This window comes from Protopterus annectens, chromosome 6.part0, assembly GCF_019279795.1.
Source record: "Protopterus annectens isolate FY-2018-M chromosome 6.part0, PAN1.0, whole genome shotgun sequence".
Lineage (NCBI taxonomy): Eukaryota > Metazoa > Chordata > Ceratodontiformes > Protopteridae > Protopterus > Protopterus annectens.
Genome location: NC_056737.1, coordinates 1,376,798,172 through 1,376,942,350, shown reverse-complemented (window position 1 = coordinate 1,376,942,350; position 144,179 = coordinate 1,376,798,172).

Sequence of the window (144,179 nt, the reverse complement as noted above, 5' to 3'; positions counted from 1 at the left end):
TAGAATTAAACAAAATTCCATAAGATTTTCATTAAATACAGTTGTAATTAATATAATACCTAAAGGAGGAGACATAATACTACCTATTTTAGTAAATGTTACTCTGGTTATGAGTTTTATATGTTTATAACAGTTAAATGGTAACTTTAAAAGGAATTTCTTTAAACATTAATGGACTGAATAACCATGTAAAAGGGCAAGTTTAATGAGATATATTAATCTACATAGAGCCAATTTAATATTCCTTCAAGAAACACATCTCCTAAAAAAAGATATAGATAAATTAGCCACTAATAAATATACAGTCTTGGCTAGCTCAGAACACACACAGAAAAAAAGAGGAGTGGCTATCTTATGGAACAAAAATATGCCTATACCTAAAACTATTAAGTCTTATAAAGATGATAAAGGAATGTTCTGTATGGTTACAATACAGATTAATGGGAAAATATATACATTAATTAATGTATACTGGATACCAGGAATTGGCACTAATACAGTGAAACACCATCTCAATAAGATTATATCATTCTCTATAGGAGATATTATTTTAGCAGGAGATTTTAACTGTATTCTGCATGAGAAAGACACTACTACTATAGGAAAAAGGAAAATCACATCTAATGCAAAACATTTAAAAGATTTCATTAACTTATATCATTTGAATGATATTAATAATCAGGCAGATTCTAAATCATTACCATACACTTTTTTTTCTAATAGACATAAAACTTATTCAAGAATAGATAGAGTCTATATTTCTAACCAACTGGTAACAGACTTAATTAATTCTAAGACCATTTCATGTCCTATATCAGATCATAATTCAATTGTCTTTGAATTTATGGTAAATAGTATGTATAATGTTCAGATTAAAAGAATACCAGCATACTTAACTCAACTAAAGGATTATAAAGATTATATACTTACAGAGGTGCAACATTTCTTACACTTAAACACTACACCTGACGTCTCCATTATTTACATTTGGGATGCTCTAAAATCATATTTATATGGGCAAAGTATCAGATGGTATAATAATAAAAGGAAATCTTGGGACAAAGAATTAATAGACATTCAAAACAAGTTAGACTCATATAAACATAATAATAAAGAAAATATTATGGACAAAAAAGTCATTGAGGAAATAAATAAATTAAATGAGAAATACAAAGAAATTTTAAGTCACAAAGTCAAAATAACATTAGAGAAATATAAATTTTTGTCTTACTCAATAAGTCCCAAATATTTACATAAACTTAAAAATAAAACAAAAAGGCTGAATAAACAAAATCACATCAAAGAAATTTTCTCTCCAAGGAAAAAGAAGAACGTTTCTAGTTTACCAGAAATATTAGATGAATTTAGAAATCACTTTCATAACATTAACCATAATAATATTAATATGGATTCTAAAGACAAAATAAAGAACTTTATAGTTACAACAACAATAAACAACAGACTAAATTAATAGATAAAAATATTTCATATACAGAGGTTATCACACAAATAAATAAACTTAAATCAAACAAAGCACCAGGTAATGATGATATTATTCCAGAGATTTATAAAATTCTTCCTAAGAGTACTTACTCATTAATACATAAGGTTTTCATTTCAGCTCAAAATGAGTTATCAACTCCCCCATCCTGGCAATACACATTTATTTCACCAATTTTGAAACCCAATAAAGACCCAACCAGATGCATTTCATATAGACCTATTTCATTACTTAATGTTGACTATAAAATGTTCATGAATATATTTGCTGACAGATTAAAGACAATTATTCCAGGTATAATAGATATAGATCAGACAGGCTTTATTATAAATAGAAATACTTTTGATAATATAAGGAGAACCTTAACGCTAATTGATTATGCAAACAGAAAAAAGAAAGACTTGACACTTATTAGTCTTGATATAGGTTCAGCATTTGACTCAGTAAGTTGGGACTATTTGTTTATTTTATTGAAATGTACAAATTTCTCTGATGCATTTGTGAATTTAATTGAACATTTATATAAAGGAGCATTGGCTTACATTAAAATAGGAACATATGTCTCACAAAAAATACCCATATTAAAAGGTACAAAACAAGGGTGTCCACTTTCACCATTATTATTTACTTTAATAATGGAGCCTTGGGCTAATTTGATTAGAAACAGCAATGATATAGAAGGATTTGATATAGATGAAAATACAATATCTAAAATCCAACTTTTTGCAGATGATGTTCTAATTACATCAACAGGAACAAATTCTTCTATGCGCTCATTATTTGACAAGATGACAGATTTCAAGAATATTTTTGGTTTGGTATTTAATGAAGAAAAAACTAAAATATTACCAATATATACACGGAATAATGTTCTCAATAATGATTTTCTCAAATATATACCCAATTCAGGTCAAATAACTTACTTAGGCATAATATTAACTAAAGATATAAAATCCATTATACATAATAATTATAGTAATTGTCTTCATAATATACAAAATCTTTTCAATAGCTGGAACAATATGTTTTTTACCATGGAAGAAAGACTCACAATTATTAAAATGATAATATTCCCCAAGATATTATACATAATACAATCAATAATACTCACACCTACAAAAACAATTATTAAGAAATTGAATTCCCAAATGTTAAATTTCTTATGGGCACCTAATAGACCTAGGATTGCATTAAAAAAGCATACTAATAGTTGGTCTCAAGGGGGCATATCATTTCCAGACTTTAATTTATATGCTTTCTCTTCTATTATAAAAGTTATAACATTGCTTATAGATCAGTTATATGTTGCAAAATGGAAGGAATATTGGGAACTAATTAGCATGCACTTCACGAAAATATCATTAGTACATAAAAATACTATTGTAAATAATCCCATGTTATGGTTACTAAAAGAGTTTTGTACCTCATCTATTACACCAAAATATATAGCTAGTTACCCATTAAATATTATTATTAGATATCGTAATTTTATATTTATGCATCCTAAGTATAAGGAATGGAATTTTATCTTATTTCCTATAATGTATACACAAGGTATTCTTTTATCATCCACCCCTGAAAGAATTCTTCTAGTTACAGAGAATGATTTAAAGTATTGGTATCAGTTGCTGTCTGACAATAAAGCAAAAAATTTTGACTTCTTAAAGCAAGAATTTGATTTGAGAGAAACATGTTGGTTAGAGATTCAGACTTTTAGACAACATCTTATTAATAAACTTGATTTAATGTCTTTAACAGTTAAAGAATCTGTCCCAATTCTGATTGATTACTTGATATTAAATTTACAACATAGGGTTTCTGATAAAGGTAAGCTCTCACACATATATAAAATTATTAGAGATGAAACACATTACAGTTCAGATACTTACTGGAATTATTTCATTTCCATTAATGGTGAATCACCAAAACAACAAGATAAACAATATATACTGGAATCTGCTTATAAAACTACTTCTTCTATTAATTGGAGACTTTTTACCTGGAAATTTTTACATAGATCTTTCTATACACCCTTAATGATGAATAAAATAAACAATAAAGACAACATATGTAAGAGATGTAATGTAGAAATAAATGCCGATTGGGCTCATATGTTTTATGACTGTATAAAATTGAAGGAATATTGGATGTTAATCAATGATTTTTTGCAGGCTCTTTTCACAGATAATTTTACAGTCTCTAAATCACTTATATTATTTAACACCCCTGTTCCTAAATCTGTTAAAAAAGTTAACCTTCCCTTATTATGGTCTATTCTAGCAGTGGCTAGAAAAATAATAACCAGAAATTGGATTTCAGATGCTCCTCCTTCATTTAATGAATTTAAAAATGTTATGATTGAAGTATGTCATATGGAACTAATGACAATAAAGTCAAGAACCATTAGGAAAACATCTTACTATAATATATGGGATACTTTACAAAATTTGTTAAAACAGTCTTAGTTTCATTAGTAAGATGTTACAGTTTAATTAATTGATTTGATTTGCAGTGGATGTCTTTGTAAATACTTTGGTTGTTTTATCAAATGTTACAATTGTTTATATATTAATTGCTTGTATAAGATTGTTATAATATTTATTTTGTATGTTAAAAATAATAAACTTGTTTAAAAAAAAGAAAAGGTAATAAAAACATGTAGCAATATTTATATAGAAACATTCATAAGCAGAAGAAGTCAAAAGGTAATAATAACATGTAGTGTAGTTTACATTAAAAAAAATTAAATTTTGCCAGATAAGGTTAAGCCAGCTAGTGATACAGGTTAAAAAAAATCACTTGACATGCTGGCAAAGACCACATCTGATTTTTTTTTTTTTTTTTTTTTTTTTTTGTGGTCTGCATATGCATAAAGTTGCTGATCAAGGAAAGGAGTAGACCTCTGAATCTTGGATATAGATTGCTTTAAGAAGCAACCCAAGCTCCTAGTAAGCAGGCAGCATAGCAAACCAGAAAGTGGGCTCAAGAGCACAGGCACATTTGTATACTACTAATAGTCCACTGTTTCAGTCATTCTTCAAATTTCTTTCTCTAACAGTGGGAAGAAAGTTGCTTTGTCAATATGAGGCTTGTTGCACATTATACAACAAAGACTTCCAAAGCAAAGGCCTCTGTAGTTCAGGATCATTGCAACTGTAGGGTTTGATACTTTGCTGAGGGGCCCCGTGTGGCCTACTATCCTCAGAGGAAGTTGATCAGCAGCAATTTACTAGATAGTTGAAGAGATATGAGTATCTTTTGGCTCTGATTGGTTATCCTGAAAATTTAAAATATGCATCTGTCTCTAATTTTATGATGCAATTCATTCCCTGTATGGAACTGTTCTAACTAGTTAAAAACGAAACCTGAAATATGCTTGTATACTAACTGAGGGAGAGATAATGGACAGGCCAGAAATGCTGGCTAACAGGTGATTCAACATGTTGAGACCAAGTCCATTTTAAGCACATACTCCAGCCAGTGCTCGTTAGGAAAATAACTAAAAGTGGGGATCTTCTACATAGAACTGTCTTCCTACAACCTCACATTACGCCAGCCTGATTGTAAGACCTAGAAAATTATACCATGAATACAGACATTCTTGTAATGCAGGTACTCTATCTGTACAACTCATGAGCAAGTGTGAGCAAAAAAGGAAAACATTTGTTGCAGGAGGCAAGTCCCCCTGTACCTCTATGTTGCTCTTACCACACCACAAGCTTTATTATTCTCACAGAAGGTTATTGCATCTCTGAGAAAGAGTGCCCACCGATGATCAGCGTTAACTCCTGTCTTGATCTTTTCTCACTATGCACTTTCCTTTGACAATCAGATGCCACTCACACTCTCTAAAAAGAAACAAAGAAAAATCAGGCTAAAGAGATTCAGCAAGTGAAAGAAAGCAGCAAAGCAGAGTTCTAAGGGGTGGTGTTTCCTTGTTTGATCAAGATAATTATGTAATAAAAAGAACACAATTATGTATTGATTACAATAACAAAAAACAGTAACCAAGAAAACTACAAACTATATACAAAAATGATAGCATTATATTGGCCATTGGACAGTGCTTTGATGGTTTTCTATGTACACCATGTCATGCAACCTTCCTATTAATTTTTTTATATAATAGTATAAAGTGTCATAGTTCCTTAGGTTATATAAAAACATAGTGGTTTCATTATTCACCTTTTTTATCTTTGCATCATACATCCCACCAAACTAATCTTCATTATTTCCAGAACAAACGAATTAATGATACAAATCTGTTACATTATTTGCAAGAATATTATATTTGTTTTGCCTTATAATCTACATTTAATATGTTCAAATCAAGCTCCTAAATAACACAGCAGGGCATATAAGCATTTCATACAAAAAATAACCTCTCTCCAAATAAGTAATGCTGACATAGCATACTACCATCATAATCAGTGACAGAGGGATCCAAAGTCCATATCCAGGCAATAACACTTTATTATTCTTGTATCCCAGCAATAACACTCATTATTTTTATCCAGCACTAAACAATCAATCTTTAGTAGTAAGTCAACAAGTGCTGCTGCCACAAATGCTTCCACATTTAAAAACATAACCAATAAAAGGATCAAACAAAACACACTAATCTGAGAGCCAAAAACAATAACTCCCTAAAACCACATGCAACCATATGCCATGAAAAAGAAGAAAAAATAAACCCTGCAAACTACCGCAGATGCTGAGTGTATTAAATACACCATCCCAAACTATTACTCCCCAAACCACAGCATCACACAGTGTGGGATTCCAAAAGATCTTGTAGCACATTAATCTAATCTCTGCTGTAATTAAAGAGGTTAAACTATTACTCCCCAAACCACAACATCACACAGTGTGGGATTCCAAAATATCTTGTGGCACACTAGTCTAAGCTCTGTTGTAATTAAAGAGGTTAAGCTATTACTCCCCAAACCACAACATCACACAGTGTGGAATTCCAAAAGATCTTGTGGCACACTAGTCTAACCTCTGCTGTAATTAAAGAAGAACAGTGGGTTCAGGGCTGAACCCTGATGCATATCCATTCTCATTGAGAACCCCTTTGTTAGTCCAAATACTGTTCTATCTTGTGTCATTGGGTCCTTATACATAGCCTGCACTAATTCTATCAGTGTTTCCAGGACTTCAAACATTCTCAGGACTGCCCAAATCAGCTTTCTTAAGACCTTGTCATATACTTTCTCCAAGTCTAGTAATACCCAGTTGGACTCTTTCCTTAGTTCTATCTTCTTCTCCTACCATCTCACTGCAAATATGGGGTTGGTTGTGCTACCTCCTGTTCATTTCCCTTCTTACTCTGTACTATTCCACATATTTGTTTATCAGTCACCTTCTCCAGTACTTTCATGCAGTGTAACAGGAGTTTGATATCTCTGTACTGCCCACAGTTGTGAATGTCCCCTTTGTTCTTGCATACTGGCACTAGAATACTAAATATCTTGTCATTTGGAACATGCCTTTTGATCCGTAATGCTATGAGTACTCTCTGGAACCATTTCACAACTGACTTAAAAAGTGTATGACAGAAGTAGTTATACACTATCAGTGGAGGAAAGGTTGTCACATAAAGACATCACTAATACCCAGCAGATTGTAAAAAACACACAATACCACACTGCATCCAACACAGACAGTACAGACCAGACACATAAACCTACATATGCTAAGGCTCATAAATTCAATTTACTGAAACATCAAAGGCCTCCCAGGTGAAAGCGTAGCTGCAAGTAATCTCAGTAACTTTGAAAACACTCAACTCTGGTGGCATGTATCATGAAGCATGTACCTATAACTCACAGTGTCTCAACTTGTAAGCCTGTAGGGCAAAACTCCTCACAACCAAACATCCTAGTCATAGGAGATGCTACTGTGAGACACACTGATTAACTAGTCACCAGGATGAGCAAAGAGAAGGACATGACCATCTGCCAATCGGGATACTGGATTTGACACATAACACATAAAAATCAAGTCCGTGCACCCCAAGTGCATATATGACTCAGTCATAGTACATGTGACAGTAAATGCCCTTAGATGTACCTCCTTGCAAAATATGAAGAGTCACAATGGAGCTCTCAGAATATGTTTCTGACACAGGGATGAACTTAGCCCTCAGCAGGATTTTCTCTTCACCTAGAATGATGTTACAATGTTGTTGTGTCTTTCGGCTTTTCCCGGTTAGGGGTCGCCACAGCGGAACTCCGGTCCGCTAATGATTGGTAGTTGATTTTTACGTGCCGAGTTACCAGCTCTGACGCACAAGAATGATGTTACAACATGGACAAAAATTATTGACTTTATCAATTGACTTAGCTTCTTTTAAATTAATTCTGCTTTCAGTTATTTCTTAAGTTTACAAACGTCTGAGGTTTACCAAAACAAACCCCTGGCCTTATACCCTCACCCAGCCTCAGTTACTCAAAATAAGTCTTACCTCTCTCACTGCCTCACAATTCTACCTAAATGTAAATGTCCTGTGAAGGAATTACCCTGGGCCATATCACATATGAGACTATAAACAACTAGATGAATTAACTGGATGTCTGATTTATCTAGCACTCCCCTGATATCTTAAAATCCTCAGAGATTTGTTCAACATCTGATTATCCCTCCACCCAGCTCATAGAAACCAATTTCAAAGTCTTCAGAATTGCAATAAAGGCTGAACAAATGTCTTAAAGTGTAACAAACAACCTGTAAAAAAACAAACAAAAACATGCAAAGCTTTTTCCATGCTTGTAATTGATTTATTAAACAAATAAATAAATAACAACAGTTAACTATCGTTAGTGTGAACGACAATCTGCCAGCATGTATGCTGCCGAGAATCAGATTGCCGTTCATAAAATGTGAACTGTACAGGATAGTCGAACACACCTATGTGAATGCAGTAGTGCAGTCACATAAGCGTATTCGACTAACTGCATGGAGATTGTTGTACAGTGGGGATTGGAATTTCATCCAAATCCCCACTGTGGTTCATTCTCGGAGTTGGAATATATTTTTAGCAGGGAGTGTGGGGGGAGCAGCCCCCCATGGGGGTGCAGGGGGGCTTGCCACCCAAGCAAAAATGTGATATTTCATATAGGAGTTTGATGTACATCAGCTCCTATACAGATATCACAAGATATTTTTTGATGACAATGTCAACCCAAATGTGTCGATCATTTTGGTTGACATTGTGAAGCCATTGGAATTCCAGGTTTGGTGGTTTCTTTCGATAGTGCGAACAGAATGTGTTTTGCCTTTCGCACTAACGATAGTAAACCAATAACAACACACAGAAACGAACTAAAAATACTTTCATTCCTAATCAGCAGAACTTCATCAGACTTATGACTTCAGTACTTGTAAATGATTTTAAACACATTTTAAATCTCACATAATAAGACTTAGGGGTTGGCATAATGTTTAAGGTGTTTCTCACATTGCCACAAGGTACATGGTTTGATTGTCGGCTTTGAAAGAAAAATTGTCTAAGCTTAAAATGGCCCTGCCAAGGCAGCTAGCTTAATACTCACCAATGTACTTATTAAAGTACTACATGATATAAATTAAGAAACATCTAAAAGCAATACCATGAAACAAATAAAAGATAAAGCACTGGGACAAAAAAGCATCACTTATAATAAGCATGGTGCTAAGCAACTCGTTTTTTAAACAGTATGGCCTTAACTTTGCATTTACAATTCAATGCATCGGTTAATTCAGTTTTTATTAAGCCATCTAAAAAGAACCTGCCAGAAGTACTCTGTCAATAGCATTCTCAATATCTCTACCTTTTGGCCTTATATTCACTTTTTCTAATACATAAAATACATTTTTAATTGTAGTATGACTTGGTATACCAGCATAAAGTGTTTTTTTATTTCTTTTAAACTGCATGTTATGCTTATAAATCCTATTGTCATTTTTGCCATAATTCTCTCTATATAATGAGCACAGCAAGATGAGCATAAACTATAAAAAGTTAAACTAAGAGTAAAATGATTGTGTCAACTAAATGTTCTATTCAAAGTAGGACTGTTGATGCTATTACTAATGAAACTGCACTATGAGAAGAAATTACCTGCATTAAGGTCCAGATTTTTTTATCTGAAACACTAGTATAGGGTATCTCATCATCATACAATGTATAATCCAACAAGCATTTTAAATTGCAGTTCCATTCACTGAAAAATAAGGGAGAATCCCCCCTGTATGTTCAACGAAATGCTTCGTGATCAGTTAGAATACACAAATTATAAAGTACAATTAATTTAAATGCAATGGAATCAACCCTATAAGTAAGGATAATAGCAATATGTCTGTAAAAATGTTATTACAACTGCCCTTCTTTTAAATTGGGGGAAATAACATTTCTCTTTGACTGTTCACTTCTCTAATTAAGTCCTTTGTGAGACCACTCAGACCAGCAGGGTATGGCTCCTATCATTCTCCTTAAACTGTAGGTTTTCCTTACAAGGTTCTCTTTATTAGTTGCAAGCCTAGACATTGTAATGGCTTGTCCTTTTAACAGCATTATGTTTTACAAAAGCAAACTATGTACTAGTATAGTGAAATATTGTTACCAGCTGTTTCTTTTCTGAATATGCATGCATTAGGCCTTTTATTGTCACTATTCATTTTTAAACACCTTTATTATCAGTTGTGGCATAGGCAAATTTACATTTATACAAAAGTAATCAAACTTTTATTCTCAATATTCTTAAGCAGAATGTCCAGATTTTTGGCGCATATTTTAGTCTGTTCCTCATAAAATTTTGCATTTCTGGCAAATCGTTGAAGACTGAAATCAGAAAATAATGACAGACTTTTGAATTTCAGACTTCATACCATTCAGAAATGTCTGTTATTCTATCAACTCTCTATGTTTGTAAGAACAATATTTAAAAACTGCCCCTATTTTGGGCCTTTGTCCTCCCATTAGTTATGTCTCTGTCCTGATCTCTTGCTCTAAGAAGTTAAGAATGACAGTTGTGGATGGATGTCAATTTCAAAAAAGCTTTATCTTGATTTAAATAATAAATCTACAAGTCCTATTTTGTCACCCTCCAAATAAAATATAAATGAAAAATATATTGGTCCATATACAATAAAGCATATACTAAGTGTATACCACATGTATTCAAGAATATTGTTATCACATTTTTTTGAGCATTCTAGTCACTCCTTCTCTTCCTTCTTGCCTACACCTACTGGCGTTCCTCAGAGGTCCATCCTTGGACCCATGCTTTTCGACATCTTTATAAATAACCTTCACACCTTCATCCCTGACACCACAGTCATCCAATATGCTGATGACTCTACCTTGGTCTGCTCTGCCCCAAACTTTCCTGAACTACTGACCAAAACCCAATTAGCCTTTACCACTACAGAGAACTGGATGCATCAAAACCACCTTTCTCTCAACTCCAATAAATCCAAAATACTAACTGTTCTCCCCTCCAAGGTTTCCTCATTGGACAAAAACACTTTCAATGTCCTAAGCCAAACTAACACTGCCGTTGAAGTGGTCCCCTCTGCAAAACTCCTTGGCATTACCATAGATGAACACCTCAAATTTGATCTTCACATACAACAAAACATAAAGAAAACCCACCAAATGCTAGGTATGCTATGCTATATAGGAACAATCACTTTCTTTCCGTCTCCACTAGGCATACCCTGGCAACCACCTACTCCCCACCTTCCCTTCTATATGGAGCCCCTCTTCTAACCAATTTGTCTGTTACCAACACCTCGAAGCTTGCTATAATACGATCTCTAAATTTGCCACCAAATCCAAAACATCAACTCACAACTGCCTCAGCCTTCACTCTCTGAACTGGTTAGAACTCCCTAACCACCTAGACTGTCTACAACTAACCACTGCTCACAAACTAATATTCTCCCCTGATAAATGCCCAGCCTTAAAGGACATCCTTCCTCCATACATCCCTAACAGATCACTGAGATCTGAACACCAAAACCGAATCTCCATTCTTAAACCCAAACGACCCGCTGGCCAGCTTTTACTCATCTTTTCTCTAGGTAAAAAATGGAACTCTCTGCCTCCTTCACTTAGGATTATACCCAACACTGAATCCTTCAAAACTCAATGTTTAAAAATGGAACTCTCTGCCTCCTTCACTTAGGACTATACCCAACACTGAATCCTTCAAAACTCAACTTTTAAAAATGGAACTCTCTGCCTCCTTCACTTAGGACGATACCCAACACTGAATCCTTCAAAACTCAATGTTTAAAAATGGAACTCTCTGCCTCCTTCACTTAGGACTATACCCAACACTGAATCCTTCAAAACTCAATGTTTAAAAAGGGAACTCTCTGCCTCCTTCACTTAGGACTATACCCAACACTGAATCCTTCAAAACTCAACGTTTAAAAATGGAACTCTCTGCCTCCGTCACTAAGGACTATACCCAACACTGAATCCTTCAAAACTCAACTTTTAAAAATGGAACTCTCTGACTCCTTCACTTAGGACTATACCCAACACTGAATCCTTCAAAACTCAACTTTTAAAAATGGAACTCTCTGCCTCCTTCACTTAGGACTATACCCAACACTGAATCCTTCAAAACTCAACTTTTAAAAATGGAACTCTCTGCCTCCTTCATTTAGGACTATACCCAACACTGAATCCTTCAAAACACAACGTTTAAAAATGGAACTCTCTGCCTCCTTCACTTAGGACTGTACCCAACACTGAATCCTTCAAAACTCAACTTTTAAAAATGGAACTCTCTGCCTCCTTCACTTAGGACTATACCCAACACTGAATCCTTCAAAACTCTTCTTCACCTATCTTCCAAATGGAAATGCTCCTGCTTTCACCCCACTTAAATTCTAGGGACTCCCCACTAAGCTCTCCTTACCCCCACTCCACTATACTCTCATAAAAGATCCAGAACTAGCTGACTTTAATTGACTCCAAGCATGTAAATATTGTTTCATCAAAAAAAAAACAAAAAAAAAAAAAAAACACTCTGTCGTCAAGTTGTTAAACTGTCTCATAATGTATATATATATATATATTTATTTATTTATTTATTTATTTAACATTTGTTGACTGGGAATGTCCGACTAGGTTCCACAGAGCCTGTTTTCAGCGGAGGCCCGGGGAGAAATGCTCCAGATGCATGTCTTTGGAATGCGGGAGGAAACCGGAGTACCCGGAGGAAACCCACGCGAACACAGGGAGAACATGCAAACTCCACACAGAAGGCACCCCAGCCGAGAATTGAACCGGAGAACCTCTTGCTGTGAGGCGACAATGTTAACCACTGCACCACTGTGCCGCCCAATATTACACTCTGCAACTCTCAAACGTATGAACCCTACTCTTGTATTTCACTTTGCAACCAATACTGTATGGTATTTCACTTTGCAACCTTTATTTGCATTTTGTATTATACAGTTCACGGAGCTTTTCTCCCCGGGCCTCCACTGAAAATGGGCACTTCTTGGCCCAGTGGACTTCCCCGGTAATCAAACTGAAAATAAATAAATAAATAAATAAAGATTACACTAAGTGTACATGTAATCTACACATTGTGGTAACCTGCCAATATTTAAAATTGCAAGATATCAATAAGAGAACTAAAATTAGGAGGAAGAAGGTGTGAGTTATGTCTGTGTTGTCTGTTCACTCAGATCAGTATACACTCAGTGTAAGCGTTATTGAATCCCGGGGATTAACTTTTCCGGGCATGTAGTGTCAGGTGAATGGTGCTTCTTCAAAACAGTTACTAGTTATTCAGTGTGCCCCTTTCAGAAATTCTCAAGTCTTTATTGCATGTTATTTTTATAAAGTCTATTCAGACGGACAAATACTTCTGTCTGTTCATTTTGACATGATGTTTGTGATTATGCAGCTCTTTTATACCTTCTTATTCTGCCACTTTGGTTTCACTGTTATTCTGTCAGCACTAAGTTTAAACATGGTTTAATTATTTGGCTAATCTTAATGGATGCTCTGACCTGTACATATGAAAGATGTGCACTTTTTTTCTGACAGCTCAAGAAATAGTATAATACTGACACAGTCATAACTTTTATAGAATGTTTAGTAGATTTACTTGCATTCTAGATGAGCAGTTCAAGATCAAATCTAAACAATAATTCACACTTGTGCATGCATTTTTTTCACTCCCTATATTATGTGCATAATATGTGACTTTTTAGTTAATCTTCAGATATAGAATATGGAATAAAGAAGCACATCCTAATTATCTGGAACATCATAATAAGTATGGCAGCTGTGAGGACATGTTTAGTCTAGCTGCAGTTCCAAACTGTGTGTTGCATTTTACGGACAAGAGATGTGTAACAGCAATTTACTGTTAATACTCATATTACACAGTACTTAACTATTAGCTGATATACTGTCACTTTTTAGTGGGGAATATATTTTACATTTCCAAGCATTATACATAAAATGTGTAATGTATATTATGCAGCAATACAGATCAACCCACATCAAATGTAGATTTCATTTAATTTTCCAGAATACAGAAATATGACAGTTAGGTAGAGTATCATAATACAGATGCAGTTATGAAGAAATACTTGGGGCCAGATTCTGAAAGAATTGTTGTCACTGTAGTCTGCTCTGATTTCGAAAGACTTGCTCAGGATTGCTACTTGGGTCAAATTCCAAAAGACCTGCTCTTGCCCTGCTCTGTAAGTGGTCACTAAAACCGACAGCAAGGCTTTTGGAACTGGGCCCATGCCCTAGTTGTAGTTCTGCATTTTGTGTAAAATGTTTCAAAGTGAAGAACTGCGGAATAGTAGTGTATAATATTGACTGTAAACTTGTGAACCCATATACTAAGGAATTCAGTATAATATGGTACAAAATATGAATGGGACTCCCATTCTGGAATGATTGGCTCCCTTGTACTTCCATGTTTTAAACAACCATTTATCTGTACTGGTGAAATGCTTGTTCAAATGTGTATGAAAACACTGGAAGAGAAACGAAACACTATGCAATTAACTCAGGCCTTGAGTTTTGAGATAAAAGGTAATGACAACTCTATTAGTACTGGCATAAGTAGTTACCATAATTGCTTTCTGTTTGGCCAAAGTGCAATATATTATACAAAAAGCAGTAAACAGGAGTGTCTCAGCACTGAAGTGTACAGATCATTATTAAGTCACTGGCTGTTCTACTGCCATTTGGTCGGCTAAGTCTTTTGTCTTCTAAATCTGACTCCCCATCAGTTCTGCAATTTCAGTAGCAAGGAGAGCCAATATGTGGTGCCAAAAGATGTTGTTTAAGTGTTGTTGTGTTATTGTGCATCTCACAAGTGACGCAGGTATACAATTAAACAACACTGAAATGTACTGGAAGGGCCTGTGCTTCGTGTGGATATTTCCTTGTTGTTCTGCAGTACAGTTACCCCCACAGAACTGCACTGCCTGTCTATTTGTCAGATGTTTTACTAATCTTCAAAACCAACATGAAAGTGAGACACTTTTTACTGAAATTAATATTTTCCCAAGTGAAGCACACTGAGATTTTTAAATACAGAACTCACTTTTCCAAAAGTGGATTGTGAAATGTTCATGAAGTATGGTTCTACAGCTCAAATATTTTGTCTAGTTTCATACATATTGCATACTATACATTCAAATGACTTCAATTTTTTGTGCAAGTCATCACAGGTTATTACTGATCCATTTGTGTCTGCATATGATTGTTTTCTTTCTACACTTAAGCATGTGTTTTGTGTTTGTGGTTATCATGTGGTATAGAAGTGACTTAAGGAAATATTCTTGTATTAAGCACGTTGTTCCTTCTTTACTTCATGTGACTACAGTCATACGCTATATTGTTTCTGTACTAGTTGTGGGTTAGCTTGGTATTGCACTTTTGTTTCGCAAGTCACTAGATTATGCTTCTATAGTTTCCATCTGATTCACAGAATGTGTAAGTCTGATGATGATAAGAACAGATTTATTCAAAGTATGGGAATACAAAAACGGTATAGGCATAACAGAAAATTTCAAGAACTTAACAATTTGAAAATGTCTAAGAACTGATTAATTAATAAATTTTAATATTTTTATAGTCGGGTATATTTAACACAATTGTATGTTTAGTAAAACACTCTACTTTCATGAGCTAATTTAAATAAAATAATAATAATAATAATACATTTCTTACTAAAATAATCTGCAGTACAGAACTGATCTGTATTTACAGTAGTCTCCCTCTCTCTCTCTGACTCAGTAAACACACACACACACATATATATATATATATATATATATATATATATATATATATATATATATGGATATATCTATATATTTTTTTCTCTGTGTAGATAAAAATGACCTATGGTGACCTATAAGGAAATGCAATATCTACATGAAAACAAATAAATTATAACTATTGTAGCATTCTTTAATAACATCTCACAAACCACTTTAAAAAACACTGTTCTGCATTTAAAAATTTCACTGCACTTCATTCTGGCAAATACTGATTTCAGTCACAACTGTACAGCATGTTACTCTCATCCGACACAATGTAACACCAGAAACTTGTAAATAATAAACCGGCTCAGCTCCCCAGACACTGCAAACTTTAATAGACCAAAAGAGTGAAAAAACATATAATAATTCTATACATATGAACAGATAACTTAGCGCTTTCACCCACATACATAGTCAGGCATCATCAGAGTAAAGGAGCCCTTCATCTTTGTTGCATTTAAAGCTATTAGTTACAGACACAACCCTCTAGGCAACCAACCCCAACCAAAAAGCAATTTATAAATTAGTCACAGTAAAACATCACTCCTATGCTTGTTGGAAAGCACAGTTACTTGTAACTAGAAAAAATATTGTTCAACTTAAAACACAAACATTTAAAAAAATCTATATATAAACATGTTTGTATAAAAGTAGTAAATAAAAAATAATAAATGAAAAATAATAATATAATGCTTAACGTTCTTCAAACAAATGTAGATCTGTACTTTAAAATGCTAGAGACTGAGATGTGATCATTAATGCCTGGAGGTCTAGATGCATCCAGCCTCAACTGCCAGATGCACTCCCTCATCTCAAGTAAAACTTTTAAATCACCTCCTTTGTCATTAAATGGAATTCTGTCTATTACAAAAAACAGAAATCTCTTAAAATTAGGGCAACTCAGACTATGCATATACAAGGCATTGTTAGTTCTTTTGTTCCTGATGTCTCTTAGGTGTTCCAGGATTCTGAGTCTTAACTTTCTTGTTGTTTTCCCAACATAGAAAGTAGAACAGCTCAAACAAGTAGCAATGTACACTACCATCTTAGTATTACAGTTCCAGAATCTATGACACCTAATAGTTTTATAGAAGCCTTGAACCGCTACATAAGGGCCATTATTAATAAACTTACATATACTACAAACTCCGTATTTACTCATTTTGGAGCTCTTATATGTCTCAATATTAGGTTCAGCTTCCATCAATTCTTTAAGATTCCTACCCCTACTATATGGAAAAGTTGGGGTGTTACCTATAATACTTATAGTATCACTGTCAAAAGAACTTTGCCAAGTGTCCTTAATAATTCTAATAATTTGTCCTGCCTGCCCATTATATGGCAAAATCATAGCCCGTTTTTTGTGTTGTGCATGGGACTCTGAAGCCAACTCATTCCCCTCCTGGAATTCCTTCATTAAACCCCCATGCAAAATAGGTTTAAAGGATGTAATTCTCTTAGTTTCTATTTCTTTTCTAAGTCTGGACAAAATTTCTTGTGGATGACCCCTTTCTGTAAACATAGCAGTCAAGATGGTCAACTCAATGTTTAGCCGTTCATCCTCACTAATCAGCCTGGATAATCTAACCATTTGGCCTTTGACCAAGTTCTTCTTGATATAGTGGGGATGACAACTCTGAAAATGCAAGAAACTATTAGAATAAGTTTTCTTGCAATATATACTCGAATTTAGGCTAACATCATGCATGTTTTTGTATAACAATATATCCAAATAATTGCAGGTTTCCCCATGTATAGTGTAGGTGAATTTTAAGAATGGGATAGTGTTGTTGAGAAAATCAACAAATGTATGGATCTCATCCCTACTCCCCGTCCAAAAAATTAGTATATCATCAAGGTAACGCAGGTAAAGCATTACCTGTTTCATATACTCAGTAGGGAACACCTTCTCCATCTCCCATTCCGCCAGTACCAAGTTGGCATAGATTGGTGCACACCTAGCACCCATGGCAACTCATACCACTTGTCTAAATAGTTCACCTTCAAATCCAACAAAATTGTTTGACAAAACCATTTCCATAAGATCTACTATCACACTACGTTTGACAGTATGAAAACCACTATATTTGTCCAAACTCCTACTAAACATTTCCAGACTTTGTATCTGAGGAATGATCGAAAAAAGATTTATAACATCAATTGTCACCATCAAAAATGGTTCAAAGGTTTGTTGTCTTATAACCTCCAAGCAGTGCCACGAATCCCTCAGGATATGTGGCAAACTTTTAACAATACCTTTACAATGAAAATCTACGTAGGAGGCCATTGCTTCTGTTTTGGAGCGTTTTGCTGACACAATTGAGCGAAAGGGTGGGTCATTCTGATTTTTGTGAATTTTTGGAATTCCAAAAATGGAGGGGGTCACTGGGAATTCAACAATCAAATAATGGTATTCATTAACATCAATGATCCCCTCCATTAACCACTCGTAAAGACGCCAGTCAATTTTAGTGTATGCCATACACATTTCATTCCTAGATACTCTGGCATATGTGTTTGTGTCACTCAGAAGACTGTACATCTTGTCCAAGTAGTCAATGTTAGGCATGATCACCACCCCCTCTCCTTTGTCAGGTTTCATGACCCTATACAAATTAGTGGTAGTTAGTTCTTGAAGACAAAACCTCTCCCCAGGTGTTAGGTTATCCAATTCCCTCCTTGGTCCCCTTAACATTCTTCTAAGTTGTGCCTCACACAACTTCTTGAAGATATGTATACATGGGTGTGCAGGAGGTATAAAGGTACTCGACCTCTTTAGTCCAATCACATTGTCAATGGTTGGACTAGGTTTTTTGTAAAAAAATACTTCCAAGTTTAACTGTCTAGTACACATCTTGAAGTTAACCAGTACTTTGGCTGTTTCATTTCTAAAGGAAGGGACAAATGTAAACCCCTTCTTGAATAGAGACAAATAGTTATCCGTTAACTCTAAGTTAGAGAAGTTGTAAACGCTAACATTGTCAACTTTAACCAAATTACAAGAATGTGTCACAATAGTTTGTTGAGTTAAATCAAGTAAGTCACTCCCAAATATCTGCGTGGCATTCTTTCCCTCAAGCTCAGTGTTTGTTACACTATCTAAAGTATTGTTTAACAAATGCGAACAATTCACTGGTGAAATTTCTGAAACAGATTCTAAGACAGAGGAAAAATATTGTTGCCTTTGATTGTCACAAAAAAAGTTACAAAAATTGTCACTAAAATTGTCACAAAAAATACCATGATGTAGTGGCTGTAACCCAGCCTCATTGTGTAATTTAATGTCACTGTTGAAGGTGGTCAGTTGTTCATCCGAGACCACCTCCTCTTGTTGTTGTATTGCCTCTGCCCTCTGCCCCTCCCCTGTTGCTGACTGCACTCTCAAATGCGTTCTGAGCGCCTTATGGGGTAGGGATCCAAAAAAACTTTGTTGTCATGGTATATTTCAGTCTCAGTCAGTGATCTGTCCTCAAACTGATCAACAATTTGCCCACCGACATTGTACATATCCTGTCGGGAATTACCCGCTGTGTTGACATTAGTCAAAAAACTAGAGCTACCATTTACACGTTTAAATTCCTTAAAATGTGTGTATACCTGATTAGTAGCATAGTCACTAGGGTCACCTTTAGATGCCCGACAACGCGTTCCGCCGACACGGAATCCGACGGGACGAAAACACCGACAACGCAGATGACCGACAAGGTGAGAACCCGACGGACTCGGTAAGTGTGCGATCGAGTGAGGGATTTAGTGTTAGGGAGCGGACAGGTAAGTGTGCGATAGTGAGGGACTGTGGGTTTAGGGGTGGGTTAAGTGAGTTAGGGTTAGGGTGCAGGTAGGGTGAGTGTGCGGTAGTGTCGGATCTTGGGGTTACGGGTGGGTAAGTGAGTTAGGGTTAGGGTGCAGGTAGGGTAAGTGTGCGGTAGTGTCGGATCTTGGGGTTACGGGTGGGTAAGTGAATTAGGGTTAGGGTGCAGGTAGAGTAAGTGTGCGGTAGTGTCAGATCTTGGGGTTACGGGTGGGTAAGTGAGTTAGGGTTAGGGTGCAGGTAGGGTAAGTGTGCGGTAGTGTCGGACCTTAGGGTTAGGGTTTGGGTTAGGGATAGTGCATATGTTATGTAGTGTACTGTGTTGTTTACCTGTAGTGTGTTGCTGTAATGGTTTTCGGTGTTTTGCGTTGTCGGCGTTTTTTGTTGTCGGTCTTTTGGTGTCAGTTATTAGTGTGTCGGCGAAACGCGATTTCGAGGATATAAAGGTGATCCAGTCACTAGTATCCCTTTTGAGTTTGACCATTTTAGTCTCAAGACCTTTTTTCACAAACTGGTGTTACATTGTGTCGGCTGGTAGTTTACTGTTCTTCCAACCGGCTTCTTTGATCCTGTTACCTTTGGTGGAAGACAGTTATGGTGCAGCTCATGCTGCAGTATGTTGAACTGACTAACCAACTAGTTCATTTATTTAAGGAGAAAAGCATGGTGGTCAACGTTCCGAATAATATTCAAACGGAGGAACCATTGTTGACTGAATCGCAGGTACAGCTGTTTACTCTTCACACACCCCCTTCTACTAGCAGTGGTGAAGCGGCGGTTAACACTTCAGTGAATTTGGTGAATAACAGGGGGTTGACAATTAACAACCAAGTCACCAGAACAAACTGGTGTTCACCTAAAAACTTTGATGCACTTCTTAGGGCTCCAGCTATGGACTGGAAGCCAGAAGCCAGACAGCAACCGGAACTGGGTACTTTAAAGGTACAATTAGGTCAATTCGAAAATAAACTAAGAAAGCTGAAAGCCCTACAAATGGATAACGTGTTTCTGGAGAAATCCCTTGAGCTCAAACAAGTTCCGAAGGGGCTCAGGTTATTTAAACTGCCGATGGGTTTTGAAGTAGGTACGGATGGTTTCAAGGAACTTCTGGCCTTCTATGACCGGACAGGTATGGAATTGATGAAAATTATTATTCGGAATAACATTAATAGACTAGAGACTTTAAAGGAGGAGCTTGGTTTACTTAACACTAACATAACGAAAGATTTGCTTTTTGAGTTTAACAAAAACAAATATGACAAGATTATTTATGAAACAGAAAAGTTTGTATAAAAAGGTCTTGAGACTAAAATGGTTAAACTCAAAAGGGATACTAGTGACTATGCTACTAATCAGGTATACCTCTTGCTGTGAGGCAACAACGCTACCGCTGCACCACCACGACATATATAAATTAATAATTATACTTAATGATATATCATTGTGGTACTCTTGCTTATTTAGTTTCATCTATCTTTTCCTTTCCTAAGTAATAAATTACAAGAAGCTTTTTTGGCTAACTCATCTCAACCTTGTATTAAAAAGAAGGAAGCAGGCATAACTGAGAACTGCGAAAATATATATTTTTTAATATATTTTTGACTTATCTTTTTTTACCCTTTTCCTGGTGACCATCTGGCCTGCTTTTATCCAAGCATTTCTTTCTCTGTTAGACTGTACTGTTTACTTTGCACACCTGGAAAGCAATTATGGGGTAGGCATGCTATGGGTGTTACAAGGGTGGTCCTCTGTGGGTAATGTAATCCCCAAGAAGCCCTGCTATCTCTCCTTTAAAGTGTTTTGTCATGGTTTTGTGTCTTATCTGTTACACAACCATTTGTGTTGTACAATGTGCTGATCTACATCACTGGGATACTGACAAATTGCTAGTTGTTTAAAAAAAAACATCCTTGTAAAATTTGATTTCCCTGCACTGATGACAATGAAGTTTGGCATGTACAATTTGCCAAAATAAATAACGGTACACTTTTTTAAAGTGCATTGTGGCATTTAAGTCACCAGATGCCAGAATGGAGTAGTAGAGTCTGATAAAACACTTTAAGCAAACACCTGTATACAGTCCTGAGTCCCCTCCAGGGATCATAAAAGAAAGCACACACCTCACACCTACATCACCGTCTCTTTCTCTCTCTTTTCCCAAAACAAGAAAGCAGGCAAACCATTGTAATTCCTTTTTCTGTCTGTCTTGCCAGTTATTCCAGCACCCAAGCTTCTATATTGTAATATTAATTGCTGCCTAAGTGTGTTAATAGCAGAAAAATATGTTTAATACTCAAAAAGGAATGTCCTAATACATTAGAAATTACCTAAGGAATAGTTACCAGTAAGGTTGTTAGTTGCCTGTGCATCAAATCTTTTTATCGTGCATGAGAAAATTAATGCAGGCCACCCAAACCACAGATCCCTCCCCCCTCACAGATTTCAAAATACAACACACTGCCACCATCTTGCAATGTCTTTTACTCAACAAAAATAATACATCAGTGAATAATATCAAAAAACAGGAACATACACCTCCAATTTGAATATATTACCACATCTGCAGAAAATAATAAAAATAAATAAAACAAAATAGAACTCAGGGCTGTGACACAAAGTAAATATGCATTACAGTAACAAAAGAACTAAAATCTCAAATTTAAGTAAATTACCTGATTAGAAAAAGTAAAATGCATCCAGAAATGTTAGGGGAAAAAAGAACACCTCCTGATGAAAGTGAAAACATAGGAAGCATAAATCCAATTAAAAAAGGAAATACAAATAGGTTCATAGGTTCATACTAGGCTATCTGCCCTAGGGCATTTATAAGCCTAGCCAGAGTGTGCTTGGCTTTCCCCACCCATTTTAAATGAATTTTGCTATGCCCTTTTTCGAGGTTAGTATACTGTGCCTCTGTCTAACAGTGACATGGAAGTGATACCCGGGGTAAACCTACGATCTCCCATCCACTCATCAAGATTCCTCTTGAAGAGAGTCAATGAGGGACTCTGCCTAACCTGGACTGGGATTTTATTCCAGAGTGAAGGGAGCCTCTGGGTTATGAATCTGTCCCTCCAGCATGTCCTATTTATTTCAGTGCTGAGGTTCAAGTCTCTTGAGCATGTAGCTCAATGGGATTTGGATTTTCTGAGGTGCAGCATGTCCATTAATTCCGGGTTGGACATGGCTTTATACGTCAGGCACAGATCGCCTCTGAACAGGCGGTATGCCACTGAGTAGAGCTGGAGTTTCTTTAACCGGGCAGCATATGGCACCTGTTTGAGCCCTTTGATCCTCTTGGTGAGGTACTTTTGGGGTCTTTCCAGTTGCTGCAGGTGTCTGGTAAGGTACATCCCAAAAGGGACATTGTACTCAATTATGGGCCTGATGAGGGATGAGTAAAGAGGCACGATGACCTCCCCTGATCTAGATGTGAATCCCTTCATGATTAGATGGGCTATATAAAATGTTTTTCTAACCACTTTGGCCACGTGGTTTTCAAATGAGAGATTGCTATCAACTTGGGTCCCCAGGTCCCTAATTACTTCTTCCGTACTTAATGGATTACCACCTATGTGGTAATTTGTGAGCACTTTGTTTTTGCCAAAGGGGATGAGTATACACTTTTTGGTGTTTAGCTTGAGGCCATGGCTCTGGCACCAGTTGTCTGTTTCTATGAGACCCTTTTGTAGGATGCTTGTGTCGGCTGGAGAGTCGATTATGGCGCCTAGTTTGCAGTCATCTGCGAACTTGGTCAACCACAGTCCTTCCGTGTTGGCCTGTACCTCCGAGAAATATATATTGAACAAGAGAGGTCCCAGGACTGAGCCTTGTGGGATGCCACTTGTAACTGGTTTGGAGTCTGACATGGCTCCAGCAATTCTAACCATGTGGGTTCTGTCCTTGAGCCAGTTTGCAACCCATCTAGTGACATAGGGGTTTATATTTAAGCTGGTGAGCTTATCTATAATGCCTGAGTGGGGTATTGTATCGAAGGCTTTTGTGAGGTCCAGGTAGGCTGTGTGGACCACCTTCTCCTCGTCAATGGCCTTGGTGACTGTTTCAAAGAAATCGACCAGGTTTAAGAGGCAGGATCTGCCCTTAACAAAGCCGAACTGGGTAGGATCCAGTGTCTGTAGGTCCCCAATATCTTTATTTATGAGGTCCATGATGATCCTTAACATAGCTTTGCAGACCAAGCTAGTCAGGCTTATGGGGTGATAGTTTCCAGGATCCGTTGAGGCACCACCTTTGTGGAGAGGGACCACTGTTGCTCTACGCCACTCTTTGGGTACATATCCTGTAGTAAGGCTGAGACTGAAGAGTAGTTTTATGTTTGGGTTTAGCTCTTCTTGGAGTTCATGTAGGACGCAGCCCAGGACACCGTCTGGTCCCATTGATGCTGTGTTTTTTGCTTTGGAGAGGGCGGCTCTTACCTGAGCATCTGAGATGTCAGGGTGGCAGCACTCTGCTGGGATAGATATTTGCCCTTTTGGTGGGGAGGGGGGGAGAAGTTTGCGCTGAACCTGTCAGCTAGGATGTTGGCAATGTCTGTGGGTTAGGTGTATTTTTTGTCATTTTGGACTAATTCTGAGCATATCTGGGAATTCCCACCCAGGTTCCTAACATAACTAAAGAAAGCCTTGTGATTATCCTTAGTGTCCTGTGCAATTTTTCTCTCAAAGCTGGCCTTAGACGATTTTATGAGTGCCCGTAGTTTTTTGCTAATACTGATCAGAGATGCCTTCCCTTTTTGGGATTTTGCTCTATCATGTAGTAGCTTCCTCCTTCTATTGTATAGTTTGTTTATGGCTGGGGTCCACCAGACAGGACGCCGGCCTTTGGAGGATTGGGTCTTGGTTTTATTTGGGATTGCATGATCCATGCATTCCTGAAGGTGTTCATAGAATGCATTTATAAAGGATTCTGCGGTCTGGGCCATATTTTCCACAGGCCCGGGGGCTTTGAAGGATTCCACCTCGGTTTTGAGGAGTGTGAAATTTGCTTTAGAGAAGTTTTTCACTGTGGTTTTCTGGGCAGGCGGTGGGGTCGGGATGTGAATATCCAGTGAGATTAGTTTAAGGTCTGATCTTACCATTGAGGGATACACTTCTGGTCTGGAACATAGAGCCCCCATGTTGGTGATGATCAGGTCCAGTATGTTTTCCCCTCTTGTGGGAGTGGTAACAAGTTGTTCCATAGCATTTGAGTTTATAAATTTTAGGAACCTTTGGGCTAGGGTGTTGGAGCTAGAGTAATGCTCCCAGTCTAAGTTGGGTAGTTGAAGTCGCCCAATATAATGGTGTTTGGAGAGACCTTCATATTTTCCAGTGTTCTCAGGAAGGCCGAGTGGGGTTCCTGGGTTTGGGAGGGTGGTCTGTAGCAGGCTATAAACTGGAAGGCAGTTTTACCCACTGTTAGTTGCACATCAATAGTCTCTGATGCTTCGTGCTGTGCCACCAACCTGGAGGTGTGGGCATCTTTGACAAATATTGGTACTCCTCCTCCTTTTGTGATACGGTCCAAGTTTTGGGGCCGAAAAGCATGGTATGAGGTATAACCTGGTAGTGCTGGGGTGCTCTCGGGAGCCTTGAACCAGGTTTCTGTTACTGCACAGATATCGATGTTCTCCATGCTAAGGAGAGTTTCGAGTGTGTGCATCTTGAGGTTTAGACTTCTGGCGTTGAGTAGCATTACTCTTAGTTTCTTATCCCTTGTGATACCTATGGAGGTGGGTTTGTCTTTTGAGCCTTGCCTAAAAAGGCACTATGGGGGTGGCAAGAGCCTTTGCCAATATCCAAAAGCCCAGGGATGACAGGTGCAAGCCGTCCCTAGCGAAGCATCGTGGCTTGTCAAGCATGTCATCCCAGGCTGACAGGCATTGGATCCCCTTTGAATGACACCAATACTTAAGCCAATTGCTGAAATTGATCATCTTGTCTTCATATTGTGGCATCATTCTTGGTGAGGGTAAGATGCTACTCAAGGTCAGGGTCATACCGGCCTGGGCTACATGCTCAGAGAGCTCCTCTATGTCTCTTTTCATGTAGTCCAGGGAGGTACGTCTCAGGTCATTCACACCAGCATGGACAATGAGTCATATTTGTACTTGCCTTGGAGTGACCTGAGTGCTTGTGTTATGTGGCGGATCCTAGCGCTCGACAGGCAGCTCACTGTGGCCTTCTCCTTGTTCAGCCTGGTGAGCGGGACGTCAGTGTGCCTGACGATAGAGTCACCTTTTACAAGTGTATCAGGTGTGTTGTTTAGCCTTAAGGGCTGTGACTGTTCGGCACACTGGCTTTGTGAGCTATGTGTTGCACGTGTTTTGTTTTGGGTTAGCAGTTGCTTGGGTGTCTGCTTTGGAGGTCTCTGCTGCTTAGGCAAATTTTTATTTAGAGCCTCCGAGTATGTTTTTGTGTGTTTATGTGTTTGGTTTGCTGTCGTGGTAGGTCTATGTGAGACTGGAATTGTAGTGAGTGTGGTTTCCATCTCCTCCTGACTGGTTAAGCCAGTACTGAGTTGAGAGAGCTTAGCCTCCAGTTTGGCTATATGGTTGCATCTCTCACATGTGTTGGAATTTGTTGGGGGGAGGAGGAGAGGATTGTCTGTATACATGAGGCAGTTGTAACATTGCCTCAAGATTCCCAGATTCACCAGCTGGACCGGAGAGGAGATTGACAACTGACCTTTGGACATGCTAGAATAGTATTGGGAATTCCTTTATAATTGAAAAAAAGGGCCAATGGGGAACAAGGTACTCAAGGGGAGTTTGTGAGGGTGTAGTGCTTTTAATTTTTTAGTGCTGACTTATATAATTGCTTTAGTGAGCAAGTGTCAGGCTTTAGAGTAGGAATAGGGTGTTTATTATGAGAACTAGATCAGTTCTAAGGGAAAAAGTGAAGAGCAGACTTTGTGGAGCTGAGAATGGTTTAAACCCAATTAAGCGGAGCTGCCCGATGCTGCGCTATGTGCAAAATCGTGCAAAGCCGCACCAAAGCGGGTTTTATACAGGGGGACTTGAAAGAGCTAGAAATTGGCCCAAAACAGCCAATAGACTACCAGATTCTTGTGCTGGGAACACTCCTCCAGGGATAGATAGGCTGCTCTAAGCTCCCCACTGCCACTGGTGAACAAAGAAGCCTCCCTTTATCCAAGAAAGGAAATGGGCAACACAGGAACTTTCCAAAAGTCCAGAATACAGCAAAGCCTGTATTTGGACTACTCTAGGTCAGAAAAGACGGGAAATAAGGATAATTTTTTTGGTTTTTTTTTTCTTTTTTTGCAACAAACAGCAGGAAAATGCAATAAATATGTAACACAGGCTAGCGCACTTGAGTGCGTAGCCTCAACAGGTAAATGCAACAAACAAGACAAACTTTAAAAGTGCAGGTGGAAAAACAATTTTAAACAGTTTAAAACAGTTCAAGAAGCAGAAATACTTGCAGTTTAGCTAGATCGGACAGTCGCCCAGGTAGTAGCAGGAAAGAAAAACACTTTTATCAGGTTAGCAGTCACTCTTTTAGCCTCTCTGCTGCTAGCACCACTCTGCAGGACCACGAGGAGCTTGGCTGAGTAGTAACAAGCGCAAAAACCGCGCCAAAGCGGGTTTTATACAGGGGGACTTGAAAGAGCTAGAAACTGGCCCAAAACGGCCAATAGACTACCAGATTCTTGTGCTGGGAACACTCCTCCAGGGATAGATAGGCTGCTCTAAGCAAATGTTTAAGCATAGTCAGGAAGTAAATAACATGATAGAGACCAAATGTCCCCATAGCAACAGAAAGTCAGGCATTCTCATCTAGGAGTAAAACCACAAACACAAGTGCAGTAGAAAGCTTCTTCCAGGCATTGTTTAAGCTAAGAGGTAACTCTGAAGACAAAGTATACAAAAATTAAAGCACTGCATAAATGCAAATGCATACTAATATAGAAATAAATAAAACACACACATCCAAATTACCATAGAAACCCAATTAAATAAGGGCAGCAAGCATGCCATCAGGTAAACTAACTAAATGATAGTGGGAGTATTACTGCTTACACAAGTTTTTCATTTCTTAGGTACTGCCCCCAAAATGCTTACTCTTGTGAATATTTCTGAGACTGCAACAAGCGCACTATCAGCTAAACCATTTTAAGATAAAATGATGAGAGGAAGTTTTGCTGCTAACATATATGTGCCTTTCATTTCTTAAGAGTTAGGGTAGCCATCCTTTCATATACCCAAATTGGGGCATTTTTTTTCTAGAAACATGAGAATTTGCAGTACAAAATGTAGCTCTAGCTATTGCAAAGGACAGAACTTCAACTATTAAAGAAAAATTTAGGATTTTTTTGTCTTAAAACAACAGTATATTTGCCATTTGTTTAGTTTTTTATTTATTTGTTTTTTTTTTTTTTGGTAGGATACCACTGCCCAAATAGGGACTGTCCTGTGCAAAGAGGAACCCTATTGTAGGTGTTTGTGAAGCACTGTACTACTGATAATGATCTCTCCTTTCTGAGCTTGTTCACCTGCCAGTACTTAGTACAGGTGTTGTATAACACTGGTACTGATCTAAAAATAGACCATCATGCAGCACACAACAGGTTGACAAAGGTATCTCTTAAATGTCTGTCCTGAAAATTTCATACCAAAATTCCACACAGCTAACATGTCATAACCCTGTATGGCAATGAACTAATTATGCATGACAGTTTATATTAAAATATACTACAAAACATGTAATTATCATACATAAACCTAAATGTAAAAAATAAACGCAAATGCACATTCTAAAAGTGTAATAAGGCATTTGGGAGTGTACTTTGTAGAGATATTACTGCACAACCAGATACTCTAAGGCACAACACCCCTGGTTATGTGGTTTTATTATGTATGTGTGCATGAATGAAAAATCGTGCTGTGATATAATTTATATAGATTTAACTTCAGTGTTTGACAGGGTCATACATAAAACACTGATCAATAAATTAGTACAACTAGGTATCGATGTACTCTTGATAAGATGGATAGCTGCATGGCTTACAAATAGGACAAGGCAAGTATCATACAGAAACTGGACAGGTGAAATACTTGGTTACAGTTCAGGTGTCCCACAGGGCTCTGTCATAGGCCCTTACTTGTTTAGATTGTATCTTTCAGACCTAACTTTTTCATCTGAGGTGTTTTACACTCTATACGCAGACGACCTGAAATTGGGTAAACCGATTGCAAGCGTTACAGATAAGGCATGTCTGCAAAATAACTTGACTAAATTGAGCATTTGGGCAGAGGATAATAATATACTGTTAAATACATCAAAAACCAAGCATATGAGAGTCGGGAGACATAAACTGAAAGGTGAATATTTAATGCAGCATACAGTGATTGAAACTGTAGACTCGCTTAAAGACCTGGGTATATAGGTAGATTCAGCTATGAGTTTTTCTAATCATATCATCCAATTGGTTAATAATAGTTCTTGAACTATAGGTTGTATAAAAAGATTTGTAAAGTCTAGGAAATTAAAAATAATGAAGTCATTGTTTGCTAGTTACATTAGACCCAAACGTGAGTATGGAATAAGAATATGGAAGCCCTATAAGAAGACAAGCATGAGTAAACTGGAAAGAGTACAGCGGAAATATACCAAGGACATCCATGGATGTGAAAATCTAAGTTATTATGAAAGACTAAAATATCTGAACTTGTACAGTGTCTCTTACAGATATCTAAGAGGAGATCTTATTCAGGTATATAGGGCATTTAGGGACAACTACCTCTGGGAATGTTTGGGGTTATCAAAAAGTACTAGAGAATCATCATATAACCTATGTAGAAGATTCTATAGGAATGAGAAGTGTACTAATTGGTTCTCTGACAGAGTAGCTGATGCATGGAACAGACTATCAAATTACATTAAAGCAAATACTAGTTTAGATATTTGTAAGAACAGCCTGTACACTTATTATGGGAACAAGTGTTTTGGTATATTGGCAAGCTAGAAGGGCATTTATGCCCATGCTTGAAATATTTGTATGTATGTATGTGCATATCTGTGATATGCACACCCCCTCATGACTTACTACATACTTAATTTTATAACAAATGAAACATAATAAGGCAGTATATGCCAGAGCTGTTATTATGTCTTATACTGAATTAAATCCAGAAGATGTACTGCATTCTGAGGCTGAATAAATTAGATAGATACAATTTAAGGTATAGAGTCCATGGTGTCATATAGAGCAACATCGAAGAGAAGATGGTGGAGATGACACTGGCATACTACATGTTCTGGAAAACCAAATGGTTTGCTTGAAAACAAAGAAAAGATGACCAGCATGACTGCAACATCAGGCATCCTCCCTTGCAAATAAGTAAGTAGATGGCTTCCTGCTACACATCTACCACAATTTGACCTTTTTTTTCAGAAATTGCTGTGGAGATAGATGCATAAAGTCAGTGCCAGCATATAATGTAATATCACACACTGACTACATAAGGGTACCTAACACCTAAAGCTGCCAGTAAATGGATGGCTTCCTCCTTCACATCTACCACAGTTTGGCCTTTTTTTTTCAGTAGTTGCTGTGAACAGAGATGTATACAGTCAATCCCAGCATATAACGTGATGTCACACACTGACTACATAAGGGTACCTAACACCTGAAGCTGACAGCTGCCAGAGCATTGCCACTCTCACAGTTTGGATCTCAACCTTAATGAATGGCTGAACTGTTTTCTCACGTGCCTAAAAAAAATCATCCACATGTCCATGAAGTTGTCATATAATGAACATAATCTCATACTGGCACTGTATATATAACAATAAGTATCCTTTTCTGTGCATTTAAAGTGTTTTTGAGTGTATCTGCTTTATTTTCTGAACAAATAAACTACATATATATATATATATATATATATATATATATATATATATATATATATATATATATATATATATATATACTTGTTTCCCACCTTTCTACGCTAGTATAGTCCAGTTTTCAGATTAGTGCTGAATTCAGGGCTGTGTTGCAAATCTCTGTGTTTGCCCATACCTTACTTGGATAGAAGGAATTTTCTCTGTTCACCTATGAGAGAGGAGAGCTTTGAGCAGCCTATCTGTCCCTGGAGGAGTGCTTTCAGCCCAGAAATTAGTAGTTTATTGGCCATTTTGGGCTAATTTCTGTCTCTTTCATTTCCCTGCTATAAATACCATATTTGCCCGGTTTTGCATGCCGGGCAGCGCTGGTTAGCTAGGGTTAAACTATTCCCGGCTCCACAAAGTCTCCTCTTCAATTTTTCCCTTGGAACTAGACAAACTTTCAACTTAAGCACTCAAGCTATTCATTTCTCAGCCCGGCACTTGCTCAAAACTTATAGCAAGCACTTATAAACCCTAGCACTAGAACCTCCTGTACTGTACAGAAGGACAAGGCTCTCTATTCGACCTTACCAGCCATCCAGTAAAACAGTTCACTGTTCCTATCCAGGCATGTCCAAAGGGCAGTTTCAGGTGTACCCTCCAGTCCAAATGGTGAATCTGGGCATTTTGAGGCAATGTTACAACTGCCTCATGTACACAGACAAACCCCCTCCTCCTACCACCAAACACTAATACATGTGAGAGATGCAATTATACAGCCAAACTGGAGGCTAAGCTCTCTCAACCCAAGACTGGATCAGACAGGCAAGAGGAGAAGGGAAATACTTGAATCACACCACCAGTCTCACATAGACCCGTTAAACCAGCACCAGCAAAAAACACACATAAATACATGAAAACATACTCGGAGGCTCTAAATCAAAATCTGCAAAACCAACAGAGACCTCCAAAGCAAACATCCCAGCAACCTCCACCCCCCAACACAAACCATGAAACACATACTTCATGAAACCAGTGTACCATGCAATCACAGCCCTTAAGGCAAAATAACATACCCAAAATATTAGTAATAGGTGACTCTATAATCAGGCACACTGATGTCCCATTCACTAGGCTGAATAAGGAGAAGGCTACTGTTAGCTGCCTGTCAGGTGCCAGGATCCGCCACATAACACAAGCACTCAGGTCACTCCAGAGCAAGTACAAATATGACTCTGTCATTGTCCATGTTGGTGTGAATAACCTGAGTCGTACCTCCGTGGACTACATGAAAAGAGACATGGAAGAGCTCTCTGATCACGTAGCTCAGGCCGGTATGACCCTGACCCTGAGTAGCATCCTGCCCTCACCAAGAATGATACCACGGTATAAAGAAAAAATTCTCAATTTCAACAATTGGCTAAGTTTCTGGTGTCATTCAAAAGGGATCCAGTGTCTGTCAGCCTGGGATGACATGCTCGACAAGCCACGCTGCTTCGCTAGAGACGGCTTGCACCTGTCACCCTTAGGCTTTCGAATACTGACCAAGGCTCTTGCCACCCCATAGTGCCCTTTTAGACAAGGCTCAAAAGACAAACCCACCACTGTAAATAGCACAAGTAACAAAAAACTGAGAGTAATGCTACTCAATGCCAGAAGTCTAAACCTCAAAATGCACGCACTCGAGACACTCCTCAGTATGGAGAAAATTGATATATGTGCAGTAACAGACACCTGGTTTAAGGCTCCAGAGAGCACCCCAGCACTTCCAGGCTACAAATCATACCATACATTTCAGCCACAGAACCCAAACCAAAATACAAAAAGGCGGGGGGCGTATCCATATTCATCAAGGATACCCAAACCTCCAGGTTAGTGGCACAGCACGATGCTTCAGAGATCATCCACGTGCAGCTAACAATGGGAAAAACTGCAATTCAAATTGTAGGTTGCCACAGATCACCCACCATGTCCCAGGACTCCCCATTCCACGTTTCTGGAAACACTGGGAAACATAAAGGTCCTACCAAACACCATAATATTGGGTGATTTCAATCACCCAAACATTAACTGGGAGAACTACTCAAGTACTAACTCCCTTGCCCAACATTTCCTAGAATTTATAAACTCAAATGCCCTGGTTCAACTGGTCAATACTCCCACCAGAGGTAACAACATATTGGACCTGGTCATCACCAACATGGGCAACTGGTGTTCCACACCAGAGGTCAACCCTTCGCTGGTTAGATTTGACCATAAACAAATCACTTTGGATATCTACATTCTGCCCCCACCCCTGGACAAGAAAACCACAGTGAAAAAGTTTTCAAAAGCAAACTTCACATTACTTAAGACCGAGGTGGAAAATTTCAAAGCTCCCCATGCTGAAGGATAACGCTGTCTAAGCTGCAAAATCCATTACTAATGCATTCTACGGGCACCTACAAGAATGCATGGATCGTGCCATCCCAAGCAAAACCAAGACTCACTCCTCCAAGAAAAGGAAACCAGTCTGGTGGACTCCTGCCACAAACAAGTTATACAATAGAAGGAGGAAACTAGTACAGAAAAGAGTAAAATCCCAAGAAGGGAAGACATCCCTGATCAGTATCAGCAAGAAATTACGATCCCTCATAAAATCATCCAAGGCGAGCTTTGAAAGAAAAATTGCCAAGTACTCCAAAGATAACTACAAGGCATTCTTTAGCTATGTCAAGAATCTAAGTGGCAATGCTCAGATCTGCTCGGCGTTAGTACAGAATGGCACAAAATACACTGAACCGACCAATATCACCAACATCCTGGCAGACAGGTTCAGTGCAAACTTTACCCTCCTCTCACCCCCAAAAGGGCCCATAACCATACCAGAAGAATGTAGAGTCCCTGAAATCACAGACACTCAGGTTAAAACAGCCCTCTCCAAAGCCAAAAACACAGCATCAATGGGACCAGATGGTGTCCCAGGCTATGTCCTACATGAGCTCAAAGATGAACTAACACCTCAACTAAACACACTGTTCAAACTCAGCCTCTCCACAGGTTACATGCCCATAGAGTGGCACACAGCAACGGTTATTCTGCTCCACAAAGGTGGAGCTACAACAGACCCTGGAAACTATTGCCCTATAAGCCTGACTAGCTTGGTCTGCAAGGCTATGGAGCGCATCATCATGGAACTCATTAGCAGAGACATTGGGGACCTCCAAACACTGGACCCTACCCAGTTCGGCTTTAAGGGCAGATCATGCCTCCTAAACCTGGTGGACTTCTTTGCGGCAGTTATCAAGGCTATAGATGAGGGAAAGGTGGTACATACAGCCTACCTGGACCTCACTAAGGCCTTTGACACCATTCCCCATTCTGGTATTATAGACAAGCTCACTAGCCTGAACATAAACCCCTACATCACAAGATGGATTGCCAGTAGCTCACGGACAGAACCCACATGGTGAAAGTTGCGGGAGCTAGGTCCAACTCTAAAGTGGTTACAAGTGGCGTTCCCCAGGGCTCAGTCCTAGGACCCCTCCTGTTCGGCATATACTTCTCAGAGTTACAGGCAAGCACAGGAGGACTATGGCTGACCAAGTTCGCAGATGACTGCAAACTAGAGGTTATAATTGACTCTCCAGCTGACACAGACATCCTCCAAAAGGGTCTCATTGAGATGGATACCTGGTGTCAAAATCATGGCTTCAAGCTAAATGCCAAGAAGTGCATAGTCATCCCCTTATAGGTGGTAGTCCCTGAAATACGGAAGACATAATAAGGGATCTGGGGACCCAAGTAGATAGTAATCTCACCTTTGATAATCACATTGCCAAAGTGGTTAGAAAATCCTTCTACGTGGCCCACCTAATCACAAAAGGGTTCGCATCCAGATCAAAAGAGGTCATTGTGCCCCACTACTCATCAGACCCATCATAGAGTACAACGCCCCATTTGGGATGTATCTTACAAGACACCTACAACAGCTGGAAAGACCACAGAAGTACCTCACCAAGAGGATCACTGGCCTCAAACAAATGCCCTATGCAGCTCGACTGAAGAAACTCCAGCTGTACTCGGTTGCATACCACCTACTCAGAGGTGATCTCTGCCTGACATACAAGGCTATGTCCAAACCAGAATTGATTGACATGCTCCACCTAAAGAAAACCTTATCCCCTCGAGCCACATGCTCTAGGGATCTAAACCTCACCACAACAATAAATAGGACATGCTGGAGGGATAGATTCCTGTCCCAGAGACTTCCCATGCTTTGGAACAAGATCCCAATCTACCTTAGGCAGAGCTCCTTGCTAACACTGTTCAAAAGAAACCTTGATGAGTGGATGGGAAACAGAAAGTTTACCCCAGGGATCACTTCAGTGGCTCTGCTGGACAGAGGCACAGGGAACTAATCTAAGGGGGCGGCCAAAGCCAACACATTCTGGCTAGGCTTATAAATGCCTTCGGACAGATAGCCTAGTACCTACCTATGAACTATGAACTATTACCTTGTAGAGGAGACCAAATAAAGCATTACCATAAGTGCTAGCAATTAGACCCAGCCACCCTATGTAGCAGAGGTGAAATACCTGACCTACCTCACCACCAGCAGGATGTAGGAGTTCCTTACATAGAGTTCGGTTGGAGGGTCCCATGCACTGCTTCAGTTTTAAACAGAGCTGCTTCACAGAGAATCAAGGATAACAGTAAACAAACATAGCCATTTCTGGCAACTAATTTAAAGCAATTTCCAGGTAGATAGTGCTTTCCTCTCATTACTCCACTATTCCATGACTATATTATTTGTTTTATCATATTGATCATTATTAGTAAATTCACATTTTCTGGACAGAGACTTCAGCATTACACAGTACACATTTTCTTTTATTTGGTACTGACAGTGTTGTATATTTCATACATTTTCTTCCTTGGCTAATAATAAAATTTTGATTTATCTCACAGTGTGTGTGTGTGTGTGTGTGTGTGTGTGTGTGTGTGTGTGTGTGTGTGTGTGTGTGTGTGTGTGTGTGTGTGTGTGTGTGTGTGTGCGCGTTCTCAAGCCATACATAAAGCAGTGCTTTTAATCTGTCATCTCCATAAATATTAGGGGCTACAGCATCATAATATAATTTAGGCAACCGTGGGTAAATCCAGCATTACCCACACCCAGAAGTAGGTTATTGCTATTATACAATGACATTATTTAAGAAAAAAAATAATTACATTTCTTAAATAATGGCATTGTATAATGCCTCCTTGCTGCCCTTCCGCAGCTGTCTGGTATTCCGTGGAAGTTCTGATGTACTGCGCATGCCTACGCAGTACATCAGAGCTGTGGGCAAAAGCAACAGAGAAAGCAAGATCTCCATTGCTTTTTACTGTTTTGCTATGTTAAATGGGTTTAACATAGCGAGACAGCTTTAAAAAAAGCAACAGAGAATCTCCGTTGCTTATTTTAAAGCTGTCTCACTATATTAAACCCATTTAACATAGCGAGACAGTTTTGAAAAAAGCAACGGAGAAAGCAAGATCTCCGTTGCTTTTTACAAACTGTTTCGCTATGTTAAATGGGTTTAACATAGCGAGACAGCTTTAAAATAAGCAACAGAGATCTCTGTTGCTTATTTTAAAGCTGTCTCGCTATGTTAAACCCATTTAACATAATGAGACAGGTTTAAAAAAAAAAAGCAACGGAGAAAACAAGATCTCCGTTGCTTTTTACACACTGTGTCGCTATGTTAAAGGAGTTTAACATAGTGAGACAGCTTTAAAAAAAGCAACTGAGATCTCAGTTGCTTTTTTTAAACCTGTGTCGCTATGTTAAACTCCTTTAACATAGCGAGACAGTGTTTTAAAAAAGACTTATACTAATGGAAAAAGTCCGGGTGACCGGACCTTTTTCCAATAGTATAAGTCAATTTACAACGTGCACGCTGGCCAATCAGTGTGCACGTTTTGGAATATTAAAGGGGAGGTCATGGTATAATAGGTGTTTTTTGGGGGGGGTTTAAAGTGTTAACATAATAGAGTAAGCACAGGTATAGCTAGGGTGGGGCAAAAGGGGTAGCTGCCCTCGGGTGCAAGTTGTTAGGGAATGAGATTGCTAGATGTCAATGGAGCAGTACTACACATGCCATGGGGGAGCTGAGAGGATCAAGAGATCAGGGGACTATATAACATAGCTACAGCTCTGGGAGTGACTAAGTTGTGCTGTGAACTGACAGTATGTTAACTTTAAATTCTAACTTGTAGTTTTCTTCTGTAGCTTGTTTTCTTTCTACAACAGGAAAAATGTACCTACAACCATTTAATATAACAAAAGTAGGTTTATACATTTTAAAAATACTTATCTTTAATGAATGAGGTTAATTTATCACATATTTTAATTTTTCATGTATAGGGATTTAGAAAAATGTCAATTCATTGCACCTTTGTTGTTCAAGATAGACAAACAAGTGTCCACACATAAGCAGTATATACAGAAATGCTGGATTTGTGCATGCAGTGTGGTGCCCCATTAACCAGCAATGCTTTTTTAACCATGGAATAAAAACACACTCATCAGAAGAGGCTGAAACAAAAGATCTGAAGTAGTTACTTCATTTGATCTGCAACCTGTGGGTAGTCGGATCCGACCTCGGATCCGAACCGGCAGCTTTCCAAGCTCCAAGATCCGAGCTCCTAGCTCCTCCCCCTACCCATAATCCCTTGCTACCAACCACATTACCTCAGATAGTTTTTTGCCGTGGCTAAAGACAGTTGCTTCAAAGTGAAGAACTCCTGGCCTGGTGAGATTGTTCTTTTTTATAGGCTTTTTCTTGTAAAATTGTGTGTGTGTGTGTTTAAAAAGAAACCCTTTAAAACCCTAAACTAACTAATCTTTCCTTATCTCTACCCCTCCCCCCCCTAGTGTTTGGGTGTGTGTGTGAGAGATTTTTATGGCTGAAGCTAAGGCCATATTTTCAAAATGTACTGAGTGTGGCCACAAGCTGTCCCCAGCTGATGGCCACACTCAGTGCGTTTTGTGCCTGGGGGCAGCTCATCTGTCGGAGGTCTGCCAGATATGTGTGGCCTTCAACCCTCAGGCACTCAGGGACAGGAAGAACAAGCTGATCCTGGCGGGAAAACTCCCCCAGGAATCGGCTTCTTCTTCCTCTCCCAGCCGGGTTCAAGCTACTCCTGTAGCTTCGGCGCCGGCTACTCCCTTAGCTGTACCCGGGACTCAACCTCCCTTATCAGGTACCAGCTCGGTGGAGTCTAGTGCTTCTTCCCACAGGGAGAAGAAGAAGCACAAAGATAGAGAGGGTCACAGTTCTAAAAGGCGGGCCGAGTCTCATCCCTCGGCTCCGCCTGAAAAAATTCTGAAGTCCCCAGTGAGGGTCTCCGGATCCTCATCCTGTCGGCTCCGTTCACCTTCCTTTTCTCCGGAGCCGGAGGATGAGGATAGGTCTCCCTCGAGGTCTTCGAGGTGGCCCTCCCGGCCTGCCTCGACTGCCTCTTCGCGGTCTACAAGAAGCATCTCCGAAGCAGACATGGATCGGATGATGCGAAGATTTTTACAGACCCAGATGCAGATGGGGATGCTCTTGCCTCCCCCCCTTTGGGAGGGAGTGCAGCCCCCATTTTTGCCACGATCACTCCTTCTCCGACCCGTTTTCGGGTCTCGGAGTTATCGGATCCAGGCCCTTTCGGATCCGGGGATACGTCGACGCCGATAGCGATTGTGTCTTCGACGCCGACTATTCCTTCGAGCTTGTTGGATCCGAGCTCTCGGGGGTGAGGGTTGAGCATCGGATCCGAGGGGGTGGTTGTGTCTTCGGCGCCGATTGGGTCGGAGCACACCACTACCTTGGGTCCGATTGCTTCGGCTCCGACCCCGATCCTATCCTCGGAGCTGAGGAGGTTACTTTCTCAGGCTGGAGACAGTGAATCTCCCTCGGCTTTTGAGGTAGTGGAGAGGGCACTGTCGAGGTCATCCAGGTCCCCGACCGGGCCTTCGGATCCACCCGTACCCCCACTGTATCAGGGTCTGCCTTCGATCATCCGTCCATCTGGACAGCCTGCCCAAAGCCTCCAGTTGGTTCCTATGGAGGAACACCACCCCGTGGACAAGCCCTCTTCGGACAGTCCCACCGACGAGGCGCCTCGGAAGCATAAGTGCAAAAGGAGGCACCTGGACTCCCCCGAGTCCATTACCATGGATATGGATTTGGATGATACGGAGGGCTCCCCAAGGTCACCCCCTGAAGATGTCTCCTTCGGAGACATCATGGAAATGTTGCGTATAAGAGGGGGGTGGTCTGCCCAAAAGCCCTCCCTGGACGAGTCCGTTTTTCTGGAGGCCTTTGAGGCAGGCCCATCTACCTCCTGGGTGTTCCCCCCAGCCAACCCCTTGGTGGATTTAATTACCACCAGGGCTTGGAAGGAGACCGACACCATGGAGCCTACCCCTAGATGCCCAGACAAGGTCCTCAGCCCTCCTTCTGATAGACCTTCTTGGTCCATTGATGCTATGTTGGTGGCGGCGGCCACTAAGAAAGAACTTGCCCAAGAAAGTTCTTCGGTCCATCCGCCGGACAAGGAGTCCCGGGCATTGGACCGAAAGAACTTGCCCAAGAAAGTTCTTCGGTCCATCCGCCGGACAAGGAGTCCCGGGCATTGGACCGTATTGGGAAGCGGATGTTTGCTTCAGTGACCTTTGCCATAAGGTCGCTGAACTACATGGCACACACCATTAGGCTACAGTGTGACTTAATTAAGGAATAGGCTGCAGCCCCTCCGGAGTCCATGTCGGTCCCAGAGAAAAAGGTTTTTGAGACTCGAATGGCCAATCTAAAGTCCATATCAAATACATCTATGCGGCTCCTTTCCCATGCCACGGAAGGAGCCGCTAGAGCTAGCGGAGCTGGAGTGGTCTTGCGACGTCACTCCTGGCTTCGGCTTTGCGATTTCACGGATCCCTTTAAGGCGTCCTTCACGAACGCCCCTTATGACGGTTCGGCCTTATTTGGCTCAACAGTTCGCGACACGCTAGTCCAAAGCGAAAAGGATGGGAAGACGCTGTCGGCCGTCGTAGTCCGCTTCTCTAGTCCCCAAAGATCCTTCTCCAGGAATCAGAGGGGGCAAAAGAAGCTGTGGTTCTGTAAATCTCAGCAATCCCGTCTTGCTGTGGACAACTCATCCTCTAGAGGCAGAGGAGGACAAGGTGGACGCCGGCCCAGAGGCAGAGGGGGACCGCGTAACTTCGGGTCGAGAGAACCTTTCTCGGACAGACCCGCGCAACAGCCCTGAGGGCTTGCCTGACTGTCCCTCTCTGGAGGCAGTCGGGGGGCGATTATCGGAGCACCTGTCAAACTGGGAGTCCATTACAAAAGATCGATGGGTGCTCCGGATTATATCCAGAGGTTACACTATACCGTTCACACCCCCCCCAAACCCAAAAGTCTCCCCGATGTTCCACCCCATCAGAGGGAGTCCGCAGCTCTAGAAATTTCAGAGTTGCTAAGAAAAAGAGCCATCCAGCCCGTCCCCCCAGATCAGTCCAGATTGGGTTATTACTCCAGGTTCTTCTTGGTGCCAAAGAAAACAGGGGACCTCAGACCCATCCTAGACCTCTCGTCTCTGAACCTGTTCATACCCAAGGAAAAGTTCCGGATGGTCACCCTCCAATCTATTCTCCCCCTTCTGCGGGAGAATGACTGGATGTGCTCGTTAGACCTCAGAGATGCGTACTACCATATACTAATGGACAGACGATCCAGGAGGTTCCTCCGCTTCCGGCTAGGAGCCAGTCATTATCAGTTCAGGGTTCTTCCATTTGGCCTAACCTCAGCCCCCAGAGTGTTTACCAAAGTCATGGCAATGGTTGCAGCCCACCTGAGACTCCAGGGCATTCAGGTGTTCCCTTACCTAGACGACTGGCTCCTCACCGCCCCCAACAGGCATCTACTGGTTGTGGCGAGAGATTATGCCCTCTCTCTGGCCCGTTCTTTGGGCATTTCAGTGAATCTAAAGAAATCCTGCCTGTGCCCCACTCAAGCCCTAGATTTCATAGGGGCCAGGCTGGATATTCGGATCTCAAAAGTGTTTCTTACACCTGTCAGGCTGAACAGTTTGTCTCTCCAAATCTCAGACATTCTTCGGAGCCCCGCTCCTCCAGCAGAGTTAGTCCTGAGGGCGCTAGGGTCTATGTCAGCAGCGATCGGCCTTTCTCTTCATGCCCGTCTGCGAATGAGAGTGTTACAGTAGACTCTCCAGGTCCAATGTTCACTATCGGTCCATCCCTTAGACATGCCGATTCCCCTGAGCAGGGCATGCAGACACTCCCTTCTTTGGTGGTTACAGGCTCAGGAACTCAAACAAGGGAGACCCTTTGTGATCCCCCCAGTCAAAGCCACGTTGACCACGGACGCTTCTTGCCTTGGGTGGGGCGGGCATTATGCAGGCAATTCTGTCCAAGGCACGTGGACCCCTCTAGAGACTGCTTTGCATATCAACGTACTGGAGATGAGGGCAGTGCTTTTGGCATTGCAAGCTCTTCATCACCTTCTTCCTCTGGGGACTATTGCAATCCAGACGGACAACATGTCCGTTGTCTGGTATATAAACAAACAGGGAGGGACCAGATCTTACCCCCTGTGTCGAGAAGCCATGAGAGTGTGGGAATGGGTGATTTCCACCAACCGCTTTCTGATAGCAATGCACATTCCGGGATGGTCCAACATATTAGCGGACAAGTTAAGTCGTATATTCCTCAACCCTTACGAGTGGTCTCTGAATCCTTCTGTCGCGAAGCAGATTTTCCTCAAGTGGGGTCAACCTCGCTGCAACCTTTTCGCTTCTCCCCTAAACACAAAATGCAGCGACTACTTCGCGATACTTCCCCCCAGAGGGGAATCCCCCAGGGACGCTCTGGTTCATGCTTGGCCGCCCGGTCTCCTTTATGCGTATCCTCCTCTTCCTCTGATGATGAAATTCATCCAGAAAGCCTGTCGGTTGGGGAGCAGAGTAATTCTCATAGCCTCATTCTGGCCTCGACAAATCTGGTTCCCCTTTCTGCAGTCTCACAGTGTGGCTCCCCCATGGATTCTGGACCCCAGACCAGACCTAATCTCGCATCCGACGAGATGCCACACTCTGAACCTGGTCAATCTCTGGCTTACGGCTTGGTTGATCCAGTTCCATTAATGGCTAGGACTCCCGGTATCTCATCCCCTGTTAAGGCTATTCTGGTGGCAGCTCATAAACCATCCACCAGAAAGCTCTACAACAGTAAATGGAAACGCTTTTCCATCTGGGCAAAGGAGAAGGAATTTAATCCCTTTACGGTTCCTATTCCCACTATCCTGGACTTCCTGTCCCTTCTTTTTAGGCAAGGAGCTAGTGCGCCCACCGTTAAGGTCCAGCTAGAAGCCATCTCTCATTATCACGTGGGGATGGCGGAGCTTCCTTGGCGTCAGCAAAAATATGCAAGACCTTCTTAAAAGGCGTGTTTCTTTTAAAGCCCCCTGTTAAGCCAGCAGTTCCTCCATGGGATCTTACCTTAATCTTACAGGCATTAACAAGACCTCCTTTCGAGCCGGCGGCTTCAGTGCCTCTGAAATTCTTATCTTGGAAAATGGCCTTTTTGGTCGCTATTACTTCAGCCAAATGAGTCTCAGAATTACAAGCTCTGTGCATTAAGCATCCTTACCTTATTTTTCACAAGGATAGAGTGGCCCTCAGGACTAATCCTTCCTTTCTGCCTAAGGTAGCCACAGACTCTAACATTAATCAGTCTATTAATCTTCCTGTTTTCTTCCCGAATTTCCAAAACAAGGGTGAATACACATTGCACAAATTGGATGTACACAGACAACTAAGTTTTTACTTGCATAGGACTAAAGATTTTCGCAAGTCAGACCAGTTGTTTGTTTCTTATGCTAAGTCAGCCATAGGCAAACCAATTTCTAAGGTGACAGTGGCAAATTGGATCTCTCAGTGTATTAGACAGGGATACACTTCATCTGGGAAGCCAGCTCCGGTTGGTGTGCGTGCGCATTCTACTAGGTCTGTGGCTACTTCGACGGCTCTTTGGTCTAGAGTTCCGGTAGACGATATTTGTTCAGCAGCTACCTGGTCCTCTTCCCACACATTCATTTCTCATTACAAACTGGACATGATTTCCAGAAGTAGGGCTTCCTTTGGCTCCACGGTGCTTCGGAATATCCTTCCGTAGGGACCACCCAGGGTCTTAGGTAAGCTGGGGACTCTGTCCCACAGGTTGCAGATCAAATGAAGTAACTACTTCAGATAAAGAAGTTATGTACTCACCATAACGTTCCATCTGAGTAGATACTTCATTTGTCTGCAACCGACCCCCCCCTGCCATCCCCCGAACCTCGGTAAGGTATTATTACTTTGGAGATTGTTTCTCCGTCTTTAGCCTATAGGGCAAAATAACCGATCTGAGGTAATGTGGTTGGTAGCAAGGGATTATGGGTAGGGGGAGGAGCTAGGAGCTCGGATCTTGGAGCTTGGAAAGCTGCCGGTTTGGATCCGAGGTCGGATCTGACTACCCACAGGTTGCAGACAAATGAAGTATCTACTCAGATGGAACGTTATGGTGAGTACATAACTTCTTTTACATTCTTCACAAAATTGTAACTAAAAGCCAACTGATGGAATTTCATTTTTCTGTAACAACTCAGGATTCTAGTCTCTAACACACAACAAAAAATGAACAATTGGGTAAAAATTGTATAATTAGACTTATGTGTAATTATTCATCTGAACTTTCATTTCTTTTATTGATATTTAGAGCTAAGTCTATAGTCGTCTTACATTCTGATTCTGTTCTATCTTACAGATTTCTTACTATTCCCTGAAATACATTACAACTGAGATTATAATATTGTCATGGGATAATTAAATTAGAAGTATCTAAAAAACAGGCCAGTAATCTAAAAGAACTTTTGACTCATACCAAAACCTGTTTCAAGTGACTATTTGTGAAGCCAAAAAAGATCTTGTACTTTGGCTGAAACACTGTATTTTTACTTCAGTGGTATTTAATAAGGCTTATCAAATAGCGTAAAAAAGGTTGTTTGTCAAGGAACAAATGTCTGTGCTTCACTCCCATGTAATTTTTCCCATACCATATAAAGCAATGCAAATAAAATTGCCTTTTTAATTTGGAAAGGTGACACGAAAACTTTGTGGTTAAAAACAGAACTTTGCACTATCTGGGAGAAATTATTGTACAGGTTACTTGGGCAACTATCAGTCTGGATTCTTTGTGTAAATAACTTGTGCTGGGATATCTACATACAGCATACCGAAACACTATGCTTTGCTTATTTTAGCATAAAAATCAGTTAATGATGTCCCTTAATTTATTTGTAACACAAACTCCCATTGAAGATATTTAAAAAAAATCTGATTTGGACAGACTTCAAGGTGCCCTTGTTAAAGCAGACAGCATTCTGTTTATTTTGGATGTGAATCAAAGTGCAGGGATTTATGTCACAGGCTTCCTCTCTGGGAGTATGCAGGCATTAATTTAGATGCAACAGTGAAAGGATGAGTTCACACAAAGAGCAAAGCAACCTTTTAAACTCTAACTAGGCTGGGCTGAGCAATGAAATTTGTTTTACCTTAATTTCAGTACTACTTGTACCTCTGCATTGTAAGGACTAGGTACACTATACTGCATCCAGTCACCAATGAGACAACCACTACAGAATATCTGAGTGTGCAGTATGTAAGTAAATACAGCAGTCTGTAAAAGTATTGTTAATCCATGATTTTCTTTTGACATATCCAGTTAGACATGATGGCTCATTCATTTTAAAAGACAGGAAGAAAATAGTTATATTTTCCATCTAAATGTCAATGCAATGACTGCTGTCTAGATGTTCTTAGTAACATTACTTTTCCAGATTACATCAAATGGATGATTTGGAAATCACTATCCTACAAACTATTTCTCACGCTATGACATATCTCCCGAATAGCATTATTTTCCAGATTCCATTCTTTCATTTTATGCTTTGTACTACCAATAGGGAATTCAAAGTTTTGCTGTCTATATACCAAGCTTTCTCAAATCAAACTAAATTACAAAAAAGCTCCTTGACTGTATATATGCCACTGTATAGAAATGTTCTGTCATTCGTGGATTATGTGTTGTCATATAAAGACATGGAGCTCTGATTGTACATATGCCTCTGTACAGAATTTTTTTTGTCATTTGTCTGTTGTGTTATGGAGCTTTTTTCCCCGGGCCTCCACTGTAAATGGGCCTTGTTCCAGTCGGACTTTCCCAGTAAACAAATGTAAAATAAAAAATAAAATAAAAATGTAATTTAACTTTAGTGTAAGGTTCCAGAATGCTATTGGTCATTTCTACTTTGGTGCTGTGTTTCTGCAGTTCCACACCATAACCAATTTTAAGGGCCTATGAATCCTGCAGCCAGTGGGGAACCCCTGACAAAATAAATAAGTTCATAAATTGTGTACTGGCATTTAGACTATATGGCCATCTAATAACAGAGACTCTAACATATAAGGTTAAAGCACATTTTCCCCATGCCAAGAATGCAGTTTCCTCTTAAAAGCTTCCAATTTGTTACCTTCTCTGATTTTAAGTGGTAATTTTTCCATAGTACCACAATTTTTAAGTTAAGTAAGAGTGACATAATTTTGTCCTCATAGTATCCAAATCAAATTTCAAAGTCTGATGTCTTCGTGTCATTTCTATATGTTACTTTTTTGTCATATAATGAATGCTAGTATAGCATTACTGCTAACAACAGACTCATAGGTTCATAGATAAGTTCTAGAATATGTGCTCTTGTGGGTCATTTTAGGCCTAGCCAGTTTTCCTTTTGGTGAATGAATTAACCTATTCCATTTGGTGTTAGATTAGCCTTACTGATCCCATGGTCAATAATTATATATTATCCCTGCTGAGAATAAATGTAATCATACCAGAGATAATATGAGAGGACCCGTGCATGGGATAAAGAATTTAGGAGCTGCCTCTCTATACTAGAAGTACAGAAGGTAGTTCTGAGGTAAATTTTCTCTTTCCCTTCCACAGATCCAAGTTATGCTTGAATATGGACAGGGATGAGCTTTTTTTTTTTTTTATGGATGGGGAGTCTGTTCCAGATGTGTAATAAAATACGTAGTGAGACAAAAGAATTTCAAGGATTACTACCACTGTAATTCTTTCAAATTCAAATGTATACCTGGCTTCAGGGAGAATAAACTCAATTTTAGAATGCACTGTTCAAAATCAATCATATGACGACAAGATCATCTGACCAGTAGGCATTCATGAATTTAATTCTTTTGTAAATAACCTATCTGTATTACTGTTACTGTAAATTATATGACTCAGTCCATTATTCTCAGGACACCTGAATTTCTTAATCCATCTGCCTTACAATTCTATTATTTCTACTAGGTTTGTTCTAACTGTACTAATCAAACTTGTAACTCCAAAAGCCAACAGTGGTCTTACTCTTAAATGTTTAGCAGATATGTATACCAGTCTTATTTCTCTGGTTAAATGTAAAAACAAACCTCTGAAACTGACAAAGGAACCAAATGCAAAAAACCCGTGGTGGTGGTGCTGCGGTAGTATTGTCACCTCACAGTAAGAAGCTGTCCGGTTCGATTCTCAGCTAGAGCGTCTTCTGGATGGTGACATGCGTGAATGGGCGTACCTTCATTGAAGGTTGTGCATCAGGGCTGGTAACTCGGCACATAAAAATCAACTACCAATCATTAGCGGACCAGAGTTTCCGCTGTGGCGACCCCTAACCAGGAAAAGCCGAAAGACACAACAACAACAACAGTAAGATACAAAACAAAATGAAGTACAATGGTTCCACACGGCAGACTAATTCACACATTAAATACTTTATTCCAATAATGGGGTAAGCAATTTCACGGATATCATCTGCTTCATCAGACCAAACTGAGAGGTATCATTGAGGTACATCCTTTTAAGCATTCAAATGAACCAATCAAAATGACAGATGAATAGAATTGACCTCTGTAGTGCTGAACGTCTGTGAAGAGCTTACTTTAAATATACAAATACTAAATAGCTAAAATCATGTATAAGATATTAAAAACATGCAACTAATATACATGTTTAAAAAAAATTATAAATACTAAAAAACTCTTAATAAATATAGCAAAATATAAAAACTCATGCAAAAATATAAACAAGTGTATTGGTAAATATTGCAACTGATAAAACTTGATTATTAATGGAAATTGCAATTAATGACAAATGTAAAATAAACATAACCATAAATATTAACGTTTCAATGTTTAAGAGCCCTGGCTTTAAGAAAAGGTTTCAGTGAAACTTTATTGTTCAGGCCAGGGGGTCTATCAGCTTGAAACCGTATAATCCATTTTTGCTCACTGGATTCAGTTTTGTTACCCAGGTCACCTCCTCTCATGGTACAATGCATAATCTCTAGCACTAAAAACGTAAATCTGTGTCTAGCTCCTTCTTTAAGCACATGCATTGCTAGAGCACTGGTTTCTTTGGCATTCCTGATATCCCTAAGGTATTTGAGTATCCTGTCTTTGAATGCTCTATTAGTTTTACCTACGTAGAATGAAAAACATACAGTGCAATAACAAAAATATACTACATTTTTAGTTTGACAATCTGCATAAAAAGCACTTTCTATCTTAAATCCTAATAGTGGATGTACAAATTGCCCACCTATATGTATATGCGTGCATGCCGTACATCTTCTACAGATGCACATCCCAATCCTTTCAGATAAAGTATGAGGCTGGGAATAGTGAGACTTGTAGCAGAGCTGATTCTTGAGTGAGCTGTTGTTCCTAAATGCAAATTTAGGTTGGTGGCTTATAACTCCTTCCAATTCATGTATAGTAGAGAGAATATCCCAATTGTTCCTAATGATACTCCACACTATGTGGATGTCACTAGCATAGGTCAAGGGCATCCTCACCTTATCATCAGTATTGTACCTTTGAGTACTACTCAAACTAGTGGTACCAACTGTATCAAAGACTTCATTACTAGAAGAAACAGTAGAAAAATAATTTCTGCATCTCCCTTGTCTTTCATGCCAGGCCTCAGCAATTTGAGAATCAATGACATTACAATTGTAGCCTCTCTCCATAAATTCCTGCTTAGGAGTCTCTAGGACACCAATCAACTTAATATCATCACTGTATAATCGCATAATACGAAAAATCTGCCCTCTGAGTGCATTCAGCTTGGTATGTTTTGGATGCATGCTACTGTGGTATAACACATTGTTCTTCCTTACACTCTTCCTGTACATGGCAGTAGACACAGTTCGGACATCATCTTTAGTCATCTTGATATCTAAAAATTCTATCTCAACAGCCAAATATTTATACATAAATCTTAAAAAAAATTTAACTGATTCAAATAATGAAAATAACTCATTCAACTGTTGCCCTGTGCCCTGCCATAACAAAAAATATCGTCCACAAATCGCTTATACCATTTAATGGAGGTACAATAATAAGCATTATTGGAAAGCACATACTTGATCTCCCAATTAACCAAAGATAGGTTGGCGTAGCTGTTGGCACATGCTGTGCCCATAGCCACATCAACCTTCTGTATGTAGTAATCATTGCAAAAAATGAACGCATGGTGTTCAAGAATAATCTCAAGCAATGTACATATGAGATTCATCTTATCATTAGCAATGTTGTTCCTACAAAGTAGTTCCCTAACATTCTCTATACCCCAATAATTGGGGATGACAGTAAAAAGAGACTCTATATCTAGAGTCACAAACAGACAGGGACCCAAAATAACTTCCATATAATTATTTAACTCACTGAGAAAACTCTTAGCATCTTTCAACACAGTGTGACAATCATTCAAAACAACATGCAGGTTATTTTCTACAAATATTGAAAGAGGGTCAGTGACCCAGCCCTTACTCGAAACAATCGGTCGCATTGGGGGAGTTAAAAGATTCTTGTGTACTTTGGGAAGACCATACACTATAAGAACAACAGGATACTCAACCTTGAAATACTCAAATAACTGTTCAGAAATCATACCGGTTATAAGTAAATCAAATATTAAAAACTGTACTTTTTCGATAACACCTTTCAGCACCTGTGCGGATATAATGGCATATGTACCAGCTTCACTCAAATGATTCAGCATACATTCCAAATACTTGTCTTTATCTATGACAACAATACCGCCCCCTTTGTCTGCTGGTCGTATCTCAATGCTGCTTATTTGTTTAAGTTCAAGTAAGGCTTGTATTTCTGCAGCTGACATATGGGTAAAACTATTAGTATGTTTATCTGCAAATTTCTCCCTCAATTGCTTGTCACATATGTCAATAAACAAATCAGTTGTGGGGTTGCTGGGTGGTATATATGTACTTGTTTTTTTGAAAACACAATCATTACAATTTGAATTACTAAACATAGTTTTAAGAGTAAGAGTTCAACCAAATAGACATAGATCTTTGAGTACTTCTGTTAAGTCTACTTTCTGAGCCGGAATGAATGTCAAGCCTCTTTATTTCTCTGGTTACTATGTTTTCTGTATCTAAATACAACTTTTAGTCATTTATCTGTAAGTAATTGGAAAAAAATTAAGAAATCCAGTGTCAGTCCATTGACAGACATTATAAAGACAGAGATGTGGTATAATACCTTTTGTATGACCAACATAGGTTCTGCAATTGCTTGAGTTTTAGGGCTAGCATGAATCCTTCATCAGGAGTTATTAAGTTACTGATGTTAAATACGTACTTAAATATCCACCTGTGTCTAGAAAAGGAAGTATATAATTTCTTTCTTAGTGGTTAAAAAAAGACACTTGAAAACTGCCAGTGTGCAGCTGAGATGCTTGGTACAGCTCATTGTTTATCTGCTTGTAACTGATGCCCTGCCAGCTCTGTCTGTTGTGTATGAGCTATCTTGACTGGATGAGCTGTTCTAGGAGTCTGTTTCATTTCCACTTTTTATAGTTCTTTATTTCTGTTTATAAGTATACATACAACTATACCTTTAGTTTTCCTGATACTCATGATACAGAGGCATCTGTGCCTTCTCCAGTAGTTTACCACCATTGCATGTAATTTTCTTCTGGGAGATCCACCTTTACAAAAAAAAAATATATATATATATATATCCCGCAAGATAATGGTCATCATCAGAAGCTCCTGTCACACTTCATGAAAGTACTAGAGAGGATGACTGATAAATAAATATACAGGAGGAGTAGAAAGTGAAATGTAGTAGAGCAGTTCAGACTCAGACCATGATAAAATACAACTGACTTGATGTTTAAAGACTCTGGTGATGAGTAAAGAGTCTAATTGGGCACTACTAGTCTTAGAAAAAAAATATGACAAAGTCCCAAGAAAGATGATCTGAGCAATTCTGTAATGGTTCAAAGTCACAGAGACATTGGTAGAATTAGAGCAGACTATGTACAGGTAACCAAATAAAAATATGCAAACCATGTTCAGACTCCAAGAATGAGTCTTGGTAGGAGTGGTTGGGCATCACAGCTCATCTCTGAATCCACTGCTGTTTATAATGGTGTTGGACCACATCAGCAAGCAGGCTGAAGGGGATGGATCAACAAAGCTGCTATCTGCAGATGAAGCATTTGTTTAACTTCACTCCTTAAGCACATATTTCAGTGTCATTAAAAGAAATACCATCAATGTCAATTACATCTTCAAAACCTGTACATTTGTATTTGCACAGCTTTCATCCTACCCTAAGAAACCCTCTGAATGTCTTGTGCAGGCAGCAACTCTTACACTGTTCTTGGCAATAATAATAAAGACATCTTCTGAATCTGCTAGATAGAGTGAGAAAGCCATCTCTTGAAAATCTCCTATCTTGCCTATTATAGGTATAAATTATCCCGCAGATTTAATAAACTCTGTGCAAGCTGAGCACAAAGCATACGGACTTTACACATTTAAAAACCAAAAGTGGATGCGCTGCGAAACCAGCAAACCACTCGTAAATGAACAAAGTTCACAAAGCAGTAAAATCCAAGAATTGTACTTTAATTTAAGCTCCAAAATACAGGCTTTTCATCAGTATAAGCTGCTAACTTCTTCAGAAATGGAAACAGCATCATGTGATTAAAACTGCATTAAGTACTCTGTTAAAAATATTGCGTGTTCATTATAATCTATGAGAAAACATCTTGAATGGAAAACTCCGCCAAAATAACATTTCCTTTTAAAAAGGCTACTACTGACATTAGTAGAAAGTCATAATCACCCTATATTATAACATTAAAACCTCACTATGTACAAATTCAAAAAGTAATCTACAAAACATTTCCACATAAACTTACGAGGCAAAGGAATAAAAAGTGAAGCCGCTTAGGCTGAAAAACTACCTATCGGTCTAAGACCAAGATAGTACCGGACACAAAATATGTCACTTGATTCTGTCCTGTTTAAATACTGGACTACCTGAAATATCTCCAAATGAGTCTCATAAAACCCGTAAAAATATATAAAATGTTAAAATTATTAAATAAACTGTTAAATGTGTAATACAGCATAACCATCTAATCTTGAACAAAATTAAACAAACTCAACATATAATGAGTGTTGTTGACGAAGATATATAACAAATATGATGCCTGTCATTACCATGGCATCAATGGTATGTCATCCTTATCATGCCTATTAAATCTTAAGAGGTTGAATAGATAAGTCTCATCAGGATTCATCCTCAATTTCGATAGGGCTGGCTAGTCTATTATGGTTTTAGATGGCTTATTTAATTGATTATTGTTCTTTATTACAATAGGTCACTAATTTAACAAGCCTTAAACTTGTGCAATTCATAAAATTTTATTATAATATGATGTGTTTTGGACAACGCAGGGTTTATTTGTTATATATCTTCGTCAAAAACACTCATATGTTGAGTTTGTTTAATTTTGTTCAACATTAGATGGTTATGCCGTATTACACATTTAACAGTTTATTTAATTATTTTAACATTTTATATATTTTTACGGGTTTTATGAGACTCATTTGGAGATATTTCAGGTAGTCCAGTATTTAAACAGGACAGAATCAAGTGACATATTTTGTGTCTGGTACTATCTTGGTCTTGACCGATAGGTAGTTTGTCAGCCTAAGTGGCTTCACTTTTCATTCCTTTGCCTTGTAAGTTTATGTGGAAATGTTTTGTGGATTACTTTTTGAATTTGTACATAGTGAGGTTTTAATGTTATAATATAGGATGATTATGAGTTTTTACTAATGTTAGTAGTAGTCTTTTTAAAAGGAAATGTTATTTTTGCGGAGTTTTCCATTCAAGATGATTACTCGTAAATTATAATGATTACGCAATATTTTTAACAGAGTACTTAATGCAGTTTTAATCGCATGATGCTGTTTCCATTTCTGAAGGAGTTAGTAGCTTATACTGATGAAAAGCCTGTATTTTGGAGCTTAAATTAAAGTACAATTCTTGGATTTTACTGCTTTGTGAACTTCGTTCATTTACGAGTGGTTTGCTGGTTTCGGAGCGCATCCACTTTTGGTTTTTGGTTTCATTTGTATTTCATTTCATCTGGTTTGTCAATACTTTACGCATTTGCAAGATAAGCAACAATGCTAACTGCGTATGCATGCTGCCCATCACATTTAGAGGAATAGAAGCTCAGGTTCATGGTTAGCAAAAGTGTTGCCAGCCAGGAAAGCATGTTAAGAAACATGAATACCTGCAGATATGCAGACATGTTTACCTGCGGGCAAACTAGTTCTGTGTGATTGCATTGACAGACGCAGTGATTACCAAAGCTTAATATAAGGCAAATAATAAAGTTATAATATATTATAAGAATGTTTAGTCAGTGCAGAGTACTGTGCAAACATATTTTAGGCATACTGACAAATGTTTTGGTCTGATCAGCAAGGGTACATAGACTGAATTATATATAATTATTCTGGGGAAGTGTGTGCATTGAAAGGGACACACAGATGAATTGCAGGAATGAAGACAGGGAAGATGACAAGAGAAACATGGTAATGTACACCAGATAAATGCATGTTAATGTACATACACTACAAAGAAGACACTGGTAGCATGTACAGTAATCACATATCCACATAATTCAGTCTGTACTGCTCTTTACACCTCCTGTGTGGGTATAGTCATATTAACACACATTTATTGTATATTATGTGACTGTCACACAAGGTAACATATCAATGGAGAAGAGTTTTTGTGTGATATAAGCATCCTGACATGATCACTGGAGAGGACATTTATCAAGGATGATATCTACAATAGGGAGTAAGTGCATATTGGGAACGTGCAAAATGCTTTGCTAGACTATGAATGTAATGTCAGCATAAGTCTCAACCAAGTAGGACACATAAATAAACCAGAAAACAGCTGCAAATTGCTGGAGAAACTTAACTCAGGAACCGGCAATAGCGTAAAAAACAAGTTTAATTTCCGCTTTCGTCACATGGTGCTATTGCCGGTTCCTGAGTTAAGTTTCTCCAGCAATTTGCAGCCGTTTTCTGGTTTACTTGTTTTATATTGGGTGTTCGTTGGAAGTTTTTGTCAAGTAGGACACATAGCAACAGACACATGGACAACAGTAGACAGAAGCATGCACAGTCATGGACAATATCAGAATAATACCACCAGTAATCCCATGTCTTCAACATAACATATGTGATTGTGAGTAATCATAGATTGTTCTGCAAGAACACACTTGTACAACTATTATGATTTGTCAGCAATCTATAAGGGGAATCAAGCACACCTTTCTCAAAAATTAACATATTTCAAAGTGTTAAGAGGGACACTGTTATACCTGTAGTTTAAATTTCAAGAAGTCCTGGCTAGTTGACAGGTTTGCATGGTATATATAAGCCACAATCCACATCTGCACAAATGTAACATATGGCATCAATGTTGTCAATCAGCTATGTATTTGCTGTGTGTATCACAGGAACATGTGTCACACATGCATCTTGTATAACACCTTGCAGGGAGTTCTGCACTGTCACCTCCTAATGAATATGCATCAAAAACAATACATAGGTAGGGCCAATAAGATGTGTGGGAGCTCATTGTAGCAACAGTGATACACAAAAGTAAATCATCCCTGGAATATGTGTTGGGAGGTACATGCAAAAGGGTGCACTGTATTCAATTACTGGTGAGATGAGAGCTGAGAACCATGGGACTATAATGCCCTTTGATGTGGATGTCCTACACATACTCAGGAGTTGTGTTACATACAAGGGAGTAGTCACCACTGTGGGCACATGCTGGTGGATGCTCTGCATGCCATCTACCGGAGTACACAGGTCACATGTCACTTGGTCTGCTCATAGGGGTGTGCTGTCTGTATTGTAATTATCTTGTGTATCTGCTTTCATAAAGGAACTAATCCCCCCCAAGATTTTTGTTCATCTACTGTCTCTCCATGGTCCTGCAAACAATTTGCAGTCCTCCACAAGGCTAGTAAGACAAAGGATGTGTAAGTCAGTCTTGACTTCTGAAACTTAAAGAACATGAAAGGGCCTACTATAGAATCCTGAATTATGGATCTGGTCACTGGTCCCTAAATAGAGGTGACTTCACACAATTTGACATTATCTGTAATGTATGTGATCCATTTGTCTTCTCACTTGGTGATGTAGGTGTGCATGCCCACTTGAGACAGTTTCTCTGTAATACCGGAGTATGTATTTGTATCAAATGTCTTGACCAAGTCACATTTGCATTATGCCTGTCCTTGGTGACCTTCTTGAAGACATCAAACCAATGTAACAGGCAGGACATAGCCTTAACAAATCAAACGTGGGTTTGGTACACAGTCAGGAGATTACATGTGTTTTTTTGATAATGTCCATGATGACTCGTTGGTCTACCTCATGGGTGAGAAGAGTCAGAAATGTAGGTATCTAACTCCATGCACCAGGTGATGGTACCCCCCCCCCCGGTCATACTGATGGCTGTTGTTGTACACTCTTTTATGAGAATACAGACTGTCTGGAGACTGTGTTGTGTTAGGGATCCAACTGTGTCTAGCAGCTCAGGTTTTAAGTCATGCTGTAGGCAACTTGTGATGCTGTCAGGGCCCATTTATTGTGTTATTAGACATAGAGAGTGCACAAATGAGCTGCCCTCCTGAGAAGAAAAAAATGAGTACTTTGGCTGATGGCCAGTGGCAACAGGGTGGCTAAGTGTGAAACAAGCTGTCAGCTAGCAGATTTTCTATTTTCTCTGGTTGAGTATGGCTGGTGGCATCCACAAACAGCTCTGTGCTTAGTTGTGTATTCCCCTTAAGATTTTATATTTATTGAAATAAATGATATGTGAAAACACTTACAAATACAACCTTGGTCATGCATCACATTCCACACACTGGTACTGTTCACACAGTCATACAACTGTACCAATGTCATGTAATTGCATCAATTGCACAACATATGCCACTATGTGTTTCATAGGAAAGCTGTGTTTGAGCGACTTGATGCCATATAAGGACACATTGCAAATCATTTGTTTGTGGCTCATGCAGAATGTTTCCTGACACAAATGCTAACAGTCACAATGGAGCTGTTGACCACCTCAGTAATCTTTATGAATAGCAACACAGCTGCACATACAATGAATTCCACAGGGTTGCAACTGAATCAAAACATGTGATATTTTTTGTCTATATTACAACATGTGGATGAAACAAATTCTTATGTGCCCATGTAATCAGTATGAATTTATATTGTCTGTCACAGAGCATTGAATGATGGTAGATAGACACATGCACATCTGTGACATACTGCTAGTGTCACTGTAATGGTGGAATGGGAACTGTGTACAATGCTGATCTGTTCCACTACAACAACACATGTCATAATAAGCCATACAAGTGTATCATACCATATCAGCAGCTCTCAGAAGGCATATTACTACAGCTTTTATAGAAGGGGCATGTAATGAAATGGCAACAGCAGCCATCAACACATTGGCTAACATCACAGACTGTAATATCCTCCTGTAGCCATAGTGTACATCCACACCTCAACATAGCACATGTCAGTGACAGCAACATTGACATGTAAAATGTTCATAAGATCACATGACATTATTAAGCTAACAGCCAACATTACATAAGGTGCTAGCCATTTTTATACCATTTAAAGCAAACTCAATATATCTAAATGATGCAACATATTAAGACTGTTGTGCATATCTTTGTATTTTTTGGATTACATTACATACTGTTACTGACCATATAGGACATGTGCACCTCACTATGACAGAATAAGTAATCACACATGCATTGGTCTGGAGATGGCTTGCAGAGGCTCATGGAACAACTCCGCTTCATGATGTGCATGCATATTTACATGAGAACATCCTCCACTCCTCTGTAGGAAGGATGTCATGTGGTGAGCAGAAAAAAAAAGGATGGTGGCTGCATGGGGCTACGTTAAAGGTTCGCTTAAGTGGTAGTGACATGAGCGATTCCAAAGATCATACAATGACCATAATGTATCACCAAACACACACACACACAGCAGTAGACTGGTTCTGATTTGAACATTACACCTCTGCAGGTATAGAAAATGAATGCCATGCAATATAACACTAGCACCACCAAATATGTCTGACTTTAACACTGTCATGTCACACTTTATGGAGTATGATAGCATCATTGCATGCTGAGAAGAACATGTTGGGTGGAATGTCTTACAAAGATGTGGAGTCACATCTTTGTGCAAAATTGTCTCAAAAGTAATATTTGGATATATACACACTCAAGTTGCCTGCTGTCAGATTAGAACCTATATATATATATATATATATATATATATATATATATATATATATATATATATATATATATATATATATATATATATATATATATATATATAGAGGCAATGTAGCTTGATAACACAGTACTTAATGTTACTGTCACAGCACAAGTTTGTCTTGAATACTATCAGAGTACATGTTATACAGGATGACATCGTCAGTGTATGTTACAAGAAGATGTTCAGAAACGTGTATGACATAGCTGTGCACTCACACGTCATTCTAAAATTGACATCATACTAATTGTTGAATGCACACACAAACTAGTTGACCACGGTGAGAGTAGAACTCCTACCTATTTAGACAGCACGGTAATTAATGCATGTGCCACATCACAAGTTTAGCTTTTATAGTCTCAGACAAAACTTTATAGCTGATGAAATCAGCAGTGTCTGGTGAGAAGAAGATGGAAGTAGTCATGTCTCATATGCTGGTCTAAAATGTCTCTGCAATATCAACCACGTGAGAAGAAACACACACACCAGTTGACTGCAGTGCGAGTGCAACCCCTACTTAACTATTTACAGAGCACAGTACATAACGCAAGTGCCACATCACAAGTCTGACTTTTACAATCTCAGACAACACCTTATAGCTGATGACATCAGCAGTGTCTGGTGAGAAGATGATGGAAGCAGGAGTGCCTCACATGATAATCTAAAATGATCTCTGGAATGTCAACTTAGTGAGCACAAACATACACACAAGTTGACCTCAGTAAGAATAGAACCCATACCCAACTCTCTACAGAGCACAGTACTTAACACAATCACCAAAGCACAAGTATGACTTTTACAGTGCTGTTGGACCATTTATAGTGGATGACATCCTCACTCAATGTTTGAGAAAAGATGTTGGGAGGCCTGTATGAAATTGCTGACTAGTCATGTACAACTGTCTAAATTATTTTTTCACCATGGAAACGGATTACTGACAGTTGGAGACAGGCTTACACTCCTCTGATTACACACACATCCACACCAGCTGACTGCAGTGAGATTAGAACCCCTACATAATTAGGCAAACCAGCTAGAGAACGCAGTACTTAAAGCAAGTGCCACAGCACAAAGTCTAACTTTTACATTGCTGCTAGATAATTTATAGTGGCCAACATTATCACTGCATGTTTGAAAGAAGATGTTTGGAGCAGGGATGCAGCAAACAAATTCCATTTTGTGCTCACAAGCTCTTAGTGCTACCCCCTGGACACCTATCACTTAAAAAAGGGCACATCTTTCAAATGCTGCCCCCCAGCACTTAATAAATGTAAGTAACATTTTCAGCTGTTCCCCCTAAAGCTACTAAAATATTGTTTCTAGATTAGCAATATTACTTCTGTTGTTAAAGGCATTAATTTAAACAGTTGTAGACATAAAATGACCTGAAACAAAATCCATGATAATATGATTCTCAAAAAACAAAATGTACTCAGTAGAGTGCAATGTGTATGCATGGCTACACCCTTGGCCTGTATGACATGGATGTGTAGGCATGTTTGACTGTAAAATATTTGTACTCCATGGGATTGTATTGCTGACAGTAGGATACACAGTTACACTTTTCTGACCCCCCCCCCACACACACACACAAGAAATTAAACCCCCTACCTAACTAGGTACACAAACTAGAGACCTCAGTACTTAAGTCAGGTACCATGGCACAAATGTGTCTTTTACACTGCTGCTTTAAAATCTGTAATGGATGACAGCTTCATTAGATGTTTGCAAGAAGATGTTGTAAGGCCTGCATGAAACAGATGTGTAGCCATGTACAACTGTCGAGATATTTTATTTCTGCATTGGACTGAATGTATGATAGTGTGATACAGGCTGATTTTGCTCTGACTAAGCACACACACACACACACACACACTTACACATACATAGAGACACACACATAATGTGGCTGCTGTGTTAATTTAGCACACATGTAAGTATTTTGTTCCCATCTCCAAAACACAGTAACTAATGATTTCAGCACCCCTAAAGTATGTTTTTGCTTTGTCATAGTGGCCTTTATAGATAACACCATCATTGTTATATGATGTGGTTGCCATTTCCTATAATGATAGTGGTATACAAAGTATGGATGTAGCATTTCCTGTTGTGTTTCCAATGTGCAGGTATGCTTTAAGAGATAGCTTGGCAAACTAGATGCAAAGAGCTATCTGGAATGCATGCAGCAGAAATGAGACATACATAGCTGTTCCCCAGTATGTTGTGTGTATTACACAGTTAAATTTTCACAAGCAGACATATACATTTTTTGTGATATTTATGTGTTCATATTTGTGAAGAGTTGCTGTCCACATTAATAAATGCATAAGACAATCTGAATGTGTATTGTCATTATAGTGGTGCACATGGTACGTAACAACACAGTTTTGCTATTTATTTCTGTAGTGTAGTTGATATTTGTGAACAAGTACTGACAAACCACATTTCAAGTGCATGGGTGCAGGTAAGACATGAATGAATGTAAATATGTGTTCAGTCATTAAGAAGTGGCTTTCCTTTGATTGTGTTTGTACATGGATTTTAATGTGATGAAGATTAACTGGGCAGTCAACATAGCTAATACATGCTAATAAGCAGTTTCTGTAGCGCACAGTAGAGCAGCTGATTTGCACATTCAATAGCAAAGTGCACATCTGAGATACAAATTTCAGGACTCTTAACTGAATTTAAGAAGTACTTATCCATACTGGCTATGTTAGACACAGCTAACAGATACTATGGTGTTCATAAGTACTTCATATCGGAAATGTCATGTCATAAATTGTATAACCTTAAAAAACTATTTATACTGCATTCCCCATTTGCACATAGATAAGTGACAAGCAAATGGAGGTCTCTGCTTCACTGAGAAAATTATGAGAGTTCTGTTGGTTTGGTTTCCTCCATGCAACCACACTAAGCAGAGAGGTGTGGCAGTCAGCATTTGGAATAGTGCTGAGTGGAAGAAAAACACTTACTGCCTAGCTGACTCTTTGGCAGCAGGTGTAATAGTAGTGAGTTCTTATTTTGAGCACAGAAGGTACAGTGTTCAAATTCAGCTCTATCTAATTTTTTACATATGTATTGATGACATAATTAAATAATTAATACTGGAAATGTGAGAGGGAATGACTATAGTGAATTAGTGTATAAAAACAAACAACACTCAAGTGATTTAAGTCAACAGTACACATATGGAGTTACACATATATACAGTCACCAGTGTAAATACATAGTTTATATTAAATTTTTAATATCTGTGCCTTCATTCTTCTTTAACTGTGTGTTTCCCTAGTGCAGTGGGTTTAAGCAGCATTGCGTGGAGGTAATCGCACCATGCGATATTACATGAAGAGCCATTCACACTTTATGAACTAGGAAGGGTAATGTGACAGCTGGCATTAGTTTTTGGTTTGTATGCTGCTGTTACTGTTAGTTGATTTAAGTCTGCAGACATGTATTATGGGTAAACATTTTATGACCCGACATATTTTTCTGGTGTCAGTGCACACTGATAAAAGTAATGTGTACAATGTGGGATTCAGACATATTTAAAATAAACAAAACATATTCTTCCACATAGGTGTTTTTTCATCCTTGCCATAGAAGAAGTGCTTGTTAAACATGCTCATTAATTATATATACACATATGACAGAGTGAGGGGTTAACCATGTATGTGTGTGACCTGACAAGGTACTGGTTTATACATTCATGTGTATATGACAATCACTGAAGTATGAAGTCCATCCAATGCCATAAAAGACTATTATAATTACAGAAACACAGTTGTCCGTATACCCTCAGTCACACATATAATTTGTATGAGCTCCAGTGTTATATCTAGTTATTGTTATTTATAATTATGTTTACATTGTTCTTTATTTTTTAAAAGTGAATAAACAAGCATTAATAAAATTGGGAGTTTGCTAGATTAAAACCCTGGCTCACCTGAAGTGTAAGCATTAACTTAACCAGTTGTCACAGGGATAACTGGCCTACAAGTGTACTTTTCACAGTCATTACTGTGTAGAGTACACATTGCAGCTGAGACATTGTTTCTCAAGCCTGCTCATTAGTTATACATACACAATAAACAAATTATTTTTTAACCATGCATGTGTGTGACATGAGAGTTCAGAACATAAATATTTAATAGTAGAACCATAATTCTACTGATACACACAGTTAAAATGATACCACAGTATAAGGACAAAATGACTGACTTCAACAATTGGCTAAGCTTCTAGTGTCATTCAAAGGGGATCCAGTATATGTCTGCCTGGGAAGACATGATCGACAAACCACGATGCTTTGCCAGAGATGGTCTGCACCTGTCAACCCTGGGATTCAGGTTACTGGCTAAAGCTCTCACCACCCCTATAGTGCCTTTTTTAGGCAAGGTTCAAAGGTTAAAACCACCACCGTAACAGATACAAGCATGGAAAATCTGAAGGTAATGCTAGAAGTCTAAACCTCAAAATGCACTTTCTCGAGGCACTCCTAAAAATGGAGAACATCGATATTTGTGCAGTATCTGAGACCTGGTTCAAGGCTCCAGCGAGCACCCCTGCACTACCAGGATACAATTCTTACCACACTTTTCGGCCACAAAACCAAGACTGAAACACTAAAGGTGGAGGAGTGTCCATATTCACCAAGGATATTCACACTTCCAGGCTAGTTGCCCAACACAATGCATCTGAAATTCTCCAGGTGCAACTAACACTAGATAAGACTGCAATCCAAATTGTAGCTTGCTACAGATCCCCTACCATGCCCCAAGATTCTCAGTACACCTCTCTAAACATACTGGAAAATATTAAGATACAACCAAACACCCTAATACTGGGTGATTTCAACTACCCTGCTATTAATTGGGAAAACTACTTAGGTGCCAACTCCTTTTCCCAACGGTTCTTGGAATTCATAAATTCCAACGCCCTGGATCAACTAATCCATTGTCCCACCAGGGGCTCCAATATCCTAGACCTGGTAATTACCAACATGGGAGATAGATGCTCCACACCAGTGGTCAACCCCTCATTGGTCAGGTCTTGACATCCACATCCCACCCCCACCCCCAGTAAGGAAACCTCCTTAAAAAAACTTCTCCAAAGCCAACTTCATGCTACTGAAGTCAGAAGTGACAAACTTCACAACACCCACAAAGACAGGATCTGGAAGTTCGACTGCAGAATCCTGCACTAAGGCACTGTATGAGCACATCCACTCGTGCATGAATCGTGCCATCCCAAATAGAACCAAGATGCTCTTCTCCAAAAAAAGGAAGCCAATCTGGTGGTCCCCTGCTATAAACAAACTATACAACAGAAGGAAGAAACTGTTGCAGAAAAGAGGAAAATCCCAGGATGCAAAAAAAACTCCCTCATCAGCCTCAGTAAGAAGCTGAGATCCCTCATAAAATCCTCAAAAGCTAGTTATGAAAATAAAAGTGCCTAAGATTCCAAAGACAACCACAAGGCATTCTATAGTTATGTCACGAATCTAAATGGCAATGCTCAGATTTGCTCTGAGCTACAACAGAATGGCATTAAATATACTGATCCCAAGGATATTGCTAATATCCTGGCAGATCGATTTAGTGCCAACTTCATCCCCTTCTCACCCCTAAAGGGCCCATCTCAATACCAAAAGATTGCCAAATTCCGATAATCACGGCCACATAGGTAGAAACCGCACTCTCCAAAGCTAAGAATACAGCATCCATGGGACCAGATGACATCCCAGGCTGTGTACTACATGAATTACAAAATGAACTGGCACCTCACCTAAGTGTCATGTTTAATCATAGCCTCACCTCAGGCTTCGTGCCCACTGAGTGGTGCACAGCTACAGTTATCCTGCTCCACAAGGGAGGATCCACCTTGGATCCTGGGAACTACCGTCCCAGCAGTCTGACAAGCCTGATCTGCAAGGGCATGGAATGCATTATCATGGAACTTATAAACAAAGACATTGGCAACCTTCAAACACTGGACCCCATCCAGTTTGGGTTTGTGAAGGACCAATCTTGTCTCCTGAATCTGATTGACTTCTTTGAATCGGTCTCCAGAGCTGTGGACGAGGGTAAGGTGGTCCACACAGCCTATCTGGACCTTGCCAAGGCCTTTGACACCATCCCCCACTCTGGAATCATAGATAAACTTACTAAGCTGGGCATAAATCCCTACGTCACTCGATGGGTTGCCAACTGGCTTACTGACAGAACCCAGACTGTAAAAGTAGCCAACTCCAAATTCAGCTCCAGACAAGTGACACCTCAGGGTTCAGTCCTGGAACCACTCTTGTTTGGCATCTACTTCTCTGAGGTACAGGCCAACACTAAGGGACCCTGGCTAACATAGTTTGCAGATGACTGCAAACTGGGAGCCATTATTGAATCTCCAAATGATGTGGATATTCTACAAAAGGGCCTTACAGAAACAGATGCCTGGTGCCAGAGCCATGGGCTCAAGCTTAATGCCAAGAAATGTATATTTATCCCCTTTGGAAAAAAACATGTACCCATGAATTTTCACATAGGTGGCAGGAAGCTTAACATCGAAAGTGTGATGAGAGACTTAGGGACACAGGTGGACAGTGGTCTCACTTTCGATAACCACATCACCACAACAGTCAGGAAATCCTTCTATGTGGCACACCTCATCACTAAGGGCTTTTCATCCAGAAAAAAGGAAGTCATTGTCCCACTGTACTCATCCCTCATTAGACCCATTATAGAGTATAATGCCCTGTTTGGTATGTATCTCACAAGACATCTGCAACAGCTGGAAAGGCCACAGAAATACCTCACTAAAAGAATCACAGGCCTAAAGCAGATGCCATATGCTGACCGTCTAAAAAAAACTCCAGCTATACTCTGTGGCATATCGTCTACTCAGAGGTGATCTCTGCTTAACTTACAAGGCCATGTCAAACCCTGAGCTGTTGGACATGCTCCACTTAAAAAAATCCTAATCCCTCAGAGCCACACGCTCCAGGGATCTAAACCTTGTCATCACAATGAACAAAGGATAGGTTCCTGACCCAGAGACTCCCCATACTCTGGAATAGACTGCCCATACATGTCAAGCAGAGCGCCTCATTGGCCGTCTTCAAAAGGAACCTTGATGATTGGATGGGAGATAGGAAATTTACCCCTGGGATCATGTCAGTTGCCCTGCTAGACAGGGGCCCAGAGAAGTAAATATTGTGGGAAGAAATATCCAAGGAATTGTTATGGCTAGGCTTGCATAGGCCCTAGGGCCGATAGCCTAGTACCAACCTATGATCCTATATATATCTGATGACCTGTGTATGCTCATTGCATCTGGTAATGATAGTTATTTCTATGTGTAATTACTTTTATAATGTTAAATCTTATATAAAGTATATTGCAGCAGCAGTAATAAAACCTTGGCCTTTGCTGTATTAGAAGCCAGGTTCACCTGTATTTTAGCCCTTAAGTTACAACTGCTGCCACAGGAACAAGTAGGTAACAGCTGTATATTTTCAAATTCATTACCATGTCTGTGTGCTGACTGCTGCACGATGCCACTTAGAGTGTTTGTGCGGTGGTAAGCAACACATCATAGAATGCATCCATTTTGAAATTGACAAGTGCAACAATGTATTCTTTTTGAAACTGGCAAGTGTCTGTAGGTGTTCTGAACTACCATATGAGCAAATTGCAAACGCTCATAATATTGAATGTACCAGACCTCGAACTTCCTATTGTGGAGGGCTGCACCCCCCACACCCCCTACTAAACATATATTCCAACTCCGAGATCGCACTACAGTGAGGAAAGGGCAAATATCCCATTCTTTACTGTACCGCGATCTCAGAAAAAGCACTTCGAAGTCTGGTACTTGACAAGAGTAACAATGTATCATTTTTGAAATTGACAAGTGCCTGGTTATTGTCTGGGCCATTACACCATGTTTGCTTGAAGGCGAGCAATCCGAAGATAAGATAAGCAGGGTGTAACATGCGTTATTATTGGAAAAAGTATTTATTACTTTTTATCATTAACAGATGGATGTGGAACTTGAACCTTGACCTACATACTGTATACTATGTGCATTGTGATTCATCGTGTTTAACAGATGTGCCATACACATACACACACATATATACACACACACACACACACACACACACACACACACACACACACACACACACACACACACACACACACACTTACATCAGAGCTGTAATATATTCAGCCTTCATCATACAAGTAACTTACACTAAATTGAATTTATTTAGCTATTTCAGCATGTTCGTTGTAAACTGAGGGCCACACAAATAATAATATTTAAAAGAGAAAAGAAAAAAGTTACAAAATACATTTTAACATACATTATAGATTTTTCCACAACTTTGGATTTGAACTGTCAGATTAATGAACCTACAAAACACAGCAAGAGTGCCTTTTCTCTCTTTACCACAGAAACAGATTTGCAGCAGGAATGCAAATCATTGTGTGTACAAGCAAGTCCCATTTTAAATCACAGTAATAATAAGACATATAACACCTGTACACTCTCAGTTGTCTGTACGTGTTTTACTTATATATTTAGTGCAAAGACTAATCACACAACCATTTAGGAGTATAGTTTGCACAAATGCAGCTTTGTCTTCTCTTTGTATTGTGTTTATTCTTCTCTTAACTGTGCTGTACTCTCAGACATACATAGGGTATTTTGTATCATTGTCCATAAAATGCATGAGAATATTAAATGACAATAATATATAGTTTTCAAAAAAAGGTAGAAGAGTTTGGCTACTACTGAACAAAAACTTGAGAAATGTTTGCTGCTCATTTCAATTTAAAGCTTGCTACGGTTACTTCTACACTTTGTAAGTGTAGCCTGGGTGACATACCCACTGCAAGTAAGGGAGCCTGAATTGCCGCTGTGTCTTCCTTCTCCCTACCAGTAATCATTCACAGTTGCAATGCATTAGCAGTTGACACTGAGGTAGTGCCTTCACTATGTGTACACCTGTTACACAAAGTCAGAATTTTGCCATTCAGTAGTTCTAATCAATTCACAACTCATTTGCATTTTCACCATGCTCAGATGCCTGCATCTGCACTTTAAAAAGGTAAATGGGTAACTAGGGTACATGAAGGTAAGGACAGTTGTGTATGTGGAGCACACTGAAGAAGATTGCTCTTAATTTGGATTTATCTGCACAGAAGTCTTCTGATCTTGATATGGTATGATTGTACTTTTCAAGTACCTGCTAGATTTTTTCACTTTACAAGGAAAATATTTTAGCTATATCCATTAGAATATGACACTTTTATCTGCATGTGCTTTTTAAAATTTCACTGTTGGCATAGGTATTTTTATCAGGAATTTTACTTTCTCAGATACACAGCCTTATTAACTTTTATCACAAGTGTTATAATTACAACTGGTTATCTTACACTCTTCTATGTTATTTCAGTGAAATATAATGTCCTATATTGTCAATGGCACATGTTGGTGCTGATGTTTATGGAGGACAAGTATGTGCTAGTAGTAACTTCTAGGTAAGCTTACATATGTCAGTTTGGGTCCAACTTTGTAATTTCAAAATACTGAAATCTCAAATTTCAGTATTTTGAACTTACAAAGCCGCATACTCACATTTCCAAAACCGGCAGAAGCGTGAAATTCAAAATCCCGAAGCACAGATATTTTGAATTTCTGCTTCTAGTGGTACGGTATGTGGATTTTTGGGTTTAATTTTGGTAAGTTTGTGTGTGTAAGTATGTTGGTTAGGGGTTTAGTGTGTGTTGTGACTGTTGTGTGTGTGTTTGAGGGACTGTAAGATTGTGTGTGAGTTTTGTTTGTTTTTGTGTGATCTCGGAGTTAGAATATATAAGTAGGGGGTGTGGGGGGCACAGGACTCCACATGGGGGGGGTGCAGGGGGGCTTGCCCCCTGCTTATATGTACTTTAGATGAATTTGTTTGATTATGTGGGGGGGAGTTTTGTGTATGTTTATGTGTATACTGTATGTGTAGCGTAATTGTGGGACTGAATTTCGCAGTTGTGTGTTTTAGAATTTGTGAGTTGCAGTTGGGTTTTTGGCTTTGTGATTTTGAAATACTGAAATTCGAGATTTCAGTATTTCGAAATTACAAAGTGGACCTGTCAATGTATAACATTTTCTTGTATAGTAAAATATTGAAAGTAAAAGTTTATGTTGTTTTCACTAATTTATTTATTTTGGTTGAACCTATTGATAAATCATTAACAGTAAACACATTTTGTTCTTTGCACATGGACTTTGAGTGGATGCGTCAGCCAAGTTTCAGTTAAAAATATTGTTAATGGTCACAATAGGCAAAAATTCTGTCCACATGAGTTATTGGAATTGGGGTGATTGTGTCCTTGCCTTTTGCTTAACTTCTTCCATGACCATCCTCCCTAGCAAGTGTAGAGTCCTCTGCATATGGTAAGCCAAATATTTTTCTTTGATTATTGATGACCATTTGTCAGAAATATGCATTTATTTGTATGTGTGAAGTGGATGTTATGAATGTGTGTGTATTGCTGTACCATCTGTGACAGTGGCACCAATAGTTTGTTATCATATATTACATTGTGGTGTAGGTAATAATTTCTTTCCTGGGGCTGTTGCTTATTATTACAGGTGATCCTAACAGTGGAAGTGTAGGATTCTTACCACCTGACGTCAGAGCATCGGCAGACTCTCATGATGATGGTGGCCAAACACAGGCACAGTCAGGGTGCAGAGGTTGAACCTGACACTGAGGTTGACATTCAGCCATCCTCTGTATTTTCAACAGACACAGCCAGTAGGCTTACGCATACCTATTCCAGTGAAACCTCAGATAATGCACACATGGAGGGTGACACACTTGATCAGGGTAGTGTGGTTTCAGTGGCTGCAATGCTGGTTGATGCTGACCGTAACCAAAGTGTGGGTGAGGTGCCATGCAGGAGGGTTGTTAGGGGTGCTCATATGGGTTCTGCCATCCACCTGATCCTGGTCTGTCTTTACTTACCACTTGACGTATGTTTAGGGCCAACATGGAGGTGCAGGCATGTTCCAATAGGTCCTATGAAGACATGCTTAGTGTTGTAGATGTGTCACCTACTGACATGCATGACTGCCTCCACTATGTGGCCAACTCAATAGATCAGATGACAAGATGGAACCAGCAGTGTCCACGATGGAACATCTGATGGGAGGAGGAATAGCATCCACATGGACATAGGTCAGCATCATCATCTGATGTTAACCAACATATCTGTGCCTGATCACGCTCCCATAGTGAAACTACACCCACTGCTCCATCAGTAATTGATGTGTCCACATCTAGACATGGTAGTCCACTGGGTCATGGTCCTGGGCATACATGTGAAAACAGTTGTCCAGCAGACATCAGTCATGTTCAGGTAGCAGCAGCAGTGCATCTGACCTTAGGCATAGATGTGCCACTTTAGCTCCTGGCAGAGCCAGCTCTTGCTGTCGGGGACAACGATGATGAACTGTCACCTCTACCATACATGGCTCACACACATCCAACATGCCAGGATGTAGAGCTAGCACAGAGCTTCCTTGTGTTCTTGCAGACACTCACACACACATTTCACCTTAAGTGCCCATACAGACACACACACACATATATACAACAGTTGCATGGGTCACTTGTAAGGCTTACAGCTCATTTGGTCTCAGTGGCCTATTAATACTTTATCAATATTTCTGCCTGTCTTTCTTGCTCACATGCACTCACTACCTTATGTGTTAGCCATGGACTCCTGCCCCCCCCCCCAAACAATACCCTGTGCAAATGATGATAACTGTGCCTTATCCTTGTTTACTATCTTTTGGGTTCAGGGATGCATAAGTCCTTTGTCTGATGCCCAGAGTGAATAGATGACTGAGTACTTAGTATATTTTGTTTCTGTGATGTTCTTTTTAAAATTATACTGCTTTCTTTTGTAATGTTTGAATCTTTTATGCATGAGGCGTGACGTAAGTCAATGCAGTCACATATTGATGTCATTACAGTACAAATCACCCACTTTCTACTTAGTTACATTACCAAGTAACAGTATGCAAAGATATGCTATTATTTTGTGTTCTCAGACATTTATTTCCCTCTTCCATGTTTAACACTTACATTGGAAGTCCAGCAAAGTTTTAATTTGGGGCTGTTTCTGTGTGAAGTTAGTAGTACACAGCCATTACATGGGTAAGTAAAGGTTGTGAGCATTGCCTGGCATCACTTTTACTGTATGTATGTGCATAGGAAGAAGGTTTTACCCCTTAGTTGGTGAGCATGTGTGCTATCCATTGCCTCTGGCCAGTGCAAGGGCATATTGTGCACACCTATGTCTGCCTACACCCACAGCGGCTGGTGACTCCCCCTCTGACATCTCACCTGTGTGTGGCTGTGGTGACCTTGCCAGTGGTGATGGGATGTGTGCACCTTTCCCTTGGCATTCCTGCTGAAGCTTCTTTCTCAGGATGTGTGACCCTTCCCCTTGGCATTCCTGCTGAAGCTTCTTTCTCATGATGATACTATGAAGGATGGCACAGATGGTGAAAATTTCAGGACAAGTACAGGGATTGTACTGCAGGGCTCCCCCAAATGTATCTAGGCACCAGATGATTTCAGCAGCCCAAACACATGCTCTATAATATTTCTTGTTTGAGTGAGTGCTTCATTACAGCATTCTTCAGTTGGTGTGTGTGCATTTCTGACAGGCATCATCAGCCACGGTTTTGCCTAGGTTGCCAGCACACACTCCCAAGATGATTCCCTTAGCATTACATGACCTGTCAGTTAATGGAGTGGAAGCACTTTCTGTTTATGAACACTCTTCCCTGTTCCCCAGCTGGTGGTTTGACTTCGGTGTGCATGTAGTCTATGGCATCTAGGTCTTCAGGTAAGTGTGCTAAAGGGTAGAAATCCTGCATAGAGGTAGCTCTGTCCTGGAGTGTAAGGGGAAACTGTATGTAATCACTGGCATGTTGGAGCATAGTATTCAGGAATTTATGTCTCTGGAAGATTTCTGTAGCTAATAGTCCAGGTGCTACACATACCTTGATCTCCACAGGTATTGGTTACCCTTGGTATGACCTTACTCTCAGTTGAGGACAGCAGAGGTTGCAAAGTTCCTTTAGTGTGTCTCTAGCCATGCTGTACCCTCTACAATTTCTACCTCATGGAGATTGTGAAAAGTTAAATGGGGTCTAAACACACTTCTCCTTCTTAACTGAGGTCTATTAGCAGCAGCAGATTAGACTTGGGCCTGTTGCACATACACATGTATAAGAGCAACAGCAGCCCCTAACATTGTTTCCGTGTAAAGCAGTTTCCATGGCTGCATTCCAATAGGCTTGGAATTGCCTGCACTGAGTGTACATGATTGCTTTGTAGCTTGCTGAATAGCTCCTGCATTCATAGTTCTCAACCTCTTAAGAGGCCAGTGTGGAACACAGACCCTAGCAATGTGTGACAATCAATCAACATGTGGAACACCCTATCTTTGCACTGTGCAAAAATGCACCATTTCCACAGAGCCTTGACAAATCTGAGCAGAATCACAGACAAATCCTGAATTAATAAGAAACACTTAAAATAGTTCTATTATTACCTTGAGTCATTTACAGAATAAGAGAATATGAATTAATATACATTTTCTAAAATAACAATCCAGCACGAACAAAAAAATCCAAAGCTATAGCTCCAGCAACAATCAGCAGCCCAGCAGTAGCACCATCAGTACCTGCAGTACATACACATGTACTGCAAGCAAATTGAAACTTCCTAAGTAATACTTTTTTCTTTGCTGCCCCTACTGCCTATTGGGTATCAAACTCTCTCTTGGTCAACTGGCCCACTTGTTGCCCATCACTGGGGTAGTGCTAACCAAGGGATGCAGTCAGTCAGGCAGACACAAGGGATGGTTCTGTTTAGCCCCAACACCTGCACATGTTTATTCATGTCCAGTAGATTGTCATGCAATGGAACTTTGTGATGCATTCCACACTTCCGTGTGATGTAATCAGTTGACCATGCTTCTCTCCTTGCAGACAAGTACCTCCAGATGATCCCCAGTCTCCACAAGGAATTCTACTATGGAGAGTATACCCATGAGCACACACTCTCCCTCATCCCTTACCCAGTATAGATGCAAGCAGGCATAAGCATTATTATTCCTCTCCTGCCCATGCCAACTTTAACAGGCACCTGAACTGCTATGTGAACAGGGGTTACTTGGCTATAATTAGGGTTTTATTCCTCTATGCCAGTGGCGGTAACTCCACATTTATTTATTTTATTTATTTAACATTTGTTTATCAGGAAAGTCCGACTTGGAACAAGCCAATTTTCAGCAGAGACCTGGGGAAAAATGCTCCAGATGCCTGTCTTTGTAATACTTACAGTTATACAGCCAATATACAGGGGGAACATGATCAATGTCATTGCTTTCCAAGTTTACATTGGCATGCCATACTATATATACTTACCTCAAATTGGAATAGCAAGGGAAAACTTACAAACTACTGAATAATAGCTAATTCAACATGATTTTGTATTGGCTCTACTGTTATAAGAGACATTATCTTCTACATAGCTCTCAACTTCTTAGCCCAAAAAATCTGGGCAATGCCTCAAAAATATAGACAAATTTTAAGTATTGCTCTTATAAACTTAGACAATTGCTACAATAAAAGGTATTGTATTAATCATGAATTTTCTGAAGGATATGAACTCTGAAACTCAATTGTCGGCCATTATTTAGTGACTTCAGTCCTCACTGATTTGCTACAAAAATCCAGAAAATCACAACTTTTCTCAGGAACAAACCAAAAATATGAGGCCAAAATCTGGACAGTTAAGAGGTATGCTATTTGGAGGTTTCTTGTTAATGATTTAATAAACCATAACACTTTCCCACTTGCCTGCACATAAGGTTAACCATTGTGAAGGTCAGTATACTTAAATATATGCTTTATTAAGATCACTTTAGTTTCTTGTTTTCTGATTGCTGTAAGTTATTATTACAGTCATGTAAGGTATGTAAACACACTTGTTGCACTATAAGAAAATGGGCTGCAGAAGTAGTTTATAACTATTTTGTAAATTTAAATCTGTTCAAAATGCATGATTCTTCAATGCATCAGTCAGTGATGGGAGTAACGTGTTACAAAAGTAACACGTTACTGTAATATATTACATTCTTAACTAACTAGTAATATTAGGCATTACTTGTCAATATAGTAATGCAGTAATAGTAATATGTTCCTTTTTTAGCAACTAATAATGCAAATGTGAATTACTTTTGTGTAATTTTATTCTTGAATTCAGCGGCGTAGGTGAGGGGGTGAGAGGGGCAGGCCGCAGACTTCAAAAACAACAATAAAAAAAAAAACTTCCTAACACCACGGTGGTGGCGTTTTCTCCTTTTAGGAGGATCATGCATTTGTCGTATCCATGCACGCTACCGTAGATGCAAACTTGTAAAGTCATTACTTGCACTCGGAATTTAAAACAGCCATTACAGTACAGTAAGAGAGAAGGTAAGAGAGAGAGTGTGTGTGTGTGTGTGTGTGTGTGTGTGTGTGTGTGTGTGTGTGTGTGTGTGTGTGTGTGTGTGTGTGTGTGTGTGTGTGTGTGTGTGTGAGACAGAGAGAGGGAGAGGAAACTTACAGATCCACTCTAATTAGAAGGTTTATGTTTTGCTTTTTTTTGTTGCTGCTGCTGTTATTTTTATCAAATTTTAAAAGTTCATTAAAATATTACACGATGTATGTCATGCAGGCATCAGCAGCAGAGGTATAGTCTGACTGTTATCACACTGTGGCTCCTTATTTCACCTCTCCTTAATTAAGGGTATTGTGGTAACCCAAAAACAGTGTTAGCTGCCATCTGCAACCCCCCCCCCCACCTCCAATATGTTTTTTTATTGTGGCCTAAATCCTGTTTTATTAGCTAGGACACTAAACATATCAGGGAAGGTAAGCACATCTGAAAATGGTAGTCTACTTTCCAGAAATTTCAGAAAATAAAATTAAGTATGTCTGTATCTGTAACATTTGCTTTGGCTGCCCACTTACTATACTGATAACGCATTTAGCACTCAACTCACCGTCTGCTTAAAAGTTAAAGACATGAGTACAAAATGTATAACCAAAATCATTGTTCATAGGTTCATAGGTTCATAGGTTCATACTAGGCTATCTGCCCAAGGGCATTTATAAGCCTAGCCCATAGTTATGTGGCTTTCGCCACCCCTTTAGTTTGAATAAAAACTATGCCTATCATTTTGCTGTGCCTCTGTCAAGCAGTGACACTGAAGTAATCCCTGGGGTATATCTGCAATCTCCCATCCATTGGTCAAGATTCCTCTTGAACAAGGCCAGAGAGGTGCTCTGCCTCACATGTACCGGGATTTTGTACCACAGCATAGGGAGTCTCTGGGTGATGAATCTGTCCCTCCAGCACATTCTATTTATAACCGTGTCAAGGTTTAAGTCTCCCGCCCTTGTGGTTCTGAGGGATCTAGATTTTTTGAGGTGAAGCATATTCATCAAATCTGGGTTTGACATGGCCTTATATGTCAGGCACAGGTCACCTCTGAGCAAGCGGTATGAGACTGAATAGAGCTGGAGTTCTTTCAGTCGGGCAGCATAAGACATATTTTGAGACCCTTTATCCTTTTGGTGAGGAACTTTTGGGGCCTTTCAAGCTGCAGCAGGTGTCTGGTCAAATACATTCGAGCGGGCATTGTACTCAATCATAGGTCTAATGAGTGATGAGTACAGGGGACGATGACCTCCCTTGATCTAGATGTGAATCCCTTCATGATCAGGTGGGTGATATAGAAGGTTTTCCTAACTACTTTAGCAACATGAGTGTCAAGCGAAGGCTACTGTCAACCTGGGTCCCCAGATCTCTGATGACTTTTTCTGTGCTCAGTGGATTGCCACCTATATGGTAGCTAGGGTAACCTTGTTTTCCGAAGGGTATGACTATGCATTTTTGGCGTTTAACTTCAGGCCATGGCTCTGGCACCAGTTATCCGTTTCTGTGAGGCCCTTCTGGAGGATATCTGTGTCAGATGTGTTTTCGACTATGGCCCAGTTTGCAGTCATCTGCAAACTTTGTCAGCCATAACCCTCCTGTGTTGGCTTGTACTTCAGAAAAGTAGATGCCGAACAAGAGTGGACCCAGGACTGAGCCCTGTGGGACACCACTTGTGACAGGCTTTGAGTCTGACATGGCACCAGCAACTCTGACCCTGTGGGTTCTGTCACTTAGCCAGTTTGCAACCCATCCTGTGATGTATGGGTTTACATTCAAGCTGATGAGTTTTTCGATGATACCTGAGTGGGGTATTGTGTCGAAGGCCTTTGCCAGGTCGAGGTAGGCTGTATGGACTGCCTTTCCCTCATCAATGGCCATCAATTGTTGACTTTTATACGACCTTTCTGTATTTACATGATCCTCAAGCTTGAAACTCCTGGTTATGTTGTTTCCTTGACAACACATGTGAAACATTTATCTGACATTTAACGATTTCTGATTTTAATTCTACATTTCTATTTTAGCTTTTATCGTGTCTGTATGCATTGTTTTGTGTCAGTTTGTCAGTGCTTCATAACATTGTGTTGTAAATATTGTCCTTTATGACTGTGTCTGCAGTAACCCAGCCACTGGGGATGCACAAGCCAGTGCATTTCTTTGTGCCGGTCCCAAGCCCAGATAAATGGGGAGGGTTGCGTCAGGAAGAGCATCCGGCATAAAGTTTTGCCAAATCATACATGCAGACAACAGTACAGAAATATATACTGGATTGGTCGAGGCCCGGGTTAACAACAACCGCCACCAGTACTGTTGGCCAACAGGGTGCTGGCAGAAATTGGGCTACTGTTGGCCGAAGGAGGAGAAGAGGGGGAAGGCATGCCCGAAGGCAGGTAAAGGCTAGGACTGTGATAGTGAGGGTCAGAACTTTGAATGTTGGCAGTATGACTGGTATAGGGAGAGAGCTAGCTGATATGATGGTCCAAAGGAAGGATGGTATATTGTGTGTACAAGAGACCAGATGGAAGGGGAGCAAGGCTAGGTGTATCGGAGGTGGTTTGAAATTGTTTCATCATGGTGTGGATGGGAGGAGAAATGGCATAGGCATTATCCTGAAGGAACAGTATGCTAAGAGTGTCTTGGAGGTGAAAAGAGTGTTGGATAGAGTGATATTTATGAAGCTGGAAATTGATGGTGTAATGATGAATGTTGTTAGTGCATATGCTCCACAAGTTAGGTGTGCGATGGATGAGAAAGAAGAATTTTGGAGTAAGTTGGATGAAGTGGTGATGACTGTACCCAAGGGTAAGAGACTGGTGATTGGAGCAGATTTCAATGGGCATGTTGGTGAAGGGAACAGAGGGGATGAGGAAGTGATGGGTAGGTATGGTGTTAAGCAAATGAATACAGAAGGTCAGCTGGTAGTGGATTTTGCAAAAAGGATGGACATGGCTGTGATGAATACATATTTTAACAAGAGGAAGGAGCATAGGGTGACATACAAGAGTGGAGGAAGATGCACGCAGGTGGATTATATCTTGTGTAGAAGGGCCAGTCTGAAGGAGATTGGAGACTGTAAAGTGGTGGCAGGGGAAAGTGTAGTTAGGCAGCATAGGATGGTGGTTTGTAGGATGACATTGGTGATCAAGAAGAGGAGGATGAGTGTGAGGGCAGCACCAAGGATCAAATGGTGAAAATTGAAAAAGGGTAATTGTGAGGTGATGTTCAGGGAAGAGTTAAGACAGGCACTGGGTGGCTGTAAAGAGTTACCAAATAGTTGGGTAACTACAGCAGAGCTAGTAAGAGAGATGGCTAGAAAGGTGCTTGGTGTGACATCTGGAAAGAGGAAGGAGGACAAGGAGACCTGGTGGTGGAATGAAGAAGTAAAGGAGAGAACATAGAGAAAGAGGTTGGTGAAGAAGAATTGGGATTGTCAAAGAGACGAAGAAAGTAGACAAGAGTATAAGGAGATGAGGTGCATGGCAAAGAGAGAGGTGGCGAAGGCTAAGGATAAGGCGTATGAAGAGTTGTATAAAAGGTTGGACACTAAGGAGGGAAAAAAGGACCTGTAACGATTGGCTAGACAGAGGGATCGAGCTAGTTAAGATGTGCAGCAGGTAAGGGTGATAAAGGATAATGAGGCAAACATACTCAAAAGTGAGGAGAGTGTGTTGAGCAGATGGAAAGAGTACTCTGAGAGGTTGATGAATGAAGAGAATGAGAGGGAGAGAAGGTTGGATGATGTGGGAATAGTGAATCATGAAGTGCAGTGAATTAGCAAGGAGGAAGTAAGGATAGCTATGAAGAGGATGAAGAACAGAAAGGCTGTTGGTCTAGATGACATACCTGTAGAAGCATGGAGGTGTTTAGGTGAAATGGCAGTGGAGTTTTTAACTAGATTGTTTAATGAAATCTTGGAAAGTCTGAGGATGCTTGACGAATGGAGAAAGTGTTTTGGTACCAATTTTTAAGAATAAGGGTGATGTGCAGAGCTGTAGTAACTACAGAGGGATTAAACTGATCAGTCACAGCATGAAGTTATGGGAAAGAGTAGTGGAAGCTAGGTTAAGAAGGGAGGTGATGATTAGTGATCAGCAGTATGGTTTCATGCCAGGAAAGAGCACTACAGATGCGATGTTTGCTTTGAGAGTGTTGATGGAGAAGTACAGAGAAGGTCAGAAGGAGTTGCATTGTGTCTTTGTGGATTTAGAGAATGCATATGACAGGGTGCCTAGAGAGGAGTTGTGGTATTGTATGAGGAAGTCAGGAGTGTCAGAGAAGTATGTAAGAGTGGTACAGGATATGTACGAGGGTAGTATGACAGCAGTGAGAGTGTCGGATGTGTTTAAGGTGGAGGTGGTATTACATCAAGGATCAGCTCTGAGCCTTTTCTTATTTGCAATGGTGATGGACAGGTTGACAGATGAGATCAGACAGGAGTCCCTGTGGACTCTGATGTTTGCAGATGACATTGTGATCTGTACTGAGAGTAGGGAACAGGTGGAGGAGACCCTGGAGAGGTGGAGATATGCTCTAGAGAGAAGAGGAATGAAGGTCAGCAGGACTAAGACAGAATATATGTGTGTAAATGAGAGAGAGGGTAGAGGAATGGTGAGGATGCAGGGTGTAGAGGTGATGTAGGTGGATGAGTTTAAGTACTTGGGATCAACAGTTCAGAGTAATTGAGAGTGTGGAAGAGAGGTGAAGAAGAGAGTACAGGCCGGATAGAGTGGGTGAAGAACAGTATCAGGAGTGATTTGTGACAGATGAGTACCAGTAAGAGTGAAAGGGAAGGTCTATAAGAGGGTAATGAGACCAGCTATGTTATATGGGTTGGAGATAGTGGCATTGACAAAAAGGCAGGAGTCAGAGCTTGATGTGGCAGAATTGAAGATGTTAAGATTTGCACTGGGTGTGACGAGGATGGACTGGATTAGGAATAAGTATATTAGAGGGTCAGCTCAGGTTGGAAGGTTTGGAGACAAAGCCAGAGAGGCAAGATTACATTGGTTTGGACATGTGCTGAGGAGGGATGCAGAGTATATTGAGAAAAAGATGCTAAGGATGAAGCTGCCAGGTAAGAGGAAAAGAGGAAGGCCTAAGATAAGGTTTGTGGATGTGGTGAGAGAGGACATGCAGGTGGTTGGTGTGACAGAGCAAGATGCAGAGGACAGGAAGAAATGGAAACAGTTGATCTGCTGTGGCAACCCCTAACGGGAGCAGCCGAAAGAAAAAGAAGAAGATGACTGTGTCTGCAGTATCTAAGCTCATGCTTGAAAATATGTTGTGATTTTCTAGTATGCTTACTTAATAAAAAAGAGAATAGATAAATAAATGAAGCAGTGAGTCTGAATTAAAAAAGAAAGCAATTTAATTCTGTGTTTCATCAAAGTTAATCCAAGTGAGCTGACAGGTCATATAACATTGCAGGTGACAAATGCAGCAGAGGTGTTTTTTGCATATGGAATAAAATACACTGGCAAATTTAATTTGACTACAGAATAAAGTTCTGCGTAGTATCCAACCAGGTATTATAAGATAGTAAACAAAAGTGCACCAAAGCTGATATTTTACTGAAGGCTACATTCAGAGATGGCTAATATTAGCTGCATTACAGAATTTATGCTGCTCATTTTATGACACTGAAGTGTTGCACAATTCTTTTTATTAAGACGTTTTCATTTTTATATTTTAATGTTCTTTAGTATTTGTAATAAACTCTATGCAATTGTACTTTGAATTGGAGGTAAAGTATTTCTTAACTAAATGATTTGTCAGACTTATCTCTGGATTTGTAATGGTGGCAGCTTATCTCTTACTTTTATACTGTTATAAATGGATGATTTGGTGTTAGAGCAGTAGCTTACACTTACTAAGCAGTCTATGTTTAACAGAGTTGATTTTGATGAATATTTTAGAAGCTATGTGAAATATATAAGAGCTTCCTTTTTCTGTTCCATTCTCCTTCATATGTCAGTGCTCCGCCTTTCCTGGCAGCTTGCAGCATACACTTAAAGCTCTGTCAATTTATATTGCTATAGTTTGTAAACATGCATAGTGCTATGAACAAAAAAGTTGTTTAACTTTTCCTGTTTCATGTTTGTAGTTCCATTATCTTGTTTTATTTACTCAGTGTATGCAAAGTTGTTAATTTTAATGCTTTCTTACATTGGTTTCTGTCAGAAAAATATGTATTAATGTATGTGTTTAGTGCTCATTAGAAGCTAAAAGGGTTAACACATTTCATTCTATTTTACGTACAGCTTAGTTTTGTATGAAACTACGAGATGCTTTCTGAAACTGCAAGATGCTCTCTGACCTAATATTTGCTAGCACAGATAAATTCATGTTTATGCCTTTTGGAAATTTACTGAGAAGCAGGTGATTATCTGCTAGGTCAGGAAAATAATGACTAGAACAATACTGTTTTCTATAACGTTATTGAACTTGAACAATCAGCTCTGTTCGTGTTATGAGAACATGCACAGCTGCAGAAAAAGATAGATACAGTTGAACAAAGACTGCTTGAAGAAATGAACTATAATCTGTATTTGCTTTGTGCTCGAATTAGCCATAGTACCTTGAATGGTAACATCACATAGTGAGAAGTTGTATCTAACCGGTGGTCTCCAAGGCCACGTTGTTTTTCTTAGGAAGTTTTTTCATGAACTTGATAGTGTCAGCAGAAAATCATGGACAAACAGCTGCTATGAAATAATATTGTAAGAACTTGAGATTTGTTAAATCAGCTTAGTAGGCAATGTCTTGTAAGAAATGTATAAGAATGGCTTCACTTCCTGATTCTAGTTAGACAAACTCTGTATTAGCATGTTTTTGTCTCCTTACTGCAAGAATTAAAGTGCCTTAACCTGAACCTGCCATGTATTGATCTTTTTGAAGTTATTTTTTTTCCTTTGACAGATTAGTCCTTCGGACCGGAAACTCTCACTTCGCCTCAGGTCAGATGGGCCAGGTGGCATGAAACCGTACGGAGAAGAAACCACATCGGTACTTCTGCTCTGAAAGACCTCCGACTGAATTGTCATTCAAAAAAGGCCAGCCACTGTTCTGATCTGTGACTGGAGGACGAGTTAACGGTTTTTTCTCGAACCAGACGATCTATCACGGAGGCTCAGGTAGGGAGGAATTTACCTTTTTTCTGTTTTAAATCAGGGACTTGATTTGTATCATCTGTCTGGAGATTTGTTTGTGTACAAGTCAGGGACAGGAAGATTGCAATCTTGTCATAGATCAGGGAAACAGAATAGGTAGGCAGTTATTCTAGATAAACTGTGAAAATGAGAAATCGTGGTACCACGTAAAAATAAGAAGGGTTATGTAACATTTTAACAGTTAGAACAATATGGGAAATAAGTGCACAAAAAGATCCCAAGATCCGTTGTTAACTGAAGATGCAAAATAAATGCAATTACAGCGTGCCGACAATGTTAGGTACTAAACAAAATGGGTTAATAAATATGAATTTGATGGCAAATTAGAAAAATCCTCACTTATTAAACTTGTCAAACAGCTTAAAACTGACGCAAAAGGTCAGGTAAAAAAGCAACGTCAATTAGGCATTCCTCAGGCACACAGGTGGATTGAGGAAGCAAACCGTAGGGAACAAAAGAGTAATAATTCAAAAGCAATGTTTCTAGATAAAGAGGACAATAATTTGGTAATAGCATCAGCCCCTCCACCCCCTCCGCTTCCCTTACCAGAATATGGACAAGCTGGTCCACCTCCGCTATACCCGGCTGTCCCCGCAAAGCCAAGACCGTTTGTCAGAGATCCCGTCGAGACTAGGTCTCGAACACGTAACTTAAGAGGGGATATTGAGTTATATCAAATGAACAAAAATTCACGAGCTATGAGTGAAGAAGAGATATGTCCACTCATAGAAGTACCAAATCCTCAGGCAGGACAGGAAGGGCAGGACCCAACTCTCCTGGTATATAGACCATGGACACCGGAAGACATCCAGAATGCCACAGAGGGAATTCCCCATCCAAAAGTTAATTTTAGAAAATTCTTAGAAGACTTACAGGGCATGAGGTTAAGTTATCATTTAAATGGAGAAGAAGTAGAAAAAGTAGTCAGACAAATCATAGGTCCAGATTGGCACATGGTCAGTGGCAACTGGAATCCCCGTGACGCAGAACACAAGCCACTCCCACATGGCAACGCAGAGCTGGATAACAGAGTAAAAGGTCTTACAGACCGAATCTCTGAGAAATGGAAGCCTAGGGCAGACTGGACTTGCATTAATCAATGCATCCAACAGGAAGGTGAAACTGTTGACAGATATTATGCTAGATTATTAGAGTGTTTTAATAACCATTGTGGAATGCAGATAGATACCTGAAGACCAAACACATGATTCCCCATATGAGCAGCAGCTAAAGAATGCATTTTTAAAAGGCAGTATTTATAAGCAGCTTTATTACAAAGCACATGGTAGACCATCGTACAAGCAGGTTACAGTCACTACTTGAATATGCTACACATGCCGAAAGGCATTTTAACAGTAAAAAGAAAAAGAAAGCCCAAGTATTTTCTGTAGAAGATGGAGCAGAAGTTTATGTAGTACAGTCCGGGAAAAAGGGCAAGAAAAATGCCCAGGGAAACAAACAATCTGATAAGCGATCAGAGAAGTTTGAAGAGAGAAAGAAAAGGGGTGAATGTTTTAAGTGTGGAAAAAAGGGACATTTAGCAAGGGATTGCAAGCAAAACAAGAAGGTAGCCATGAAAGATAAGGAGGGTGAGGACTGACTATATGATAGTCAAGAATCACTAGAAGGGAATAACCAAGAAAAGACAAATGCAAGTGTGATGGAGTAGAGGATGTGACAGAAGAAATAGAGGAAGTGCAGGAAATCGCAGATAGTGAAGAAAGTGAAATTTTAGACTTAGCATTATTGAGCCTAGAGCTCTACTTAGTAGATACGAAACCAGAAGTTACACTTCTGGTAAAGAGGAGGGAAGTTAAATTTCTGTGTGACTCAGAGGCATCGCGGACCCTGATACATCCTTCCAAACTACCAGAAAATTCAGAATCACTCGATTACATATTAGTGAAAGCAGCTAATGGACAGCTGTATCGGGAGCCACTCTCCCATAACATAGCAATAACTTACCCCGTTTCAGGGATGACCCAGAAAAGCAAAATTGTTGTTTCTGCAAAATGCCCAGTAAACCTTTTGGGCAGAGATCTTATGCAGATATTTGGCATAGCAGTAGTTCCAACTATGCAGGGTATGGAAGCACAGCGACAAATGGATACTTTTGTAGTGTGACTGGAGGGCGAAACATTTTATTGGTACAGCCAGGACTTGGTCACAACTGGTCCAGGGGCAGTAACCGAAGAGCTGATGAATGTAGCCATCAGTAAGCCCCCCATCCTTGACACTGATAAACAGCATTTGTTGCACTGTACTCTGTATTATTGTAGCACACCATTAGAAACCATGCAAACAGATTAGTATTACGTAATCTGTACTGGGACACAGAAGGGAACAGTGTAGTTAGCTGTTCATTGCCCCAGGAATTCTTTGCACTTTATAAATCTAATCGATTACCGTGTTAGTTTGACTAAGGACAAGAATGTGAAATGGGCAAACCTAGGAGAAAAAGTCACAAAGTGGGAAAAACAGACAGAGTTAAGAACTGTTAGAACAGGGAGTACAGAAGCAGAAGTTAAATTGGATAACACAGACACACCCAGCTGTACACTTGCAGTCTAGCAAGAACAGCTGATTAGCACTCTTACTATAAGAGGAAGAGAATGCCTTATGGAGCATACCAGAAACTCTCTGGTCAACAGGGAAATCAGATGTAGGACTAATTCGTACAGCAGGACCAGTTACTATCACGCCAAAATCAGTATTTAGACCACAAAAGAGACAGTATCCCTTAAGAAAAGATGCAGAAGTAGGAATCAAACCTATAATAGCAGCTTTACTTAAGGAAGGAGTACTGGTAGAATCTCCTGATTCACCATGTAACACACCCTTATTTCCTGTCAGGAAAGCAAATGGAGAATGGCGTATGGTCCAAGATTTACAAGCTGTAAATGATGCAGTAATACCTAGAGCACCTATGGTGCCAGATCCACACACCCTATTGAATGATTTGAAGCCTCAACAGAAGTATTTTTCTGTGGTAGATATTAGCAATGCATTCTTTTTGATACCGATACACCCTGACAGCCAACATTGGTTTGCATTCACATTTCAGGGGAAAAGGTATACATACACGCGACTACCACAGGGATATTGTGAAAGTCCAACAATATTCTCACAAGAGATGGCAAGCAACTTGGCGGGATTTACCCCACTGAGAGGCAGTCAGATTTTACTTTATGTAGACGACATTCTACTGGCAGCCCCCACCCAGCAAGAATGCAGAGAAGATACCATAGCATTATTACATTTTTTAGCCACTCAAGGACATAAAGTAAACAAGAACAAGTTGCAGCTTTGGAAAAAGCAGGTTAAATACCTGGGATATGTAATATCCAAAGAAGGCAGAACATTAGATGAAGATAGGAAAATAGCAATTTTACAAGCACCCATACCAACTACCAAGAAGGAAATGATGTCCTTCTTGGGTACGACTAATTTCTGTCGGAGTTGGATTCCAAACTATGCCTTGGAGTCTGCTCCACTGACTAACTTGATATACAAGAAGCCTATGGCAGCACAAGATTTATTACAATGGACACCAGAAGCAGAATCAGCTTTCTGCAAACTAAAACAATTGATAGCATCCTCATTAGTTTTAGGATTACCAAACTATCATAAACGCTTTTTCCAAACTGTAGATTGTAAGCAAGGTTATATGACATCCGTGTTAACACAGCAACATGGGGACAAACAACGCCCCATAGCTTACTATTCATCACAGCTGGACCCAGTGGCGCGATCCCTGCCCCACTGTGTACAAGCAGTAGTCGCAGCTGCAATGGCAGTACAGGCTTCAGCCTCAGTAGTGTTGTTCCACCCTCTCACATTGAGAGTGCCCCATGCAGTCATGATTATTTTACTGCAAGAAAAAGTAGCATATCTTTCTCCTGCTAGACATCTTTCCTGTATGACTATACTGTTGAGCCAACCTCATATGACAATTGAATGATGTACAACTTTGAATCCGTCTGCCTTACTCCCAACCCCTGTGGATGGCACACCACACAGCTGCCTGCAGGAGATTGAGCAAAAGACACTGCCTAGAAAAGATCTAATGGATGTTCCCTTGGATGATGCTGAGGTGACATATTACATGGACAGCTCATGCAGAAGGGGTCCTACAGGGCAGAACCTAGTAGGGTATGCAGTAGTTTCTGATACTGAGATTTTAGAAGCAAAGTCTTTATCACACAACTTATCTGCACAAGCAGCAGAATTGATTGCCTTGACACGGGCATGTACCTTGGCAAAGGGTAAATGTGTAAACATTTTTACTGATAGCCAGTACGCTTTTTCTACTGTACATGTTTTTGCACAGCAGTGGAAGAATAGAGGAATGATAACATCTACTGGCAAACCGATTAATCGTGCACAGTTTATTTTAGATTTGTTAGAATCTATTCAGTTACCTCAGAAAGTAGCTATTTGTAAATGCATAGCTCATACCAAGCAACAGGTAGGATTTCAAAAGGTAATGCGAGAGCTGATACAGCTGCAAAGCAGGCAGCTTCAGCTTCAGAAATATTTCTTTTGAGGGAGGAATTACAACCTTCTGAGATTTTAGATTTAGAAATGTTGAAAACAATGCAGACACTTACTACAAAAGTAGAAAAACAGAAATGGATAAAACGAGGAGCAATTCTTGAGAAAGGGCTGTACATCTCCAAAGAAGGAAAACCGATTTTGCCGTCTAATTTGTTTAGATATGCAGCTTTGTTGAGCCATGGGCAGTGCCATGTATCAACAGGGGGGGGGGTACAGTTAGTGAATCGAGTGTTCACAACATATGGATTTATAAACTACACTAAACATTTTTGTGCGGCATGTCATGTTTGTAATAAGCATCATGTACAAGGGGCGTTGAAGCCTAAGCAAGGGAGTTTCCCTGCACCACCATACCCATTCCATACTATCTGTATGGATTTCATAGAACTGAATAAATGTGAAAATAAGAAGTATTGTCTTGTCATTATAGATATGTTTTCCAAATGGGTGGAAGCTTTTCCGACCAAAAATCCAGATGCAGCTACTGTTGCAAAAATTCTTGTTAGGGAAATTATTCCTAGATTTGGCATACCGGAAAAGATCTACAGTGACAATGGCACACACTTTGTAAATCAAACTATACAACAGTTGAGCCGATATTTCGGAATTTCTTTGAAAAACCATTGTGCATATCATCCACAATCTGCAGGACTAGTAGAGAGGCATAATGGGGTTTTGAAAAGTAAACTTAGGAAGTTAATTAGTGAGACACAAAAAAACTGGGTGTACTGCCTGCCTCTGGCACTGTTGAGCATGAGAACTGTTCCAAATGCAAAGGGGTTAACTCCTTTTGAAAAATTATTTGGGGGGGCATATTATATACCTCAGTGGAAACCTCTCATGCCTGCAGACCAGGAGGCCGACAGTTCGATCGCAGAATATATGAGACGACTTCTAAGTAATAAACAACTTTTGCAGTTAAATTCTGTTTCAGATAAAGAACAAACCAGACCATCGGAAGCAGCAGTAGTCCCAGGCACGTGGGTCTGGGTGAAAACCGTAAAGAAGAAGAATTGGACATCACCGAAGTGGGAAGTGCCATACCAAGTGCTACTGTCAACACCCACTGCAGTCAAAATCACAGAGCGAGCGTCCTGGATTCATCTGACACACTGTAAACTGGTTAAAAACTTTGAACTGAACAAAAAACTTCTTACTGTTACACAACAAGAACAAAATGACCAGATATGGAGCAAATAGGAATGCAGAACAACCTCAGAAGTATTGCATGATCATTCTGTTAACTATACTGATAACAATAATCTTTTTGCTGTGGCCTTTCCTTTTTCCAGCCACATGAGCTGAACTGAATAAACGTGATGTGTTACTCATAGACTGGCATCCAAACTTTAACACTTACCAAGCGATCAAATATGTGTATGCTGAGACTTTTAATGTTTCAAATTGTTGGGTTTGTACAGCTATACCAACAGCATACAGGGGATTATTAATGACTGCTGTCCCCCTAGGGTTCAATGAGATCTGGGAAAATTTGATTTTTGACACTATGACTGTAAAATCGCAAGACAAAATAGCATTGTACCTGCCTGTTACACAAAAGGGAATTGTGTGTTTTTACAAAAATTATACTGTTCAGGTGGGTTGGAGCAATTGTAATGTGACTGTTCCTTACAAATGTTATACCAAAGCTAATAATGCAGGTTCTATTTGTGATACAAACTATGACTCATTTCTTGAATCAATGCACAAAACAGTTAATGAAGTACAACATAATCCTGTTCTTTTTAAGCAACTATCTATCATTGATAGAAAAATGTTTCATGCAGGGCAAGTATATATTAATACTAAAGTAGAGGATTGTTATTTTGTGTGTGGGAAAAAAGCATACAAATGGTTACCTGAGAATCGGTCCGGCAGTTGTTTTTTGGGTTACCTGGTTCCGGCCATATGACACACTGCAGTTTTGCCTCGAGAAAGAATTTGAAATGTCAGAGAGGTCACCAAGAAACCTGAAAATCCAATCAAGAAACCTGAGAATCCAGTGGGATGAATCGAAGCAGGCTGGAAAAACCATAACTCCGTAAAAAACAAAGATAAACTGACACACATGGACTTGAGTGACACTATTATATCATGGGCAGGTATAGCTCCTGCATATGGTGCAGTAAAATCGATTTGGGAGCTGAGAAAACTGTCCAAACTTCTCGAAGTAATGAGCAATGCAACTTTTTCTGCTCTCGAATTAGTAACTGATGAACTGAACGCTATGAGAACTGTGGTGCTTCAAAACCGCATGGCTCTCAACTTCACCCTAGCGTGAAAGGTGGTACTTGCGCTTTAATAAAAGAGGAGTGTTGTTTGTATATTCCTGACAACCAACATGAGATAGACAACCACCTTGAGATAATTCAGCAAGTGTCGGCCATGACCAAACCAGGCCCAAACCCACTGACGGATTTTTTCCAGAATTTGTTTGGGGGTGGGGTACCATCCTAATGAACATCATGATTGCCATTTGTGTGGGATTACTCCTATTAGGAGTGTGTGTTTGTTGTGGTATTCCCTGCATAAAAAGATTAATTAAAGATTTTATAGACATGTCAGTTTCTGAGACTTTGTATCAAAGTACTGAATTTGAAGAACTGTTTAAAAATGAAACACTTTCATAAGTTTAAACTGAATGACTCTCTCAACTGCAAATTCTGCACGGAAGAGGTTAGGAGAAGAAGCAAACTGTTTATGCTTTTGAAAATAGAATAAAAAGTATTAACAGGGGGGAAATGTCAGAAAAATATGTATTAATGTATGTGTTTAGTGCTTATTAGAAGCTAAAAGGGTTAACACATTTCATTCTATTTTATGTACAGCTTAGTTTTGTATGAAACTACGAGATGCTTTCTGAAACTGCAAGATGCTCTCTGACCTAGTATTTGCTAGCACAGCAAAATTCATGTTTATGCCTTTTGGAAATTTACTGAGAAGCAGGTGATTATCTGCTAGGTCAGGAAAATAATGAATAGAACAATACTGTTTTCTATAACGTTATTGAACTTGAACAATCAGCTCTGTTCGTGTTATGAGAACATGCACAGCTGCAGAAAAAGATAGATACAGCTGAACAAAGACTGCTTGAAGAAATTAACTATAATCTGTACTTGCTTTGTGCTCGAATTAGCCATAGTACCTTGAATGGTAACATCACATAGTGAGAGGTTGTATCTAACAGGTGGTCTCCAAGGCCACGTTGTTTTTCTTAGGAAGTTTTTTCATAAACTTGATAGTGTCAGCAGAAAATCATGGACAAACAGCTGCTATGAAATAATATTATAAGAACTTGTGATTTGTTACGTCAGCTTAGTAGACAATGTCTTGTAAGACATGTATAAGAATGGCTTCACTTCCTGATTCTAGTTAGACAAACTCTGTATTAGCACATTTTTGTCTCCTTGCTACAAGAATTAAAGTGCCTTAACCTGAACCTGCCTTGCATTGATCTTTTTGGTTATTTTTTTCCTTTGACAGTTTCTGTCTTACTTTATGACGGTGTGGATTTCACATGTAAATTAAACACTGCAGTGCTTTCAGTGGAACAACAAAGTTAACACTTCATAAATAAATTAATGTAACTTAATTTTGCATTTAGATAAAATAATTTAGCTAAGATAGCCTAATTGTATCCTGATGTAGATAAGTAACTGAGCAAACGGTCATGAATTGCAGGATAAAATAATGGTTACAGAAGATAAGGATTAGGACTGTCACAAAAGGAGATACTGCCAGACTAGCTAGCTGAAATTTTGTAAATAATTATATGTAATTTGGAATATCAACACGATTTATACAGAAGAGTGACACAGGGAGATACTGCCAGCACAGATGTCTAAATTTTGTAAATGGTTATGTGTCATTTGTGAATGTCAACATGCTTCATGTAAGATGCTTGTGTTACAAATGTATTAGAAATGTATGTCATGTATATATCAAACTAGGTTTATACAGATGTGTGTTGAAAAGATATTTTATAAAGTGCTGAACTTAAAGATGTAACTACAGCATGTCCTTCAGGAAAAGTACAGAAATGTCCATGCACTATTGTAACTGTTTAAATGTATACTTTTAACAGTGGAAACTGGAATACAAGAGGTTAATTTCAGAAAAATAGCTAAAATTACATTACTTTATGGCAGTAAGGAGATACAATGTCTAAAACTAGGGAACTTTTTGTATTGTCTTTGAAGTGTTTTATTATTTTAAGACTTCCACCATTTGCCAAAAGATCTAAGGCTGGATGTTATATACTGCTAGCTTTAAGCAGTGGGGGTTTAACCTGGGATAGAGTCAGATGACAAGAAATGATGTCATTCTGCAAGCTATCCCAGCAGTAATATTTGAGATATTAATTTAACAGGTCTCTTAGAGAGAGAAGACCATTCTGTATTACATCTTTGACTTCACAACAACTAAAGAGAACCCATTCACCACACACTTTCCTTGCTCCGAGTAAGTAAATCTAGGAGAAAGTATAATTCTCTTAGATATAGGCTGGAATATAGCAAAGCTTAATTTAGGTGTTTTTCTTTATTTATTTGAGACTGTCCTGCAATGCTATTTTAAATATTTCCTGTGACTTTGAACTCTGATGTAACTATAAATATATACTGAGTATTTTCTTGTTATTTTAATATTTATTATTAAATATATTTAAACCTTTCATTGTGGGTGATCCCTTTAGAGATATTTAAGTCCTGAGAGTACTTGCATATTTATTTGATGACACTGTGTAGGCCACTCCTAATACCGTGCTCTTGATCAAACTACCGTTTGTATTTATAGTAACATTACACAGTAAGATGGGACACCCTTTGTTAAGGCCCTTAAAGTAGTTGTTAAAGAGCTGGCTGGTTGCAGTAATAACTACCTTATAGTCTTGGTAAAAGGGGGCATAGCTAGTAAACCTGTGTCTGCCTTTCACAGGTGTGTGTGTGTGTGTGTGTGTGTGTGTGTGTGTGTGTGTGTGTGTGTGTGTGTGTGTGTGTGTGTGTGTGTGTACATGTGTGTATGTATGTGTATAAATCAAACCTCAAAGAGTGTGCATGTTAGCTACTTTGTCAGGGACATGAAGCACTGGTTGAACAGAGATGGTGCTGGAGGTCTTGGCTTGGCCACTCAGCTGAGATCTCAACTCTATAGCTGTTCCAGTGGGATGTCTTATTGGGGATTGGGAGAAAACCAGCCACAGACTGACTGTGGTCTCTATGTGCTCTTAACGGAAATTGCACTTGATGCAGAGAGCTGCATCTAGAAATACTGTATGTGTACTTGTCATCCTCCCAGTGTACGTCCCCCACTGGTGCCAGTGGTGAGGACCGAGGCTTCTTGATTACTGGTCCAGTGGAGGGGCATCACATTTATTGGTTGGCATTGATGGGATATCTACATATTGGGATTCAGTGGTGTGGATATTGAATTCCTGTAGCCTCTAAATAGTGATCACTAATGCAGGTGTTTGTACTCTCAATCAGCCACACAGTGAACATTCAGAGTTTCATATCACAGTATTTTTATTTGTTTTTGTTAGCATAGTAAGGGAAAGCAAGCAAGGATGTCAGCAGAGGAGTATGGCAAGCTGACATGGAGCCAGTTGGCTGAGATATGCCAAGCCAAAGGATTGGGGCATGCCAACTTGACTAAAGTAGAAATGATTGCAGCCTTAGCCACAGCTGCATCACAGACCAGCAACCAGGAAGACAACCAGACTGTCCTTGGGGATGTACAGTTCTCAGAAAATGGACAGTTCAACCTTTCCACAGAGTTCGTAAAAATCCATCTGGAGTTAAAGAGACTTGAACTGGAGGCCAAACATTTGGAAAGAGAATCAGCAGAGAGAATATGGCATTTGGAGGCTGAAGAAAAGGAGAGAATGTGGCAGGAGAAACAAATGGCATTAGAAGCAGAAGAGAAAACTGAGACATCTGGAACCTGAAGAAAATGAGAGGCAGAGGCATCATGAAAAGGAGATGCTGGACCTTTGCCAGGGTCATAGAGGTAATGGGGAAGGGAATAACCAAACCCCAGAAGCAACAAAGGTCAGTCAATTTCTTCCACAATTTACAGAGGGTGATAGTAATGATAGTTTTATTCATATGTTTGAAAGGGTATGTAAACAGTATAATATTGACTAAGGGTTTTGGGTACAGTTTCTGAACCCCTTACTCCATGGCAAAGCTGTAACTGATATTTCTGAATTGTCTGATACTGATTGCTTAAATTATAATACTGTTAAAAATTGTTTTATTACAGTGTTTTAAGTTAACACCTGATGCTTATACAAAAAAACTAACACACAAACACAGGAACTAGTATCGGCAGAACAATACAGTCCACATACACAGTTTCCAAAGACTTCTAACCACAAAGAGAAGCAGTTGTCACTTCATAATATACGAGTAGAAACTCCAAATGCATAAAACTTTCTATTTATTGGTCCATGTACAGTTTGTACATGGACCAATAAATAGAAAGTTTTATTGAGTTTCTAGTATATTATGAAGTGACAACTGCTTCTCTTTGTGGTTAATAGTCTTTGGGAACTGTGTATGTGGACTGTATTGTTCTGCCGATACTGGTTCCTGTGTTTGTGTGCTAGTTTTATTTTACTTATTCATTTACGCAGGAACATGGACCCTTGGGCGGTGGTTGTTGATTTTTTATTAGCTTATAGAAAAAAGTTTTGTGAGCATAGATGCAAGGCAGATGAAAGTGTGTGTGAATACATTGCTGAGTTAAGCATTTATTTTCAAAGATGTGTGAGTGGGTGCCAGATCGCCACTTTTGAAGGGCTAGCAGACCTTTTGGTGAGGGAACAAGTGCTTAGTACCTTGCCTGAGGACATGAGATTCTGGTTAGCAAATAGAGAATGTAGCACAACAGATGAGTTGGGGAAAAAGGGAGACCTATTCTGGTTAGCAAATAGAGAATGTAGCACAACAGATGAGTTGGGGAAAAAGGGAGACCTATACCTAGCAAGGACGGCATCACTGCACAGGAAAGGGATACCCAGTGCTGCTCATGGGTCTAAGGGAACCCATGGTGGGCAGCCTAAACTGCCCCAGCAGTGTCTGCCAGTAGCAGGGGAAGCCACTAACTGAGGTACATGGCCAGGACCAAGGGTTAAACATTTTAAATGCAACCAGTGAGGCCATGTAGCATATAGATGTCCACAGAGGCAATGTAGGGAATAAAAGGTGAGAGAGCTAATAAGTGGGGATGATAAATTGCCAGTAGTAAGTTGTCTGGAGACAACAAGGGTACCAAGCTACCACAGGAGGTTATATTTTAGCTTAGTAGATAAGAAACATGCCACTGCTAAGAGAGAGAGAGCCACTGACCTAACCACTGTGAAGCCTGCAGTGGTTAAAAAGGAGCATTCGCCTTCATATGTCAGTGCTCTGACTTTCCTGGTAGCTTGCAGCATTCACGTAAAGCTCTGCCAATTTATATTGCTATAGTTTGTAAACATGCATAGTGCTATAAACAAGAAAGTTGTTTAACTTTTCTTGTTTCATGTTGGTAGTTCCACTGTCATGTTTTATTTATTCAGTGTATGCAAAGTTGTTAATTTTAATGCTTTCATACTTTGGTTTCTGTCATACTTTATGACCGCGTAGATTTCACATGTAAATTAAACACTGCAGTGCTTTCAGTGGAACAACAAAGTTAACACTTCAGAAATAAATGAATTTAACTTAATTTTGCATTTAGATAAAATAAAAGCTAAGATAGTCTAATTTTATCCTGATGTAGATAAGTAACTGGGCAAACAGTCATGAATTGTAGGATAAAATAATGGTTACAGAAGATAAGGATTAGGACTGTCACAAAAGGAGATACTGCCAGCCTAGCTATCTGAAATTTTGTAAAAAATTATATGTCATTTGGAATACCAACACTTTTTATGCAGAAGAGTGACAAAGGGAGATACTGCCAGCACAGCTTTCTGGAATTTTGTAAATGGTGATGTGTCATTTGTGAATGCCAACATGCTTCATGTAGGATGCTTGTGTTATAAATGTATTAGAACTGAATGTCATGTATATATCAAACTAGGTTCATAGAGACGTGTGTTGAAAAGATATTTTATAAACTATTGAGCTTAAAGATGTAACGACAGCATGCCCTACTGGAAAAGAACAGATATGTCCATGCGCTATTGTAACTGTTTAGATGTATATTTTAACAGTGGAAACTAGAATACAAGAGGTAAATTTCAGAAATAAATAACTGAAATGAAATTACTTTATGGCAGCAAGGAGATACAATGTCTAAAACTAGGGAAATTTTTGTATTGTCTTTGAAGTGTTTTATTCTTTTATGACTTCCACCATTTGCCAAAAGATCTGAGGTCTATGTATTTTCACAAGTGGATGCTATATACTGCTAGCTTTCAGCAGTGGAGGTTTAACCTGGGATAGAGTCAGGTGACAAGAAATGTCATTCTGCAAGCTATCCCAGCAGTAATATTTGAGATATTAATTTAAGAGGTCTCCGAGAGAGGGAAGATCATTCTGTATTACATCTTTGACTTCACAACAACTAAAGAAAATCCATTCACCACACACACTTGCCTTGCTCTGAGTAAGTAAGTCAAGGAAAAAGTATAATTATCTTACATATAGTCAGAAATATAGCAAAGCTTAATTTAGATGTTTTCTTTATTTATTTGAGACTCTCCTGCAATGTTGTTATAAATATTTCCTGTGATTTTGAACTCTGATGTAACTGTAAATATATACTGAGTATTTTCATGTTCTTTTAATGTTGTTGTCTTTTGGCTTTTCCCGGTTAGGGGTTGCCACAACGGAACTCCGGTCCACTAATAAGTGGCAGTGGATTTTCACGAATGCTGAGGTGCCAGCTCAACATCCAACCTTCAACGAAGGCACGCCCATTTACACATGTCTTTTGAATGCCACCCAACTGCGGGGAGGACATGCAGACTCCACACAGAAGGCACTCCCCGCACTCCAGCCGAGAATCAAACGGGAGAACCTCTTGCTGTGAGGCAACACCACTACCGCTGCACCTTTTCATTGTGGCTGATCTGCCTAGAGATATTCAAGTCCTGAGAGTACTTTCATATTTATTTGGTGACACTGTGTAGGCCACTCCTAATACCATCCTCTTGGTCAAACTACCATTTGTATTGACAGCAACATTACACAATAAGATTGGACACCCTTTAACGGCCTTAAAGTAGCTGATAAAGAGCTGACTGGTGGCAGTAATAATTACCTTATAGTCTGGGCAAAGGGGGGCATAGCTACCAAACCTGTGCCTGCCTTTCCCAGGTGTGTGTGTGTGTGTATAAATCAAACTTCAAAGAGTGTGTGTATCAGCTACTTGGGCAGGGACATGAAGCACTGGTTGGACAGAGAGGGTGCTGGAGGTCTTGGCTTGGCCACTCAGCTAAGATCTCAACTCTATAGCTGTACCAGTGGGAAGTCTTATTGAGGATTGGGAGAAACCAGCCCCAGACTGACTGTGGTCTCTGTGTGCTCTTAACGGAAATTGCACTTGATGCAGAGAGCTGCTTCTGGAAATACTGTGTGTGTACTTTATCCTCCCAGTGTACATCCCCCACTAGTGCCACTGGTGAGGAATGAGGCTCCTTTATTACTGGTCCAGTGGTGGAAAATCACATTTATTGGTTGGCATTTGTGGGATATCTACATACTGGGATTCAGTGGTGTGGATATTGAATTCCTGTAATCTCTAAATGGTGGTCACTAAGGTAGGTGTTTGCACTTTCAATCAGCCACATAGTGAGCATTCAAAGTTTCATATCACAATATTTTTATTTTTTTGTTAGCTTAGTTAGTAAGGCAGAGCAGGAAAGGATGTCAGCAGAGGAGTATGGCAAGCTGACAAGTAGCTAGTTGTCTGAGATGTGCTAAGCCAAAGGACTTGTGCATGCCAACCTGACTAAAGCAGAAAGTATTGCAAACTTAGCCACAGCTGCATCACAGCCCAGCAACCAGGAAGACAACCAGACTGGCCTTGGGGATGTACAGTTCTCAGAAAATGGACAGTTCAGCCTCTCGACAAAGGACTTAAAAATCCATCTAGAGTTAAAGAGACAAACTGTAGGCCAAACATTTGGAAATAGAATAATCAGAGAGAATATGGCATTTGGAGGCTGAAGAAAAGGAGAGACTGTGGCAGGAGAAACAAATGGCATTAGAAGCAGCAGAGAAACTGAGGCATCTGGAAGCTGAAGAAAATGAGAGGCAGAGGCATCATGAAAAGGAGATGCTGGACCTTTGCCAGGGTCATAGAGGTAATGGGGAAGGGAATAACCAAACCCAAGAAGCAACAAAGGTCAGTAAATTTCTTCCACAATTTACAGACAGTGATAATATTGATAGTTTTATTCATATGTTTGAAAGTGTATGTAAACAGTATAATATTGACTAAGGGTTTTGGGTACAGTTGCTGACCCCCTTACTCCATGGTAAAGCTGTAACTGCTATTTCTGAAATGTCTGATACTGATTGCTTAAATTATAATACTGTTAAAAATTGTTTGTTAGAGTGTTTTAAGTTAACACCTGACGCTTATAGAAAAAAGTTTTGTGAGCATAGATGCAAGGCAGATGAAAGTGTGCGTGAATATATTGCTGAGTTAAGCATTTATTTTCATAGATGTGTGAGTGGGTGTCAGGTCACCACTTTTGAAGGGCAGGCAGACATTTGGTGAGGGAACAAGCCTTTAGCACCTTGCCTGAGGACATGAGAATCTGGTTAGCAAATAGAGAATTTTAGCACAACAGATGAGTTGGGGGAAAAGGGAGACCTATACCTAGCAAGTAGGGCATCACTGCACAGGAAAGGCATACCCACTGCTGCTTATGGGTCTAAGGGAACCCATGGTGGGCAGCCTAAACCACCCCAACAGAGTCTGCCAGTAGCAGGGGAAGCCATTAGCTCAGATACATGGCCAGGACCAACAGTTAAATGTTTTAAATGCAACCAGTGAGGCCATGTAGCATATAAATGTCCACAGAGGCAAGGTGGGGAACAAAAGGTGAGACAGCTAATAGGCGGGGATGATAAAATGGCAGCAGTAAGTTGTCTGTAGACAACAATGGTACTAAACTACCATAGGAGTTATATTCTAGCTTAGTAGATTATATATATATATATATATATATATATATATATATATATATATATATATATATATATATTGCTAGCTTTAAGCAGTGGGAGTTTTACCTGGGATAGAGTCAGATGACAAGAAATTGTGTCATTCTGCAAGCTATCCCGGAAGTAATATTTGAGATATTAATTTAAGAGTTCTCTTAGAGAGAGAAAAGCATTCTGTATTATGCTTCTGACCTGACAACAACTAAAGAAGACTCATTCACCACACACACACACACTTGCCTTGCTCTAAGTAAGTCTAGAGAGCAGTATAATTCTCTTAGATATAGTCAGGAATATAGCAAAGCTTAATTTAGATGTTTTTCTTTATTTATTTGAGACTGTTCTGCAATGTTGTTTTAAATATTTACTGTGATATTGAACTATGATGTAACTGCAAATATATACTGAGTATTTTCTTGTTCTTTTAATATTTATTAAATATATTTAAAAATTTCAGTGTGGCTGATCTGTCTAGAGATATTTATGTCCTAAGAGTACTTGCATGTTTATTAGGTGACACTGTAGAGGCCACTCCTAATAGCCTTGCCTTGGTCAAAATACTATTTATATTGATAGTAACATTACACAGTAAAATTGGAAACCCTTTGTTAAGGGCCTTAAAGTAGCTGATAAGTATGTGGCTGGTGGTAGTAATAACTACCTTATAGTCTGGGGAAAAAGGGGGCATAGCTAGTAAACCTGTGGCAGCCTTTCCCGTGTGTGTGTGTGTGTGTGTGTGTGTGTGTGTGTATATATATATATATATATATATATATATATATATGTATATATATATATATATATAAATCAAACTTCAGTGTGTGTGTGTGTGTGTGTGTGTGTCAACTACTTGGGCAGGGTCATGAAGCACTAGTTGGACAGAGAGGGTGCTGGTCATCTTGGCTTGGCCACTCAGCTGAGATCTCAACTCTATAGTTGTGCCAGTGGGGAGTCTTACTGGGGATCTGGAGAAAGAGGGAGAAACCAGCCCCAGACTGACTGTGGTCTCTGTGTGTGCTCTGAATGGAAATTGCACTTGATGCAGAGAACTGCATCTGGAAATACTGTATGTACTTGTCATCCTCCCAGTGTACCTCCCCTACTGGTGCCAGTGGTAAGGATTGAGGCTCCTTGATTACTGGTCCAGTGGTGGGGCATCACAAGGATGTTATTCTGAATCAAAGAATCCAACAGCAGAAGTTGAATGGGCAAATATGTTTATGTAAAAAATCCATAAGTAACTGGTGAGAAGAATTAATGTACTAAATGGCTTAGAAATTAATGAGAGAGAGGAAAGGACCAATGGAAAACTTATTTGCTTATTTATTGCTTAGAATATCATATCATTGAATGTTCAGGGGTGAGTGATCTTGAGACCAGGGGTAGGAAAAAATAAAATCTTAAAGGAGTGGGAAGGCAAAGAATGCTTGACTCGATATATGCAATTGATAGCTGACTCAAAAGTCATAGTGAAGACTGAAGTGGATGGCAGTCATGTTCCACAAGAGGTGAATGAAAAATAACAACAGCTGATAGTTAAAAGAAAAGGAGATGAAAAAGTATGGTTTGTAAATAGAGAGGAGTTTTTGGTCAATGGATTGCAATGACCGACTGGGAATATAGTTACATAGAAAGCATTTTAGTCCTGGGCAGACAGATGGATGTTGGATAATTTTATAGGGGTAAGAAACTAATATGTTAATTGATAAGTCAGTTCTAACCAATTTAGGCTATTTGTGCTGTACAGTGGTGTGTTTGTGAAAGGGGTATTTGCTGCAAATTTAGCAACTTTATCAATGTATTGTCCAAGCTTTAATTTTTGTGAAGCATGGAGTTTAGTGAGGATGAGAGCACCATAAAGAAGTGTGGGGAGGAGATTAGTGGCAAGTGTAGTTTTAGTTGCATCAGTGAGAATATTTTTGGCTCTGTAAAGCATTCCTGGTTTTTGATGAGTTTTTCTTATGCAATTTTGTATGTACAGGTCGAATGTGAGATTATCATCTACTATCACTCCTAATAACTTGCTATGTGAAGTGACTTCAATAGTTGCATTATCGAAAGAGAGGACTTCAAATTTTGTTTTTTTCATGACAGAGGGATTTGGGGAAAAAGTAGTAGTTTGGTCTTTTTCGGTTGAGCATGAGTTATGAGTTACAAAGCTGTGTTTCAGTGGCTGTTAAAGATTTCAGAGTAATTTTTGGAGGTGTACCATGTTTCAGATGTGCAGATGAGACTGGAATCATCTGTGTATTATATTAGAGTGGCCTGTTGTGTGGATGTTCTCCACTGGCCAGATATATTTTCTTTGAATGTGAATTTTAATGCTGTTTCAATGAATGTTAGGTTTCAAGGGCAGAGAAGTTTATTGGTCATGCTAAGTCTATTTTTACTGTGAGACTGTACTGTTTGTTTAGCAAATGGCTATCAGTGGTTGTGTTATTTTATTTCAATATCTCATTGTAGAAGTAAAAAAGAAAGCAGTATGCACACTGACAGGTTTGAACAATTCTTATGGTAACTGGAGAGGAATAGCCAAGTAATGCAACACTGGAATGGCTGGGTAGGTGGCTGGTTTCGGGGTGTAGGGGGTTGCCCCAGGAGGAGCTGCTCTAGGAGGCCATAATGCCAACTGGCAGTAATTGCTTTATACAGATCAGTCAAAAGCTGTGTAGCGGAGCTGAAGCTGTTCAATGTGGAAAAGTGGATTAATTTATGGTCGCATGGGGAGCATTCCACATAAGACAGGACTTCACCTTTGTTGTTTTTTTGGGATTTGTTTTGCTAAAATAAAAGCTTACACTTGCAGCATTTCCATTGTTTATGCTGTTCCATATACTATTTAGGTGCTTCCGATACAAAATAAGTGTTTTATTCAGCTATTAAAGAAAACTTAGAAAAATCATTCACTGCAGGTTCATGTTTAAAAAAAAAGAAGAAGTTCTATACAGTTAACTTTTTTGTATTTCTGGCAGTCCCTGTATTTTAAGATTCATCCAGAGTCACATTTTGACAGAGGCTTCAGTTATAAAAGATTAAAAGTAGTTTCCATTTGCAATATATAGATATATTCCAGGAGCATCCATTTATTTTTTCTGCTTAGTGCTTTCATTCAGAAATGGAAAGTCAAAGTTCATTTGAATGATCCCTGTACATGGAATTCTTCGACCTAATTACGGACGATGGAAAAAACATTGATGTGAAATGTAAGCTATGTCTGCTGACAAAGAAGCCCTACAGAACTTCGGCAAACAGTACGTTGAATTTAAGAAAAGCATCTTCAAACATCATATCCTATCACAATTGGAAAGCTAAACAGTCTGAAGAGGAAAGCAGTTGATTCAGGTGTTGACAAGTTGGACAAGAAATCGCTGACAGCCATCTATTGCAGCAATAATTGGTTCTGGTCATGTCATACAGTCCAAGGTAGATAAAGTTTGATCATTGACTTCATGGTGAATGACATGCAGTGTTTCAGCATAGTCAAATAGCCATCCTTCATCAACCTTGTAACTGGCCTGAAGCCAGGAAAGGTGGTCATGAGAAGGAAAACTCTTGTTGAACAAGCAGAGAAACAGTTCAGTGATATGAAAGAGAATCTGATGGAAACCTTAGCAACAAACAAAAACCACCACTAAAACCAGTAACACAAATATGGAGAGGGAGCGGAGAAACAAAACAAGACTAAAAACTTAGACTTTTTAATGTTAGCGCTTTCATCCAGATATAATAAAATGAACTTCTTCAGGAAACCTTAGCAGGAATTTCAACTGTTTTTACTGTAGCTGACATTTGGACCCATCAGAATCGTAGTTTCTTTGGCATCACTGCCCACTGCATTAACTGTGACACACTTCATAGAAAGTCAGCTGCCTTGTCATGCTGCAGAATAGAGGGGAGGCATACATGTGATTTCATAGTATCGACACTTGAGAGCAATCACATCAAGTACAAGATAGATCAAAAGGTGTGTGCGACAATTACTGACAACAGCAGCAATTTTGTAAAGACTTTCACTATTTTCTCGGAATGTGAGAGATCACAGATTACAAGCATTCTGTCCCAACATGAGGATGATGATGGTGAAGTGATTTACAACAGCATGATAGCCATGCTGAGTTCATATGTTCATAGGTGTTTACTAGGCTAATGACCACAAGGGCCTTTTTAAGCCTAGCCATGCATTCCAAATCTCTGACAAGTTCTGATACCCTTGATAAGTGTAAGCATGAGCCTGGGAGATGAACAGGTTAACTGTTTGCATTAGAGAGATAGGTGCCAAACCAGGGATGAATTTCTGGTTTCCCATCTAATTGTCCAAGTTGTACTTGAATTGGGTTATGGAGGAACTCTGCTTCACATGGATGGGGAGCCTGTCCCATAAATGGAGTAGTATCTGGGATACATACCTATCTCTCCATAGTCATATTTATATCATAGGCAAGGTTGCATCTTTAGAATGGGTAATTCTGGTACTGTTTGTTTTGTGGATATGCAGGAGGTCCATCAGAGTGGGGTCTGACAATGCCCTGTATGCCAGGCATAGATCTCCCCTCAAAAGCCTGTTGGAGATGGAATACAGGGATAGGGCCTTGAGGTGGTCAGCACAGAATATATAACTTATGTCTCATATTCTTTTAGTGAGGAACCTCTGTGGATGTTCCAGTTGTTGGATATGTCTGGTTAGGTATATACCAAAGGGGGCATTGTACTCAATGATAGGTCTCATGAATGCTGAATACAGTGGAACAATGACTTCCTTGGACTTAGATGCCATACCTTTGTTTCTAAGTTGCACAACATAGAATGATTTCCTCACCACTGTAGACACATGATGATCAAAGGCTAGATTAGTATCTATGTGCGTCCCAAAATCCCTGACTACTGGGTCATCTCTAAGGGGTGTGTTGTCAATATGACAGTTACTAGGGATGGATAACTTCCCAAAGGATACTATTATTCATTTCTTGGCATTTAGTTTTAGTCCATAGCTCTGACACCAGTTTTTTGTCTGTGTCAGCCCCTCCTGTAGAACATTTGCATCAGTGTGAGAATCAACAACAGCTCCTAATTTGCAATCATCTACAAATTTACTCAGTCAGAGACCACTGACATTGGCCTTGACTTCTGAGAAGTAAATGCCAAAAAGAAGCAGTCCGAGGACTGATCCCTGAGGGACTCCACTTGTGACTGGCCTCTTTGTAGAGTTGGACTCCCCAATTCTAACTTCCTGTGTCCTTTCTGTGAGCCAGTTGGCTATCTACCAGGTGACATAAGGGTTTATACCTAACCTCTTGAGTTTGTCAACAATGCCTGAGTGGGGTATTGTGTCAAATGCCTTGGCCAGGTCAAGGTAGGCAGTGTGAATGGTTTTGCCTTCATCCATTGCTTTGGTGACCTTCTCAAAGAAGTCCACCAGGTTGAGTAGGCATGATCTACCCTTGACGAAACCAAACTGGGTTGTATCCAATGTCTGGAGGTTTACTATATCTCGATTGATCATCTCCATGATAATTCTTTCCATGGCTTTACATATAAGACTAGTGAGATTTATGGGTCTGCAGTTTCCAAGGTATGTAGATGGCCCACCTTTGTGCAGAGGGATGACTGTTGCCTTTCTCCATTCATGAGGTATGAAGCGTGTTTGGAGGCTACAGTTAAATAGTAATTCCAGATGCCCTGATAGGTCATGTTTCATGCTATTTAGAGGGCATCCTGGGATATTGTCTGGGCCCATTGATGCAGTGTTCTTGGTCTTAGAGAGCATTAAGGACCTGCTCCCTAGTGATAGTAGGGGGAGTTATATTTGATATTTCCTGAGGGAAGGTTGAGGAGGAGAGATGAGTAAAGTCAGAGTGGAATTTATCAGCCAGGAGGTTTGCTATATCTTCTGGCTCAGTATAGGTGGCTCAATTTACAATGAGCTCTGCAGACAATTGTGTATTGCCTTTGGGGTTGTTGACATAGCTGAAGAATACTTTGTAGTTGTCCTTGGCATGGGTGGCCAAACTTAACACAAATTTGGCTTTGGCAGACTATTTGCCCTCTGAGTTGTTTGTTTAGTTTGATAAGAGTGCTATTATCCTGCTGTGTGCTGCACCTCCTAATTTTTGCCATATTTTTTTTCCTCCAGTTATACATCCAATTGATTTTGTGATTCCACCAGGGTGGCTTGTTGTTTGAGTTAGTTCTGTACTTCTTCCTATTGGGCACAGCTGCCTCTATGCAGCTATCAGTATGCTTGTACAGGGTTTCTGTGAACAGTTCTGCATATGCAGAAGTGTTCTCAGGGTTCATAGGGGCTTGACATTTTGCCAGTTTCTCACTTAATAGCAGGAGGTTAGCCTTAGAATAGTTCCTGAATATTCCCTGTTTATCTGGGGGTTCAGGTTTTATTTTTACTTCAAAGGAGACCATTGTGTGCTCTGACCTTACCAGCGAATTCATTACAGTAAGGGGTGTGCAGCACTCTCCCATATTGGTGAGGACCAGATCTAGTAGGGTTGCACCAAAAAATGGCTTCATTACAATATTGAAGCTGTTTTTGGTGTCTATAAGGGGTTGTAGGGTGCTTATCATGTCTTTAAATCCAGTATGGTTGCACCCCTGGATGGTGTATTGACTATCTGCTCCAGGGAGTTTGTGTTTACAAATTCCAGGAATCTCTGCATGCACATTTGATGTCATATAGGATTCCCAGTTAATAGTGGGGTAATTAAAGTCACCAATGAATATGGTATTGGGTTAGATGGTTAGTGTTTCTAATAAGTTTAAATACATGGTATGAGTTTCCTGGGTCATAGAGGGGGACCTATAGCTTGCAAGGAAATGGTATTGGGTTTTACCTATAGTGATTTGAATATGGAGCAGCTCAAGTGCATTGTCCTGTCTGACCAGCCTTGAAGTATATTTATTTTTGATGTAAATAGAGACACTTCCACCTTTTGTCCCTGTCTGGTCGAAATGTGTAGAAGGCATTATAACCTTGCACTGTTGGTGTGCTGTCCGTAGCTTTAAACCACGTCTCAGAGACTGCACAGACATCAGCATTCTCTAGGGTAAAGAGAGCTTCCAGGGAGTGAAGTTTTTTGTTTAGGCTCCTAGCATTGAACAGTAACATCTTTAGATTTTCTTGGTTTTGATTTGCTATGTCAGAAGTACTTTCAGTTTGGCATTGCCTAAAAAAGGCACTATGGGGAAGACAATGTTTTGGCTAATATTCGAAAGCCTAGAGAGGAAAGGTGCAGACCATCCCTGGCAAAGCAGCGTGATCATCTCCTTCCATGCTGACAAATATTGCACCCCCTTAGAATGACACCAGAAACTAAACCAATTATTAAAGTCAGTCATTTTTTGTTCATATTGTGGAATCATCCTTGGAGAAGGTAAAATGCTGCCCATTACTAGGCACATACCAGCCTGAGACACATATTCCGAGAGCTCTATGATGTGTCTCTTCATATAGCGTAAGGAGGTACATCTCAGGTCATTTGCTCCTACATGGACTACGATTTAGTCATATTGGTAATCGTCCATTGACCTGAGTGCATGCGTAATGTGGTGGATCGTAGCCCCTGATAAGCAACTGACTGTAACTTTCTCCTTACTCAGTCTAGTGAGAGGGGCATCAGTGTGTCTCATGATGGAATCTCCAATGACTAGAATGTTTGATTGTGTGGTGACTTGTCTTATGAACTTAGAGGTAGGGGCTCCATGAGAAGTAGCTGTATGTGTTGATGTGGGTGTTGTTTTGAAAGAGTGCATTTGGGGCTGCTAAGGGTATTTCTTATGTGTACTTTGTCTAGGTCTTTGTGGTTTAGGAAGGTTACATGTAAGGGTCTCAGTATATGTGGATCTATATGTCTGCGTTGAATTGTGTGTGATGGGTGCAGCATGTGTACAACTGACAACCTTATTGACATTATGAGTACTTTTATGTGAGAGCTTTGCCTCCAGTGATGTTGTATAAATACATCTCCCACATACCATATCAGTTTGTTTGAGAATTAGCTGGTTGTCAGTAAACATGAGACAATGTATACATTGCCTCAGGATGCCCATATCCACCAAGCTAGCAACGGAGACAGAAGGAAAGTTTATATCCATGGCAACAGTCCCTTTTTTATTGATTAGACTGTTGAAGTGAGAATATCAATCACTGTCAGGAGTATCCAGTTTGCAACTATGTGACAGTGCTTGTCACTGCAAACTAGTTGTCCTATGTGCAAAAAGATATTGGAGAAATTTCAATTGTTAGAGTTAGTCAGGGCAAAACGAAAACACCTATTCACTGCCTCCCCATCTGAGATGTGCAGCACACACATTGAATCTAGTTGTCATGCACGATGCTGAATCTGCTTGTAATGATGCACAATATAAAAAGATCATGCGAAGCACCATGGCCAAATGCTATGCTGCTTGGAACAAGGCTAGTTACAGCACCCAAGCTGCTGAGGTGGTTCGCAATAAGTGTGATCTGGCATTAATTATACCATTTATTATACACATATATATATATATATATATATATATATATATATATATATATATATAACTAACATTAATTATACCCAATGTGACACGATGGACTTCCATTTTCTATGCGATGGAGAGAATTCACCGCATTGCAACTCGGAGTGAAAGCTTGCTGAATAAAATATGTGAACAAATTGGAATTGCCATCTTCAGGCCTGCAGAAATTACCTTTGCTGCTGAGTTTGTGCAAGCAATGCAGCCCCTGGCAATGACTTTGGACATCCTGCAGTTGCAGCTGAAAAGCTTTATGGGAATGCTGATCACCACCATTATGTGCCTAAAAAAAAGTTGTCCGGAGTCAGGCAGTCTGTGAAGCTCATTGTGCTAATAGCTGATGCTCTTCTTAAAGTCACTGAGGCTTGGTTTGATCACCTTCTGCCGGGCAAAGATCATTCTGGCTAGGATAGTGCAGCCACAGTTCCATTTGCAATAGATGGACAGCAAAGAGCAGAAACTCAGAGGCAAGGCTCTTCTCCTTAATGCCAAGCAGAAACTGGATGAACCTGCATGTGGGTCATCTGAAGCTTCTGCACTAACCATTAAAGACAGCTTGTTCAGTTTCTGAACACTAATACACCTCTGCCATCTAGTGCACTGGCATTAAAACAGTTTCTTGTTTCACTGAAGGTATCAGCAGCTGTACTAAAAAGACATTCACTTGGCACGCTTGTAGGTGGTGCAGAAAGGTAGAACTTAGCCATATGACACACTGTTGGAAATCTGGACTTTACACCAATTCAGTGAGTCAGTGTCTCTCAGAACACAGGGCTCTGTCAGAAAGTTGTTCAGTTCTGTTTCTATGGAGAGAATTATCACTGTTCAGTGCCTGATGACCATGATGACCAAAAGTCTTCTGCTGCTGTCTTTGTCTTTTTTGTTGGTTGCTGTTCATTCACTTTAGTCACTTCAGAAACAACTTCAGATGGCTGATTTGTAGGCTGAATTGATGTTGGCTGACACAGTAATGTTGCAGTAACAATGTCTGTTTTAGCTTTTACCTGCTGCATAGGTGTCAGGAAATGCAGCTTGAAGCATGGATCCAAGCTGGCCTAAACTGTGTAAATGCCATTTTCATACAAGTCAGAAAATCTCCTTGTTAAAAATGTTATCAGTTCGCTGACTGTCTTTTTGATTCCATTATCAGCCACGTCTTTCCGCAGATACAACAAGACAGCAGGAACAGCTGCTAGGATCATTGAAAAACAGGAACTGTTGCAGCTTATTTCATGTGTTAATTGTTCAAACAGCCAAAGAAGTGCAACAATTCTTGCTGCTAAAGCCCACTGGTTTGGGTTTGTCATCAGGGACAGCGCCTTGCTGGAATTGTTGTCACATTCAGCAACATACACAGACACAGCTCTCTTTTGCTCCAACAACCAATCCAACATCTGATATGTTGAATTCCACCTGGTGACGTCCTGATGAAGCTGATGTTTTGGTACACTGAGTTCTTCTTGGATGCCATGAAGGTGCGAGGTAGAACTTGAAGAGTGTCGAAAATGTCCCACAATCTTCCATGACAGTGTTATCAAGTCAGCAACAGATGGCTGTGTCAGAATTGCATCATTCAGAGCCAGCTGCAGAGTGTGGGCAAAACAACTGACACTGGGCAAATCCACATCCCATAATGCTTTGACTATGTTGGCACCTCCATCACATAAGACCAAGTGGACGTGTTCTTTGTCAATATTCCAGCAATTCATCATGTCAAGTAGAGCATCAGCTAGTCGAGACCCAGTGTGCTGTCCATCAAATTTTTGACAATGAAGGACGGCAGATCTGCATGCAAATGTGTCATCAATAGAATGTGCAGTTAAGCTCATAGGTTCATAGGTAGGTACTAGGCTATCAGCCCAAGGGCCTATACAAGCCTAGCTAAAAAGGTACCCTGGCTTTCGCCACCCAAGAAAATTATTCCCCTGTGCCCCTATCGAGCAGAGCCACAGAGGTGATCCCGGGGTGAATTTCCTATTTCCCATCCAATCATCAAGATTTTTCTTGAAGAGTGCTAATGAGGAGCTTTGTTTGATATAGATAGGTAGTTTGTTCCAGAGTATGGGAAGTCTCTGGGACAGGAATCTATCCCTCCAGCATGTTCTGTTTATTGTGGTGACATGGTTTAGGTCCCTAGAGCATGTAGCTTGGAGGGATTGGGATTTCTTTAAGTGGAGCATGTCCAACAGCTCTGGGTTTGACATAGCTTTGTATGTTAGGCAGAGATTGCCTCTGAGTAGGCAATATGCGATGGAGTAAAGCTAGAATTTTTTGAGACCGTGTAGGGCATCTGTTTGAGGCCGGTAATCCTCTTTGTGAGGTATTTCTGCAGCCTTTCCAGTTGTAGGTGTCTTGTGATGAGTAGAGGGGAACAATTACCTCTTTTTTCCTGGACGAGAAACCTTTTGTGATGAGGTATGCCACATAGAAGGATTTCCTGACTACTGTGGCGATGTGATTATCGAAGTGGAGACTACTGTCCACCTGTGTCCCAAGGTCTCTTATCACACTTTCGGTGTTAAGTAGACTACCACCTATGTTGTAGCTCATGGGTACAGAGTTTTTACCAAAGGGGATGACAATGCACTTTTTGGCATTGAGCTTAAGGCCATAGCTTTGACACTAGGTGTCTGTCTCAGTAAGGCCCTTTTGTAGGATGTCCACATTGTTAGGAATTTCAGTTATGGCTCCTAGTTTGCAATTATCTGCAAACTTTGTTAGCCAAAGACCTTCTTTGTTAGCCTGTACTTCAGAAAATTAGTTCCATGATGATACGTCCCATGGCCTTGCAGACCAGGCTCATTAGGCTAATGGGGTGGTAGTTCCTGGGGTCTGTGGTGGCTCCCCCTTTGTGGAGTGGGATAACCGTCACTGTGCGCCATTCAGTGGGCACAAAGCCTGAAGTGAGGCTATGATTGGGCATGGTGCTTAGGTGGGGTGCCAGTTCATTCTGTAGTTCATGTAGAATGCAGCCTGGGATGTTGTCAGGTCCCATTGATGCTGTGTTCTTGGCTTTGGAGTGTGTGGTTTTTACCTGTGCAGCCGTGATTACAGGAACTTTGCATTCTTCCGGTATAGAGATGGGCCCTTTGGGGAGGTAAAGTTAGCACTGAACCTATTTGCCAGGATGTTGGCAATATCAGTTGGTTCTGTATATTTAGTGCCATTGTGCTGCAACTCAGAGCTGATCTGAGTGTTGCCAATGAGATTCTTGACATAGCTATAGAATGCTTTGTGGTTGTCTTTAGAATCAGTGGTGATTTTGTTTTCATAACTAGCTTTGGAGGATTTTATGAGGGATCTCAGCTTCTTACTGAGGCTGATCACGAAATATTCTGTTGTTGTCTGCGCCGTCCATGTGTCTGTGGTTAGACAGAGAAATCGTGCTTCACTGATAGTAGTCTAGACATGGCCCCACACTGTGTTGTACATCTCTGGTATGATTTTTTTCAGTGAATTATTTGTGGTTTGGCAGCACGTATCTAGGTACAAGTACACTAATCAATTTGTTAAAGCCTCTATCATCAACAACTGAGTATGGCTGGATGTCAATGGCAATCATTTTTGCGATGGCACAATGTATTTGGTTCACCACAGGACTATGAATGGACCATATCTTTTCTTTCCAATCATGTCGCTCAGGGTTTGCTGAATCTTGCCAGTCTGCTAAGTGTCAGATGTCCCACTTTCTTTTGCTGCTTTCTTCTTAACGACTTCTTTGTATTCCTCAGGATGCTTACAGGACAAATGATTATTTAGTGGAGATGTTGTAAATGATTTTGCTGATCCACCTCTGTGAGAGATGACTGCTTTGCACAATGGGCACACCGCTTTCGTTTCATAATCACATATCTTGAAATAATTCCAAATTGGACTTTGCTTATCCATCAGTGAACTACCCAACTGTTATCTTCACTTAAGTTACAGCTATAATACAATCATACAAAAATAGACTACAAAGTAACACAGTGTCACTAATATGCTGATGACTGTCCTGTACATCAGTAAGCTCACTGGTGCAATCACGGCCTAGCATGCACAGGCATAAAAGATCTAACATGATGCCACCTCCCTTCAATACATTACACCACAGCTTTTTTTTTTTCACAGCATCCCATTGATTCCATGTTAAGGTAGGTAAAATCTTACAACTACAGTACAACTACGTTATGGATGGCCCACCAGTTGACATGGACCTTGCTGCCACTACAGCTACAGACTGGTTGTGCCAGTGAGCTTACTCACATGCAGGACTGTACATACAGAGATACGTGTACACGTGACCACTATTCATATTCGGTCTGAGCTCCACTATTCGGCCTGCTATTCGGAACTGAAGCAAGTAAGGAGCGAATATTCAGTACAACCCTACTAATAATAGTCATATATACTTCATAGTTAAGTACTAGGATAGCTGCCCTTGTAGACCATTTTAAGTCAGGCCAGCTTGCCTTGATGCTTGAATTAACCTATCCTGTTTGATGTTACATTGGCTTTACCCATCCAAAGGTTGATAATTTCATATTACCCCTAGTGAGAATAAATTAGATCATACCATACATAATTTGAGGGTACCCATGCATGGGATGAAGCATTTAAGATCTGTCTCTCTTTAGTATTAGTACAAGGGGAGAGTCATGGGGTAAATTTTCTATAACCCAGCCTTAGATGCAAGTTACAGTTGAAAATAGACAGAAATAAGCTTTTTTTTTTTTAAGTGGATGGGGATCCTGTTCCAGGGCAGTGGTATCCTCTGTGAGATATACGTGCCACTCCAAACTGTTCTGCTGATGTCCATTCTTTATTTTATTAACATTGAAGGCTACAAAAACTAAATTACACTTTCCTTTTTTGCAGTATTAATGAGACCTAATTTCAGTTTCTATTTTCTAACTCTTTTACCAGTGGTATTAGAGTCAGTCTCCACCACCAAAACCTGTTCATCTAAAACTTCAGTATATTAAACCTTAATAAGATTTTCTGTTGGTATTGCTTAAGATGAATCTTCCCATTAATCTAAACTTATTGCAGTTTTGTTATCCATCAAAGTTGTCCCAATTAGTATGTAACACAGTACTCATATCAAACATGTCCAACTTCATTACAATTTTTACAATCGTCGAACCAGCAGCAGACAAATAATCCAAATAATATGTAAAATAACATGCTGTATCAGTACAGTAAAACCAGCAAAATTTATTAGGACACAAAGCCAATAGTTAGTGCTTTCGTCTCCTCAGTCGGAGACTTCTTCAGACTAAGACTTCAGTATTTCATTAAACTTTATAAATACTCACCAACCTGTCACGTGACATCAGTTTTAAAGAAACATATCACATTGCTTAATTAAAAAATTAATCACAATACTTAATAAAAAACTATTCACATAACATCACCTTTAAAACTAACTTAGTGTTTTAACCCCTTTCTTCTCAAATACATTGTAAATTCCTCCCTATTATTTAATCCTGGGGGGAAACATGCATTTAACCTTACTTGCCAACAATACTCTAGCCAACCTAACTCTTCTTTAACTTTAATAATATTGTGTTCATTCATTAAAACATCTAATACTATACACTTAAAATTAACTTTACATTTCTTCTCAATATAATGTTCGTACATAGCATTTTTCATATCTCCATGCATAATTGCATAATTATGTTCGTAGATCCTTCTATACAATTCCCTTTTAAAGGCATGTTTTCCCCCAGGATTAAATAATAGGGAGGAATTTTCAATGTATTTGAGAAGAAAGGTGTTAAAACACTAAGTTAGTTTTAAAAGTGATGTTATGTGAATAGTTTTTTATTAAGTATTGTGATTAATTTTTTAATTAAGCAATGTGATATATTTTTTTTAATTGATGTCACATGACAGGCTGATGAGTATTTAAAACGTTTAATGAAATTCTGAAGCCTTAGTCTGAAGAAGTCTCCGAATGAGGAGACGAAAGCGCTAACTATTGGCTTTGTGTCCTAATAAATTTTGCTGGTTTTACTGTACTGATACAGGATCTTATTTTACACAATTTTTACAATGCTTAACAATTTTTTTATGGAATATCGTATCTCCCACACCATGAATATCTGTGTTTGAAGCATGCCTGTACTATGTGTGTACCATTCCCACAGAAGTAAGGCATTTTAGGCTGGTCACAATATTTAACAATTGCTTTAAGACCATTCACATTTATCATTCTATGAACATCTTTAATCTTGAATATTTAAAGCACCTGCATCTCTCATACCACATTATAAATATGAGAACCATCAAACATTTTATAGCATTGATAAGTTCAAAATTCTCGGTGTTTGTTATGTGAAACTGCACAGTATGTTTCCTTCCTATTATTAAATTCCTGCCAGTGACAACACAATCAGCCTACAATGTGCACAATGACTTTTTTTTATAAAATAATGCCCAAAATATTTCAGCCAAGCCACAGCTTTCAAAAGTAATCTCATGTAAATGAATCAATACTGATATTATGATATCTTTTAAATAATCCCCAAGGATACAATAATATTATCTCAGACATCATACTTCTTCATTGATTGTTAACAGCTGTGGTGGTGCAGTGGTTAGTGCTGTTGCATCACAGCAAGTGGTTCTCCTGTTCGATTTTCGGCTGGAGCGCCTTCTGTGTGGAGTCTGCATGTCCTCCCCATAGTCGAGTGATGTCAAAGACATGCAGGTAGGTGCAAGCGTGAATGGGCATGCCTTCTTTGAAGGTTGGGCATCGGGCCGGCAACTCGGTACCGTAAAAATCCACTGCCAATCATGAGCGGACCGGAGTTCTGCTGTGGTGACCCCTAACTGGGAAAAGCCAAAAGTCTTTAATCATATGTTCAACCAGCTTTCTGTTCCTTTCAGTACAATTTATAATCATTGCCTCCAACTTTCATTGAAAAGAAACCACTACTTCTGCATACAACAAGGTTGTAGGTATAAGACTACAATATTCTGGGCAGATCCTACACTCCCTGTCACCAGCATCTCTGTAAACCATCGTGAATCAGCATCTCATACACTCTCCTGAATCACACTCACAGAGTTTTCTGATTCTATACAGTCCTTAAGTGCAGAATATACAGTAATAAATTGTTTTTGTACTGCAACACATTTATCTGCAATGTTGCCCCAAAACACAGCTGAGGTATCATCAGGCTCACCAGTATAATAAGTTAGCATTCACCATATCCTCTGAAAGAATCATTATTTAATAGAATTATTAGATGAGGGTGCATTCTACAAATCTGCCACTAACACTTGTCCAGCTACTTCTAATATCAACTCATCACTCTCTCTGTACCAAAGGCCCAAACAAAACTAAGTGGACCCCTGTATAAAAGGCAAGCCACACAAGTGGAGACCCCTACTACAAGATAGACAACAAAAAAAGAAGCTACACCACCATAATGACAAAATCCTTAAAAGGTAAGACACCTTTGAAATTATAAGTAAGTAAAAAGGCTACTCTCATAAAATCATCCAAGGCTAATTTTGAGAGAGAAAAATCAAACTTTTAATAAAAGACAAGAAAAGGCCTAATATGCTATAAGAAAAGCTCCCAAAATGATAAAGTCAGAATTGAAAATTAAAAATTAACGAACATTGCTTGCACCAGCTGGCCGCCTAACGCTTAGTGCCCCACCCCCAAAAAGGAAACTCTCAGATCCCCACAGGATTGTAGCCCCCCCAAACATCCCCAGCACCCTCCAAGCCTCAGGAACTGCCCTCACCAAAACAAAAAAGCACAGCATCCATGGGTGGGATGGCTGTGTGTCCTGTGAACTCAAGCCAAACAAAGAGCCAACGGAACGGACAACCCACAGAGTTTGCTCAGATGCTCACCTAGGGCCGGGTACCCAGGTGCGGCGACTGTGGTCCCAATCAGTTAGGTGGTGCCTCATGACAGAGGCAGGTGCCCATTACCCATTAAAGCCTCCCCTTAGCTGACAAGCCATGGAGAGGATCATAATGGATAAAAGCAATAATAGCCATAAATGGGGACTCTGCATGGCTTTGGTTCCTGTTTGTCACCCGCAGAGTTTGAGACTCAAACAACTTTGGTTTTTGAACTTAGTTGACTTTCCATTTTTGATGAGTAGGCAGTCCATACAGCCTACCTCGACAACACAAAGGGCAGCCTGCACACAATACACACAGGTATCATGAAAAACTCATCAGCGAATGTAAACCCATACATCCATAAGATGGGTTGCAAATACCACAGCGACCAGGGCCAGAAGCCACAGGGTCTGAGGAAGCCATGTTGCAAAAGCCTGTCTGAACAAATGCGGTGGGAAGTGGTGTCCTCAGTCCTGGGTCCCACTCTCGTTGGCATCTACTTTTCTGACATACAAGCAAACACAGGGAGGGGTTATGGTTGACAAAGTTTGTTGATGAATACAAACAAGAGAACCATGATCAGCTTCATCTGACACAGATATCTCAGAAGGGCCCTCCAGACACAGAATGCCAGAGCCATGAGCCATGGCCTGAAGCTAAAAAAAAAAAAGCATGCATATAGCCCCTTCGGGAAGGTTACCCCCTTACTACTACCCATATAGGTACAATCCACTGAAACACAGAAACAAAAATCCTGGGGATCTGGGGACCCAAGTTGACAGTAGTCTTCGTTTTTGACAGGACCGTTAGTAGTTAAAAAAAAACTTTCTATATAAGTTACCCTGATCATGTGATCATCTCTATCATAGAGATGAGAGGGTCATCGTCCCCCCTGTACTCATCACTCAGTACCCCTGGAGTTGAGTCACCAATGCCCGTTCGGTTGACACCTGACCAGACACCTGATGCAGCTTGAAAAACCAAAAGTTCTCACCAAAAAAAAAAATTCCCTCAAAAAAAGTTATATGTCCCCTGCCCGAAAGAACTCCAACTTTATTCAGTCTCATCAGGCCTCTTCAGAGGTGACCTGTGCCGCCTGATATAGGAGTCACATAACCCAGATTTGATTGATTGATATCACCTCAAAAAAATCTAAATCTAGATTCCCTCAGAACCTGAGGCTTAACTTAAACCTTTGGTTATAAATATAAATAGAAGGAGAAGGATCATCAGATTCAAGACTCTCTATGCTGTGGAACAAAAAACCGGTACACATGAGAGGCAAGGCTGCTGGCGCTGGCCTTGTTCAAGAGAATCTTGACCAATGGAATGGATGCAAGATATACCCCATACTTCAGGGATCAGTTCACTGACAGAGGCACACAAAGAAAATGATAGATATAGTTTTATTCAAACTAAAGGGGTGGCGAAAGCCACATAACTATGGGCTAGGCTTATAAATGCCCTTGGGCAGATAGCCTAGTATGAACCTATGAACCTATAAATCTCTGACTGCCAAAACTAGCTTCTTCCTTCATGGCTCCAGCACTGTGGCTCCACCTGGAGAAAGGGAAGTGGGAAGTTCCCAGTGTCCTGGCTCTGCTTACCCTAGTATGAATACTACCTTGTGTCTCCTCTGAAAAGTAGCTGCTGAGCAAGTGGGAGTAACTTAGTCAACAAAGTATGCATAAATAAATAAATAAATAAACCACGGGCAGGATTCACAAAGCCTCCGTGTAACAGTTAGCAAGTCTTACATGGAGGCTGCAGTTAAACGGGGTGATGTCAGCATGCCATGCATATTCATGAGGGCATGCTGAATCACACCCTAGGCTAACACGGTCCATGTAGCAATGTTGGGGGGCGTGTCCGCATGGCGAGACCTGCAAAGGGACACGTCCCCAGAAGAATCACAGTCCCAAAAGGAAACTCCAACGAGCGAGTCCGCGGAAATGTCAAGAAACACAGCAGCACACAAGCCTCTACAGACTATTAACCCAACTGAAATGTAAAACGTAAAAATGAGCAGTTTAATTTTTTTTTTATTTCAGAAATGTTTGCCCGTAATTGCGCTTATGCTGGTGTGCCCTTCGCTCAGCCACAGTTAGCAGTCATTGAAAAAGCATATAACCTCTAAATATGCAAAATAAGCCAAGTAGCAATAGCGTAGCGGTAGAGACGTTGGCCAAAGAGGAGGCAGTCACGGTTCGAGCACCAACAACATCATTTTTTATTTTTAGTGAAATAAGCACGAAACAATCCCCTGACATATATGTATATATATACAATTATAATTTAAGTAAAATGCAATGAAATGGGCCATGTTTTATGAAGAACTCTGACACAATAAAAAAATAAAATATTTTATAAGTGCCCATAGCTGAGCAGTGCTCTAACAAGCTGAGTATGTTTGCCTGCAGGTGACCAGTGGTTTAACAGGTGTAATAGGAGTGCCCGGAGTTGAGCAGTGCTTTAACACACTGAAAGTGTGTGCCCATAGTTGCGCAGCTTTTCTCACAGCGTAATATGCATGCTCATAGCCAAATAACACGTTAACCAGCGTAACCCATTTGCGCGGAGCTGCCCAGTGCGCCAACCGGCTTACCGGCGAGCAACGTTGAGCAATCTGTATCAAAGCCGCCTTTAAACAGACACACCTCCTAGCCTGTCTAGACAGTAGTAAAATAAAAAAAGAAGCAATGCCCAGGCTCGAACCCAGGATACTGTGCATCATAGTCAAATTACTGAACCACTAAGCCATGACAGCTGTACTGAAAAATGCAGTATTAGCATATATATAGGAATGAATGGAAATAGAAGCATGACAAAGCAGGTTTTGTGAAGTTGACACAATTCCAAAATGGCCAATCACAGATAAGTGCGGGAAAAACGGCATATATAAGCCCCATAGGCGGGAATACACAGCATAACTGATTGTGGAACCTATTTGCAGTCAGGATGGCAGGTGTAGGAGAGGGCAGTCGCTTTTGAGCACAGAGGTGGGGTGTTGAGGAGTCCAAATACATGGTTTGGCTCCTAGTCCACGATCATGAGGCTCAACTCATGCAGGGCCAGGTTCTGTGGGGTGCATATAAGGCAGAGGCGTGGAACTGGTTGGCACATGATCTCACCAGTGCCACAGGCATACCAAGGACTGGTGAACAGGTCCGTCACCACCATGAAGACCTGAAGAGACGGAAGCAGGACCAACTGAACCATTGGATCCAGGAGGCCCGACAAATGCCCAACGCCCCACTACTGAGTAAGTATCCATGTAATTATGTATGTAAGGAATTATCCTAGCTGATATTATGGAGATGTATGTTCCAATATTACTTCATTTATATTACAGCTGCAGGTGTGCGTTCCGCGAATAGGCGAGCCTATGGTGATAGGCTGGAGCGGTTGCTCCACCAGGCAGGTTAGTAATTATATTCCTGTACTTGTTATACAATATAAGTGAGACAGCTTGTAAAAGAGGTCAGTGTAGTCACATATTAATAAAGTTCAAATAACACTAGAAGAAAAATTCTGCTAGCACTGTATGATTAGATAAGTGATGCAGCCTGTAATCCAGAAATAAAAAGTAAACAAGTCTGAAATAGTGATTACCCACCTGAAGTGTAATATCAGATAACCTGCAGCAGCCTGAAAATCACTGGTGAACAAGCCAAAGATAATAGACATGTGTCAAATACATCCCCTTAGAAAATCTGCCATATGAAACAAGTGAGTCTGTTGGAAAGGATTGTTGTAAGTAGGTATGACATGTTAATAATGCCTACAATAAAGTACCAACTTGAACTGTAAAAATAAAACAAGTGAGTGAGAGAAAGATGTATGAATCGACCAAGAAAGCTGTTATAACTTCTGAATAAAGTATACTGCAGTCAGTACATAATGAAATGAATGAGACAGCCACAACCAAAAAGTGAAATGTATGAAATAAAGTACTGAAGCTGGAATGTGTCTGTCCCACAATTTGTATATGTTGCTGTACCCTTGCAATATGGAGATAGTATGGTTGTATGAAATAATGAACATCCACAGTTGTCTAGAGCCATATAAATGAAATGTAGCAGGATGCTGTACCTGAACATAGCCAGATATGAAATGTATATGAATAAAAATGCAATGGATATTACTGTATCAGTAACAGTCCCATCAACAACATTCCTAAGGTTACATATAGGAAACTGTAGTAAGACCTGTAGGGTATATATATCTGCAGCTACTAGAGATGTACAGCATATGTATATGTAGTTGAAGTTGTTAATGAAATATTTCTTCACCCTACCCTATATTTACAAATAATGCCATTCCACAACAAACTGGGTATGTGTATTCACAAGCAATTCCTATGGACATTTGTCCTGTTGGTTCAAACATATTTGCATGTACATTGCTGCATGTGCCCTGTTCACATATCCAAACCTGATGGCCTGTTGCCATCAATTGACCCTGCATGCTGTTGGATTGTGTACTGTTGTTCAAAATATGCATGTGTTATGCTTGCTGTTCAATGTTTGGAATTCATGGGTGTTTGGTTAATGGGAATACTGATGCATGCTGTTACAACTAATTTTGAATGGTATTGTTTGTTACTAACCCAAAATGTCATAAAATATGTCTAAACATAGGACAACAGGGAAGGCGGGTTCCAGCGGACCCACCTCTCCCAACTCAGCTGGCGAGTGCACCTGGCACTAGTGCCCAGGCCGGAACCTCCTCCAATGGCCCTGTGCCACCTTCAGGTGGAAGCGCTGCAGGGGATGGGGCTCATCCCCCCTCTGCAAGCATGGCCGGAGGAGACCGTCCACTCACCCTCCAAAGTGTCCGGTCTGTGGTGCGTAGCGAGATCAGGCATTCTGTGCTTGAACCCCTACGCCAGCTTGAGGCTCAGGTGGCACAACTCACGGGTGTCCCTACTGCCCGTCCTACACAGCCCCCAGCACCGCCCCGTCCTGGGCTGTGAAGGCACAGTGGCAACTGCCCATGGGTGGGGTTGTCAGTTCCATTGTAGCCATCTGTGGGCTCATGGGCTCGTGATATCCCAACATCCATCCCCGTCAATTGTGTTCCCCCCCCACATGTGTCATACTCCGCCCCTGTATGCGTCTTGTTTGTCTTGTCTGTTAACCTCCCCTACCTACCTCCCCAAATATACCTACTTCCTGTACCTCACATTCCACTCTCACCTGAAGAAAAAAAAAAAAAAGGGCACTCTGTTTCCGCAAAAAAATTACGCCCCATACATAGCTGCCCATTTTGCAGACATGTCTGCTGGGCATGTGAAAATGTAATTACAATTGGCTGTACAACATACTTTGTTGTCCTCACCCCTCTCTCAGGGGTGGAAGGTTTCAAATTTCACACCAAATTACAGAGATATGCACAGCTGTTTGCTGATAAAGAAATGGGCAGCTATGGGCCTTTCCTACATCCTTCCTGCAAATCCCGAGCTTGTTTTCCTACTGTCCTACCCTCTTTGTGCCCCCTTTTTCACCACTGTCCTATCTCCCCATTTTCTTTTCTTTCAAAGAAATTAGCTGGTGTCTTGAGTAAGCACTTTTAAGCAGTTGTAAGCGGGTGTGTGCTTGTGTGCGCTTAGCTAAGCGTGTGTGCGCTAAGCTAAGCGGCACTGCACACGTGTGAGCTCCGCGCAAACCAGTGCTAACCCGCTTACAACTGCTTAAAAGTGCCTTAGTCACTCTGAATGACAAGGCCTGTAGTTTGCTCAGCAGCAAAATAAAATTCCTCTGTCAGTCTCGAACCCAGGACCTTGGAAACACTAGTCTGCATGACTTACCACTAAGCCATGACTGATATACAAGAACCTTCTGCTGAAAGCAATATATCATGAAATAGTAGGACTGAATGTAAAGGGAATATAGGAAGGCTATTACACAAAGCTTGTCTTCTATCTTTACTGGCAATTCTTGTGGATTTGTATAACATTAGTGTGAGAAGAGAAACAGCCATGCTAGTCGGTAGCTAGTAGGTAATAATGTGACAGTAGCACCTTGCAAACCACACACATTATCAGAGCAGGATAAACACTGCCATATTTGAACAGGTAAGAGGCCAGACCTCACAAATGGGACTGATTTACAGGGATGTCCCTGATTTGAAAACAAATGTTAACTGTGCTCCACTGACTCCCTGTGAAATGTACTAATAGTAGGCAGAAAGGTGTTTTGTCCCACGTAATGGTAACTGTCAACTACTGAAAGTATGCACTACGTGCATGTCAGAAATGGTGCATTCACAAGCACACCCACATGTAGGTGTACAACCCACAAATATCAAAGAAGGTATCCAACTAATAACAGAAGGACAGTATAGCTGTTTACAAGCACTGCATGTGCCTGCTATCCTTAACTGTTAGTACAAAGTAGAAGGTGCCACTACTGCTCAGGAGCAAAATAAAATACTCTTGTAGGTGTCAAGCCCCACACCCTGGCCAGACCAGACTGCATGCAGTACCACCAAACCACAACAAACATATAAGGAATTGCTGCTGAAAGAAATATAGCAAGCATTACAAGGAGTGAATGTGAATGGAAAATAGGAAAGCCATAGCAGCACATTCCAGTAAAGACACCTAGCTGGCCTCCATGGAGTGAATGTAAAGGCTAAATAGTGAAGTCATAGCAACAAATTGCAAGAGCCACTGCAGTAAACCAGTTACTCCACAAGTCCCGCAGGAAAGCACATACTCCCATTTAAACAGTATTAGTATTATTAGGTGTCAGTTAACATACACACTGAGAAGAATAAACTGGAGGAAGCAATAGTCAGGTGTCAGTACAATACAAATAAGCCTGAGATATGAGAGACATACCAACCTTTACGCTCACACAACAGTGCCCACAGCATACCAGCATGGTCCCCACCTTGAAAATCTGAAAGGGCTACGCCTACCTCACCTAACATTTTATAGCACTGTCCTGAAATCACATTGAGAACTGCAATTACCACACAGCAGGCTGCATGCAATTAGCAAATGCTGGCTAACAACTGGTGCAGAGGCCATCACATGCACATCTGCATATACCTACAAAAGCAGCCTGTACTCCCAGTCCACACATGCAATACATTCATTGCAACAGCCGGAGGGAGAGACAGAGAGAGAGAGAGAGAGAGAGAGAGAGAAAACATAAATAAATAAATAAAAACAAACAAATAAAAAAAAAAAAAACAAATAAGAGACACAGACAGCTGAAACTACTACAGTACAGAACAGCAGGCTACCAAGCAGCAAGCCATCAAAAATAGCAGTGTCCAACAAAGGTAATGTAAACTAATAATGTAATAGTCTACATACTGTGAACCCTCCATATGTGTTAGCAGTCTGTATATAGATATATATGAGGATGTGCATAGGGCAGGGGACATACTGCAACTGTTAGTGAAGGCTGGACATACATATGTATGTGAAGGATGCTATGTGCACATAACAATGTAGGTTGTAGTGCAACGTACAATGTAGGTTGTACAGTACTGAATATTTAGCAGTATGTTAGTGTGTGTATTCGTATGAGTAAATAAAAAGGTATATATATATATATATATATATATATATATATATATATATATATATATTATATGTATGTATATTTATATATGTATCTATATATAATGTGCATATATGTATACATAGATAGAGAGAGATGTAAAAATAGATAGACCCAGAATGATACCACAGTACAAGGACAAAATGATTGACCTCAACAAACTGGCTAAGCTTCTGGTGTCATTCTAAGGGGATCCAGCATCTGTCTGCCTGGGACGACATGATCGATTGCTTTGCCAGAGATGACCTGTCGCCCTCAGGATTCCAGATACTGGCTAAGACTCATGCCACCCCTATAGTGCCTTTGTCAGGCAAGGTTCAAATGACAAATACACCACTGTAAACGGTGACATCTGTGCAGTGACAGTGACCTGGTGCAAAGCTCCAGAGAGCACCCCTGCATTACCGGGCTTCAATTCATACCATACCTGTTGGCCACCTAACCCAGAAAGAAGCACTAAAGGCGGAGGCATGTTCATATTCATTACGGATATCCACACCTCCAGGCTAGTTGCACAGTATAATGCATCTGAGGTATCCAATTGCAATTAACTCTGGGCAAGAACGCAATCCAAATCGTAGCTTGCTACAGACCCCCCACCATGCCCCAGGATTCAAACCCCTCATGTCATGATACACTGGAAAGTATTGGCTACAACCCAACACCCTAATAATGGCCGATTTCACCTACCCCACCATTAACTGGAAAAACTACACCCGTACCAACTCTATTGCTCAACGTTTTCTAGAATTCATAAATACCAACGCCTTGGATTAACATATTCACACCCCCTCCAGGGGCAGCAATATCCCAGACTTGGTCATCACCAACATGGGAAACCGGTGTTCCACACCAGAGGTCAGTTCCTCGTTGGTGAAATCCGACCACAAGGTAATCAGCCTAGACATCCACATCCCACCCCCAGCCCCAATTAGGGGCACCATCGTAACAAACGTCTCAAAAGCCAATGTCACTCTTCTTAAGACAGAAGTGGCAAACTGCATGACACCCATGCAGACGGACAATAGAGGTATGACTGCTGAATCCTACACAAATGCACTGTATAAGCACTTACACGAGTGCATTGATCATGCTATCCCTAATAGAACCAAGATGTTATCCCCCAGACAAAGGAAGCCAGTCTGGTGGTCCTCTGCCATAAACAAACTCTACATCAGAAGAAAGACACTGTCTCCATAATCACGGCTGCACAGGTAAAATACACACTCTCCAAAGCCAAGAACACAGCATCCATGGGACCTGACAATATCCCAGGCTGCGTTCTACACGAACCACTGAATGAACTGGCACCCTACCGCAGTACCATGTTCAATCATAGCCTCACCTCAGGCTTTGTAGCCACTGAATGGCACACCACAACACACCCCACTCCACAAAGGGGGAGCCACGACGGACCACGGTAACCACCGCCCCATTAGCCTGATGAGCCTGGTCTGTAAGACCATGGAATGTACCATCATGGAACTCATAAACAAAGACATTGGTAATCTCCAAACTCTGGACCCTACTCAGTTTGGATTTGTAAAAGGCAGATCATGTCTCCTAAACCTGATTGACTTATTTGAAGCAGTCACCAAAGCCATAGATGAGGGTGAAATGGTTCACACAGCTTATGTAGACCTCACCAAGCCTTCCAACACCATCCCCCATTCTGGAATTGTAGATAAGCACACTAAACTAGGTATAAATCCCTATGTCATAAGATGGGTTGACAACTGGCTCATGGACAGAACCCACACTGTGAAAGTAGCGTATTCCAAATCCGACATCAGACCAGTGAAAAGTGTAGTACCACAGGGTTCAGTCCAGGGTCCTCCCTTGTTTGGTATCTACTTCTCCAAAGTGCAGGCCAACACAGAAGGTCTGTGGCTAACAAAGTTTGCAGATGACTGCAACCTAGGAGCCATAATCGCAACTCCTAATAATGTGGGCAAACTACAAAACGCCCTCACTGAGACAGATACCTGGTGTCAAAGCCATGGCCTGAAGCTCAATGCCAAAATGTGTATTGTCATCCCCGTGGTATAAACTCTGTACCCATGAACTACCAGATAGCTGGTAGTCTACTTAATGCCGAAAATGTGATAATAGACCTTGGGACACAGGTGCACAGTAGTCTCTCCTTTGATAATCACATTGCCACAGTGGTCGGGAAATCCTTCTACGTGGCTCATCTCATCACAAAAGGATTCCCATCCAGAAAAAAGAGGTCATTGTTCCCCTCAACTCATCACTTATTAGACCCATAATAGAGTAAAATGCCCCTTTTGGTATGTACCTCACAGGACAACTACAACAACTGGAAAGTCCACAGAAATACCTCACAAAGAGGATTACTGGCCTCAAACAGATGCCCTATGCAGACCGTCTCAAAAAACTACAACTTGACTCCATGGCATATCGCCTACTCAGGGGTGATCTCTGCCTAACATACACAGCTATGTCAAACCTACAGCTGTTGGACATGCTCCACTCAAATAAATCCCAATCCCTCTGAGCTACACGCTCTAGGGACCTTAACCTTGTCACCACAATAAACAGAACATGCTGGAGGGATAGAGTCCTGTCCCAGACACTTCCCATACTCTGGAACAGACTACCTATCTATGTCAAACAGAGCTCCTCATTAGCACTCTTCAAGAAAGATCCTGATGATTGGATGGGAAATGGGGAATTCACCCTGGGGATCACATCTGTGGCTCTGCTCAACAGGGGCATAGGAAAATACCTTTCTTGGGTGGAGAAAGCCAGGGTACATTTATTGGCTAGGCTTGTATGGGCCCTAGGGCTGATAGCCTAGTACCTATCTATGAACATATATAGATAGATGGATAGAATATGTATATACACATATTATGTAATAGAAACATACATATATAGATATATATATAACTACATACACATATACAGACAGATATGCATGTGTACAGATATGTATGTATATGAATGTCTCTCTCTCTCTCTATCTCTCACCCCTCTCTCTCTCTCTCTCTCTCTCTATATATATATATATATATATATATATATATACATATATACACACTGAGAGAGGCACATGTGTGTAGATGTATTGCAACAGGTGCCTGTTGACAAAGGCATGTACTGAACACCAGTGCAGATACAGGAGTACCATACCCCATTCCAAAACACTTACACCACTAACCACCACATATGTGGTTGCCTGCCTACTACTGGATGTGTCAGGAGGGAACATGGGAAACAAGTGTACAACAGCCTCCCCTGTGATATTCACAGTGGCACACCAGTCTTGTAATACCTGTACATGGTACATGTCAGCAGAAATGGTGTGTCAGCTAGTGAAATGTAGGTCACTGTACCCCTCTACACCTCACAATGTCCTACATGGTATGTACCTCCCATGACAACTACAGAAAGGGAGAAGGATACAGTCATACCTAACAAACAGTGATAATGCCCTCAAACACATTACCTATGCAGAGTGACTGACAAAACCACAGATAGAGTGCCTCTCAAACTACCGACACAGAGCATACCACTGCTGGATATACATAGTTAGTCACACCCATAACAGTTGTCCAACAACCATGGTAACACCTCACAATATCCCCAGCATAAATGACCTATGTCTGTCATCCTTGGCACCGCAGTAAAGAGCACATGGTGGAGGTACAGGTCCCTACACACAAATAGGCCATACCCTGGAGTAAACCACCCAGCATTAGAAGCAAGGCTCCCCATTAGTAGATGTCAGACATACCCCTGTTGAATGTTATGCAGATAGGTAGTATGCCATATGAGTCACCCTGTGTAACTGTTTGACAGGAGCAAGTACAACCACATTACATGTGTCCCAAGGGGCAGGGTAGCATAACAGTATGCTGCTGTAGGCCCAGGCCCAATAGCATACTACCTGCCTATGACACAATGCACACACATGTACTCATTGCAATACCAACTATGTGAGGTGGAATGCATGTGCCACTGACTGTGTGCAAGGTCTGTAATGGTGTGATTGCTCAGCATGACTTTGTGTCTGTCATGGTAGTGTGTGTCCTTGGTGTGAGGCCAGAGAAAGATGCGTCAGGTATTGGGATACAAACATACTACATTGCCATATGTTGTGCTGTGGTTCCCTGTATGTGACTGTGGTGTAGGTATGGATATGGCAACAAAGACTACGGTGCATTACCAGTGACATTTGTACTGTGCATTGCATGGGTTGACAATGTTCCCCATACATTACCTTGATACATACCCCCAGTGTGAGGCTGTGCATTGGACCTCAAACAGTGTGCCGACTGCTGGAATATACTTGTTTGTTGTATGGAGTGTGCCAGGCACTGTCACAGAGTTGTCAGCTGAGCACTGATATGTGGTCATTCAAATGTGTATCCCCCAATAGACAGACAGATGCTATATATGGCAGTTCAGTGATATCACTACAGTAGAGTTTTATGTGTGCCATATCACTTGCTCACATATTTTTCTTTTCCTTCCAGGGCAATGGTGCACCAGCGCAATCCCACATACTCTGCTGCAGAGGAAGAGGAGATACACCAGAGCCTGGTGCGGGATTTTGCCACACTCTTTTCCCGCACCAGCCAGAACCAGCAGGAGAGGGCTGCACTGTGGCAAGACCTTGTCCGTCGGGTAAATGATATAGGCATGCACAACCGGACATATGAGCAGGTACGCCATCACTGCAGTGATTTAATTAGAAATGTCCGTTAGCGTGCGTCTGATATCCACAGGCAACAGCTTGCCACAGGTGGTGGGGTGGCTATACACCCCCACTCCTCACCAGACTTGAGGGGCTCCTCCTAAGTGTTGTGGCTCCAGCCCAACAACAAAAACATCCACACATATGTGTAATGATGGAGGCTGGAGCCACCCAGCAGGAGGACTTGGAGCATGCAGGTAACATGCCATATCTATATTTGACTGTTCTCTACACTGGTAGTTTATGCATGTGTGAGGTGCGTACTGTGTTTGTAGCTATTATCCTGGTAATTATTGTGCAAGAGTGATATTCTCAATATCGGCAGTAGACCTGTGAAAGCCAACTGTTGTACTACTGAACTGTATCATACTCACAGTATCAATGGCACAGTTGTGCCCACTGACAATGAATGTCTTATTTGTGCAGGTCCCTCTGGTGTAACAGCAAGGCAGCCAATCCATGCTGGTAAGTGTGTAATAACATTCCTTTAATACTAATGATAGTAATAGTAATAATACCCTAAAATGGTATTGCTATGTGTGTGATTGCAGGTGTGTCTGTGTGTTTGTATCTCATGTACTGAGGAGTGTGCATGTGTGCATGTGCCCATGTGTCCATGTGTCCATGTGTGCATCTGTGCATGTGCGCATGTGTGCATGTGTGGTAACATTGTGTGCACATTGTAAACTGTGTTTCCTGTCTTCTTCTCACAGGTTCTGGTGCTGCTCTGGTGGTGTGCAGCAGGGAACCTGAATCTGCTGCTGGAGATAGTGATAATGATGATACCTGTGTAATGGCACAGGGAGGTGTGCCAGGGTCCATTGTTGGTCAGCCAATCGACAGTACACAGCTGTCAACCCCATCAATGCGCACAGTCATCCTGCCAATACATCCATTGTCACCAATATCCCTAGGTGATGGACAGCATACAGTGGGCATTGACCAGGGTAATGTGATATCAGTGGCACATGCATCCCCTCACAGCAGCCATGGCCAGAGTTATGACATGGTACCACACAGGCAGATGTGCAGCGGTTCTCGTGGGAGCATCCGTGGTCATACTGCCCCTGTCAGACATGCCCACAGAGGTCTTTCAACCTCAGCTATGTTCTAGGTTGTAATGCAGGCACAGTCACGTATGGAACGGTACACCAGACAGGGTCTGAGGGAGCTGAGAGCACATTGCACTGCTATGAATGACACTATGCGTGACATTGCTGCTGCCATCAGTAATTTCACTGAGGTCATTGAGAGACGTTGGGGGGACACATTAGATCTGTTCCACAACTACATGTCCATGAGCCAGGGCAATGCAGGGCAGTTGAGGCATCGACGTGGACGAATGCCAGCAACAGCAGCAGCTGGCAGTCATCGCGGACGATAACAAACCCGCGGCCGCTCACATAGTGCCAGTACCAGCCCCAGCAATGCTGGGTCTGTGCTGTCATCAGACCGCCCTAGGAGACCACGTGCACATGGGTCTGGACAGTCCCAGCAGGGACATGTTTCCAGACAACAACCACCTGCTTCTGCCAGTACCCAGTCTGGCTTAGTACCTGATACTGTCCGTAGCACCCCTGCCAGGCACAGGTACCATGTCCGTGGCCAGAGACAGTGATCTGTACGACCTGGCAGGTACAGACTGTGGCTGCCCACAAACACCCGTATATGGCGGCCACAAGGTGGAACTGTGTGCATGCATACACACATGCATAATGCTAACACCTAGGGCTAACACATACATGCACACACTGCATCAACATTGCCCCATCTTCTACGGTTGTCCCTCACTGACACACACACACATACATGTCGATTGGTTGTATCAGTGGCAGGCTCAGGCATACCAAGTACACACCCTGTGCATATGATGAAACTGTGCCACCTCCTGCAATCTGTAACATCGATGCAGGACCGGTTAACATGGTGTTGATGCACAGGGTGACTACATAGATGTCTAGTAATATTATCATGTTGTCAACTGTGCAATGTAATGATATCATTGTGGGTATATCCCAGCATGCCTGATGCATTAACAGTATGATTTTCATTGTATTGTTTGGTACACCCCTATAAATTACCATAGTGTAATGTCTGCACATCTTTGCATTCTGCTGGTAAGGCTGTAAACAGAAGGCCACCTACATAGGTAGCACAGGGGATAAGTAAATGGAAGTTATGATACTCAATGGTGGACATGTAAACCGCAAGATGCATGCAGTACAATCTCTACTCTGCATGGAGAATGTTGATATCTGTGCAGTAATAGACAACAGGTTCAAGACTCCCAAGAGCACACTAGCACTACCGGGTTACACCTCATACCATGCTTGACAGCCCCAAAACACACAACTAACTATGACAGGAGGTGAGTCTCATTAAATGTCAGGGATACTGTGGTGGCAGGACAGGTAGCATACAGCCTACTACGTTGGGGAATGCTGATTGAGGGCTCAGTGTCTGTCATTATAAATGTGTATTAGTTCTGGTTTAAGCAGTTGGGCTTCAGGCCAGTTATTTCACATTACAAAGGTTCATGGTCTGCACTCTTGTGGGAGGAGAGGCTGGACTCTGCCCGTCTGAGGTGGGAATTTCTGGCTAAAGGCTTATAGTGCCTGCATATTTGAACTGTTTCTTACTGAAATTGGTACACCTTGTTTGCTGTAGCATAGACTAGATCCATGCCTGCTGATTGTAGCTTTGTTTGTATGCTTGTTTGCTTGTTATTTCCCTGAAACACTAATCCCACCTGAAATGCAGCTTTACAGCACCTCTGAGAATCCCTAGTGACATGTGCATTGCTTACTGTATGTATGTCCTTGTTTCACTTGACAGAAAGTTAGTGTTTGTCAGTTATGCAATTAAGTTACCTGTAACACATTGCATTTGAGATACCTGGCACTTGCTCACTAAAGCATTTATATATGCCAGCACTAACAAATTAAAACCACTACACCCTCACAAACTCACCTTATGTACCTTGTTCCCCATTGGCCCTTTTTGTTGTTAATTATAAAGGAATTCCCAATACTAGCCTAGCATGTTCAAAGGTCAGTTGTCAATCTCCTCCACGGTCCAGCTGGTGAATCTGGGAATCTAGAGGCAATGTTACAAGTGCCTCATTTACACAGTCAACCCTCTCCTCCTCCCAACAAATTCCACACATGTGAGAGATGCAACCATATATCCAAACTGCAGGCTAAGCTCTCTCAACTCAGTACTGGCAAAACCTGTCAGGAGGAGACGGAAACCACGGTCACTACAATTCCAATCTCACATAGACCTACCACGACAGCAATCGAAACAAATAAACACACACAACCATACTCGGAGTCTCTAAATAAAGGTCTGCCTATGCAGCAGACACCTCCAAAGCAGACACACAAGCAACCTCTACCCCAGAACAACACATGCAACACATAGCTCAAAAAGCCAGTGTGCCGAACAGTCACAGCATGTAAGGCTAAACAACACACCTGCTACACTTGTGATGGGTGCCTCTATCGTCAGGTACACTGATGTCCCACTCACCAGGCTGAACAAGGTGAAGGTCACGGTGAGATGCCTGTCTGGTGCTATGATCTGCCACATAACACAAGCACACAGGTCACTCCAAGGCATGTACAAATATGACTTAGTCAGTGTCCATGCCAGCGTGAATGACCTGAGACATACCTCCCTGGACTACATGCTCTCTGAGCATGTGGCCCAGACTGGTAGGACCCTGGCCTTGAGTAGCATCTTACCCTCACCAAGAATGATGCCACAATATGTAGACAAGATCATCAATCCAGACAATTGGTTTATGTCTCAGTGTCATTCAAAGGGGTTGCAATGCCTGTCAGCCTGGGATGACATGCTCAACAAGCCACACTGCTATGCTAGGGACAGCTTGCACCTGTCACCCATGGGCTTTCGGATATTGGCAAAGGCTCTTGATACACCCATAGTGCCTTTTTTAGGCAAGGCTCAACAGACAAGACCACCTCCATAGGTATCACAAGGGATAGGAAACTAATAGTAATGCTACTCAATGCCAGCAGTGTAAACGTCAAGATGCATGCACTGGAAACTGTCCTTAGCATGGAGAACATCAATATCTGTGCAGTAACAGAATCCTGGTTCAAGGCCCCCAAAAGCACCCCAGCACTGGCAGGTTATACCTCATACCATGCTTGTCAGCCACATAACTTGCACCAAAACAGAACAGGAGGGGGAGTATCAATATTCATCAAAGATACACACACCTCCAGGTTGGTGGCACAGCACGAAGCATCAGAGACTATCCATGTGCAACTAACAGTGGGTAAGACTGCCATCCAGTTCATAGCCTGGCACACACCACACTCCCAAACCCAGGTAACACACTTGGCCTACTTAAGAAGACATGTATATCTGCAGGTGTCTCCAAACAACAATATATTGGGCAGCTTCATTTACCCACACATAGACTGTGAGCATTACTGTAGCTCCAACACCCTAGGTGTAAAGTTCCTAGAATCCATACACTCAATTGCTATGGAATGACTTGTTACCACTCTCACAAGTGGGGAATACATGCTGCACCTGTTCATCACCAACATGTGGACTATATGCTCCAGACCAGATGTGTATCCCTCGCTGGTAAGATGACACCATAGACTACTCTCACTGTATAGTCACATACCAAATGCAGCCCCTGCACAGAAAACCACAGTCATAATGTTGTGTAATGCAAATTACATGTATTCACATGAGGCAGGCTTCACACATGGGAACTATTTCAGGTCACAGGTACATATGTCTATGTGGCACACACATACCTCATGTGTGCATTGACATTACTGATATGATCTATGCCATACAATATTAAGAGCAACACCCCACACACATGGACAAACTGTGTGACAAAAACACACATGGCATTTGTAAAATTCAAACCCCTACCTAACTATGTTATGACACTTGAGAGAGATGCATTAGCAGAGAACGCTATTCGCATGACTGGGAGGTTTCCCTTCTCCTGCTGTACTTATAGGATGCTGACATCATCAGTGTTTAGAAAGAGGAATGTGCATCATGCAGTGTGTTCTTGTAGCTGGCAAAAGGGACATTTCTTTCACACAGAATTGCACACACACTAACCCCCCTCACCCAAACACACACACTGAGCATTTGCAGGATTCAAACCCCTACCTAACTATGTTATGACACTTGAGAGAGACGCATTAGCAGAGCATGCTATTCGCATTACTGGGAGGATTCCCTTCTCCTGCTGTACTTATAGGGTGCTCACATCATCAGTGTTTAGAATGGGGAATGTGCATCATGCAGTGTGTTCTTGTAGTTGGCAAAAGGGACATTTCTTTCACACAGAATTGCACACACACTAACCCCCCTCACCCAAACACACACACACACACACAGACAGACTGAGCATTTGCAGGATTCAAACCCCTACCTATGTTATGACACTTGAGAGAGACGCATTAGCGGAGCGCGCTATTCACATTACTGGGAGGTTTCCCTTCTCCTGCTGTACTTATAGGGTGCTGACATCATCAGTGTTTAGAATGGGGAATGTGCATCATGCAGTGTGTTCTTGTAGTTGGCAAAAGGGACATTTCTTTCACACAGAATTGCACACACACTAACCCCCCTCACCCAAACACACACACACACTGAGCATTTGCAGGATTCAAACCCCTACCAACTATGTTATGACACTTGAGAGAAACGCATTAGCGGAGCACGCTATTCGCATTACTGGGAGGTTTCCCTTCTCCTGCTGTACTTATAGGGTGCTGACATCATCAGTGTTTAGAATGGGAAATGTGCATCATGCAGTGTGTTCTTGTAGTTGGCAAAAGGGACATTTCTTTCACACAGAATTGCACACACACTAACCCCCCTCACCCAAACACACACACACTGAGCATTTGCAGGATTCAAACCCCTATCTAACTATGTTATGACACTTGTGAGAGACGCATTAGCGGAGCGCGCTATCCGAATTACTGGGAAGTTTCCCTTCTCCTGCTGTACTTATAGGGTGCTGAGATCATCAGTGTTTAGAAAGAGGAGTGTGCATCATGCAGTGTGTTCTTCTAGTTGGCAGAAGGGACATTTCTTTCACACAGAATTGCATACACACTAACCCCCCCTCACCCAAACACACACACACTGAGCATTTGCAGGATTCAAACATGGATGTGACATTGCAAATTCAACCCCTGGGATCTCCACTGTGTCCCTGCTTGATGGAGGCACAGCACACTAGCCTTACATGGTGCCTTCTGTGACCTACTTTACAGAGGCACAGTAGCCTACTGTACTGGGGAGGCAGATGCCAAGCACAGTCTGACTAAGCTTGTATTCCCTAGGGCAAACAGCCTAGTATTGACCTCTACACCCATATGTTTAATTTTCAGCTGCACAATATTTGTTGCTGATAAAGTGTTTGCAGGTCTTTATTGCCATAGCTTTCCCTGTTTCTATGTACAACTTGTGTATCTGTGGAAGATGTTTGAATATGTGTGGGATCCACTATTTAACTTATGTCTCTGTAGTCATTTAACTGTGCGCACTGGGCAGATTGCTGTCTTGTGGTTGGTTCCTGGTTTAACACATACATATACCACATATGTGTGGCCAACTGCTAAACTGAGACATGGCCTAAGTGTGTGTGAGCATGCCCAGTTCAGGCATATTCCATGGCTTGTTGCCTGACATATGTCTCATTTATCAAAGTGTGTGAGCATGCCCAGTGTGTGCCTTCCATATGTTGAGATCTTCAGTCCACCACATTTGTGGGTGTGTGTGAACATCCACAGTATTTCACATTTATAGTTGTGTGTTGGGAGTCATGTTGTGTACATACTGCCCAACTGCTTTGTGTCTGACCCCGACAGGGATTATACTGTGCCTGCAGGGATTCCATGGGATAGTTTGCATACAGTTGTCAACATCCTTTCATAATGACCATACACTGTAATATTGTATAGTGTACTGGTTCAGTACTTTCACTGTGGTGGACAGTATCCTGGGTTTCGGTCCTATCACTGCTTTCAATATTCATAGTGAGCACACCAGACTGGTTAAGGGCCAGTTGTGCACATATGACCATGCTGCATTTTGTTTGGATATGGACTAATTACACCAGGCTTGTCCAACATTGGTAGTGTATTCCACAACTTGGGTGGTCATTGACAAACACTAGCGATGTGCCCTAGGCCATTTCTACTGCTAGTCAGAGAGTGTGTTTGTCCTTCAACACACATTGTAACTGGAATTTGACATCACATATTTCAAGGTTAGTATAATGTGCCTCTGTCTACCCATGACATAACAGTGATACCCAGGGTAAACCTACCATCTCCCATCCACTCATCATGATTCCTGTTGAGGAGAGTCAATGAGGGACTCTCTGGCTAACCTGTACTGGGAGTTTACTCAAGAGTGGAGTGAGCTTCTGGGTTATGGATCAATCACTACAGCATGTCCTATGTATGTCAGTGCTGGGGTTCAGGTCTCTCATGTGCATAGCTCACTGGCATTCAGATTGTACAAGGTGCAGCATGTTCATTGATTCCAGCTTGGACATGGCTTTATACATCAGGCTCAGATTGCCTCTGGGCAGGCAGTATGGCACTGTGTGGAGCTGCGGTTTGTTTAATCAGGCAACACATGGCATCTGTTTGAGCTCTTTGATCCTCCTGGTGGGGTACTTTTGCAGTCTTTCCAGTTGCTGGAGGTGTCTGCTGAGGTACATCCCACAGGGGCCATTGTACTCAATTGTGAGGCTGATGAAGGATGACTGAAGAGACACGATGACCTCCCCTGATCTAGATCTGACTGCCGTCATGATTAGGTGGGTATATAGTATGTTTCTGTAACCATTACAGCCACATGGTTGTCAAATGCAAGATATCTATCAAATTGTGTCCCCAGGTCTCTTATTACTTCTAAAGTACTTAATGGGTTAACACCTATGTGGTAATCGGTGGGCACTTACTGTTTATCCACAGGGGATGACTATACACTTTTCTGCAATTAGCTTGATGACATGGCTCTGGCACCAGTTGTCTGTTTCTATGTGGCCCTTTTGTAGGATGCTTGTGTCAGCTGGAGGGTCAGATAAGGTGCCCAGTTTGTAGTCCTCTGCAAACTTGCTCAGACACAGTCCTTCCATGTTGGCCTGTACCTATGGGAAATATATACCATGCAAGGGAGGTCCCAGGACTGAGCCTTGTGGGATGCCAGTTGAAGATGGTTTGTAGTCTGACATGGCTGCAGCATGTCTGACCATGTCAGTTCTGTCCTTGGGCTGGTTTGCAACCCATCTACTGACATAGGGGTTTATATTTAAGCTGGTGAGCTTATCTATAATGAACACGTGGGGTATTGTATGGAAGGCTTTTGCAAGGTCCAGATAGGCTGTGTGGACCACATTCCCCTCATCAAGGGCCTTGATGACTGTTTCAAATGAGTCAGACATGTTTAAGGGGCAGGATCTGCCCTTAAGAAAGCCACGGTGGGTAGGGTCCAGTGTCTGTAGGTCCCCAATATCTTTATTTCTGAGGTCCATGATGATCCTTTCCATAGCTTTGCAGACCAAGCTTGTCAGGATTCTGGGGTGATAGTTTGCAGTATCCATTGAGGCACCACCTTTGTGGAGAGGGACCACTGTTGCTGTACACTGCTCTTTGGGTACATATCCTGTGGTAAGGCTGAAATTGAGCAGTAGTGTTATTTGGCATTCCATTCTGCTTGGAGTTCATGTTGGCCCCAGGCACCATGTCGCACTCCATTGATGCTGTGTGTCTTGCTTTGAAGATGCTGCCTGTTACCTCAGCATCTGCAATGTCAGGGGGCCAGCACTCTGCTGGGATAGATATTTGTCATTTTTTTTTTGGGGGGGGGGGCATTTGCACTGAACCTGTCAGGTTGGGTGTTGGCAATGTGTGTGAGTTTGGTGTATTGTTTGTAATATTTGGTAATTCAGAGCATATCTGTGAATTCCCAACAAGGTTCCTACCATCAGTTAAGACAGCCTTGTGATTATCTGTAGTGTCCTGTACAATTTGTATCTCCATAGGTTCATAGGTTCATACTGGGCTATCTGCCCTAGGGCATTTATCAGCCTAGCCAGAGTGTGTGTGGCTTTCGCCACCCCTTTCTATGTGAATATTATGGCCATTTAGGGTTTATTTTACTGCGCCTCTGTCTAAATGTGACACACTGCAGACCCCCAGTGTAAATCTACGCTCTCCCATCCACTTGGCAAGATTCCTGTTGAAGAGAGTCAGTGAGGGGCTCTGCCTAACATGGAGTGTGTTCTGTTCCAGAGTGCAGGAAGCCTCTGGGTTAGGAACCTGTCCCTCCAGCACATCTGATTTATGTGTTGAGGTTGACATCTGTCACTCTCATGGCTCTAATGGCTTTGGATTTTCTGAGGTGGAGTATGTCCATCAATTCTGTATTGGACATGACCTTGTACATCGGGCATACATCGCCTCTGAGTATGCAGTATGTGACTGCATACAGCTGGGGTGTTGTCAGCCAGGCAGCATATGACGAATGTTTGACACCCTTTATCCTCTTGGTCAGGTACTTTTGAGGTCTTTCTACCTACTGCAGGTGTCGGGTACGGTACATCCCAAATGGGGCATTGTACTCACTTATGGGCCTGATAAGGGAAGAGTATAGGGGCACAATGACCTCTCTTGATGTAGATGTGACTCCTTTCATGATAAGGTGGCAAATATAGGTGGTCTTCCTAGCCATGTTGGCAAAGTGAGTGTTGCATGTGGGGTTACTGTCCACTTGTGTCCCTAGGTCCCTGATTACTTCTTCCATATGTAATGGATTACCACCTATGTGGTGATTTGTGAGTACCTTGTTTGGTATTTGGGGTGACATTCATACTCTCCAGTGTCTTCAGGGAGGCTGAGTGGGGTTCCTGGGTTGGAGAGGGTGGTCTGTAGCATGCTACAAACTGTACAGCAGTTTTGCCTACAGTTAGTTGCACATGGATGGTCTCTGATGCTTTGTGCATTGTCAGTAACCTGGACGTGTGGGTATCTTTGCTGAATATGGATACTCCCCCTACTTTTGTGGTTTGGTCCAGGTTTTGGGGCCGAAAAGCATGATTTGAGGTATAACCTGGTAGTGCTGGGGTGCTCTCAGGAGCCTTGATGCAGGTTTCCATCACTGCACAGACATCAATGTTCTCCATACTGGGGAGGGCCTCGAGAGCATGCATCTTGTGGTTTAGACATCTGGCATTGAGCAGCATTACCCTCATGTTTTTCCACTTATGTTTTCTGGGGAGGTGGGTTTGTCTTTTCAGCCTTGCCTACAAAAGGCACTATGGAGGTGGCAAGAGCCTTAGCCAATATCCAGACACACAGGGGTGACATGTGCAAGCCAACCCTGGCAAAGCAGCGTGGCTTGTCAAGCATGACATCCCAAGCAGAGACACATTGTATCCCCTTGGATTGACACCAGTAATTGAGCCAATTGTTAAAGCTGATCATTCTGTGTTTGTACTGTGGCATCATTCTTGGTGGGGGTAGGATGCTGATCAGGGTTAGAGTCATACCGGCCTAGCCTACATAATCGGAGAGCTCCTCTATGTCTCTTTACATGTAGTCCAGGGAGGTACATCTCAGGTCATTCACACCAGCATGGATAATGACTGAGTCATATTTGTACTTGCTTTGGAGTGACCTGCATGATTGTGTTATGTGGCAGATTGTAGCAGCCTACAGGCAGCTTACTGTACCCTTTTCCTTGTTCAGTCTGGTGAGCGAGACATCAGTGTGTCTGACTATGGCGTCACCTATTACAAGTGTATCGGGCATGTTGTTTGTCCTTACGGGCTGTGACTGTTTGGCACACCGACTTTGTGTACTATGTGTTGCATGTGCTATGTTTGGGGGTAGTGGTTTTTTGGGTGTCTGCTTTGGAGTCCTCTGTTGATTTGGTGGTTTTTAATTATAGCCTCTAGGAATGTTTTTGTGTGTTTATGTATTTGGTTTGCAGTTGTGATAGGTCTATGTGAGTGGGTTTGTGGTGTGTGTGGTTACCTTCTCCTCCTGACTAGTTTAGACAGTACTGAGTTGAGTGAGCTCAGCCTCCAGTTTGGAGACGTGCTTGCATCTCTCACATATATTTGTATTTCTTGGGGGGTGGAGGGGGTTGTCTGTGTACATGGGGCAGGTGTAACATTGCCCAAGATTCACAGATTCAACTTGTTGTAGCTGGCCTTAGTGAATTTTATGACTGGCCATATGTTATTGCCATAATACTGATCAGAGATTACTTCCCTTTTTGGGTTTGCTCTATCATGTGGTGACTTCCTCATTCTCTTGCATGGTTTGGTAATGGCTGTGGTCCACCATGCCAGATGCCTGTGTGTATGGTATTAGGCCTTGGTTTTATTTGGGATTGCATAATCCATGCATTCCTGACTGTGTTCATAGAATGCATTTATAAAGGGTTCTGAGGTGTGGCCCATATTTTCCACAGGCACAGTGCCTTTAATGGATTCCACATCAGTTTGGAGGAGTGCAACATTTCCTTTACACATGTTTTTCACTGTGGTTTTCTGGACAGGGACTGTGGTCCGGCTGTGAATATCCAGTGTGATTACTCTATGGTCTGATCTTACCAGTGAGGAATACACTTCTCATCTGGCCATAGAGTACCCATGTTGCTGATTATCACATCCAGTATGCTTACCCCTCTTGTGGGAGTGGTACATTGTTCCTGAGCATGTTGGTTTATGGATTCTATAAACCTTTGGCCTAGGGTGTTGGTGCTGGGATAATGCTCCCAGTCTATGTTTGAGTATTTTCAGTCACCCAATATAATGTTGTTTGGAGAGCTTGATATTTCCATGTGTTCCAATGTAGGCCAAGTGCAGTTCCTGGCATTTGGAGGGTAGTCTGTAGCAGGCTACAAACTGGCAGGCAGTCTTAGCCACTGTTACTTGAGCATGGATAATCCATGCTGCTTCTTGTTGTGGTACCAACATGGGGGTGTGGTTATCCTTGACAATTATTGCTGCTCACCCTCCTTTTGTAGTTTGTTCCATGTTTTGGGGCTGTAAAGCACAGTATGAGGTGTAACCTGGTAGTGTTAGGGTGCTCTTGTGAGCCTTAACCCAGTTTTCTGTTACAGGACAGATATCAACATTCTCCATGCTGAGGGGAGTTTAGACTGCATGCATCTTTCAGTTTGGACATCTGGCATTGGGTAGCATTACATCTAGGTTCTTATCCCTTGTGATACCTATGGAGGTGGAGCATCGTGCCTTGCTCAGCATGTCATCCCAGGCTGGCACGCATTGGATCCCCTTTGACTACTGGCAATACTTAAGCCAATTATTGTAATTGATCATCTCGTCTTCATATTCTGGCATCATGCATGGTGAGGGTAGGATTTTAGTCAGTGTCATCATGTTTGCATATACTACATGGTGTTACATTGCTTAACACATGGCAATCATGCCTCAGGTGGTGCTGCAGGGCTGTCTATGTTGGATGCACATACTACACTCCCTGTACATGTTTGATAGCAGGTTGTGTCAACATAGGCATCCGTTTTACTATATGTGTGAGTCAGAGAGAGGTATAATTTCCTGGGTTCCTACTGAGCCAGTGTATGTGCTATGTGTTGCCGCTTTGCCAAGGCCAAGGCATACTGGGCACACCTCCTTCTGCCTACTGGGGCAGGCTCAGGTTGTTCCTCCTCCAAGTCACGCTCTGCCTGTGATTGGCTTGGCAATGGTGGGGGGCTGTTTGGCCCAGCCCTATGCTGGTCCTGCTGCAGCTGTTTTCACAAGATCATATTATGTAGCATAGCACATACCATGACAATCTGGGTACATGTAGTTGGTGAGTACTGCAAGGCTCCACCAGATGTGTCCAGGCACCGGAACCATGACTTGAGCAGCCCAAACACACGCTCAATTACATTTTGTGTTTGTGCGTGTGCCTCATTATGGCGTTCTTGTTCAGGTGTGTGTGCATTTCTGATGGGTGTCATCAGCCACGGCTCCAGTGCATAGCCAGCATCCCCCACTAAGTGACCATGTGGGATGTCCCCATTGGCAAATGTCTGATACAGCTGCGTCAGATGCCAGATATGTGAATCGTGGTAGCTTCCAGGGCAGCCAGCACACACATTCATTATTATGCCCTGGGCATCACACATGACCTGGCAGTTGATGGAGGGGAAGCCCTTGCGGTTAATGTAGGCCCTACCCCGCTCACCGGCTGGTGCTTTGATGCATATATGCGTGCAGTCTATTGCACCCACTACCTCAGGGTATTCCGCTATTTGCTGGAAGAGACGCATATTGCTGGCCAATACCTCACGGGAAATGGGGAAATATACATGCTCACCGACATGTGCTGACATGGCGTCCAGGAACTGGTGCAGTACCCTGGATGCTGATGCCTGTGATATCCCCATCATATCACCAGTTGGTCTCTGGAAGGTACCTGTTGCTAGTATTCTTAGGCAAACACATACCTTAGTTTCCACTGGGATGGGTTCCACTCTGTTGGTTCTGTGTGTGAGGCGTGGCCTGCACAGCTCAACAATTTGCTGCAGGAGGTCTCTGTCCACTCTATAGCGCTCCACTATTTCCAGCTCATGTAACCCCTGGTAGGTGACCCTGGGCCTGTACACTCTTCTCCGTCTCCTCACTGTGGGTTGTCTGGCAGCATTTGCATAGTCACCACCCTCAGCAAGTTGCATATGTCTCCTTATAACAGCTATGGCAGCCCCTAGCATTTTTGGTCTGAGTGAAGCTTTTTCAGTTTTCACTTCTAGTAGCTTACTCCTCTGTTGCAGTGTCTCTTGAGAGAAACATTCTGCACTGTTGTTTGCAGTGTTTTAAGTGCTGGGCTGGGCTACTGTTCTGCCTGTGTAATTGCCTGCTTCTGATTGTTTTCACCTGCTAGCTCTGCCAGTAATCCCTGCTAGCTTCCTACTATTTCCCATGCTTCCTTTTTCCTTTCTGTTTCCTCAGGGGGGAGCAATGTGCATACCAGCATAAACACACTCACAGTGGCTAACACGCACACACATGCTTAGACAGACTAGAATATGCTTATTCAGGTTAAAATGCGCACACCAGTGCAAACAAGTTTACAGATGTTTAAACAGGCTCCTACATGCTTATTCTGCCTTAAACGCATGCACTCAAGCTTACACGCGTGCACTCTGTCTTACTCGTGCCTACCAGCGCGCACACGCACGCATGCACGCCCAGCAAGAAACTTTGGTGTTACCCATCATGTACACCTTCCATTTCTTGCCTTTCCCATGCCTACTTGTTGACACTCCTCTTTCCATGATGTGTGACTGACAGCTTTCACATGCCACTGTGCTCCAATGAGCTGCATTCCTTTCATACATTCCCCCCTGTGATGTCACCTATCTCCTACTCTGTTACTCCCCCTTATCCTACTCCTACACTGCACGGATTGTGCTCATTTTCTATGTAACAGTGCGATTCACTTTCCTACCACTCATTTACATAGGATTGCCTACTAATGCTTAGTTACATGTCTTACACTCCGCTTCCCCCCTTAGCAACCCCTACTCGGTGGCCATGTTGTTTTACCCTGCTATTCCCTTCCATTGTATACTCATGCTTTGCATAAACTCACATTTGTGGGTTTAATATTTTTAATTTTTGTTTTTTTATAGCGCAGCCGGTTTGTGCGACTCTGCGCTACGTTTAAACATCGGCGAAAAAAAAAAACTTATTTTTATTTCATGTTTGCATCAGGGTACGTTTGCCAGTGGCCACATATTTGGCCATTGGCATGCTGCCTGCGACATTTGCAACCTTTATTTGGAGCTGTCATGGCTCCATTGTGTTATTTGCAGAACGGTACTCAGTTATCAACTGAGTACATTTCTGCAGATAACACGGCTCTTACACGGGCAGGTTTCTGCTTCCTGGATCGCAAATTTACCTCATTTGCATGCCTTTCGGCTGCAAGTGAGGTAATTAGCATATCCACGCCCTGCCTGTGTAAGAGCCGTTTTAGGTGCTCTCTTACACGCACAATCTGGCTGTTCCTGGATCGCGATGGCTGCATGGAGTCTTACACTACTCTTAGACTCCGTGCAAGCCATCGTGAATCCTGCCCCACATCTCTTTATTATTTATATATATATATATATATATATATATATATATATATATATATATATAAACATACACACTTATCTGAGAGGTTGGCACAATGGTTAAGGTGTTTGCCTTACCAACACTAGGTATAGGGTTTGATTTTCAACTGGGATCATTGGCTAGGCTTAAAATGGCCATTAAGGGCAGTTAGCCTAGTACTAATATATATACATATATATATATATATATATATATATATATATATATATATATATATATATTGGACAGATATACATCTAGTGCAGTTGAAATGCTCAAAACATGAATGCACACAAAGAATGACAAAAACAAAAAAAATAATGTATCCCATGTACACACACATGATTATTTACCAAATATACAATGCAGCACATAAAGGTAATGAGAACATCCTGGAAAATAATGAGATTGTGAATAGTTTTACCACAGACATCGTTTAGTTTTATCATGTGCAGAAAGGAAATATTTAATCCAGTTTAGTACAACATTTATGAAAAATATAGTGAAAAAGACTATAAATATTACTTATTTTTGGAGTGAATCAACTCACTTCCTGTTTTTGTTTCTCTTTGAACTCATTTATCAGTAAAGTGTTATCTAGAGTCCTGCATATTATGTGCATCACAAACAACAAACATTGCAATTGGTAAGGAAATTTGGCAAATACTTGATCCCTAATACTGATAACCACATAAAACTACAGAAATTGTGTTAATGGAGCCATATCTGAAATGCTTTGAAGGGGCGGGACACACTGCCTAATGACTCCACATTTTGTACTGGGTGTGCCGTCTTGAAGTAAATTCGGTATGAAAAGTGTTTTTTCTGTTAAAAGACACAGGGATAACAGAAACAGGCATTATTGGCCATGAGTTTTATAACTTTATATCCATGTTTATGTAGGTTGCATTTACTGTGTTCATCTCCAAAATGGAGGAAATAATTAAATCATTGGAGAGGTCTGCTACAGCCACTGATAAGCACCTGAACATGTTCGCCAAAACCAATGCAACTCCTACTGCAGCTGTTAGCCAGTAACTACAAATTACTAGCTAGCAACAGTCATGATTTGTTGAAAACTCTGCAGCTTCACAGGACAGTTTGACCATTACTGACCAACATTTGGTCAATTTACAACAGCAGCTAATTACAGATCAGCAACAACTAGCCACTGTGAAAAGCCAATCAGCTGTGAATAAGCCCGGTTCAGATAATATGGAGGGCTACATGCCAACATTTGAGAAGCATGCAGAGAGGGAGGACTGGCTGTGGACCATTTGGGTCCATATGACATCATCTCTTCTGACAGGTACATTGTTGCAGGTCTATGTGGACTTGGTGGACACTGATGCACATAGTTATAAAATACTGAGCTGGTGTTTTGCCAGAGAGCCAGGCATGTACATTCTGGGATTTCATTATGGATAGGCCATTAAGGTCAAAAATGGAAAACTTGCACATAAAATTTTAGAAATTCTGGTTGTGGATAGATTCACACAGGTTCTCCCTAGTAATTTAAGAACACTGGGTAGCCAAAGTGACCATACATATTCTAACAGGTCATTTTTTCAGTACAGAGATTGTCATGAACTGAAAGCTTTAAAAGTGCATTGCATGTATCAAAACTAATGCTAAATTTTCATTTATATATATATATATATATATATATATATATATATATATATGGGTGTGTGTGTGTGGGATCCATAGAGATCCCCGAATGCACTCTCCACCGAAGCAGAAATCACCAAGCATACTTAACCGAAAGTGCTGTTCACCGAAGCAGCACTTTCAGATAAGTATGCGCATTGTGCCTGTCATACTACGGTGCGAATAAGGAAAAATTCTCGTTTCCCCACTGTAGTTGGACCTCGGAGTGAGAATATTAAAGTAGGAGGGTGGGGGGGGCACAGCCCCCCACATGGGGGTGCAGGGGGGCTTGCCCCCTACATAGAAGTAGGTTTAATATTTGTTTTTTTAAACATACTTTACCGTAAGCGCTTTTGTGGTGAAAGCGCTTTCGGTAAAGTATGTTTGGTGATAATGGGTTCAGACTTTTGATCTGTCGATCAAACGTTCTAGATCTATATATACATATATATATATATATATATATATATATATATATATATATATATATATATATATATATATATATATATATATATATATATATATACACATACCCACACACACATACAGGTCTATAAACTAACAACAAATGCATTACCAGTTGAAGTAATTTATATTAATTTGTTTAAATGTGCTACAAAGGGATGAATAGTTAAGTATTGTTCAGTCAGTGATAGTAATGTTATACTTATAAAGTCAGTTAACACTTGCCAACTTGCTGAATGTATGCCCATAGAATATGACAGTGTTGAACTGTTAGGTAACAACACTGCGTAACTGGCTTTCTACCATTGTGCTGTTAAGCTTACCAAATTTAAATGTGTTTTTGGTAAGAAAAGAATTATAATGACTGTTAGTAAGTTTAGAGCTATTAGTAATCAGAAAACAAATGTTATTTGTGTGAACATGAACATGAGATAATATCACATAACCCAAGTGGAAATGCAAACTCTTCTAAGTCAAGTCTCCTAGATTGTTGCCTTAGTGGCTTACTTAATCCATAATGTCATAATTGTTCAGGAATTTCCACAAGTTAAAAAAAAAAAAAAACTCTGGAAACTGTGTAGTTGACACAGTATAGTGTGAGATACATATCCCTAGTAAAGACAATGCTGTTGCCTTAGAAACCTTTAAATACACTAACCACTGGGTGTAACTGGATGTTGTACATGAATCTGATACTCATTTTGCCAGAAGACTTGAGCAGAAAAAGCCACAAAAGAAGTCTGCATACACATTGATACAGAATAGCCTACAGCTAGGCATACAGCACAAAAGCCCCTGGTAGTCAGAATGATGCAACAGGTCAATACAAAAATTGCTTTTGAGGAGCCTCTAATAGAGTTACAGATCTAGAGCTTTAGTTGGCAGAAAGAAAACTCAAGAAATGAAATAAGGCCTGTCAGGGCCTGCTGTATCATCACCAGTAATTATCCCCATCTCAGCAAGGAAGCAAAGGATGTGGGCCCTACAAGTCCACATTAACCCTGGCTCAAGACAGATGCAGGGCATGGACATGTAGGGCTAAATTCAACTTCAGAGACATGCCTTGAGGATTCCAAGACTGGTTGGAATCTCCATGAATAGGAATGCAACAGTGGCTCTACCCACTTCCTGGTTGTTATTCCCAAGAACAGGTACTTAGGGGTGCCACTCTGGTCACACATACACAGTAGTCTGCAGATGATAACAGATGCATTTACCCCTTGCCATTGTGTAAAGTACAACATGTAACATTTTCTGGAGGTTACCATGGCAGACTTAGTGGAATGTGGAGAATTTGGACATAGCCTGACTTTGTGCTTTATGTGATGATGTGAGATATTGCCAGCTGTGCCAGAGAAAATATGGCAGTGGATGTGTAACACATGCTAGCATCGCTAGCTTGAGTTTTGTTCATAGGTTCATACTAGGCTATCTGCCCTAGGGCATATATAAGCCTAGCCAGAATGTGTTTGGCTTTCGCCACCCATTTTAAATTTATTTTGCTATGCCCTTTTTCGAGGTTAGTATACTGTGCCTCTGTCTAACAGTGACACAGAAGTAATACCCGGGGTAAACCTACGATCTCCCATCCACTCATCAAGATTCCTCTTGAAGAGAGTCAATGAGGGACTCTGCCTAACCTGGACTGGGATTTTATTCCAGAGTGAAGGGAGCCTCTGGGTTATGAATCTGTCCCTCCAGCATGTCCTATTTATTTCAGTGCTGAGGTTTAAGTCTCTCGAGTGTGTAGCTCGATGGGATTTGGATTTTCTGAGGTGCAGCATGTCCATTAATTCCGGGTTGGACATGGCTTTATACGTCAGGCACAGATCACCTCTGAACAGGCAGTATGCCACTGAGTAGAGCTGGAGTTTCTTTAACCGGGCAGCATATGGCATCTGTTTGAGCCCTTTGATCCTCTTGGTGAGGTACTTTTGGGGTCTTTCCAGTTGCTGCAGGTGTCTGGTAAGGTACATCCCAAAAGGGCATTGTACTCAATTATGGGCCTGATGAGGGATGAGTAAAGAGGCACAATGACCTCCCTGATCTAGATGTGAATCCCTTCATGATTAAGTGGGCTATATAAAATGTTTTTCTAACCACTTTGGCCACGTGGTTGTCAAATGAGAGATTGCTATCAACTTGGGTCCCCAAGTCCCTAATTACTTCTTCTGTACTTAATGGATTACCACCTATGTGGTAATTTGTGGGCACTTTGTTTTTGCCAAAGGGGATGACTATACACATTTTGGCGTTTAGCTTGAGGCCATGGCTCTCTGGCACCAGTTGTCTGTTTCTATGAGGCCCTTTTGGAGGATGCTTGTGTTGGCTGGAGAGTCAATTATGGCGCCAGTTTGCAGTCATCTGCGAACTTAGTCAGCCACAGTCCTTCCATGTTGGCCTGTACCTCCGAGAAATATATACCGAACAAGAGAGGTCCCAGGACTGAGCCTTGTGGGACACCACTTGTAACTGGTTTGGAGTCTGACATGGCTCCAGCAATTCTAACCATGCGGGTTCTGTCCTTGAGCCAGTTTGCAATCCATCTAGTGACATAGGGGTTTATATTTAAGCTGGTGAGCTTATCTATAATGCCCGAGTGGGGTATTGTATTGAAGGCTTTTGCGAGGTCCAGGTAGGCTGTGTGGACCACCTTCCCCTTGTCAATGGCCTTGGTGACTGTTTCAAAGAAATCAACCAGGTTTTAGAGGCAGGATCTGCCCTTAACAAAGCCGAACTGGGTAGGATCCAGTGTCTGTAGGTCCCCAATATCTTTATTTATGACGTCCATGATGATCCTTTCCATAGCTTTGCAGACCAAGCTAGTCAGGCTTATGGGGCGATAGTTTCCAGGATCCGTTGAGGCACCACCTTTATGGAGAGGGACCACTGTTGCTGTACGCCACTCTTTGGGCACATATCCTGTAGTAAGGCTGAGATTGAACAGTAGCTTTATGTTTGGGTTTAGCTCTTCTTGGAGTTCATGTAGGACGCAGCCTGGGACACCGTCTGGTCCCATTGATGCTGTGTTTTTGCTTTGGAGAGGGCGGCTCTTACCTGAGCATCTGAGATGTCAGGGGCAGCACTCTGCTGGGATAGATATTTGCCCTTTTGGTGGGAGGGCGGAGAAGTTTGCGCTGAACCTGTCAGCTAGGATGTTGGCAATGTCTGTGGGTTCAGTGTATTTTTGTCATTTTGGACTAATTCTGAGCATATCTGGGAATTACCACCCAGGTTCCTAACATAACTAAAGAAAGCCTTGTGATTATCCTTAGTGTCCTGTGCAATTTTTCTCTCGAAGCTGGCCTTAGACAATTTTATGAGTGCCCGTAGTTTTTGCTAATACTGATCAGTGATGCCTTCCCCTTTTGGGATTTTGGTCTATCATTTAGTAG